We start from the raw sequence: 125,367 nt of genomic DNA on the forward strand, positions 1-125,367 counted from the left end.
CCAGCACCCACATGGCAGCTCACAACTGTCTGTAACTTCAGCTCCAGGGAATCAAACAGCTTCACACCAATACACATAAAATAAATTTAAATAAATTATTTAAAAAGTAAGTTTTTTATATCTTATATCTAAGATAAAATGAAGATGAACTAACCACCTTGGAGAAAGACTAAGCAACCAGTAATCCACACTACATCCTCTGAGAGGAAAAATCCAGTTAATCCCTCAGACCCTCCTTTCACACACAACCCTGAAGAGTCTTAAGTAGTCCATACTTGACATCTCCAAGGCTCAAACTGAATCCCAACAGCAGACATCCGGAGTCAGCAGTCAGCAGAGGCAGTACGTGGAGTAATTTCTCCTCCTAAAGAGACGCCAGCAGCTGTTTCCCAAGTGTTTTTATTGTGGATGAAGACACAGCCAACTTAAATCATTTTTATTTGGAGGGTTGGGTTTTTTTTTTTTTCTGCCTTGCAATGCTCTTGAGAAATTCAAGAGTGCACTGGCTTTAGCTCTATAGAAAACACAACCAAATCTTATGATACACCTTTGTTATTTTCCTATAAATCAAAAGACAATGTATCAATTTTAAGTGATTAAATCACAATAAGTTAAGATGTAAAGACCGACAAATAATCACAAATGTCAACATTACAATGATCATTATTTTTCCATAGGAATATATAAAATAAATATTACCTAACTTAACCAATATTTACAGAAGATGAATTTTTGTTCCTAGAAGATGCTTTAAATGCTTTGATATATGAAAATTTCTTTTAAAAACCCAGTTTAAATGCAGCACTTTCTATGGTTCTCATCTCTTTGCCTGTGCTGGGTAAAGCTTACTCTATAGCTGACTGGGTAAGCACTTGAATGCTCTTGAATCCTTTGGAAGGTTAAAAGAACTAAGGGCTTTTCTTGGATGATATTTGATATTTAACTGGCTAGCTACATGCCATCTCTTTTTGCCTCTGTGCTTTGGTTTCCCCCGCTTTAACAAACAAACAAGAATGTCAGGAAGGGAAACTCACAGAAGTACATGCTAGTGATTGCATTCAATCAACTCCAATGCCAGGGTGAATTCCTGATAGTCTATTTCGTTGTACTTGAAAACCATTAGGAATGTTGTGAAGAACTGTGGCTTCCAATGCAAAATTCAACCACGAATTCTACAAAGTGCACAGAGATATCAATAGTGCTATAAGCCTGTGGCATCTGATGCAAAATTCAACCGCATGTTCTACAGAGTGCCGGAAGATATCAAGAGCAGACTGACTGCATTACCACACTGCAGTCAGCATACCGCTAGCGGTATCCCGTGGGTAACTCAAAGTGCATGCTTCTCACTCTCTGCTAAAAAGTTTCCTTGAGCAGATGGTTCCTCTCTGACACAACTTAGTTCAGAAAGGCTATGAGTTATGTCTGGTTGAGATCAATGCACACTTAGCATGCATACAACACAGACATTAGGTACTGCAGCTTTCAGACAAGGTCATACACTTCAATAGCAGCCATGTAATACCTTGTTCTTTGAGACCTGGGTGTGGAGTCCCCCATGACAGTTTTCAAACTTAGGCTAAGTAAAAGGGTAGGGAGGGCAGGTTGTTTCAGTCAAGGAACTTCAAATGTCATAAAAGATATTTCAAATATAAAACACACTGTTTAAATATCCACCATGTACCTCCTCTTTAAAAGAAAACATTTTACATCTTCCCTTTTCTTCTTAGTGTAAAAACTAGTCTTTTGGCTGCTTCATGTGGAACTTAAAATTCCCTGGCACATAGTAAATGGTCCATACTAGTGAGGGTGACATTTTAAGGAACATATAACCCCTATACCAGTAGAACCTCAACTTACAATGCCTTAACTGTTCCAATTCTGGGGTTTACCAAAATGATACACATTAAGCAGAAATCATGCTTCAGATTTAGAATTTCTCTTTTCTCAATGCTAGCTGCAGCGGGAGCCTGGTTAGCCTCGTGGTCATGAGAGGAAGCAGCCATGCTAAGCCAGGCCAGCTGACAACTGGGTACAGCAAATGAAGGCTTAATTCAAGATGTTAAGTACAATGGGTTGGTGGGCTATGGCCCACTGTAAGTTGAGGGGCATCTGTAACGTTGGCAAAACTGGTGGGAGCAGCTTAACATTTCTCTGATGGCAACTTTTCCTACCATGTAGCAGAGAAGGGAACCAACTATAAATAAGTTAGTTAAGGACACAGGTGACACCAGGAAGCAGCATTATCTCAGTTACTTAATTTTTCAGAAAAAGGTATTTTAACCATCAGCACATCATTAAAACCCAAACCTCCAGTTTTCCAAAGGCATTAGAAATACACAGCTTATCATAGGTAAATTCACAAACAACCCAGCTTGGCTCCAACAGGTGCCAGGACTGTTGACATTTCTGGATCAGTCTGGGTTCCACCCTTTCTTGTTATACAGGCTTTTCTGTTTTAAAGGCTTATCTGAACTTACAAAATATGCAAGAAATGACTTAAATGTACAACGTCAACAATTAATACATATATGAAGATCCTGAGACAACAAAAGCTGTGAGTCAGGATTTTTTTTCTTTCATGTTAGGCTTTGTTAAAAAAAAAAAAAAAAAAAATCCAGAAATACTGGCTTTAAGTTCCAAGCCCCTGGTGCTGGTGCACTGCATGGGGAGCTACACCCTAGACAGCAGAAGCTCAGCCAGAGGCAGGTGATGGGTCTCCAGATATTGCTAACTGTGGTCTAAGGGCTATGTGGATGTAGCTGTACAGTGTAACACTTACATGAGAGTTACATGACTTTGTGCATTTGTGCAAGGAAACCTTTAGGTTTTTTCATTTGGTTTTGTGTGTGTGTGTGTGTGTGTGTGTGTGTGTGTGTGTGTGTGTGTGTCTGTGTTGAGCCAGGGTCTCACTATGGTTTTTGCTCTGGCTAGCCTGATACTCACTGTGTAGACCAGGCTGGCCTCAAACTCCTAAGAATCTGCCTGCTTCTGCCTCCCAAGTGCTAAGACTAACCATTCCACCCCAGGCCCTGCTGGAAACCTGTAGTTTTAGATACTTTAAAAAGGACAGTTCATCTCTTGAAACTAAATGATACCATTTGGTTACTCACATCGTGGATTCCACCATAAAAAGAAACAAACTACCGCTCCATGAAACAACTTAGACCTCAAGGGAGCTATGCTTGTGAAAATACCCATCTCAAGAGGTTACATTAACAGTGATTTCATTTAAACAGCATTCACAGAATAACAAAATTATAGAGGGTGATAGTTAGTGGTTTTCAGGGGCTAAGGGGGCAGCAAGGGTTACAAAAAGGCAGCTCAGGGGACCCTTCGATGAAGAGTTGGGTCTTAACTGTGATGGTCAGATGAATCTACACACATGATAAAATTGCATAGAACCAATACCCACTTTGCCTCAGGGCACCCCCAACCTCCCAGGAACAGCTTGTCCTCTCCCTACACGAGGTCCTCTACAGGTGGCTGACAGACATGACAGACGTTACAAAGGTGTAAACGTGGGGAGAACAGAACATTCACTTGTTAGGCACCTTTTTGGGGGGTGGGGGGCGGGGAGGATAAATTCGTTATCTTATAAAGATGAACCACATGCCCCTATATTAAATGAGTCTGAAAATCCGAGGAAATAAAAGCAGACAGAGTTATTCTTGCCTCTCCTTTTTAGAGTTTTGTAAATAAAAAAGTAAACCAAATGTTTCTAGTTTTAAATGAGGTAAAATCATAAAGTGAACAAAAAGCAGATTATGTATCAGTTACTTACTCTTCTGACACCTGCGATTTCTAAAAGCATTAAGAATATTTTTATTAACAGAGAAATTACAACTACAAATAAATGACTCTTTCCAGAAGGCCACTTTGTGGTAAAGTTCACACATACAGTGTTCATAGTTTCCTTAAAGTGCTATAGTCTCTGGCTCAAGAGCTTCCTATTGCTTTAGAAGATCTTTCAATACGACGCCAGCGCTGTTGTCGGGCGACACTGGCAAAGGTGTAAACGTGGGGAGAACATCTGAGATGGGTTTCAAAAGAAGATGCCCAGGCCCACCGGGTCCATGTCCAGCTGGGTTAATAAGGGGCACAGCCGCTGAGCGGGGAGCCAAGAATGGACTCAGATCTGTTCTTCTTCCTGCCCTGGGTTCTGCTACATCTAAAAGATAAGATATAGATGATTTGGTTTCTATCCTTCACAAAGAAGTTAAATGAAATGACCCTCTGTACACAATTATATAAAGAAACCTGTTCCAGTATTTTTTTTTTTTTTTATCAAACTCATCAGCATGTTGAGACAGGAGCTCTTGTTCAGGCTGGCCATGAGAGCTGGAACTGTGCTACCATGCTCAGTTTTTACACTGTAGTAATCAATTTATCACTACTATCAATTTTAAAATTCCACCCTGCTGATCATAACACTACTATTTAGCACAAGTTTTGGGCCATTCTTTATTCAAAACAAGAACACCAACAGAGCCCCCCCCCCAAATCCTAAGCATAAAATGCAAATTTATGGGCCAGCAAGATGGTTCAGCAGGTAAAGTACCTGCCACCAAGCCTCCAACCCTGATGACCTGAGTTCAACCCCAGAACCAACGTGGTAAAGGGAATCAAATTCTCAAAAGTTGCTCTGACTTCCAAAAGCATGGAGTACACACATATAAACACATATACATGCAATAAACAACATTTTAAGAATACCAATGTATATTATGAAAACCTCATGAAAATTCATTCCTAGTCATTCAAAGCATTTTCCATTAAAAAAACAATGCCACATGTGCTTTAGGCTTCCATATGTGGCTACCTATGAATTGATATGCTGCTGCTTACTGTTCCTACAGCAGACTCTAGGAAAAGAAGATGGGTGGGCTGGAGAGATGGCTCAGAGGTTAAGAGCACCAACTGCTCTTCCAGAGGTCCTGAGTTCAATTCCCAGCACCCACATGGTGGCTCACAAACATCTGTAATGAGATCTGGCACCCTCTTCTGTATACATAATAAATAAATAAATCTTAAAAAAAAAAAAAAAAGAAAGAAAGAAAGAAAAGGAGATGGGCAAAAGTGGGGGAGGTACAGAGGTCCTTATGCTCACAGATAAGCAGGAGAGGAACCAGGAATGCTAAACACATGCGGTCATTCCTTCAAAGAGTGGGGATGTATAACCTGTTTCTGCCCAAAGGCCAGAGATGGATGTGGATCTTGGTGACCTTTGTGCTGTGTGGCCAAGACCACATGGATCCTCCCCCAGACCCTTAGAATGTGCTTCTCAATCAGAACCTATCTTTATAAGAGGTACCACATACAGTCAATCTATAGAACCCATCTTTATAGGAGGTACCACATATAGTCAATCTACAGAACCCATCTTTATAGGAGGTACCACATACAGTCAATCTACAGAACCATCTATCTTTATAGGAGGTACCACATACAGTCAATCTATAGAACCCATCTTTATAGGTGGTACCACATATAATCAATCTATAGAACCCATCTTCATAGGCAGTACCATATACAGTCAATCCATAGAACCCATCTGTATGGAAGATGTTATGTGTACTTTAACTTTACAAAGAGCTTTGATGTAGTCATGTCTTAAGCTTTATTGTGCACAGGGAATGAATCATTTATCACCAGGGAAAAAATTCACTAAAAATTCACTAAATTGTGCTGTGCTTATATGTGGCTAAAATAAACTCAGACTCCCCAAGTTTGAACCAACACATGCTACTCAGTTGTGTTGAACCAAACTGCCTTCTTGCCTCCCACTGATCATTACTCTACAGGTCATGGTGGTCTCAGACTCCAGCATAAAAGAGAAGAAAAAGGGACAAAAGAGTGTTTGCATGTACAACAATACTGATCAAAGTATTTTATCCTCAAATACTATCTATATAATGGAGAGCTGAACTTGCTGTCATAGTGTTGAAATAATGAATGGTGTGTATATTGCAGGGTTACTTTCCATTATCTACCTGAAAGATGAAGGACCTCAGAACTTAGGATTTCCCAGTGATTAAGATGGTTATGAAAAATGCTAGCATACCTTATTATTATAATGATGCAATAGTAATAAAATTAATTTACCAGAAGAGCAAACAATATATACATACATGACTCAGTCATCTTTTTAGGCATTAAAGGCTGGAAAACATTCTCAGTGGTATTATTTCTCTATCAGGTTGAGCAGTTACAATTCATTTTCATTACAATAGGTATTTGGTTATGATCTGTCTTAGTGGCTAGAATTCTACCTTATTACTCAAGAACACTAATAAATTCATTGGTGAGAGCTAAGTGAACCCTGGGAGGTCCCTTCTTAAGTAATGGGAAACTAAAAAAGTGGGTGCCTAAGACAAAGACAGAGACAAACTCATTATATGCAGCTGTCATCGGAGCAGTGCATTCTCTGGAAGTCATTCCCAAATGCACAGACTTCTACACTGTGACCAATCACAACTTTACACTAAGTCTAAACTGTGAAACAGAGACACTAAGTCTCCACTGTGAACAAGATGACACTAAGCCTACAACTGGACACTGCTCTACACACTGTGAACACAGATGGACACTAAGCTCTACACACTGTGAACACAGATGACACAGAACACAGCTCCATGGACAGACACTAAGCTCTACACACTGTGAACACAGATGGACACTAAGCTCTACACACTGTGAACACAGATGGACACTAAGCTCTACACACTGTGAAACTACACTGTAACATGTAGACATTAATCTCTACACACTAGTGAACACAGTGTAGACACAGCTCTACACAATGATGAACACAGCATGGAGACTGAGCTCCACACACTGGTGAACACAGTATGAATACTAAGCTTGTGTCCTCCATGTAAACCCTGCCAAAACTCAGTCCACCTCTGACTGGTACATATACCAAGCTGAGCTCAGCTGATGAAGGGAAGGGAAGGGAAGGGAAGGGAGGGAGGGAGGGAGGGAGGGAGGGAGGGGGGGGGGGGGGGGGGGGGGGGGGGGGGGGGGGGGGGGGGGGGGGGGGGGGGGGGGGGGGAGGGGGAGGAGGGAGGGGAGGGAGGGAGGGGGGAGGGAGGGAGGGAAAGGAAGAGGAAGGAAGGAAGGAAGGAAGGAAGGAAGGAAGGAAGGAAGGAAAGGAAGGAAGGAAGGAAAGGAAGGAAGGAAGGAAAGGAAGGAAGGAAAGGAAGGAAGGAAGGAAGGAAAGGAAAAGGAAAGGAAGGAAAGGAAGAAAGGAAGAAGGAAGGAAGGAAGGAAGGAAGGAAGGAAGGAGGGAAGGGGATGGACAAGTGGGATGATCTTTCTGTATGTGAATATGTGTTCCTACCAATCCTACCATTGCTTAATAAAGAAGTTGCTTTGGCCTATGGCAAGACAGGTTATAGTCAGGCGAGAAATCCAAGCAAAGATATAGAAAGCAGGAAGGCAGAGTCAGGGGAGACACTGCAAGCTGGGGGGAGGAGGGGGCGCAGCATGCAACAGAACACAGGTAAAGTCACAAGAAACACGGTAATACATGGATTAATAGAAGTGGGTTAATTGAAGATGTGATAGCTAGCTAGCAATAAACCTGAGCCATAAACCAAACAGTCTGTAATTAATATTAGCCTCTGAGTGATTATTTTATAAGCTGCTGTGGGGCCAGGCAGGACACAAAAAAGCTTCCGGTTACAAAAGGGAGAGAGAATGATGGGAAAGGCAGAGAAATGAGGAGACCTTTCGATAAAGAATATTAAGAAGCTACGACCTGGTGCAACATGAAAAAGAAAAATGTTCTCTGTATAGTCTGTACTTCCTAGAGTGACAACTTTTACTGAATTTAGCAGCCAAACCTTTTATCTTAGTGATAAACTTAATTACTTCACCTTCATATAAAAGTTCAGAAAAACAGAAATATCTGTCTAAATAACTAAGAAAGTTATAAAAATTATAAAACAGAATTTCTTTAGTATTTTATCCAAATTTTAACTATGGTATGTGATATAAACTATGAAGCATATGATATATGCCTTAAGTTTCTATTAAAATATGTGAGCCTAAATTGAAATATGTAAATTATAGGGGGAAAAAAGAGAATTGACTATAGTCTAGTAGATAATTCAACTTCAACTCAAGAATTTTTACTATAAGCCAGTATCATCAATATGAAACAAACAAGACCTTTACAACTCAAAATTAGTGGGTCAAAAATATATACACATGCACCCACCAACCATTTCCTTCCATAGACATTTACTCACATAGGGTGCTTTCCACATCCTTGGATGTTTAGGTCAGTTAACTAAACCAACCTATGTACAACCTATGTATTTATGTGACAGGTTTTGTTATTGAATACAAGAAGTTCAAAGATGAAAATCATTTCCAACCATATGCACCTAACTTGGATTAGTAGTGACTACTATCTGAGAAGTCATGTAGCAGGCGACAAAGCAAAGGTGAAACTGGTTCACCACCATTTCCAGGAGAGTGATTCAAAGTGGCTTATGCTGATAATTAAAGCGAATAAAACCACAGGTTCCTACCATGTCCATAAATACACTACAATATATATGATCTGGGGGGTGCGGAAGTGACGAATGAAATATTTCTCATGAAGACAAAGTAATTCTCAATGAAAACATTTTATACTACTTACATTAATTAAAGCAAATAAATAATAAGGTACTACAACATGTAAGGCCCAAATTTAGTGAAATTAGAATTTTGGAAGCAGTATTACATATTTCAAAAATGCTGAAAACCTAATGTCACTATAAGTCTAAATCATAAGTTAAACATTTTATTTTTTACCACTGAGAGAAATCAAGTATTTAGTTTTACCTTTGGAGCTTCCAGGTATGCTGGTGTCAACTTTCCTTCTTCCTGGAGAATCCAGAGGTTTCAAATCATGAACTGACAGTTTTGGGGGTGGGACAGATGGATGAGATTCTGTTTCCAGAAATTTAACAAAAAGTTCTGAAAAAGACTAGGAGAAAATATTTGGTTATATTACTAGGGTTGTATTAGATAATGTAAAAAGAAATCTGATCCTATACAAATGAGCGTGATATTTAACCATTTCATCATTCGGGGTCTTACACTATTAAACACAGACTGCTGACTTCGTCTCAGTGGTGTACTGGGCACACTTTTTGATCCTCCTCCAAGCCATCCAGACATCCACCGAGTAACACCTCCTTGATCTTCAGCAAACAACTGCAAGAACATTTTAAAACAGAAAATTACCAATATAAGACAAGAAAAATAAGAACCTCTCTTATGTGACTTCAAGGAACAGTAAATCATGCTTTGCAATTCAAAGTCTAGTAAATGTTTCCTATTACTGACAGAGGTTACAGAGAAAATAAAATGCCATCTAAGCACAATCTGAAATATATGTTCTGGGCGTGGTTATGTCTCAAAAATTTCAGCAATCTGATGTAAGAACTAGTTTATAAGTTGTAAAATATTTACACTAACACCAAAAAACTGAACAAATCTACCTCTTTGATTAAGAAAACTGTATTAAACTTGTTTTACATATATAGTAAAAAGAAACTATTTTCTACTATGTCCCTATATTTTAAATGTAATTACAAGCATATTTAGTATGAGAACCAGGATGTAGCTCAGTGATGGAGTACTTACTTAACATGTGAAAGACATGCTAGGTTCTATCTCCAGAGAGAGAGAGAGAAAGGGGGAGAGAATACCAGAGAATAAGAGAACTACAAAGAAAGAGGTGGGGGGGGGGGGGGGGGTTAGAGTGCTTTGACTGTCTAGTTACCTGCTCCATTTCCTCCCTTTTAACACCCAGGATGCTCCCCATTAGTCGTAGCACTTCATGACGCTGATTTTTAGGTGTGTGGAAATGACCAATGAAGAGGTTTCTCATGAGGACTCTAGAAGATCAAGGCACAAACAGCTCAGATCAATCTACCATGGCCAACCTAACACAAGCATACTCAAACACTAAACAAATAAACATTTACTTAAACAATGAGATGCTGAATTATAAAGACTGAATAGTGGCTTTTTAAAGAAGTCTAATTAGGAATATTTCAGACAACCCAAAATGCATACTTTTAAAAAAAAAATCACTTATTAGCCAAGCAATTTGTAGAATCATAACCAACTGAGGAGGTATCTCATAAGTAATTTTCAACACCTAACTAGGTGACTCTCATCTTAGAAAAACATAAAAATGGAGATAAATGTTATATGCCCTCACCATATTTATTAAAAATTTTAAATATCTTAGATTTTAATATATTAAGTGAGGTATTATTGCATGAATAACTAGGCTTCAGACCTAATATATTTAAACATACTAGATATGAACAGGGTAAGTTCCAGGACAGCCAGAGCTGCACAGAGAAATCCTGTCTCAAAAACCCAAAAGGGGGGGGGGCAGTATTAAAAATAAACCTTTTATTTTCTAAGTATTTCATAAAGGAGTGATTTTTTTTTTCTATCTGTGTAGCTTTGGCTGTCCTGGAACTTCGATCTGTAGACCAGGCTGGCCTTGAACTCACACCTGCCTCTTGCTGGGATTAAAGGTGTGTGCCGCGACCCTGCAGGAATGATTTTTAACTCTTGCATATGGTTTTAACAAAAGCAATTAGTTGGGAGAAACAGACTTTAAAAATAAAAGAAGGTAAGTCACTTTACTGACTGCCATGAAAACTACCTACACCTCACTATATCAGAAAAGCAAACTGCTTCTTGGAAATGTGGTCACGTGTAAACATCTGCTGTAGCTCTGCTGTTCTCTGAAAGCAATTCCTATGACTCAGGAGGAAGTCAAGAGGCAAAGCTCACTTGTCCACTTTTCCTTCTGTGCTGCTCACTAAGTTCATCAGCTTCTTCTGCGCATCATCCAGCATCTCTTGGTGGAGCTCATCTGTTTTAAAGCAAGTGGATAAAGACAGCATTAGCCAACCAGGCTGGATAAACATGCACTGAGACCTACTTAGAAATGTGAATACATGCCCTATTTTACTGAAGAATGGCTGATTGCTGTCATCTTTTCTTTGGCTCTGGGAACCTGGACAGAATTTACCTAGAAGACAGGGGATGCAGTATTCCACATGGTCTGCCCCAAGTAAAATGGTCAGCTCCTTAACAGAAATGTAATAATCACAACAGGTTTCCATCCACGTAGAAACTTACAAGCAAAGAGCAAACTGTCTCCAGTGCTTTCTTGCAGAATGGATGTATTTCCAGAGCAACTCTCACTTAACGGCAGGAAACGGAAAGGACAACTTTAGGTTTTCCCCATTCTGTTTTTCTGGCTGGGCTCTGGTGTTGGTTAGCCAAGAGTATCTAACCAACTAACACTGGCTTAGGACACTGACAGGGCAAAGACAGTGAAAGCATGGGCACTAACATGCTAATCATGATACAATGCTGTTGGCTGACTTAAAAGGATGTTTAGATTATTTCTAAACTTGTACTTTAAAAAAATAAGCAAAACCTGTAAAATGGCTAGAATCCAGGCAATTTTTAAAGGCAAACTTTAAAATTAAATCAGATGTCCTGGGTACAAGCTAATCGTGCCAAAGGCTCAAGAGCTCTGGACTAGAGACCTCTCCGCCCAACAGTCTACTATACCTTTTACTCAGAAGCAGGCAGTAGAACTGAGAGGTGCTTAGTAACTTTAAGGAAAAACACGTTTTCATCCCAGAAGAAAGCAAGAGACTGCATGGAAGGTCCCAATAAGGACGACACACACCTCCTCCTTCCCTGACGGGGGATGGCTAGTGAGTCCCCTTACCAGGCACCAGGCCTTGCAATTATTTTTCCCATTCTATGTGTCATTTCTCTTTCCTGTTACCTTTTGAAACAATAGCTTTAAATTTTTTTGTTGTTTTTGCCCAGTACTGTGAAGATTTACTCCTACATCTTCTAAGAGTTTTAATGGTTTTGAATGTAAAATTTAGGGCCATGATCCTTATCAAGTTCATTTTTATGTGTGGTATGAGACAGGTGTTCATGAGAAAGCAGTTGCTCCAGCATTACATGGTAAAACCTTGTTCTTTGGGTACCGTTTTGAAAAGTCAACTGACCATCAATGTCTGGTGTGTTTTCCTTCTCTTGCTTCCCACAGAATTCTGCTTTCCCCCCACCCCCCGATGAAGAGCTCTTATTGACAGGACTGTCTACTCTACTGACTCATAATCATTCTTCATCCTGAAGTTCCTAACTTACTTCCTCTCATGACTTTCCTCCAAGATGTTAAGTCTCCTTTGTCTCCATTCTGTCCTGTACAATGACTAGAATGCTGACTTAGTACTGAATACAAATATAAAGCATTCATGTGAAAGGTTTGCAATGGCTTGTGCTTCTCTAAATTGCAAATTTCTTAATTACAAAATGTGATTCACATAATAGACTAACTTTACCAAAATAGAGATGGTTGCCATAACCATATTATAAAAGCCAAGGTTTGTGTTTGGAAAATTTCCTACAAATTTTTCCTTTCCCGTCTTTCCAGCAAGGAATTTCAACTGAATATAAAAGGCAGGGGAGGGGGTCTATTACTGAGATCTGACTCAATAAAAGACGTTTTCTCTTTGACTCTTTAAATACTCTACACTATGGGCATGTGCTGCTTTCCCCAGCATTACATTCTAGATGTGGCAGACAGAGCTCTTGGCCACCGGAAAAACATCAACTCAACAAGCTGAAGCAGGAGCCACTGTACAGCCTGCCCCTCCTCCAGGACTAGACTGGCAGCCTAGGAAGAGTCCACACTCGCCCACTCTCTGCACATGTGCTGTGCATTCACGTAGAGGCTGAGGACGGCAAGTGTCACTCTCTGCCTGTTGTCTCTCGAGACAGGGTCTCTCAATGAGCTAGGAGGCCTTGTGACCTGCAGCCCCCAGTGCTGGGCTTAGGGGAACAAGTGCAACCATAAGGCCTTGTTACATAGGTCTGGAACCCAAACGCAGGTCTTTAAGCTTGCACAGCAAGCCCTCTTACCTGTGAGCCACCTCTCTAGCCCTGCTACCTTCCCTTGCTAAAATGTATCTATTACTATTAATTTTATACTGATTACATTTCACATTGATAATAATTTGGGGACATGTGATGTAAAATAAATTATAAAAATTAATTTCATGGGGCTCAGTAGTTAAGAGCACTTGCTGTTTTTGCAGAGGAGTTGGGTTATTTCCCAGAGTCCACTGTATTACATGTATTGGATAGTATGTTCTTACCACATAAACCATATCTAAAGCTATATTACACTGTCTCCCTTTAAACAAACAAGAAGAACAGCAGGTGAGCCCCTGAGCCAGGAGGTGGCCAGCAGGTCAAAGTGCTGCTCTGTAAGTCACGGCCTGAGTTTTATCTCTGGAATCCACATAAAGGTGGAAGGAGAGAACCGAATCCACAAAACTGACTTCAGATCTCCATATGCTCCATGGCAGACCTGTGTATGCCCAGCACACATCATATGTACACATAATAACAACAACAAATAAAACATTGCTTTTCTTTTAATAAGCTGGGCTTTGTGGTATGTACCTTAGTCCCAGATGCTAAGAAGGCCAAAGCAGGAGAATCAGTTGAGCCTGGGAGTTTGAAGCCAGCTTGGGCAACATAGTGAGACCTTATCTCAAAGAATCCCAAGCAAACGAAAGGCCTGCATGATGAGTAAATATCTTCAGAGTAAAACTTATAAAGCAAAGATTCTAATAAAAAGTTACTTGAATAAAGTAAGTCAGAAAGCCAAAGCATCATTTGGTCAAAGTGACGAGATTAAACTGTCTTAAAACTTTAGTCCGTGACCTAATGCAATATGGGACGCACAAGCAAGGCTATCTCAAACTCACACGCTTAAATGCACCATGACAGCTGAGTAGAGAAAGGAAAAGGAAAGGACCTCAGAACTTAAGGACAGCACGGGAAGGAATGTATTAATTTTGAGAGGTTAGAAGAAAAGGAAGTCACACACCCATCCAAAGTCCCTAAAGACTCATCTTTTCTTCCAGCAACACTTGCTCTCCTCCCATCAGAAATTCTGAATATTTCTCTACGAACACTGGACTCAAACCACAATTTGAAATCAGAACTATATTTATATGGGCAGGCCAAAATATTATTATTCAGAAATGGGTTCTAGTCCAAATACAATAGTCCTGTGAATAATCACACACACCCAAATAATTCTGTAGAAACGCAATCTGGGGCTGGGAAACATTTTCAAGTTGAGCAATGAATCAGCTGAGATGGAGTCTAGTCTGGAGAAAGCATGAGTGTGTGACACAGTAAATCATTCCACAGCAGAGCTCTGAAATTCCCAGAGATGACGCCACGGTCTTAAAATCAAAATCGAATGTGGAAGAGCGAGTGCATCATAACTTCACATTTTACTTGTGATTGATGACAGTGTATCATCTTCAGAGAACATCTTAAAGTGTATCATACTTCTTATATTCCTCTGGTTATCGCATGACTAAGTGCCTGTGAGCAGGTTCACTAAACAGTCAGCTGAATGAGATAACTGTGAAGACCAGAATAAGAACCAAGAAACCCTAGAGATGAACCATGCTCAGGGCCAGGCATGGTTTGCCTCTTTAAAAATGACTGTGCTTCATGCAAAGGATTTTGAGAGAATGGAATAAACGACCAAAAGCTGACTTTCTAAATAGTAAAATGCTATATAAAATGGAAAAATTCTTTCATCTCATTTCTTTTCTTTCTTCCTTTCTTGCTACACAGCTCTGGCTAAACTGGAACTCTCTCTGTAGACCAGGTTGGTCTCAAACTCACAGAGATCCACCAGCCTCTGCCTCCTGGGTGCCTGTCTGCCTCCTGGGTGCTAGGATTAAAAGCACGCACCACCACACCCAGCTTTCATCTGATTTCTTAAAATAACAAATTCATTGTTAAATTTTGCTCTAATCAACAGCAATCACATATATCACTTTGGTTGATACTGACATTTTGTAATTTTTCCCTTATTTTGCATTTTTCTCATTTTTAAGAGCCAAGGCAAAGGAGAAAACAGGAGAAAGAGAAAAATGTTTGAAAGACAATTTCACTTGTCTGTATAAATGTCAGTAAGTAAATTAGGTATGAGACACTTTTTGCATTGGCAACCTTAACTGTAGGCAGAAGTTTCTCTCCAGCCTGTCTGTTCCCAAATACCCAGCAGCTACTTCTTAAATAATCGACTCTGAGGCTTAATATTATTTATAAATGCTCAGCTGGTAGCTCAGGCTTATTACTAACTAGCTCTTACATTTAAATTAGCCCATAATTCTTACCTATGTTTAGCCATGTGGTTTGGCACCTTTTCTCAAAATGACATTCTCTTGTTGCTTCTTCTGTGTCTGGCTGGTGATTCCTTGACTCTGCCTTCCTTTTCCCAGCATTCTGTTTGGCTTTCCTGCCTAACTTCCTGCCCAGCTACCAGCCTGTCTGCTTTTTATAAACCAATAAGAGCAACACATATTCATAGCATACAGAAGGACATCCCACATCACTTGACAATAATTTTTAATTTTACTTGAATTTTAAATATGTGGCTGTGTGTAGGTAATGTATGTCTCAGTTAGGGTTTCTATAGCTGTGAGAAAATATCATGACCAAAAACACCTTGGGGAAGGATTTATTTCAGCATACAGTTTCACAGCACAGTCCATCACTGAGGAAAGTCAGAGCAGAACCTGGAGGCAGGAACTGAAGCATAAGCCATAGAGAAATGTTGCTTACTGTCTTGTTCTTCATGGCTTATGCAGCCTGCTTTCTTATAGCATCCAGGACCACAAGCCCTGGGGGCACCACCCCCAGTGAGCTGGGGTCTTCTATACCAATCAAGAAAAATGCTCTACAGGCTCACCCACAGGCCAATTGGGTCAGGGCATTTTTCTCAATTGAGGTTCTCTTTTCCCAAATGACTCTAGCTCGTGTCAAGTTGACATAAAACTAGCCATCACAGTGTACATGAGTACAAGTGCCCATGGAAGCCAGAAGAGGGATACCCAGTACCCTGGAACTAGAATTATGGGTAGCTGTGTGAGTACAGGTGCTGGGAACCAAACCTGGGTCCTCGGCAAAAGCAGTACATGCTCTTAACCAGTGAGCCATCTCTCTAGTACCCAAAATAAACTAAAACTTGACATAGTATTAAATTTAATATGATTTGGCTTCTCCATGTAACTATAACCAAAGCAAAAACTAGAAACTAGATGGTCTTTGTGTGTACACGGGTATGTGGGGGGGGGCAGAGGTTGACATCAGGTTTCTTCTTTGGTTGCTCTCCATCTTGTACTTTGAGTCAGGGTCTCTCATTCTGAACCAAGAACTCACTGACTTAGCTACTCAAACGCTACAGATGGCTCTGGGAATCCTTTGGCTACCTCCTAAGCACTGAATTACTGTCTCTCAGCACTCATGTGGGTGCATGGCAAGTGCTTTCCCTGCTAAGCCATCTATCCAAACCTCGAGACTGGCTTTGGTTTTTGGTTTTTGTTTGTTTTTTAGAGATAGGGTTTCTCTGTGTAGCTCTGGCTGTCCTGGAATTCTGTAGATCAGGCTGGCCTGGAACTCAAGAGATCCACCTTCTTCTGCCTCCTGAGTGCTGGGATTAAGGGCTGGGCCACCCCAATTCCACTAGACAGTCTCTTTATTACAGAATTTCAACTCACACAAAATCACTTTTTTTTTTTTTTTGGTTTTTCGAGAAATCACTTTTAACACTAAATGTTTTTAAGAGTATCACATATATTTGTAAGGTGAAGTTAGCAATTGCTTTGTCTTTTCAGTATTTTCAATCTATTGGGAAGAATTTTAAGGTTTAGAGTGTACATGGTGAATATGGTTTGTTTGTTGTTTTGTTTTGCTTCTTTGGTTCTTTTGTCCCATCATAATTAACTGCAGAGTAAAAAGTTAACTACCCCCCGCCCCCCGACAAGGTTTCACGTATCCCAGGCTGACACTAAACTTGCTTTAGACAAAGATGACTTTGACATTCCAATCCTCTGGCCTATCCTTCCTAAGTGCTAAGATGGCAGGCATGTGCTGAGGATTAAACCCAAGGGCTTGTGAGTGTTAGGCATGTATTCTGCCAACTGAGGGATATCCCTAGCCCCCAAAGTAACTCTTAAAATTCTACTTGTTGGAAATAAATTCACTTCATTAATGTAGTACAATATCAGTAATATGAGTTCTACTACACCATAATTTGTGATGAAAATAAAAGACTTACTATATTACTTACACAGCTAATTGGAATTACTATGCACACTTGGAAGAGAGAAGGCAGAGAGGGGAGACAATGGGAGGAGAAGGCAAGGGAGGGAGAAACTGCCTGAGATTTTTCTTTTTTTCTTCTTTTTTTTTTTTTTTTTTTTTGGTTTTTTTGAGACAGGGTTTCTCTGTGTAGCTTTGTGCCTTTCCTGGAACTCGCTTTGGAGACCAGGCTGGCCTCGAACTCACAGAGATCCGCCTGGCTCTGCCTCCCGAGTGCTGGGATTAAAGGCGTGGGACACCACCGCCCGGCTGAGATTTTTCAACAGTGGGGATTAAAGCTAGTCTCAGAGTTAAGTATTCTACCAGTAGATCAGACCAAGAGATTTTATGTAATTATACATTTTTGTGTATATGTATGTATGTGTTCATGTGTGCATGGGAGGTGAGAGTTATGTATACATGTGGGTATGCATATTGTATATGTGTGTGTGAAGGCCAGAGGCAGTTGTTGGATTTTTTTTTTTTTTTTCCGAATTACTTAACATCTTATTTTTTTCCAGACAGTCTCCCACTGAATCCTGAATTCACTGACTCAGCTGTACTGGCTGACCATCAGGACTCAGAGGTCCTTCTGCCTAAGCCTCCCCAGCACTGAGATTACAGGTGAGCAATCATGCCCAGCTTTTTTTTTTTTTTTTTTTTTTTTTTTTACTTGTAGCCACTGCTCGAACTCACAGATCCTCCTCTCTCCCGTGCTGGATTAGCGTGCGCACCTGCCTGCATGCCAGCTTTTACGTGGGTGTGTGATTGAACTCACTTATTTCCTGCTGCAAATTGTAATGGACGATGTCCCCAAAGGAGAGACCTGTCCTGCCCACACAGGGTTTTTACAAAGCTCTAAATAAGCATCACACTAGAAAGCCAGGACCTATCATATGAAAATCCAGATTTCACCATCCCTTGCAAGACCTAAGATCTGCAGCACTGGGCTCACAAACCTGTGTAGAAATAATAGGGTTGAGCTGAGACTCCGCCACCCACACAAGAAACACTTCAACTTACCAGTTCTTACCAGGCCTGTCAGAGCTGTAGCCAGGAATATCTATGAATGCAGCCTGACATAAAACTGTTAGCTTACTTAAAACACGATGAGATTATGGGGGTGGAGGGTGGGGTGGAGGGGAGGTAAACCAATCATATTGTTCTCCAGTGTGATTACAATGCCATATTACAATGTCAACAGGTTGGACCTACTTATGCCCATCTCCTTTACTGTTTTGGTATTAACAGTTTATAATCTACTTGTGATTCATGACTAAGTTTCATTTTCCCATACAGCAAATCACTTTCACTCCTACCTTCCCAGTCCTCCATACCAAGCCACCCTATCCCACCCTACCACACTGCTCTTTCAACATTTTTCAGAGTATGCCACCTCATTTCATGTGAATCCCTCCCTCTGTCTAGAATGTCTTTCTCTAGCTACCAATCTATTTAATGATGGATATACGTATCCATCATTTAAGAAAAGATAAGTCACTAATTTTTCTTACCTTCCCATACCACTATTACCAAGTAGAATGGATAACTCTTTCAAAACAATTTCTTTTTAAATTTTTTTTTTAGTTTTTAGATAATTTCATACAATGTGCTTTGATGGTATTTACCCCTCCTTCAGATTCTCCCAGATCCACTTCCCTTCTCTACTCACCCAACTTTGTGTTTTTTTCCCTTTTTTAATTGAAAACAATTTTCATACAATATCTGTGTTATTTTATTTATAACCCATCAAGTGCAATGTGTGCTGCCCAGATATTTTTGGATGTGTGTCTTCCATTTGAGCTCGGTTACTCACTGGTAAGGGACTGCACTCTCAAAGAAAAATGACTGACTCTTCTCCCAGGGGCTCTCGGTTGCCAAGAGCTCCTCAGGCCAGGGTGGACTCCGCGCTCACCTCCCACTCCCTGCTGGGATTTGCTGGGCTTTTGTCTGACTTGAGCCTGCACAGTTCTCGTACACACTGTCACAACTGTATGTTCGTAAGTGCAGCTGCCCTGCTCTGTCCTTATAGCTGTCCACCATTTCTGGTTCTTTCAAAACAATTCCTTGCATGTACCTGATTACCTGCCACCCTCCTGAAAAAGACCTCTGTCACCTGTTTATCCCAGGGCCTATTTAATGCTTGGTACTCAGCACATAAACAATGAATACTTGATATAACAATGAATGAATGAATAAATAAATGAATGAATGAATGACTGGTGTTCTCTGGGAAGGACAAATAAAATAAATTACATACTGAGTGACTCAGCCTTACTGAAAAAAGGAGATGAAGTATATAAAATATTCTCATCAGTACATAATTCATTTTTCCCTTTCTGCTTATAGAAATTAGTTTTCAATAGCAATATAAAACATGTTCAGTTTAGACATTAATATCAAATATCAAACATGTTTAAAATGTAATTAGAAGTACAAAATAGCTTATTTACCTAATATACTTTCCCCCTTAATTTAAATGTTGGCATTGTCTAGCATACCCAGATGTTTATATCATTACAAATGACTTTTAACCATTTATGGCAATTCAGAAAATTGCATCTGGTACTTCTTACATGTTTCCTCTAAAACCGCCACTTCTGCCAAAAACATCTATAAAGAACTCACTCAAAAGACTTGGGTAACAAAGCGTCTGGGAATGTATTTGGCTTAAGTTCAACAGGACATTATATGTTTTCTTGTATAAATCATGTCTTGGAAAATGGAATGTCTTTATTTAAAATAAAAACTCAGGCACATTCAGCATCATAAAGGTAGTTCCATGTGAAACATTTCAAGCCCCTCTGTCTCTGTGACTTTAAAACATGTTTTCATGCTTCATATATTACAGTACCTTTTACTGGACTCTTTTTTTTTTTTTTTTTTTTTTTTTTTTTTTTTTTTGAGACAGACTTTCTCTGTGTAGTTTGGGTGTCCATCCTGGATCTCGCTCTGTAGACTAGGCTGGCCTCGAACTCAGAGATCCGCCTGGTTCTGCCTCCCGAGTGCTGGGATTAAAGGCATGTGCCACCATCACCCGGCTACTGAACTCGTTTTATATATACTTTTAGACTTTCTTTTTAAAAAATATTCTAAGGAAAAGTTTCCATTTTCAATTCATACAAGACATTTTAAAAAGTAGTCACTATTTTAAAAAATTAGTTACAAAAGCTTTTAAGATAGAAGTATAGAGCTTGGGATGCAGCTGACTTTCCTAGCATGCAAAAGACAGTGGGTTCCATTCCCAGCACATAAAGACATAGGCATAAACTGGCCGGTAGAGCAAAAGATGTTCCTCGTGCTAGAATTAAATTTCTATTACTTACGAAAACTTACTTTTCTTTGTATACCACAAAACTCAGTGCTTTTTAGTATTAATTACAAAATCAAACACTATCTTATACTTTCCATTTCTACTTATCATTTTCATTTAAAGAAATTTATCTTAAGAGCAATTAGGGAAATGGAGAAAGGAAAACACATACCTACATACATGACAGTGTATGTGTCTTTAGTGGCTCAGCTGTACTAGGTTTACACAGATGTATTTTCTCATCAATAACAAGTCCATAGACACTCTCAACTCTGATGAACTAAGAATAACGACATCCTACTCAACTCATAGACTGGTGAACTGACTGTACACAAAGTCCAGGACGGCATGTGCAAAAAGAGTCGTTTTGAACTATGGATGAAATATTGAAAGAACAATCTCCGAAAGGAAGGACAGCAGTAACCCCTCTACCAGTCAACACTGCCTAGTAAAATACAGCACCTGCAGGATCTTAGGGTTTCTCTTGTTGGGAGGATGAGTTAGTTAACTAGTCCTTATGGTTTAAATAGTTTTCACACTTGTTAGGTAAAATCCTACTAGGGGCTTAACACTTTCTTCAAGTCTCTGTCCCTTAACAAGAGGAACTAAACATGCCACTTAAGGCCACTGCTGTGTACAACTGTCTTAAATTACCAGCTTATGAAGTTCGTCATGTGCCGTTTCTTCAGCTCCTTGAAAAGGGGCCTATCTAGTGTTCTACACAGCAGCCATGGTGAAGCCAAGCAGCTGGTCTTTATTAGGTGCTTACTGACTAGTAAAGCCCCAGGCATCTGTCTTTATGTTTCTCATACAGGGCCCATAAATGCCTCCAGTTCATAACCACGGTTACACGTAGCTGACATTAACAATTACATATTCTAAGAGGAACTGATGTCATCCATGCTGTACTGCTTTAATACCAGGGTCATATGTAACCACTCTTTCCTTATGTTTAAACAGACGGAATCATATCTTGGTAGTAATGATACAATCAACCATTCTGAATAAAATACCACTTCTTAAAGTAAATTTCCTAATATTGTCTAAATGTTGAAACAGCAGATGAACTAATCATTAGTCTACAGAGGCTTAGAAATAAAACAATACTTTGCCTTTACAATTCAAGTCTGTGTATTTTCTTTCAACAAAAACCCAATCTGTCTTTTTCAAAATTGTTTCTCCTGGCAAAAAACTTTTGCTGTCTGGCCAACTTTTGTGTTAAAAATAAAGTACAGTATTACAACATCAATCAACATGTAAAGTACTTAATGACTTATAAAAATATATAGGGATGCTTTTTGAAATAAGTAAGCCAATCAAGAATTTATTTATATTATCAAATCGTGAATACAGCATTGAGAAAATAAAAGCGCATTTGTGTTTAGAGATATAAACATGGCACTAAGCGCTTAGGTAATGTAAGAAAACACTATTAGGGGAAGCTATAAAAGGCAGGAATAATTTAAAGACATAACAACCAACCATCTTGGTGTTCTCCTTCCTGTCTGTGCCATACTAGCTCCCTTGGCCTTTTCAAATAGTGGTTGTATAAGCCGAAGTAAGCAGAGCTTTCTCTCCAGTACTGACTCCCTAGAATGAGCCCAAAGTTCCTACTTAGTAATAGTGAGTATTAATTATGTTTTACACAAATAGGAACCCAGACTACCTGCCCTACCAGCTACAATGAAAAACTTCTACTCCTAGAAGTTTAAATAGGTGCCTGAGCAAATACCAAATACCACAGTTCAGTTACAGACTCTGTTATCTGACCATGGTCTACTGGAATGACTCCGGTGAATGACTAAATGGCGATGTGGCCATAGACATCAGGGCACACGGCATCAAGCTGTCACAACCCAGTGATGTAGTTCAAAACTCACCTTTCCCTCCACTGATTTAGCTCAGCACTAAGATAGGACATCTGTGGCTAACTCTTGGGTGCTCAGTGTTCATTATGGTTCACCAAGTCTTCCAACTAATGTAGCTGCACTAGCTTTCTATCTAACTAGACTATTTTCCCAATACACAGTTCTCATTAAAGAAGCCATTTCAACAATGAGTCAGTACATAGGACAACACTGTATCTCCAAGGGAGCCACAGAGAACAAAAGACAAGTTAGACATTTTATAAACACCCACTTCCCTGACAGGAATACAGAACATGGAAAGATCAAAGCTTTGGTACAAATAAAGAGGTGTGCAAGGAAAGCTCAGTTTCTATAATCTACAAAAGGGAACTGATACTATACATTTAGTTGTTTATGAATGGCAAATGAGTAAGGAAAAAACTAAGCGTTATAGTCTAAGTTAGGTCAACTGTCCATAACAGATACTCACTAGGTATTGTTTCCTTGCTGCCTATTTCCAGGCCTACCTGAGATTGAGAGCTCCTATGCTGATCAGTTCTTATGAAACAAAATCTCAGAACAAAGTCTCAGAGTGAAGATATCCCAATGATGTCAACTCCCTTGCACATATTACTATTTTGCTGCATCTACTTGGGGTCTCCTGGGGGATCCAAGTTAATGGGGTTGTATCTGTGGGCCAGTGGTTCTTGTGGGCTTATTTCCTAAATATTCATGTCACCGTTTCTGAACACATCATCTCTGCTGTTCCATCTACTCCTGTTTGTGTTTTCTGACTTCTATCTTGTGACACGTGGTATATATTTCTTAACTGCTGTGAGAACAGAAACATCTACAGCCAATGCATTCCTAGGTTCCATTATGACCTCCCCAATCACTTCAAATCATTACTAATTAAACAGAGCCCCAGAGGAACTTCAAGTCCCTGGCTACCCCTAATCGAGAGATTAAATTTAATGATATGCTATCACTGTTGGCTGTTAGGCTTAGCATAGCACTGTGAACTACCATATCATGTGAAGTTCAATGATAATCCTAAATACAAGGGATCAGCTTTAGAGAACTGGCCAACCATGAGATACTTTACAAGCACCAAACCCAAATACTCTGAGTGCCTGGTGTAAAACCCACCCACAAGCATAAAAATCTAGTGAGTTATACTCAGCCATTCACTTCACAAAAAGTGACCCAGTATTTGAGCATATGCCCTCTCAGATGGCTTCAGGTGTATCAGGGAGAAGACAAAAATAAAAAATTGGATCAGTCAAATCAGTCTCCTTGATCAACAGGGCAACAACCAAAAAGCAGTCACAGCTCGGCAACCAGGAGAACTAACTGGACAGCCATGGCTATCCTAGTGACTCTGGTTTCATTAGATACAGACTCAGATAGACACAAATTGCACATGGCAATGGGGAGTGGAAGCCACATCCACCAGCCTTACTCAGCTATGCCAACGTATGGCAGAAGACTACACTTGATTCAACATAAGCACTGTTAGAGAGAAAACAAAGACAAAAGACCTACTTTGCTTTTTAAGTTCTTCAATTTGTTCTTCTTTTAGATCCAACTGTTCTGTAAGTCTTGAGGCCGAATCCAATGCAGCATTTGCTTCATCCAAACGTTCCTGGGAGGTAGGGGGAGGAAGGAAGAGGAGGTTATTAAAAAGCAGTATGCAAAACTACAGGGCTGGACGACACTTGAGAATCAATCAACAGCTCAGCTGGTGGTGAAGCTGTACCTCTGTGACCACTGGCAAGTCTGTGCAACCTACTGACCTCATATTCTTTCACTATGCATCACTGCCCTTTTAGAGAGACCAAGTATAGGTGCTACTAAAAGATAACATAACAAAAACATTTTAAAGTAACAATAACAAGATAAAAAATTAAAAAATATATAAAAAGTCAAAAAATATAGCAATAAATGTTTTTGTTCTTTTCAATTTTTGTAAGCTAACATATCTAAAGGGATGCTTCATTATAACTATTATTGCACATCTTTGTTCTGTTTATACAACAGTTGGATCTGCTCTTATATGAAAACCTCATTGTGCACACTGCTTACATATTTCTCATTGTCTTGCCATCAGTTTGTGTGAGTACCTTGGGCGGCAGATAGGAACCCTTTGTTCTCTGGGCAATGAAAATGAAGTCACTCATTGGTCTACTAATAGCTTTTTAAACCCTTTTTAGTGGACAACAAAGAGGTTCTTCTTTACTCTTATAGTTTTTTGAGTTTAGTCTGGATTAAGATCCTCTTTACTTCTAGATTGTACACACAGTTTAGAATTTATTGTAAAATAGTTTGTCCTCCTGATTTAAATTTTAATATAGCATTTCTCATTGAATCTACTTTTTTTTTTGACAATTCCTAGCCTACTAAATGTCAGAAGAGCCACCCAGTCACTATACCACCAAAAGCATTCTCATATATAGATGTGGTGGCATAGGCCTGACTACTAGTGAGGCCTGTACTTCCTACATTCTAGAGGCAGGAAGGTTCTGCCAACTTAATTTTGGAGCCCAACTTAATTTTTTCTGTATGGATAGTTTGCCAATAGCATTTATTTACTTACTTATTTATTTATTCATTTATTTATTTATTTATTGTGTGTGTGTGTGTGTGTGTGTGTGTGTGTGTTTACTTTGAGAAAGGGTCTTTCTATGTGGCATTTACTTACTTACTTACTTACTTATTTATTTATTTTTATTTATTTATTTATTTATTTATTTATTTATTTATTGTGTGTGTGTTTACTTTGATAAAGGGTCTTTCTATGTAGTCCTGCTTGGCCTGGAACTCCCTATGTAGCCCAAACTGGCCTTGAACTGTACCTGCCTTTTGAGTGCTGCGATTAAAGCCCTGCCCAGCCAATATCATTTTTAGAAAATCTTTTTTCTCACTAAATTAAAAATAATTCAAACTGGGTTCTTTCTGTCTCTGGCCACCATAGAGAGAGGAGCTGCTGCCATGTCCACACATCTGCAATGGGCAGTCCTGCAGAACTGCTCCAGATTCCTGACCACGAGAAATAAGCAGATGTAGAGTACCAAGTTCAGTAATCTGAAGTCCTACAACTCTTTCTGCTACAACAGGCTGGTTTACCCCAAGACAAAGGGGTTGTGTAGTCATGTCAGGAAAAACCAGCCACTTTCTATGTGAGGACTACCATTAAGAATGCATGTGCCGGGCAGTGGTGGTGCAAGCCTTTAATCCCAGCACTCGGGAGGCAGAGGCAGGCGGATCTCTGTGAGTTCGAGGCCAGCCTGGGCTACCAAAGTGAGTTCCAGGAAAGGCACAAAGCTACACAGAGAAACCCTGTCTCGAAAAACAAAAAAAAAAAAAAAAAGAATGCATGGATAGCCTCAGCTGCATCAGTCATGTGATCTGCAAGAACAGTACTGTCCTGATGTAGGCATGGTGGCCATTCACAGAGCCAGTGGCATCCTCTGAAGCCAGAAGCCTGTGGTGGTGAAGAGGAAGCCAACCCATACTACCAAGAGCTCCTGATCTCTACAACCCAGAAGCAATAAAGAGTCCACTGACTTTTTCAACTGCTACCAAAAAAAAAAAAAAAAAAAAAAAAAAAAAAGAGCGTTCAAATCCATTTCATTTTAAATTCTCAAATATATTCTGGGCTCCACTTCTGGATTATTCTTTTGTCCCGCTGATCTAGACCATATTGTATTGGCTCTATTTTGATTTAATCCTTCCTCGATGCTTTTCTTGGTTCTAATTTTCTTGGTTATCCTTAAGAATTTACTCATGTAAATTCCAGGCCACATTTTGGTCTGAGTCTTGTCTGGTGTGTTACTAGGATAGATTACAGTCCCTAGTTATTCATCAGTTACCATGAGGGGCATTCTGCAAGCGTGCTCCAAGCCCTTAAGGAAAGCTCATCCTCCAGAGTAACCTGGAATGCCCTGGTTGGGCCAATCGGAAATTCTTAAAGACAGAGAGACTGGGCTTCCCCCAAAATGACAAATCCCTTTGATGGACAGCAGCTTCTTCCTGTGCTCACAGAACTCCCTCCAGCTGTGACTGCCCTAACTGCCTGAGGACAAAAGCTCTGTCCTGTGCCTGTGAGTTCCAGCCAGGCCTTTGATGTGGTCTTCCCATCTTGACTGCCAGCCCTCTAAACTCCAAACTTGCTTAGCCAGCTCCAACAACCATGTAGCAATTCCCTGTAATCAAGTACATATGTGTTCACATATTATACACATAAATATATGGACACACACATTCCTTACAGATTCTAGTTTGTAGGAGTTGAACTCTGATAGGGGGTCTGAAGTGAAAAATTTAAATAGAAATGTATTATTCCAAATCTATAAATCTAAATTTGATATAAGGAAAATTTAAATAATTTTTAAAAATCTAAACATTAAAACAAACAAAAAAAACTAAAACACAACATGATAGTGTTTGTGTGTATGAAGTAGGGTTTGTGGTTATGTGGCTTTGTTGTGCTGGAAATGGAATCCAGGGTGTCACAGGCGCTACACAAGCACCCCTACCCCTGCGCCCCAACTCCAGCCCTCTTACAAAGTCAATAAAGAAGAACAAGCCTCTTTGCACAATAGCATTTATATTTTGTTATTTTGCCATTTGTTTGGATTTTATTTCACTTGTTCGCCTTTTATCTTTATTAATTTGCAGCCCCAGTTGCAGGCCAGCAGGCAAGACTCCTCCCTCCACCACCACTGGACCCTGAAATCTACAAGTCCCACTCCATCCCCCAAACAAACCCAATCTTCTGAGACCGCAGCAGCTGGAAATGGAAAATCTGAGTCAACGAGCAGGAACTACAGATGCAAGCATAACCAACAGAATGCAAGAGATGGAAGAGAGAATCTCTGGTGTTGAAGATACGATAGAGGAAATAGATTTGTCAGTCAAAGAAAACATTAAAGCCAACAAAGTCATAACACAAAATGTCCAGGAAATCTGGGACACCATGAAAAGACCAAACTTAAGAATAATAGGGTTAGAAGAATGAGAAGAATGCCAGCTAAAAGGAAATATATTCAACAAAATCATAGAAGAATACTTTCCCAACCTACAGAAGGAAATGCCCATGAAGATACAAGAAGCTTTATAGAACACCAAATAGATTGGATTCCCCCAAAAAATAAGTCCCTTCACCACATAATAATCAAACCACGAAACATACAGAATAGAGAAAGAACATTAAGAGCTGCAAAGGAAAAAGGTCAAGTAATATATAAAGGCAGACCCATCAAATAACATCCAACTTTTCAACAGAGACTCTGAAAGCCAGAAGGTCCTAGACAGATGTTATGCAGACACTAAGAGACAACAGATGCCAGTCCAGACTATTATACCTAGCAAAACTCTCAATCGCCATAGATGGAGTAAACAAGATATTCCACAACAAAACCAGATTTAAACAGTACCTATCCACAAATCCAGCCCTAAAGAAAGCACTAGAAGAAAAATCCAACCTAAGGAAGTCAGATATACACACACGAAAATACAGGCAATAGATAATCCCACACCAACAAATCCCAAAGAAGGGAAACACACACACACAACCACCAAAAAAAATAACAGGAATTAACAATCACTGGTCATTAATATCCCTCAATGTCAATGGGCTCAATTCACCTATAAAAGACACGGGCTAACAGAATGGATACGAAAACAGGATCCATTCTTCTGCTGCATACAAGAAACACATCTCAACTTCAAAGACAAACACTACCTCAGAGTAAAAGGTTGGGAAAAGACATTACAATCAAATGGACTTAAGCAAGCTGGTGTAGCTATCCTAATACCTAACAAACTAGATTTCAAACTAAAATTAATCAAAAGAGATTGAGAAGGACATTATATATTCATCTCAGAAAAAATGCATCAAGATGAAGTCTCACTTCTGAACATTTATGCCCCAAATACAAGGGCAAATACATATGTAAAAAGGACATTACTAAAGCTTAAATGACACATAAAACCCCATACATTAACAGTGGGAGATTTCAACACCCTACATTCACCAATGGACAGGTCTGCCAGACAGAAACTTAACAGAGAAATAGAGAACTAACAGATGTTATGACTCAAATGGACTTAATAGACATCTACAGAACAGTCTACACAAACACAAAAGAATATACCTTCTTCTCAGCAACCCAAGGAATCTTCTCTAAAATTGAACACATAGTCGGTCACAAACCAAATCTCAACAGATAAAAAAAAAAAATTGGAATAACCTCCTGTATTCTATCAGACCACCATGGTTTAAAGTTAGAATTCAACAACAACACAAATTACAGATAGTCTACAAACTCATGGAAACTGAATAACACTCAACTGAATCACCACTGGGTCAAGGAAGAAATAAAGAAAGAAATTAAAGACTTCCTAGAATTCAATGAAAATGAATGTACTACATACCCAAACTTATGGGACACTATGAAAGCAATACTAAGAGGAAAGTTCATAGTTCTAAATAGCTGCATAAAGAAGTTGGAAAAATCTCACACTAGCAACTAAACAGCATACCTGAAAGCTCTAGAACAACAATAAAAAAAAAAAAATCAAACTTACCCAAGGGTAGTAGATGCCAAGAAATAATCAAATTGAGTGCTGAAATTAATAAAGTAGAAACAAAGAGAACAATACAAAGAATCAATGAAACAAAGAGTTAGTTCTTTGAGAAAATCAACGAGATAGACAAACCTTTATCCAAACTAACCAAAAGGCAAAGAGAGAATATCCATATTTAAAAAATCAGAAATGAAAAGGAAGACATAACAACAGACATCGAAGAAATCCAGAGACTCATCAGGTCATACTAAAAACACCTATACTCCACAAAATTGGAAAATCTAAAAGAAATGGACAAGTTTCTGGATAGGTACCACATACTCAAATTAAGTCAAGACCAGATAAAATCTAAATAGACCTATAACCCCTATGGAAATAGAAGCAGTCATTGAAAGTCTCTCAATCAAAAAAAGCCCAGGGTCAGATGGTTTCAGCGCAGAATTCTACCAGAATTTCAAAGAAGATACCAATACTCTTCAAATTGTTGTACACAATAGAAACAGAAGGAACATTGCCAAACTTGTTTTATGAGGCTACAGTTACCCTGATACTCAAACCACACAAAGATGCAGCAAAGAAAGAAAATTATAGATCAATCTCCCTCATGAACACTGATGCAAAAACACTCAATAAAATACTGGCAAACTGAATCAAAGAACACATAAAAAAAAAATAAATAAAAATCAACCACTATGATCAAATAGGCTTCATCCCAGAGATGCAGGTATGGTACAACATATGAAAAATCTGTCAATGTAATCCATCATATAAACAAACTGAAAGAAAAAAAAACCACATGATCTTCTCACTAGATGCCAAAAAAACCTTTGACAAAATCCAACACCCTTTCATGATAAAGATCTTGGAGAGATCAGGAATATAAGGAACATGCCTAAACATAATAAAGGCAATTTACAGCAAGCCCACAGCCAACATCAAATTAAATGGAGAGAAACTCAAAATGATTCCACTAAAATCAGGAACAAGACAAGGCTGTCCACTCTCCCCATATCTATTCAATATAGTACTCAAAGTTCTAGCTAGAGTAATAAGACAACAAAAGGAGATCAAGGGGATACAAATTGGAAAGGAAAAAGTAAAAATTTCACTATTAGCAGATGATATGATAGTATACATATGTGACCCTGAAAATTCTGCCAGGGAACTCCTACAATTGATAAACACCTTCAGTAATGTGGTAGGATATAAGCTTAACTAAAAAAAATCAGTAGCCCTCCTATATACAAAAGATAAACTGGCCGAAAAAGAAACAGAGAAACATTACCCTTCATAATAGCCACAAATAATATGAAATACCTTGGGGTAACTCTAACCAAGTAAGTGAAAGACCTGTATGACAAGAACTTTAAGTCCTTGAAGAAAGAAATTGAAGAAGATATCAGAAAATGGAAAGATCTCCCATGCTCATGGATAGGTAGAACCAACATAATAAAAATGGCAATCTTACCAAAAGCAATCTACAGATTCAACTCAATCCCCATCGAAATCTCAACACAATTCTTTACAGACCTCGAAAGAACAATACTCAACTTTGTATGGAAAAACAAAAAAAAACCCAGGATAGCCAAAGCAATCCTTTACAATAAAGGAACTTCTGGAGGCATTACCATCCCTGACTTCAAGCTCTACTATAGAGCTATAATAATAAAAACAGCTTGGTATTGGCATAAAAACAGACACGTTGATTAATGGAATCAAATCGAAGACCCTCACATTAATCCACACACCTACAAACACCTGATTTTTGACAAAGAAGCCAAAGTTATACAATGGTAAAAAGAAAGCATCTTCAACAATGGTGGTGGCATAACTGGTTGGGGGCATGCGGAAGACTGCAAAGAGATCCATATCTATCGCCATGCACAAAACTCAAATTCAAGTGGATCAAAGACCTCAACATAAATTCAACCACACTGAACCTGACAGAAGAGAAAGTAGGAAGCAGCCTAGAATGCATTGGCACAGGAGACCACTTCCTAAATAAAACACCAGTCGCACAGACACTGAGAGCAACAATTAATAAATGGGACCTCCTGAAACTCAGAAGCTTCTGTAAGGCAAAGGACAGGGTAAGAAAAACAAAACGACAGCCTACAGAATTGGAAAAGATCTTCATCAACCCCTCATCTGACAGAGGGCTGATCTCCCAAATCTATAAAGAATTCAAGAAACTAGACATCAAAATACCAAACAATCCAATTAAAAAATGGGCTACATAGCTAAACAGAGAATTCTCAACAGAAGAATCTCAAATGGCCGAAAGATATTTAAAGAATTTCTCAACATCCTTAGTCATCAGGGAAATGCAAATCAAAATGACTCTGAGATATCATCTTACACCTGTCAGATGGCTAAGATCAAAAACACGGATGACAGCTTATGTTGGAGAGGATGTGGAGCAAAGGGAACACCCTTCTACTGTTGGTGGGAGTGCAAACTTGTACAGCCACTTTGGAAATCAGTATTGCAACTTCTCAGAAAATTGGGAATCAATCTACCTCAAGACCCAAGGATACCACTCTTGGGCATATACCCAAGGCATACTCAATCATACCACAAGGACACTTGCTCAACTATGTTCATAGCAGCATTATTCATAATAGCCAGAACCTGGAAACCACCTAGATGCCCCTCAACCAAAGAATGGATAAAGAAAATGTAGTACATATACACAATGGAGCACTACTCAGCAGTTAAAAAAAAAAAAAAGACATCATGAAATTTGCAGGCAAATGGATGGAACTAAAAAAATATCATCCTGAATGAGGTAACCCAGACTCAGAAGGACAAACATGGTATGTACTCACTCATAAATAGATACTAGATGTAAAGTTAAGAATAACCAGACTGCAACCCACAGCTCCAAAGAAGCTAGGAAACAAGGAAGACCCTAAGAGGGACATGGATCGCCTAGGGAAGGGGGAAACAGGTGAGCTCTCCATGAGTAAACTGGGGATGAGGGGGGACAACAGAGGGTAGGGGATGGGGGATGAGAACATGAAGGAACAGGATGGTCGTGCTGGGGGAAAGACAGAGAGGGAGAGCAATGAAAGAGATATCTTGAAAGAGGAAGACATTATGGAGTTAGGGAGAAACCTGGTGTTAGGGAAATTCCCAGGAATCCACAAGGACAACCCCAGCTTAAATTACTAACAATAGTGGAGAGGGTGCCTGAACTGGACAACCCTGGTAATCAGATTGGTGAACACCCTAACTGTCATCATAGAGCCTTTATCCAGTAACTGATGAAAGAGATGGAGAGATACATAGCCAAGCACCAGGCTGAGCTCCAGAAGTCCAATCAAAGAGAGGGAAGAGGGATTATATTGGGGGAGGGGGAGAGGATCATGATGGGGAAATCTACAGAGACAACTGAACCAAGCTCATAGGAACTCACGAACTTTAGACCAATTGCCATGGAACCTGCATGGGACTGGACTAGGCTCTCTGAGACAATTGTGTAACGTGGTTTGTTTGAGGGGGCCCTGGCAGTGGGATCAGGACACATCCCCGGTGCATGAGTTGGCTTTCTGGAGCCCATTACTTATGGTTGGACACCTTGCTCAGCCTTGATGCAGGGGGGAAGGGCTTGGTCCTGACTCAGTTGAATGTACCAGGCTCTGCTGACTCCCCATGGGAGCCCTTACCCTTTTGGAGGAGGGGGTGGAGGGGATAAAGGGCGGGAGGGAGGGGGAAGGTTGGGAAAGAGCAGGAGGAGGGATGAGAGGGGGATCTGTGGTTGGTATGTAAAATTAATAAAAAAAATTCTTAAAAAAAAAAAAAAAAAAAAAAAAAAGGTCCTTCCCGGTAAACAGGAAAACAAGGTGAACATCAGTTTCCATAGGAAACAAGTGGAAGGAGGATTGTGGGAGAATTGTAAAGGCAGCATTCCAATTGTGGTGGGTAAGAGAATGTGGGCATTTGCTAAATTGCTATCCTTCTATTGTGTACATATTTTATATATAATATTATACACATTAAACATTTTACAGCCACTTAGTATTTAATATAAAATTTAAAATTTTCTTAGAATATCAATAGTCCTAAATAAGCACTGTCATTAACTCCAAGTAAGGGGATTTGATTAGTTTCAGCAACTATTGTCAGAATCCACCTATGACTGAGGAAATTGTCTCTAAAACTCAAAGCAAGTCACTTTGGTGTCATATCTCTGCAGTGCGGTTGACTTCACCCATACCTTCCATGACTTTTATATATAAAATGGAAAATTTGCAAGAGGCTTTAAAAGAAAAGACTGAGCATGGCGACTCACACCTGCAATCCGGCATCTGGAAGGCTGAGAGCTCAAGTGCAGCCTGGGCCTCAAAGTGAGACCCTGACTCAAAATACAAAAACAAAACAAAGCAAACTCCCTCAGATTACTAAAATCAGTAAGAAGAGAGGGGACCCTTGCAGTTCTAAAAGATTAAAAAAGATAATATATGCAATTTTAATACATATCAAATACAACATACAAAACATTTTGTTTAAAAGAGAAAAATTCAACTGAATCCTGCAGATTAATTTGTTTTCATTTTGCATAGTCCCTAAGATACTGAGGTGTGCTAATGCATTTCAAGTTCCTTTATCTCACATTCACTGTGACTGCTCTCAATTTTGTCACCTGGGAGATTCCGAACCTGACAATTCATTGCTATACCCAGTAGGAGGCTGGAAACTATCACTCAAACAGTAAACAGTAGATGAATGGTTTCTGAGACTATTTCCAAGACACAGATCTGAAAAGAAAGCATTTTGCCTACCTGCAACGATAACACTTTTCCTTCCAGAGTCTCTGCTTTTTTCTTCCATTCAGCTAAGAGCTGGTTTTGCTTTTCTAATTCAGCAGAATACATAGCTTTTTCCTCTAAGGACAAAGGAAAGTTATAGTAATATTTTGCAATAAAGCTGGAATTTGGCATCACTTGGACTTTTAATAATTAAAAACAAAACATTTAAACACCTCAAAGGGAAGTACAAATGTTGCAGAGAACATATAAAGTACACTAACACCAGGGGCCCGTGTGCCTTGCAGACTCTTCTTGTCTGTGCAATAAGTCCATTCTGTTCCCTCTTTAGCAACACTCTACAGCCTCCTTGCCACACTCCTTCGTTCTCAGAGTCAGTCTGGCAATTACATTAAAAACTTTACTTTTTGGTCCCACTCTGTAGTCCCAGCTGATATGTAACTCAGAGATCAGCCTGCCTTTGCCTCCTCAGTGCTAGGATTGAAGGTGTGAACCACCACACCTGGGAATCGTATATTAAAGACCTCAACTAAGTGCACAGCCCTAAAGGGTCACACGGGAAACCTCACCCGGCCTGGACACGGACAGGATTGATAATCTGTCAATCTTGTCCGTGTCCGGACCGGGTGAGTACAAATATAAAGATTTTCTTAGGCACCAAGATATCCTCTAACCCTCCAATAAACTAATGGTTAACCCAATTAATAATTATATGTACTGAGTCAACAAATTTTTTGATAGGTCAGTGATCTAAAGTGGGTAAACCTATTCAAAGTAGGGCAAACGTGAAAAAGGAAACTTTGTTCTTAGTTGCCAGGCGGTGGTGGTGCACTCCTTTATTCCCAGCACTCAGGAGGCAGAGCCAGGCGGATCTCTGGGAGTTCGAGGCCAGCCTGGTCTACAGAGCGAGATCCAGGACAGGCACCAAGAAACCCTGTCTTGAAAAACCAACAAACAAAAAAAATTGTTCTTAGCATAAATAAAAATGTTCTGGTCTCTCTTAATGTGTCTCTAAAATGTATTCCACTTAGAGTAGAAATGTAGACATCTCAAAACACAAATGAACAGCTAAGAACAAGCTAATATTTCAAAGATCAGCAATTACAATGATTAACACTTAAAAGGGGCTTCAAACTCTAGAATCTCAAACCTAATCATTCTGTGTGTCATTCTCCTCTTGTATGAGCTTCTTTTACATTTTCTCTCTCTCTCTTCTCTTTTTTTAAAGTTTGTGAGATTTTTGAGACAAGGTCTTCTCTATGTAGTTCTGGCTGTCCTGGAACTCATTACGTAGATCAGGCTTATCTCAAACTCACAGAGACCTGCCTGCCTTTGTCACCCTAGTTCAGTATTAAAGTGTGTGCCACCATGCCCAGTCCCTTAATAAATATTTATTTATTTACTTTGTGTGTATGTCTGAGTGTACTCGGGCCACAGTGTGCATGTGGAGGTCAGAGGAGAATTTGCAAGAATGAGTTCTCTCCTTCCAGCATGTGGGTCCTGGGGAATCAAACTCTGGTCATCATGCTTAGCAGCAAGCACCTAGTCACCGAGTCTTCTCACCAGCGATGTGAGAAGCCCTCCTTTATCACTTGATTCTCCTTCTTCATTTTCTTTACCTTTCTAACTCAACTTCTGGCTCAGCAGTTAAGTGCACTGTCTGCTTTCCCAGAGGACACAGGTTCAATTCCCACCACCCACATAATAGCTCACAACTGTCTGTAACTCCAATACCCTCACACAGACAAATGTCCAGGCAAAATACCAACACACATAAAATAAATAAATAAAATAGTTTAAAAAAAAAAAAGCCAGATGGCGGTGGTGCATGCATTTAATCCCAGCATTCAGGAGGCAGAGGCAGGCAGATCTCTCTGAGTTAGAGGCCAGCCTGGTCTACTGAGTGAGTTCCAGGACAGCCAGAGCTACACAGAGAAACACTGTCTCAAAAAACCAAAAACCAAAAGCAAAAAAATAAAAAATAAAAAAACCACAAAAGAGTTATACTCCACATTCATCTTAATTAGTTATATACTAAAACTTTAAAAAAAATCACAATAATTTTAATCATAAAAGGAGTGTGAATTTACTTGTTGGTGGAGACTTACCTTTCTCTTAACAAGTCAGTAACCATTTAGGGATTTCCTATACCTACCTTCATATTCAAATAAGGCAAAATTACCATAACTACAATTTTTCTTCACTAAGACATCAGCCAGGTAAATAACGTACCTTGTTGGAAATGTTCGAGAACCATCTGCAGGTTGGATAGTGACAGAGCATACTGCTTTACTTGTTCCTGAGAGACAGAAAGTTGCAGGGCAGTCTCATCCCTCTGCTTGGAGATCACATTCAATTGTTCTTGCAAAGATTCTACTTGCACACTGGCTTGATGACTTCAAATAAAAGAATAAAGGCAAACTGCTTCATCTACTTAAGTAATTTAACAAAAAATGCTTTCCCTACATTTTAATATATTAAATTCCGGTTATATTGCAAGGTATTTAGTGAGTATGTAGCAAGACACACAAAAAGCTTCTCTGCATTTTTTACTGGTAAAACCATTCACCGAGTATTCACTATCAAGTGCATAGTGTGGAGTCATTAAGTCCATTCACATTGCTGAATAAGCACTGTCACCATCCACCACCCATCATCTGTCAATCCATCCATCTCCAGAGCTCTGTCTAGTTTTACAAACTAAGATTCCATACTTCTCTGATTTGACTTTCCCTACATGTAGAGTGTTAAATTCTAGTTAAGCCACAAACAAACAAAAAGCACTCAAGAGTTCTTTGATCTGTTTCTGTTATCTGTTTCATCCTGTGAAAGTGACTCTCAACAAATGATGGCCCTTTTAAAGATTAAGAATTAAGATTAGGCTAAGGGGCTAGAGAACTGGCTCAGAGGTTAAGAGCACTGACTGTTCTTCCAGAGGTCCTGAGTTCAATTCCCAGCAACAACATGGTGGTTCACAACCGTCTATAATAATATCTGATGCCCTCTTCCAGCCTGCAGGGATACATGCAAGCAGACACTGTATGCATAATAAATAAATCTTAAAAAAAAATTAGGCTAAATAAGAAACTATGCCCACCCCTCAAAAAAGGTTTACAAGTAGCATGCAACTTTCAAGTTTTCATACTTAAATTCCATAACATAATTTATCATAAATTCAAATCTTCAAGGTCATTTTGTCAGCTTTAGCTCTAATAAGGAATGGACTCTGATGACACCTTTCTGCATCTCACACATGGAATCATGGTAAACCCATAACTTTCCAATGACCATCCTTCTGACAAGGTGCTCTGATTGCTTATCTTCTTCTATTAACTTTCTGTCTATGTTACAAACACATACAGAAGCCCTATCATTTCTCCAACTATGAACCCAGAGATCCCTAAGAGACTTATACAGCAACTGTATTTGTTGCTTTTCCCATTACTGTGACCAAGTACATGACAAGAAGCAATTTAAGAGAACTTATTGGCTCAGTCTGTGGGCAGGTACAGTCCATCACAGCAGAGAAGTCACAGTGGCAAGTTTGTGTAAGCTGCTGATCATACTGTATCCACAGTCAAAAAGCAGACAGCAAGGCATGATTGTGTTTAGCTTGCTTTCTCCTTTCTATCCCATCCAGGCCCTTGGATCATAGGAAGATGCTGTCCACAGTTGAGATGGGTCTTCCCAGCTCAATCAGCCTCTCTGGAACACAATCCACAGGCATGGCCAGGGGCTTGTCTGCTAGATTATAGATCCTGTCACAATGGCAATACTAACATCATAGCACCTATCCTGACTGACATCTTTTATTTATTTACTTATTTATTTGTTTATGAATATATGTATTTTTTGAGACATGGTCTCACCATGTATCCCTTGGCTAGTCTGTAACTCACTAAGTAGACCAGGCTGGCCTCAAACTCTTAAAGATCCACCTGCCTCTTAATAAACCACTGTTTGAAAACTACTGAAAAAAAAAAAAAAAAAAAAAAGATCCCCCTGCCTCCAAAGTGCTTAAAGGCATTAAAGGGACTAAAGGCATGCATTACCACACTTCGTCTGGCTTATATATTATCTCTAGAGCGTATCTTTGATGATTGATGATTATTTTTAGAATACCACAATGTCTTCATTAGTATTTCATATTCAGTTAAACCCTTACTCAAGATTAACTAAAAGCCAATTAAAAGCAACTCACTTGGAAGACATTTTACCCAACAGCACCCTCTTGTGGCAACACAGGTAAACTAAGATCTAAACTGTCCCCAAATGTCCCTGGGCTTTTATTCATTGAACTTGACTGGTTAGCAAATAAATCAAAGGATGATTGTAAGGACAAATGAGCTTTTCAATTACTCAGAAAGCTAACAGACAACAGGTGTTACTTTGGTAAGGATCAAAATACCACAATGTGGCCTACAGATTGGATTTACTCACATGACAAATATTTACTGTCTATCAGTCTATGTTTAATATATGTTGTGGGAAGACAAATGAACAGCATTATTTTTAGCCACAGGGGAACTCACACTTTCTTTGATAGAGAGAGGTAAAGACGTGCAACAATTAGCTATATACTAAATGTAAACATAAGAGCCATCAAAGATTCAAAGCTCCATACTGGTTCAGAAAAAGACATTACCTCAGGGTTTGGATTTAGAAATGAGGGATGGGGCACTAGATAATAACCCTTTGTGAAGAAAACAGAATTTGAAAAATAGATGAGAGTCACAGAAAAACTCTTGTCAGAGTCAGGTCCATCCTTTAGTGAACATGAAAAGAAAAAGTAGGGGGGGAAAGAAATAGGAAAACAGTACTGGAGAGCTGAGTGATACAGATTGCTCAGATAAGGCCAGAGTTCTACTTTGAGGATGCTTAGCTCGGAAGTTACAGGAAAGGGTAAATAAAATGGATAGAGACTGAAAGTGTTAGAGAAAATGAGGGCCTCTAAAGAAGGGTTTTAGCATGTACTGTTACAGCCTGAGGGTGTTTCGGCATTTCTGCCAATGTAATAACACACATGTGCAAATGACCACTCATCATTTTAATTTCCACATGAAACAAGTTTTTCCATCTAAATCAGAAAGCACAATAACATGTCATGTACGTAGGGAAAGGACTCACTTTCTGTGCCGTCTCTATTTACAACCTCTTTGAAGACAGAACTATCTACTGTCTCCTCATATCACCCCCAGCACCGTACACAGTAAAGAGGGAAAAAATGTAATATAGCATTTAGAAATATAAATAGACATAATTTTCCTAAAAGTTCATTAACAGTACAATTGCAAAAGTTTTAAAATGCCCCTTTGACCTAAAAGTTCCATTTCTCAATATATACACTTAGGAAATATTCTGACATCAATACAGAAGTACATTTTCAGTTTTCATGGCAATATTCTTAGTTATACTTAAAAGTTAAAACACTCTAGGGCTAGAGAAATGGCTTCCAGCTCTCCCAGAAGACCCAAGTTTGATTCCTAGCAGCCCTATCAGATAGCTCAAATTAACTCAAGCTCCAGTGGGAAACAATGCCTTCTTGGGGCTTCTGCAGGTACTTACAGTTATGTATGTGCACATTATGTGCACATGGGACACATAAATTAAAAAAAAAAAAAAAAAAAAACCCAAACCTCCAAGTGTCCAGTAAATATATTACTGGTGTACTACGTAGTCATAAAATGTTGCTGTAGAAATATATGGCTTACTATATAATGACATATTACCGAGTGCTAAAAAAAAGGTCATAAAACAGAAGCAATAATATGATGTCATTTTTGCTCTTAAAAGACAGAATATATATGTATAAATATAAAGGCATAAAATGGTGCAAAGGATGATTTTGGGTGAATAGAGCTTCGCTTTATGTCTTTTTAGCGTGTATGATTTTTCTAAAATGTAATATTCTAATAGGGTGCATTTATGTACACCAGTAATCCTAGCACTTGGGGAACAGAGGCAGCAGGATTTCAAAATTAAGGGCAGCGTAAGTTAGTGAGACCCTGTCTCAAAAACAAAACCAAGTACTAAGAATAAAATCTTTCTACTGAGAAAAATAAAAATTTGAAATATTTAAGAAGGAACCTAATAACTGAAAACTTTTAAAAAGCCACGGTTGGTTCCTCAAGCTGATCCATTCTCCAGCCTGCCCCTTCCTGTATACTTTTCATTTCTAACATCCACCTGCTGTCAACCTTCAATTATCTGCTGAAAAGTCATACCACATGAATTAAATTAGCTCTTCGGGAACTAGACAGAGCCAATACAACCTGCCAGATTCTCAAGATTAGTCCCCTAAAACGACAAGTGACATTAAGTGTGGGGGGCAGGGGGAACTGAATAGCAGAAAGTCTGAGTGCTAAATCATCATGAGACCCACACCATGTGCCTGTCTTGATCAAGGTTTTACACCACTTTACCCTAAGATATTTCAACTGTAAAAATGGAGACAATGATTTAATGAACTTGAATATAAGCGAAACGTTTACTGAGCATGATGCTCAACAAGTGAACAGTTAAAGTTCATGCAAAAAGAAAAAAGAAAAAATTACCTTGCATTTTCCATGGCATTAGAGGATGAAACTAGCTTTTCTTCCAACACTGTGACTTTCTTCCTCAGTTTGGCCTCTCTATCTTCTGCAGCCAAAGCTTCCCGGGTGTGAGAATCTTCTGACTCTAAGAGGTGGTTGCGCAGTCTCTGTAGCTCCTGGTTTAACCGGGACTCTTTGTCACGTAAGTGCTGAACCTAGGGAGAGGACCTTCTTTACTTTTCCTTTATGCAATGCTCATTCCTACAGAACACTTATGTCATCAAATTATTCTATATCATGGAAATGTACTAATATCTTAATAAATTATACATAACTACCAATGTTGTTATAATTATTAATTATAGCATTTATTTTAAATAATTATTTTTATTTATTTTTTAATTATACATAAATAAGGCTGTGACATCTAAAGAAATAACATAAATATAACATGTTTTACTTAGTTATAACAAGTAAATTAATTATGTATTATATATAACAATATATTAATATTCTAATGCCTCACACTGCAAAGTGTGTTTATAGCAGGAAAACTTCTCCCCAAATTATGTTAAAAAAGATTCAAATGGAAGCTTTACATTTGCAAGGTCTCATTTGCATGGTTATAACAGAAATGGAATCATACAGAAGTACTGGGCTTTTATGGCAGAGTACCTTTTTAGTAAATGTCATGTTTTTTCATACTTTATAAGGTAATTTTCTTCACTTCCTTTTTTTCTTTTCTTTTTTTTTTTTTTTTTTTTTTTTTTTTTTTTTTTTTTTTTTTTTGGTTTTTGGTTTTTGTTTGTTGGTTTGTTTTTAGAGACAGGGTTTCTCTGTGTAATAGTCCTAGCTGTCCTGGAACTCACTTTGTAGACCAGGCTGGCCTTTTAGATTTCACTGAAATCTGCCTGCCTCTGTCTCCCAAGTGCTGGGATTAAAGACAAGCATCACCGCTGCCTGGCAATTTTCTTATACATAAGGTACATATCACAGTTAACATTTCAAAAAATCAAATTATAATATGTCCTACCACAGCACATAAAAGGAAGAGAAAAACCACAAGATAATTTCATTTGCCTTAGTTAATGGTTAAAAAAACATACAGCCTGCATCACGGTCCATTACAATAAACGTATACCTCATTCTGCAGTGCAGTGTTTTCCATTTGCTTCTGTTTCAGGGCCAGCATAACTTGGTCTCTCTCCTGTTGAAACGTAACTGTCTTCTCCTGCATTGATTTAACTGCATTTAAAAGTTGATTTAACTCCCCAGCCTTGCCCTTTTGGAAAGAAATAACTTTAGCTTTAAAGAATAATATATTTTCAAAATGACATTTTCTTCATTAAATATTTTTAAAATACAGTCAATAACAACAATGTCAACAAAATCCAACAACATTCAAAATCCAAAAAAGAGACGATCTGAAGGAGCTTAAGATGTGACATCTAGGATAGCTCAGCAGTTTAGGGCACTGGCTGCTCTTCCAGAGGTCCTGAGTTCATTTCCCAGCAACCACATGGTGGGTGGTTCACAACCATCCATAATGAGATCTGGTGCCCTCTTCTGGCCAACAGGCAGACATGCAGGCAGAACACTGTATACATAATATATATATAAGGCTATGACATCTAAATATAATGTGGTGTCCTACATAGCCCCTGCAACAGCAGCAGGACATGTAGTGAGACGGAAGGATCCAGTAAGCATGGATCTGCACTGCTGCAATGCTAGTTCTTTAGCTGTAACAACCACTGAAATATGCAAGATAGTAACAATAAGAGAAAGTGCATGCAAGGTAGATGAAAATTCTCTTTACAAGCTCTACAACTTGTCTATAAACCCAAAGCTGTGCTAAAGGAAATGTTCATTAGAAATGTATTAGCCAGGCGGTGGTGGCGCACGTCTTTAATCCCAGCACTCGGGAGGCAGAGGCAGGGGGATCTCTGTGAGTTCCAGGAAAGGCGCAAAGCTACACAGAGAAACCCTGTCTCAAAAAACCAAAAAAAAAAAAAATGTCTTAAAGGGGGCTGGAGAGATGGCTCAGAGGTTAAGAGCACCGACTGCTCTTCCAGAGGTCCTGAGTTCAATTCCCAGCACCCACATGGTGACTCACAACCATCTGTAATAAGATCTGGCACCCTCTTCTGTATAGATAATAAATAAATAAATAAATAAATAAATAAATAAATAAATAAATAAATAAATAAATAAATAAATAAATGTTTAAAAAAAAGAAAGAAAGAAATGTCTTAAAGGAAGCCGGGTGCACACCTTTAATCCCAGCACTCGGGAGTCCCAGCACTCGGGAGGCAGAGCCAGGCAGATCTCTGTGAGTTCAAGGCCAGCTTGGTCTACAGAGCGAGAGCTAGAACAAGCACCAAAACTACACAGAGAAACCCTGTCTCAAAAAAAAAAAGAAAAAAGAAAAAAGGAAATATCTTTAAGGGAGCCAGCATGGTGGTACATGCCTTTAATTCCATCAGAAGCCAGTGGATCTCTTTGAGTTCAAGGCCATCCTGAACTACATAGTAAGTTCAGAATTACATAACAAGACTCTTATCTCAAGAACCCCCCCCAACACACACACACACACACACACACACACACACATACACACGTTTTCAAGAGGTCTGGGAATCTAGCTTAGTAGTTGAACACTTGCCCAGCATATGTGAGGAGGCCATAGGTTCAATCACTAGTACTTAAAAAACAAAATACAGAAAAATGAAAGAAACATTTTAAGATAGTAGGACACAGGTGATATGAAGGGGAAAATGGAAAAATTCAGGGGAGACTTAACTTGGCAGGATAACAGAGGAGGAGGAAAGAAGGAAGGATAAGTAATAATAAATGCATTTGAAAAAGCCATAGGAAAATATTATTTCATCTTTACTTTAAAAATGCATATATGAATGTATGTGTATATACATACATATAGTTTATATGAAGTCATACCACTTGGAATGACAATGTCCTCTGCAAGAGCCACAGCCTACCCTACAAAAAAATCCCAGAGCTAGGCATTAGACAGCTCCCTGTGAATTGTTGGTCAAGAGGGTCCAGGAGACTCCCCAAACAATACTGACACTGCCCTTGGTTACCTCCCAGAACTTGAAGGTAAACCTATTGCTGAAGATACTACACACTTTGGACACAGGACTTGGAGGAACTGAACTGGAACTGACCTAGAAGCCTCTTCCTTGAGCACCAGGCTCTCAAAATATCCAAAGGTGAATGCAAGAAGCTTAAGGAAAAAAGCAACTAATATTCCTACCCATCTGCAAAGCCTATGGACAACAGGGACCAGCCTGCTAAGATATCACCAATGGTGCTGTCTGATGGACTTACGGCCTGCTATGCAAGGTGGGATTCACTCCCAGTAGTGTAAAGCTAGCCAACTCCCTGTGACCCTAGAGGAGGACCTACTACTCCCACTTACTAAACCAGTGCAATTTCTAACTCCATTCTAAAAACACATGCTTAGATCCACAGATATTCGTCAATTTCACCCCACAAAGAAGCTTATTTTTGCAATGGACAGAGACAGTTACATAAATTTACAACTGGTCAAAATAAAAAGACTAACTGAATGTGAGGTGCCCATCCTGTTAGTTCATCTACAACAGAGCCTCCACACCTAAGGTTCAGGGAACAACTCGGAAGAGGGGGGCATATAAGCTCTGTGAGGTGGCACACCATCAGGTTGGTGATGAAAAAGTCTTGGATTTTGGATTTTGGACCATTTCTGATTCTATATTATAGCTGCTCAACCTGTATAGGTTAAACAAAGGTACCCTTAAATTACATAAGGAAAATCATTAGAAAAATATTTAGATTATACTAAATACATTCAAATAATAGAATACTTAAGGTATGTGGTGGTTTGAAAGAAAATGGCCCCCAAAGGGAGTGGAACTATTAGGAGGCATGGCCTTGCTGGAGTAGGCGTGGTCTTGTTGAAGAAGTATGTCACTGTGGAGGCAGGCCTTGAGGTCTCATATATGTTCAAGCCATATCCAGTATGTCAGGTTCACTTCTTGTTGCCTTTGGATCAAGATGTAGAATTGTCCAGCACCATGTCTGCCTGCACACCACCATACTCCCAGCTGCCATGGTCCCTGCCATGATGGTAACAGACTAAACTGTAACTGAAACTGTAAGCCGACACCTCAAATGTTTTCCTTTAGAAGAGTCACCATGGTCGTGGGGTCTCTTCACAACAATAGAAACTCTCACTCAGACAAGGTAGATCTTCAATAAAATCTGCATAATTTAGATCCATAGATGTCAATATAATAGAAGAAAATGGCACCAATGCCAAAACTGCATAAAAAGGCACATTCAGTATAACAAGATATTTCACTGTCCACCTCCCAGTTATGCTCTTAGAACCATAAACTACAATACCCATTGTCAGTCAGAGAACAGTGGGAAGGTCCATGCTCCAAGATCTTTTAAACCAATTAGACTGGTACAGGCCAATACCATTCAAGCTGAGATCTCTGAAAGACCTAGGCTAGCTTCATAAAGTAGTCAAGGCTGACTCCTGATCCTCCTGCCTCCATCTCTCAAGTGCTAGGATTACATGGACTGCCATGCCTAGCCAAACAGTATACCTTTTAAATCAGATAATCCAGGACTCTTACTGGAGAACTTAACATTTTTAATCCTGTGTCTAGCAGCAGATACATGTTCAAGCAGATACTGGACTGGGGATATAACTCAGTGGCACAGTGCCTCCCTAGTAAGCATGAGGCCCTAGGTTCAATCCCCAGCACTGCCAAAATAAGAAAAAAATAAACTGTTGTTGAATATTGTATTGTTCTGTCTATCATGCCCTTTCTGAATTTCTACTACCAAAGTGAAGAATTCATACTAAACAGTAATGCCAAAGACACAGTACAGTACTTCAGACTATCTTCATTAGTTCTTGCCACACCCAACATATAAAATAGCCATAAAACAAGTTCACTAAAGCTTAGAGTGAGCATGTATGCCACTGCACACATCAAAAGCTACTGGTACTTTACACTGAACTGCTATGGCCCTCCATTTTAAGAGTGAATAAACAAACCAGTCTGATCAAAACATACCCCAGGTTCTAGAAGTGAAAGAGCCGGGACTAGGGTATTGGCAGAGCCCATTCTGTCTAAGGAACTACTCCAAACATGTTTCAAACTGTGGACTGATCCATCAGAGCCAATTCAGGGCCAGCAAGATGGCTCAGTGGGGAAAGGTGGCTAAGCCTAATGACTTGAATTTGATCCGAGAGTGGAGAAAAGAAGCAACCCTCTAAAGATATTCTCTGACTTTCACACATCCACTGTGCCGGGAGCACACACACGCAACACACGCAACAAATAAATAAATAGTATATAAAGTCAATTGAATGGCTCATTAGGCATATTTTTTTTCTAATAGTTTATCACATGTTACATGGATAATTTGGGGTTTCTGAAACTTTTCAGTTTCTCTCATACACTCATACATACACAAATATATACATACTAGAAGTACCCTTACTGCAGCTCACGGTCAAATACATCTCTTAATGCTTCCCTTTCATCCAGAAATTTCTAAAATGTTGGCCATTTCTAGAAGCCACTGAAATATGCCTAAAATGTCATTAAAGTGACTTCAAAACTTCCCTCTTGCCGGGCGGTGGTGGCGCACGCCTTTAATCCCAGCACTCGGGAGGCAGAGGCAGGCGGATCTCTGTGAGTTCGAGGCCAGCCTGGGCTACCAAGTGAGTTCCAGGAAAGGCGCAAAGCTACACAAGAGAAACCCTGTCTCAGAGAAAAAAAAAAAAAAAAAAAAAAAAAAAAAAACTTCCCTCTGATCAGCTGAGGAAATAGCTTCTAAGTAGAATGCTTGCCAGGCCAGGTGGTGGTGGCACACATCTTTAACCCCAGCACTCAGCAGGCAGAGGCAGGCGGATCTCTGTGAGTTCAAGGACAGCAAAAAAAGTAGAATGCCCCTATAGCAGAGGTCCTGGGTTTGCTCTCTATCATCCCTTAAGAACTGCTCTATGACTCACTTCTACTACAAAGGAAAATGGTACTTGCTACTGAATCTTGGTTTTATACTTAGGAGGTTATGAAGAATTAATCTACTACTAAAAATATTTGAAATAACCAGTAATTTGGGGGTGAAGAAACTGTACACAAACCAAAACACCAAATAAATATTCCTACGTGAGCAAGTTTCATCTTCCTCGGAAACACCATCCATAAAGTAATGAACACATTAAATGGGCTCCTCTGCCCTCAATGTTTTCCTGCATACCCCGTCAAGAACATACCTGTTCTTTTTCTTTCAACAGCTGTTCAAAAGCAAGCGCTTTCTCTCTCATCGAATGGCATTCAAACTCTTTTTCTCGTAACATCATGGAAAACTTCATGTTGGTCTCTTGTAACGCCTGGTATTCTGTTTCCTTCCCCCTGGAAGTTTCTACTATTTTTTCATTTTCCCCTTTTAATTTAGAAATGTCCATTTCTAAAATCAATATTCTCTCCTTCAAGTTTGTCACTGCCTGCCTCAAAAGCTCATTTTCATTCGCTTTGTTAGTGAAATTTTCATTTGAAGAATGTAATTGGTCACTTTTGGCTTTGATTAAGAGGTCTTTTTCCCTAAGTAAGTTTTGTAAAACCTCTTGTTTCTCCTTCAGCTGCTTGATTTCTGAATCCGTTTGTTCATGTTCTCTTCTTCCCACCTCTGAGGAAGCAGCCATGGACTCTGACAGTCTGTGGTTGTTTTCCTGAAGCGTTCTAATTGTGGCATCTTTTTCCTGCAGTGACCGTCTCAGATCATCCACTTCTTGTTGAAGCAGCTGAGAAGACCCATGTGGCCCAGCAGACTGGCCTGCCTTAAGAGGCTCTGCTGACTGAGCAGTAAGCGATGAGCCAGGAGAGAGCTGGGGTGACATAATATCAAGTTTTCCTAAAAGAAGGTCCTTGGTATTACAAAGCTGTCCTATGCTATGCTGAACTTGTGCCAATTCCTGCCCAAAATTCTTAAGTTTGGTTTCATTCCGCTCATAACTTTGGATCAGGCCAGTGTAGTCCACTTGTAGTTTAGAATTGTTATCACTGTCGACCAAAACTTGTGCCTGAAGCTGATGAAGTTCTTCCTGAAGCTGGGCTGACTCGTGCTGCATGTTTTGGACGGTGGTCATCACCTGCTGTTTCCACTCCTCCATTTTCTTCACCTGCTGTTTTAGCTTATCACGTTCCTGTAAGAGCTCCTCAAACTGATTACTATTAACTCCTCCAACCTCGCTACCCGTGCCAGAAGTCTGCAAAACTGTCAGGAGAGTCTGGCACTTCTGACTCAGTGCATCTATTTCAATGTCTTTTTCTCGAATGATCCGTGATAAATTCTGAATAGTTTCTTTAAACATATCTTGTCCACTACTTTCAAATCTAGTGGACATTTTTTTATTCTCATCTTGCAACTTAATAAGGGCTGCTTCTTTGGCACTAATAATATCTATCATCTTGTGATATTCTGTTTTTAGCTGGCTATTTTCCCTTGTCTTCTCATTTAAGACAACCATTACTTTCTCTCTTTCCATAGCATAGGCATGTAGCTGCTGCTGAAGGTAAACAACATCCTGAGAACAGGAAGCCGAGGAAATCCTGGCGTGAAGAGCTTGTATCTCCAAGTCTTTCTGCTGGATAATCTGAGTGAGCTTGCCGACCTCATCTTTGGACAGCTGGTCAATCTGTTTAGTTAAAGAGATATTCTTTTCATTCAGAAGCTTAATCTCCAGCTCCCGTTCTTTTATCCCCTTCACTAACCTTTCTGTTTCAGCTTTGGATAAATCATGCTTTTCACTTTCATTTTCTATAGTAAGGCTCTGAACTTTTGTTTCTTGAAAAATATCAGAATTCTCTGTTGGAATGTCCTGTCTTTCTTCATGCAACTGGGCTTTTATTTGTTCAATTGTTTTTTGCAAGTTCTTAATTTCCTCATCTTTTTCTAAAAAGAGCTGGGTGTGTGTGATATTCATTTGTTCGTGCTGGTATCTAAACTCATCCATTTCTTTCTTCTGCTCCTGTAGAGACTGGAGTAGTTGCAACTTATTCTGGTTTTGATCTTCAATCATCTTCTGGTGATGTTTAATTTCTTCTTCCAGATGATCCTTGATTATGTGCAGCCTAGACAGCTCAGCTTCTAACTCTGTGGTGCTGTCAAGGGCTCTAGGCTCAGGCATGGGCACAGCCCGACTCTGCTGCTCCCTGATCCGCTCCAGCTCTTCTTGCAAGTGATTGTTCTCTTCTTTCATGGCTCCAAGACTTCTATCCTTTTCCTCTATGGTCTGCCTTAGAGTCTCATTTTTTCTTAAGGTCTGAGCACATTTGTCCAATTCCCCCTGCAGTTCTGAACTTTTTTCTTTAAGTTTCACAATACAAATTTCCTTTTCATTTATAAGTTGTGTCAATTGTTTCTGCTCTTCTAAACTAGACAACAAAGATTGCTTCGTCTGTTGATGATCAGTATCCATCTGCTCAATACTCTTTTTGAGCTCTGCTATCTCAGAGTCTTTTTCCTGACTGAGCTGAACTAAGCGTTCATGTTCCAGTTGCAAGGCAGAGGTCGTCAGGCTGCGTGCGCTAGACAGTTCCTCAATGGTTTGCTTGTATTTCTTTGCTTCTTCCAACAGCCTCTTTTCGGCTCCACACAGTTCTGCTTCTAGCTGTGCCTTCTCACATTTCAGAGTCTCCAGCATGGCAGTTCTTTCCAGAGAAACCTGGTTGTTACCAGCAATAGATTCTTCCAACTGATTTCTTACATCCTCACATGCTACAACCAACTTTTCATTTTCTGTCCTGAGATCAAAAGCGACTTGCTTTAAATGTTCGTTGAGCTGTTCTACTTCTGTAAGATTCTGCTTTAAGGTTCTAACTTCAGTCTCCCTTTCTTTAAGGACGTCATCCTTCAAATCACTATTAGAGTCCTGGCTTTGGGACCGAGTCAGCTCACTCCTGACTGTGGACAGCTCCTCCTCATTTTGTCTGATGTGTTCCCTCAGTTCACAGTTCTCCTTCTGAATGTTGAAATTATTTTTCTCTGATTTACTTAGCTGATCTACTAAGTCTTCTACTTTATCTTCAAGCTTCTGCTTGGCTAACTGTAAATCACTTAGGGCCCGTTCACTGTGAGTTAGCTTTTCTTTCTGCATGTCTAACTCTTTGATAATGTTCATTTTATCATCTTCCAGTTGATGGATTCTCTGTTTTCCATCATCTAGATCTTCTTTTAGTTTCTTGATGACATTATCTCCTTCACTTTGTTGTTTTGATAGCTGATCTTTTATTAAAATGACATGCTGAAAGAAAAATTAATTTGCACAGTAACTTTGTGACATTTTCTCATGTTAGTATCTAAAGAAAATTTTATAAAATTTCATGTATCATATAATAATAATCTGAGTATTTCTAATCCTTCTTAAAAAATAACTTTCTAGGCTGGGTGGTGGTGGCACACACCTTTAATCCCAGCCCTCGGGAGGCAGAGGCAGGCAGATCTTGGTGAGTTCGAGGCCAGCCTGGTCTACAGAGCAAGATCCAGGAAAGGCATAAAGCTACACAGAGAAACTCTGTATTGAAAAAACAAAACAAACAAAACAAAACAAAAAACCTTTCTATCCCACTATGTCTCACAAAATAATTTATAAAAAGTTTATCATTTTAGGAATAAGAATCTAAAATCAAAAAGGCTAATCACACATGTTGTTTCTAACCTTTAAACACCAGAGCAGGCTTGAAGAAATGGTAGCCCATAAGCTGCTACCTGTCTCTGTATACAGTTTACCAAAGCAAAGCCATGCTTGCTTGTTTACATATCCTAACTCAGCAAGTTGAATAGCTGCAACTTAGATATGTTCTGCAAATTTAAATTTGATTAGATCATAAGCGAACTGAAATATTAAACCACAAAATTATATCCCTGTCTATGTTAGTTCAACTGGCTGGAGTGAGCATGTGCCTCCTGCCTCATCACATTTAATGCAGGGTTACCTTAGTAGCCTCTTGGTTCTGCCTGTCCAGTTCTTCTAACTCAGCTGTGAGTACTTCATTCTCATGAATACTCTGATTCAGTTCTTGTTCCTTCACCTCCAAATTAAGTTTCAAGTCACGTACTTGAGAAAACAAATCTATGTCCCTTGTAGCTGTACTTTTAATGACTTCATATTCATTGCTCAGTTTGGAAAGTGACATCTGAAGTTCTTCCTTAAATGACAAGGGGAGAGGGAAAGCAGCACATGCCATCATTCAAGAAAAGACATCAAAAGATTAGGCATACAGACATAAATAAACATAACTGGGGGATCTATCTTAAATCCTTTGTATTGGAAGCATTACTGAACAAACCACAGCCTTCAGTCATGTACAGTTTTACTTACAGCTCCAAGTGGAACATTTCTACAACTCTGCATTCACTTTCTAGCCCTACTTTCTTTGCAAAGGACCATTCCCAGGGCAGAGCCTTTTCTATTCTATTCCCATGGCTACCACCCTTATCCTTATACCCACCAAACATACTCTTAAGAAAAGCCCCCAACCTCCCAGTTCTCTTCACTTCCACTCCCTAACACCCAGCCAGATTAAATGAAATTGGGGAAAAAAAAAAGTACCCATTCAGACTATTAGTTCTAATTAGAAAAGAAAGGGACAATTTTCTCATTAAAGGGACCTATTATTTGATTCTATTGGAATAAAAAACCTTCTCTTAACTAAAGAATGAACCTATCTGTTTCCTTTACCTTCTGAGCAAATAGACCAGGCTCCCCTCTCACAAACCCAACATTACTAAACACAGACCTACACATGTCAATTATGGAATAACATTTTCTTGAAAACCTAACAAGTTAGACAGTTCTCTATGATTCAACATCATTTTCTCATGTTATGTCTGTTATAAGTTATATAAAGCCTTCTTCCCCCAGTGCTTTTTTAAAACTGAATTTCTCTGGGATCTACTTTGAAATACATATCTCAATTTCCTTGAGAGAACCTAATAGTCCCATATAAAAGCATCCTATAAAACTGTATGAGAGTATCTCCACCATCTCTCTTTCACATTTCCTTCCAATCCAAACAGTTATTTTGAATTGTCCTTGAAAGATGGAGGCATGTGGGGGGGTTCACGCCTGTCACCCCAGCACTTGTGGAGCTGAAGCAGGACGGCTGCTATAAATTTGAGGCCAGCCCGAGGCTCTATAGTGAACGACAGGCCAGGCCAGTGTAGGATACAGTGAGACCCTATCTCAAACAACGAGAAAAGGAGGGTGAAGTGCTGGACAGACAGCTCAGCAGTTAAGAGCCCTTGCTCTTACAGAGAACTCCTGTTTGGTTCCCAACACCCACATGCGGCTCACAACAGCCTGTACCTGCAGTTCCAAGGAATCTGATCATCTCTTTTGGCCTCCACACACATCAAGCATGCATGTGATCCATACACTTCATGAAGCCAAAATACTCGTACACATAAAGTAAAAATAAGTAAATTATAAAAAGGAAGAAAAGAGAGAAAGAAAAGGAAGAAAATGATATTTCCTTAAATCTTTCTAAAGTTATCTGTCCATTTAGGAGAACAGCACATAACTTTTTCAGGCTGATCTGAAAAGCACATCTGGTTAAGTGGGAAACAAACAGAATTCAGTGAAGAGTTACAGTGAATACTAACCATCAGAAGCAAGGAGAAACAGTTACCAGAAAATGGAAACTATAAGAAAAACTGGGAGGCTGCCCTACAGGACTGTGGAGAGGCCTCCACCTGCAAATTGGAGTTAGATCAGTTAGGTAAAGAAGAGGGCTCAGTGGGAGCAGAACCAGAGCAGCACACACACAGCGACAAACAGTGATGGTGACTCACTGCCAGCACTCTGGGAAAGATGGCAGCAGATCTCAATGTCCAGGGCCGTGCACAAACAACTTACAACTGAAAACCCATCATCATGCCTCTCTGAGAACACCGCCTATATACTGATGCAGAAAGAAGCTGAAACTAAAATGTTAGGGACAGAAGAACAGCATGTATGGTATGTTGACTCTGGTGTTTCTTAAGGATATATGCAGAACCAGACATGTTCTGATATACCAGAAAAAGTAGTATTCTAGGAATTTGTAACACAGACTGTATTTGGGCAAGAGGCCAAGTAACAAAGGCATGAAGTTTTCCAGAATGTATTACTGAATAATTTCATCCATAAACGCACAGTACTTTAAAGAATTCACAATTGAAACTGAGTTCAAGTGCTGGCCTTTAACTTTAACCTAATTTTTAGCTGCCTCTAGTGAAGTATCTGTCCTTGGTAAAAAATTAATTCCTGGGGCTGGAAAGATGGTTCAGTGGTGAAAGGCACTGACTGCTTTCCCAAAGGACCTAGGTTCAAATCCCAGCACCAACATGGCACCTACCAACTGTTTGTAACTCCAAGATCTGACATTCTCACACAGACTTACCAAGAGGCAAAATAACAATGCACATAAATAAAAGTAAATACATTTAAAAAAAAAAAGGAAAAAAGGGTTTTTTTAAAATTAATTCGCAGAGACACAAACATAATGCTCCTCCCTATATCAAACAGTATATCATAGCACTCTATTCCATCTTTGCTACTAGCACATTAAAAAAGATTCCACCTCTAATAATAAAACTATCCCTATTCACTGTTCACCAGTGAGAAAGTCCCACCTACTACAATGGACATCCTGGGCCACATCAGCCGGACATCTCCCTGCCTGTAGGTGCTGCTGTCAGGGCCCCATCAGAAATTACATCTCTTCTGCCCAGATCTGTATGCCTCCTGGCTTATGTTTGCACAAACACTCTGGCCAGCCTCTCACACTCTGAACCTTGCCCAGCTACTCCAACCTGGCTTGGCAAGCATCTCAATGAGCTCAGACTTATTCTGAGGACTCTAGCACTTAAGCATTCCACTGATATGAACTGATCCTTAGCCGTGACCTATGACACACACCATTTTAATTCTACCCCATTTTAACAGCACCTACCTTTTCTTGACTCAATAATGACTTCTCTTTTTCTAAAGTTTGGACACACATTTGAAGTTTCTGATTGTCTTCAGCAAGACTGTTATCCTATAAAAATGTTAAAGTAGTATTTTCAGATAATACAGAATTTCCAGTTTACAAGAAAGCAGTCTAGTTACATATTTGTACAATTATACTCAGAATATTTTTAGTAACAGATAAAGAATCAATGTTGTACAGTTTAGAATCAGTCGCTCATTTTCGACATTCTTATTTATTATATTTAAAAATATAAAAGTATATTTACAAAGAAACTTGTAATTAATACACATGGGCTGGCGAAATGGCTCCGCAAGTACAGGTGCTTGCTGTGCAAATCTGGGAATCTTAGTTTGATATCAGGAACCCATGTAAAGTTGGAAGGAAAGAACGGACTCCACAAAATTATCCTGTGAACTCCCTACTTACATGTACACATGTACACACACACACACACACACACACACACACACACACACACACATTAAAAAAACTGAATTTTTTAAGGAAAATTAAAATGCATCCATTACTTTGATATAGGATCAGGTTCTTGTCTATACTGTCAAGTTACTCTGAAATAATATACCTTTACCCATTACACACCAAACATATCAATTTTTATGCAAAAACTTTGTTATTGATCATTAAGCACAGATTACTGAAAGTTCCTAGGGTAAATTTACATGAATTTGTGAGAAAACAAAAGATAAGCAAAAACAATGATAGTAAAATAATGCCCAAAACTTTCTCCCATAACAAGAAGTTACCTGGTTTAAACTACTTAGTCTCATTATTTCATTTTCAGCATCTGTAAAAACAATAAATGAACCTGACATTACTTAAAATATTTTAATAATTACCTCTCACATTAAACTCAGAGGTGCAGCCCATTAAAACAAAGTATGTTTATAACTAGCAAGCAGGTTGACAGTTTGAAATAAAAAACATTCCTGCCATTTTCCATTTCTATTATGACTATAAAAAGTAAGCTACAAGCTTAAAACCATGTTAAAGTCCAATGCTTTGGAAGAGTGTAAGAATTATCACTGTAAGTTATGGTTCTAATAAAAAATAGTAACAATGTGTTTTAAAATATAATCCATTAGTTTGAATAGTCAGAAACAGTATCAGGTCTAAGATTATTATTAAAATGAAAAACTTGAAAAGCAATAAATAAAAATTTACACTGTAACAGTATAATTATCTCTCAAACATCTGAAGTGACTTAGAAATGAATGTACTACATTTAGATCCATAGAGAAAAAAGGTTCTGAAAAAGAACCCAGAGACAGAATAGCATGAGATCAGCAGAAGCAATTCATTTAATGCTCATTCCAGGACAACTGAGCATTTATGACAAAGCCAGCGTTAGACAAAAAGACAGAAAAGTTCAGTTCTTGCTCTTGATGAGCTTACAATTCAGAACAGAATTGGGACAGAAGCAAGTAAACAATGATTACAATCTGGTGTGATACATCGAACATGGGCAATAGGAGGGCAAAACAGCCAAAATCTAGTCCAAATCAGGTGGTAACAGAGGGGCTCAGGAAGGAGCAGTGCAGTTCCCCTCCCTGGTGGCAGTTAAGACCTCACTGAGTCAGTGGACTATCAGGTGGCCAAGAAAAACTAGGAACACCCTGGCCACACAATGCAGCAAATACCACCAAGAGGGAACTAGAGACTACTACAGCCGGCTGAAGGAACCACAGAGTTCATGATGGCTAAAGTTTACAAAGCTGGGCAATGAGAATAAACTGAGGAAGCAGATAAGGGACCAGATGAACAGCCATGTCCACCTAACAAAGTTCCAATTTCACCACAAGTTCCCAGAAAGCCAGAAAGTAGGGGCTTAACTGGCTTTGCATTTCTAAAAATGTATTCTCACTTCAGAATAGAAGGAAAAAAAGATGGATTGAAGAACAATGGAATGCAGAGAATAAAAAGCCAACACTTTCTAACACTCACTTTGGACTAGATGCTGTTCAAAAGGAAAGCCTGCAAATAGCAACTCACGTAGCCCACAGAGTACTCCAGTCCTACAACCCTCTTTTTTTTTTTAAAAGTTTGATTTGCATGTGTGAGTGCATCTGTGTGCTTGTTCACAGGCCAAAAGAGGGTGTTGTGTTTCCTCCTCTGTGACTCTCCATCTATTTAGTAGTCCTTTGAAGCAGGGTCTCTTCCTACACCTGAAACTCATGTTTTCTAGGCCATGCTGGTACAGCAATCCTCCTGTTCAGGTACACAAAGCTCTCAGCTTGACGTGATCAAAGGCTGGTCCTCATGATTGTGCAGTAAGCACTCTTAGCAACTGAGCCCTCCTCCAGGCCCCAATCCTCTTTCTTGTTCTTAACCATTTTTCTACTTACTCCATTAAGAGATCTGTAACAGTTAACTTGGACAATAAGCAATTATGACTGATTGATGTAAGTCCATGGTTACAGAAACGGGAAAAGAGGGAAGGACTAGGATAGTGGCTCTATTGTTAGACAAACTTAGGTGGCTCACTCAATCTAACACACTTATTTTATAAATGAGGAGAGCTATTTGGGGGTCCAGATCCCCCTGAACTGCCTTCCCTTTGCCTAAGTGGCAGCTCCCAGTGCTGATGCATCCAAGAAACCCTGGTTGTGGGGATGCAATCCTGAAATATCACTCTCTCACACACACACACACACACAACACACACACACACACACACACAAATTAAAAACCAAGGAAATAAAAACCACAAGACTCGGTCAAGGTTGACTTCTAGAATTCTGCTTCCCAAAGACTGGAGAAGGAATATGAGAAAGGGAAAGGAGAAGATGATCTTACTTTGAATTTAATTTTAGGTTGAAAATCCATGTTATATATAGATTTGGTCATTCAGGTCAGGAGCTCATGCTAGAGTGGCATTTGAGGATAGAGACATGGGTGTTCACTAGCACCCAAGAGCTGGAAATTTTCAGAGCAGGGATGAATGAGTTCATACAGAGTTTATACTAAAAGAGGACAAAATGAAAAATAAGATGCATATTTTCAGCTAAAGAGTTTCCTCCCACTATTTTCCTGCTATGTATGAATACTGGTGCTTTGCCTATTTTCTTTAATACTAACTTTTTTGTTCTAGTATTTAAAATTCTAAGCATCAGTTAGAATATGGAAAATAATAGTCTATTTATCTATGGTTCCTGTCACTCAAGCCTTTGCTTCCATATAGAACACTTCAAAGGATAACAATGGATTTTTGCTGATGGAATGCTACATTCCTTAACTGGAGAGAACTGGACTCTGATTAGTTACAGGCAATGTTGAGTTTTGTCTACATTAAAGGAACAGACCAATACCTATGAACAACAATTCCTATATCCATACACATTTCTCAGAAATCTATCTGGCTTCCTACATCACTGACTTCCATGTAAACACCTAAAAGAATAAGGAAGGGAGGTTGAGAGACATCCTGCTAATCCTTAACCCTTATTATAGACAATTCCTATTTGGTGCTGACCACACCTCACAATCTACTCAAATGACAAAGTCATTTCCATAAACACTCCATTTCCATAGAGTATACAGTTATAAGTGCCAAGAAACACCAATGTAAGTTCCAAACATTTTATACCAGTCAAAGCTTGCTGTAATCTCAAGACCTCTGCAGCTGAGGAACTCTGTGGCAGAGTCCTCTCCTCCTCTGTCACAACGTCCCTCTGGCCCCGAGCAAGAGGCTGTGATGTACTGCATTCCAGCTTCAAGCGCTCACACTGCTCAGTCAGCTGTCGCTTTTCCACTTCCAGCTGCTCCTGTTCCCTCTTCCAAACTTCTCGATCATGTTCTGCAGAAGACAATCTTTTATATATCTCTTTTATTTTATCCTCAAGTTCTTCAATTTTTTTGGTAGATTCTACTTTCTCCGTCTGTAGAATCTGAATAGTGTTTTGCATATCATACATTTTAGAGTGATCAGTTACTGTAACTCCTGAGCCACCTAAAACATAAAACAACAACAACAAAAAAAAAAAAAAAAAAAAAAAGAGGAATCAAATGACAAGTTCCAAAAAGTAAATTGCTTACTATGTACAATACAGAGACTTAAGAGATTTAGAACTCACACAACTTAAAAAGTCAAATTAACTATCTTATAATTTTAAATAAATAAACAGTCAAATATTTCGTTTGAATCAACTACTAAAAAGTCTATATATCTGAGTCTAAAACAAAGTGAAGATACTCCTTTTTTTTTTTTTTTTTGCTGTAGCATCATCAGCAAACAATGCAAAGCAATCCATTCTATAGGTGCAGAAGGTTTTTCCATGTCTACAGCCATCACTGCAAACTTAGCAATGAGCAGAATGAGCCATTTTTTTTTTTTTTTTTTCAGTTTTTCAAGACTGAGTTTCTCTATGTAGTTTTGGTGCCTGTCCTGGATCTCTTCTATAGACCAGGCTGGCCTCAAACTCACAGAGATCCGCTTGGTTCTGCCTCCCAAGTGCTGGGATTAAAGGCGTGCGCCACTGCCACCCGGCCAGAATGAGCCACTTCTTATTCCAAAGGCCTTGGTCTAAGTTTATGACAGTAGTCTAATATTCTGATCTACAAATTTTCTAAGGCTTGTTATTTAACAATGTCATCTAGTCTGTGAGTTAGTAAACTCAAACCTTGCTGTAACAGATTTTCCAGTTCTTCAATTCGTTCTTCGTAGTCACTTAGCTCTTCTCGATGCCGACGACTTATCTCTGTCAGTTTCTGTTGATGAGCATTCTGCAATACTGACATTTCATGCTGATGGTCATCAATTTCCTGACTTCGATTCTGTTTAAGCTCCTTAAAAAAACAAGAATAAATTTAACTACATGTATGATTAATAAATAATCCAGTAAAAAGTGATTCATCTCACTATTGTCTAGAAGTTTGTATTATTAAAATTATCTAAACATATTAAAGCTGAAAAGCATTCAACCACAGTCCCCAAATTAGGACAATTCTGACAGATCCATGCCTTCTTAGGATTTTAAAGAGCTGTCTTATTTTTAATAGGGAAACATCAAGAACACAATGAAACAAAAGATACACAAGCTATCTTTTCCCTTATACCCGTGGCCAAGAACACCTTCTTTTCCTAATGGCATATTCCCTCAATACTAGAGTCAACAACCTGGCTTTGTTTTGTTGTTGCTGTTGAGTCAGGTCTTTGTTATGTAGCCCTGCTTGGCCAGGAACTCAATATAGAGCTCAGGCTTGACCTTGGCTTGTGACAATCCTCCTGTCACAGCCTCCCTAGTGCTGGGATTACAGGTGCATAGAGCCACATCCAGCTCTCTGGCTAATCTTGGAGGTCACTGCAAAACTCTGACGATGAACACAGCTAGTCACAGTCTCGTTATGCAGAATGCAGTCCACACTTCCAGTATAGCCTAGTTTTAGAGTGCTGGATGTATCACTTAGTTACATCATCTAATCTGAAAGTTTTAGAGTGCTGGATGTATCACTTAGTTACATCATCTAATCTGAAAGACTAACAACCTTGCTCTAACAGATTTGAGTTCTTCAATCCATACAGGTTTTCCTTCTGCTGCTATTCTCTTGAACAATCATCCTTTTGTCAGTCTTGAACTCCCAAACTGCCAAGAGCAGTGCCTCCACCCAAGCTAATAAAATTTCTCCAGGTCCTGACCTGGAAGAGCACCGAGCTGCATCTTCAAGTCTGCCTAGTGTGTTCTCAGAGGGTCACAGAGCCGTTCCCATTGCCATCTCTCCCGACACAGACTACTGGGACCATCCAGTAAATCTTTTGCTTTACCGAACCAGAAAAGGTTCTTGTATATCACCAAGGATCCTAATAATAAGTAGCTGCCACTTCCTAAGAAAAAAATAATCCTGGAATCCTACGAACCTATGTACCAACACTGATCTTTACACTGACACCTCTGAACAACCCTGTAAGACGGTGTTCTGACTGATGAAAATACAGACTCTAGGAAAGGTTACATAACATGCCCAAGCAGCACAGCTGATAATGGGTGCAGCCAGGATTCACACACATCTGACTCTGGGATCTACCTACACTTGGAATGTAACATTAAGCCAAAACTAAAATTTCTGTACCTGACTATAATTAAAACCAATTCACTGCCATAATGAATATATGTAACCAAGACTTTTTTCATAAAAGAAAGAACTGACAAAACCCAGAAAAATTCTATTAGTAATGTAAAATAGTTATTTACAGTGAATGTTAGCATTTTAGCCAATATTCTTTGAGCTCAAACCTTAAAATGTCATCAACTTGGAAATAGGAGAAAGAGAAAAATACAAAGATCTAGGATTATTGAGAAAACATTTAAAACCAAATGTTCTTGGATAAACTTTACTGTAAAGAATAAAACAGCTGGGCATTGGTAACGTACACCTTTAATCCCAGCACTGAGGAGGCAGAGGCCGGTGGATCTCTGTGAGTTCAAGGCAAGCCTGGGCTACAGAGTGAGTTCCAGGAAAGGAACCAAAGCTACACAAAGAAACCCTGTCTCAAAAAATCCAAAAAAAAAAAAAAAAAAAAAGAAAGAAAGAAAGAAAAAGAAAAAAGAATAAAACAGTTGAAAAAGAACAAAATTCTTGAGTATCATCATCTATGTAATCAATTTATAACTAAGAGTCCTACCAATTTGGCTTATATCTATAATATACAGATATTAGATGCATAGAAGATATTGGCAATCAACAGTTTGATTTACCTTAATAATATTTTGCAGCTTGCAGATTTCGGTTTGATCAGAGCTTTGTGTTCCCTGCACCTTAGTTTAGAAAGAAAGAATTTTTAAAAATTACACTGATATTTTCTGTAAAACAAAAAGTCACAAACTTTATTAAAAGTTTATTATTTTGTAAAACAAGAGCATTTCCCAGACATATTCTGATTAAGAATACCATACACTTTTCCAAGTCTTTAGTCTATTAGTACATAATAAATAAAAGACACCACAGTCAAGAACTTTTTAACTAATTGAGGAGATAACAGTTTTACAAAATAAAGTTTACATGGAAAAAATAAAATGTTTTACCAGCTAACCAAAATATGAATATGAGGATAACTGAATAGCTTTCTAAGATGATAAAAAGTTACCCAATACCAATGCCAGTCAAGGTCTTTTTAAAAAGATTTGAAGCCTGGTGTAGTAGTATACGCCTTTAATCCCAGAACATGGGAGGCAGAAGCAGGTGGATTTTTATGAGTTTGAGGCCAGCCTGATCTACATAATGAGTTTCAGAACAGTGAGAGCTACATAGTGCTTCAAAACAAAACAAAACAAAAACAATAAATAAATAAATATGATTTAATACAGGACTGAGGATGTAGCTCTGTTAGTAGAGTGATTGTCTAGCATTTAGGAGTCCCTGCAATACACAAAATCTGTAATGCCAGCACTTGGGGCCAAGAGGATCAGAAGTTCAAGATCATCCTTGACTACACAGATGTTTGAGGCCAGCCTGGGTGACATGAGATCCTGTCTCAAACAAACTAAAAATAAAATGATTTTACTCATAAGGTCATATTTTACTTAATACAGAATAATCTTTGTTTAACCAAAAAACTTTCAGATTCCTTTCAATGTTGTATACTGACTGGGCTTGAGAGATGGCTTAATTCTTCAGAACATGCATCCAATTCCCAGCATCTGTGTCAGGCAGCCCAGAACTGCCTGTAAACTCAAGCTCCAAGGGATCTGAAGCCTCTGGTCTTCATAGGTATCTGCACTCACATGTACATATCCATGCACGCGCGCACGCGCGCGCGCGCGCGCGCGCACACACACACACACACACACACACTCCCTAACTACTTACCTATCCCCCCCCCCCCCCGACACACACAATTAAACTTTTAAATTTTACATATTGTTCATAATCTTTAAATTTTTTAATTGATATCTAGTAATTCTGCATACTTATGAGGTATACTGTGATGTTTCAATTCATGTACATACTATGTATGCAATGTTCAAAGCAGGGTGACTAGAATCATCATCTCAAATGTTTATTGTGGTGACAGTATCCAAAATCCTCTATTCTTTCTACCTATTTTGAAATATACATTATTACTTTTATCCATAGCCACCTTAATATACAAAGAACACCAGAACTCATTTCTCTCGTGCATAGGTAATTTTGTATTTGATCAACATCTATCCACCTTTCCACTACCCAACCAAACCTCTAGTATCCACTCATTTATCTTCATTAACATTTATTGTATGACATGTTACTGAACCAAAGCTGCTCTAAGATTGAAAGAACATATAATGGTAAGACTCCAAAGCTCCAGTCAAAGACATCTATCTGAGCAAGTGTGATGGTACACATCAACAACCCCAGCTAGACAGAGCAGCTAAGAAAGGAAGATGGCAGGGTCACACCAGCCTGGGCAACAGAAGAGGTCCAGGAGGCACAGGAAGTGGGAGAGGCTCAAGATGTGGCTTAGTGTCAGAGTACTTGCCTAGCATTCAGTAGCCATCACTTCAATACTCAAAACGTGTTTGTGTGTGTGTGAATTAATCACTCTGACAATAGGAATATTGTTTATAGTAATAACTTAGACTCCTTATCTATAAAACAAAAGTAATAAATGCCCCCACATGTTAGGGATAATAATATATATTGGGGTAATACATGAAAACATTTTATAAAGTATAATACAAACAATATTTTTTTTTGTCTTAACTAGAAAATAGCCTTGCTGAAAGGTTCCAGTTATGCCTTTTCTACCTTTATAGTGCAGTTTTTATCTTCCATATACTAAGCATTCAAGATATGTCAAATACATTTAAAAAAAAAAAAGAGCCATCTCTTCCCTATTAACCCTTAACCTAACCATGTTTCTTTTATTTGCTTACTTGACTGTTTTGTTGTTTAGATAAAATCTTGCTATGTAAGGTGGTCTTAAAACTCCAAATTCTCCTGCTTCAGCTCCCAAATGCTGGAAATACAGGTGTGTACCATGCTGTCAAGATGGTTCAACAGGTAAAGCACTCGCCGCCAAGACCACTGACCTAAACTCAATCCCCAGGACTCACTCACACCGAGGAAGGAGAGGACTGACTCTCACAAGCTGTCCTCCGACCTTAACATGCATGTGTGTGTGTGTAACTCCTCTTCACCCCACACATAAATAAATAGAATTAAAAAAAAAAAAAAACTAATTGTGATTCCAGATTATCACAATTGCCTGGCACTTCTTTGAAGCTCCTAAGACCCTAAAACAGACACTAAACCAAAGCCTCCAAACACAAAGGAAATCCAGGCCATTTTCAAGGCTCAAGGTTATTCTTTGTCTATAAAGTTTAAAACTTGGCTTCGAGGAGGTAAGATGGACAAGCAGACAGTCTCAGCTAAGGTTTTGAGTACTGCACACAGTAAGCAAAATTTTAATTGAGATGATTTTTCTTTTTCATAACCTGATTACACCCACATACTTTGGTTTTTTAATATAATGAAATATACTTATATGCTATATCCCCCTATACTGATGAAGTTAAATCCAAATGTCTACTGTCTACTGACAACCTCCATAATGCATATAATCTTGGTATAGCTGGGTGTGGCAGTGAACACCTTTATTCCTAGCCTTAGGGAGGCAGAGGCAAGGGGATCTCTATGAGTTCAAGACTAGCCTGGTTTACAAAGTCAATTCCAGACCAGTCAAGGCTACACAATGAGAGCCTCGTCTCAAAAGGAAGGAGAAAACAATAACAACAACAAAGAACCCTTGGTATACAGACACAAGTTCCTTGGAAGAAAGTTTACAGCACAAAATATCAGCACTAAATTTCTAGTGCATTAGATATAACACTCTTTTTTTTTGCGTTTTGGAGACACGGTTTCTTTGTGTAGCTTTGCGCCCTTCCTGGAACTCACTCTGTAGCCCAGGCTGGCCTCCAACTCACAGAGATCCGCCTGCCTCTGCCTCCCGAGTGCTGGGATTAAAGGCGTGCACCACCAATGCCCAGCTTAACAAATATTTTTAAAGATTATTGTATGTGTAGTTGTTGTGTCTGATCTGTGCATGCAGGATCCACAGAGGTCAGAAGAGGGCATCAGAGCCCCCTGGAATCAGAGTTACAGTTGTAAACTGCCATGTGAGTGCCAGGAATCAAACCTGGGTCTTCTGGAAGAGCAGGCAGTGCTCTTAATGGAAAGCCATCTCTTCAGTCCCAGTATAACAATGTATTTTTAATACTAATGATCAAAAGTTCATTTTCCATGTTATTAGAGTTTCTAAGACCTCAGACAAAATCCTAACACAGTTTCAAAAACAATGTCTTAAAGCTCTGTATTTCTATCACCAAAGACTTCAGGGGTACTAGCTCAATTTAATTTTTATCTTTTGAGTCTGGGTTTATATCTTGATTTTTTAAAAGTGAATTTATTACTTTAATTTAAAAAAATTCTACATATCACACAGAAAAGAAGACTGAGGCTGAAAAGAAAGCTGGATGCTGCATTAGAAAACAAATATATCTTTTCTATTTTTCTAGTCAAGAATTATTTCCGGTACCAAATGCTCTGCCTAAATAATAGCAGCATTTTTACTAACTCATAGTTTTCACAAATTCATCCAATTTTTTTTACAAACCTCAGCAATATGTCTCCAGTGTCCAAGTTCAGATTTGAGTCTTGAAACTTCATTTGATAATCTGTTTATTTCTTGTTGTGATGAGATCACATCACCAAAGTCCATGTCATCTTCATGGAAAGCTGACACATGATGACTGATACCATAACTCAATGAAGGTGATGAAGTGGCTGCTGGTACCCTGCCAGATCCTGGATGTACAGACTGGGCAGTTGACTGAAGTCTGAGCAGTTCATCCTGGAGTGCAATCTGTCTTGCTTTAAGGTGGTTGATTTCTTCCTATGTATTTACAATCCATGTTTTAGAGAACATATATTTAAAAATGCTACTGGCCTTCTTATAGATTCAAATGTTGAAAGGCATGATGACCCAACAATAGCACAATTAAGTGAATTAAGATCTTCCACCATACCCTAACCACAAAACTGTTAGTTGAAAGACAAGCATAATTCCATAAAGTTCAGATAACGTTGGAAATGGTATGAAGATTAGAATTTTACTCACATGTCAACTAACGCACTGAATTTCTAAGAGGAATGTGAGTTTGCTATTACCAAAATATAGGTAATTTCTCAGACATGAGAAATTTCTCAGACAGGTGTAATTTATACATTGAAATGTTTTCTCGGGACTCTCCTGCTAGTGAAGTCTTAGGTAACTTAGGTAAATCAGACCATGGCTAGATTTAGGTAGGACCAAGAGGTTCATGAATCAGTAGTAACTCTGTACAGTCTGTACAACATGACTGAAAGAATGCTTTGATTTATTAATCCAATCTTCCTAGATAAGATAACAGTCAGCCTATGGTTATTAGCCCATAAGTCTTAGAAAGAAATGTGCATTAAAAGAGGCCCAGACTTTAAAACCAGCCAAGAGGAGGCCATGACAACCTGACCCTATTTAGAGAGAGAGAGAGAGAGAATAGTATAAAAATTCTGAATTCTTAAGCAGAGTTCTAACTAAAGGCTGCCAATACCAACTTATAAAGCTATGTGTGGTGGAACATATCTATAACCTCAGTAATCAGGGGGCTGAGGAAGGAGGACTGTTGCAAATTTGAGTACATTCTGGGCTATATATAAGTACTAGAGCAGACAGTGCTACCTAGCAAGACTCTGTCAAAAAGAAAAAAAAAAAGAAAAGAAAAAGAAAAAAACAAAAACAAAACACACATACTCCCCCACCACCCCCAAAAGAGCTGGTGATCTAGCTCAGTTGGTAGAGTGCTTTTCCTATAAGCATCAAGTTCTGATTTGATCCCCAGCAGTAAATAAAACAGGGCATAGTAGCACATACTGCAATCCCAGCACTCGGGAGACTGAGACAGAAGGCAGCTCAGAAGTTAAAGGTTATCCTCAGCTACATAGCAAGTTTGAAGCCAGACTGGGCTACATGAGATCCTGTCTTAAAAAATAATTTTAAGAAGAGGGCTAGGATATAGCTTAGTTGTAAAGTGCTTGAACATGTGCAAGGTACTGGGTTCAACCCTCAGTACTGAAAAAAAGGCATATAAGCTTAATTTGAACTTGTATCTCTCTTTTTTGTATTTGTTTTATTCTTGCAGTAATTAATTTTAATATAAAATTATCAATTATCATTAGCTTAGAAACTTTAGCTCTGTTTATTCTTCTCTTAAATGCAGCATACTTTTTACTCTATTTTAACAAATCACCAGAAAAACTAGAAACCAATTCATCTACATTTTTGTTGTGTTCTGGTTTTCTTTTGTTTTGCAGGGCCTCCCACACCAGACAAGTACTCTGCTCAACTACTGAGCTACAGTCTCAGTCCTTGCTCAAATGTAAAACCCGAAAGATGACTGTGGTAGAAATGAAGTTAGTCAACAAACTAAAGAGTATCCAAAGGATCTGGATAATAAAATAAGAAATGGGTCAACTTAATGGAAGCATTTACTGGACTCTACTTATGAATTAAACACAAAAGAAAATTTACAACAGGAATCAGGGTAACATTGGTTAAATTACATAATATCTACCTATTGTCAATTATTAAGACTTCAAAGAAAAGATAAAATAATGCCAAAACAATCATTTTAACCAAACTAAAAGAAAATAGAAATATTAGCAAAAAAAAAAAAAAAAAAAAACCTGAATTGTGAAACATTTAATACACTTCTATGTGGAAAACTCAAGTACATGCCAATACAAAAAGTATTAACATATGCAGTCAAAATGTATTCTTACAAAGGAAAATAGCATTAGTAATGATCACACTAACTTAAAACCAACTTCAGAAAAGTATCTAGCATCAATTCTAAGCACTGCAAACAATTAAAACTAAATAAATGTTTTTAAAACCTAAGAACATACATTAAATTATATTTCATAAATATCAGAAATTGTAAGCAACAGATCATTAAAATATGTTATAAAAGACTTTTCATTTAGAAGCTAGAATTTATTCTTCCTGAAGATTAGCTTCTAAAATAAACTTAAGAGGGACGCTTCCCCAATTTTATGAACTCTAATATTTTTAATGCTTTCATGAATATAAAAATAGCCATGAAGGAAGGATGAAGTAATGAGGGTCAGCTCTTGCCTCTTTCTGCTGCAGCTGGCTGCGGTAACTGGAGGACTGCTGCTTGATTTGCAGTTCTGAGGCCTCATGCTTTTCCTCTAGGTCAGTGTAAAGCTTTTTAAGTCTTTCATTCTAGAAGCAAAGAGAAAAGTACTTTCAACAAAAAGATTTTAAGTCAAGCATGTTAGCAATCATTACATGCACATATCATAAAAAAATTACACAAAAAAATGATGTAAAATATCAAAGGTCTCGGACTGAATTCTAGCTTTTAATATACACCTTTAAATTAAAATCCTAATGCTAGCTTCATTTTCTCTTCAACAAACTCAGAAGCTGGCAAAGTTCCCAAAATACTTATCAGTTTTAAAGAAACAGGGAAAAGCTGAGGTAAAGCTAGGTAGATGCCTCAGTTGGTAAAGACAGTTGATTGCTATGCCAGCCTCAGCATCATTTAGTCCTGGAGCAAATTTGGTACAGTACCCAAATTTGGTTCCCAGTATAAAGAACAGTAAACATTAGGGCTTTTTTTTTTTTTCTCTCTCTCTCTCTTTCTATCAAACATTGTAAAATTTATGTTTATGACAAGGAATTCAAAGACTTTTATACAGATGTTTTAATCCCCCCTACATACCCAGTAAAACCTTGGTTTACACAAAGGGCCTGCTGGAAATTAAGTGGCTTTCTTTCATTTCCTTTGAGCCCAATCTTGAAAGACTGTGAGGTCACACCCCAGCCATGGAGAAGAGACCCAGTCACCACATAGTTAGAATAAAAACCAAGTTCACTTCCTATCCAGATGTGCTCACACTCCTGAGCACATCCTCTTGAAAAAGACCAAAGTTTTGTCTGTCAAGTCACTTCAATTGAGGCCAGTCTTGGTGGTGCAGGCCTTTAAAGCCAGTACTTGTGAGCTAAAGGCAGGTGGATCTCAGCAAGTTTGGAACCAGTCTGGTCTACATAGTGAGTTCCAGGACAGTAAGGACTACATAGAGAGACACTATCTCAAGAAACAAAGAACAAAAAAAAAAGAAAAAGAAAAAAAGAAAGGCACTATAATCAGAGTGGTCTCTTTCCCTCAAGTCTAACACCAGCACACACATCAGGAAGCTCACAACCACCTGTAACCTCAGTTCAAGGAGAGGCTAAGAGTACTGGCTTCCTCAGGGACTGGCATGACATGCACATACATGCATAAATTAAAAATAATAAATGTTTCTTAAAATAAGTTGGGGCTGGAGAGAGGGCTCTTCCAGAGGATCCAGGTTCTATTCCCAGCATCCATATAGATATTCACAACTATTTGTAACCACAGTCTCAGGGGAGATATGAGGCACTCTTCTGGCCTCCAAGGGCACTGTACACATGTGGTGCACAGACATATGCAGACAAAAGACACATACACATAAAATAAACAATAATAATTATAATAATATTACATGACTGGGTATAATGCATGTCTTTAATCCCAGCACTCAAGAGCAGTGAGAGCCAGATCTCTCTGAGTTGGAGACCAGCCTGATCTACATAGACAGTCCCTTGCTAGCCAGGGCTCAATAAAACACTATCTCAAACAAAACAAAAGTCCTTGTCATGGCATGGTGGTGACTATGGTGATGCATGTTGTAATCCCAGCATGGAGAAGGCAGAAACAGGTAAGCTTGCTGTCCAGACAGCCTAAACTAATCTGTAAGCCTCAGGTCCCAGTGAGAGATACTGTCTCAATGATAAGAAACCTGGAGTTAGAGAGATGGCAGTTAAAAGCACTGTTCTTCCAGAGGATCTGGGTTCAATTTCCAACAACCACGTGATGGCTTACAACTGTCTGTAACACTAATTCCAGGGAATCTTCTTCTGGCCTTCATGGGCACTGTATGCATACAGTACTCAGACATACATGCATATTAAACACCCATAAATAAAGCAAATAAACAAACAAAATACAAGGTGAATGGCTCCTGAAAAATGACAACCAAAGTTGACCGTTGGCCTCCACATGTTCGTAAATATGCACAAAAGAAAAGAAGGAAGAAAAAACAACCAAAAGTCGACATAGGAGGCAGCTGAAATCTATAATCAACAGTTACAAGATAATTATGTTTCTGTTTATGCATGAGTTAGTAAGTGGCCAGATGAATCTAAAGAACATTGCCTATTTTGTGTTTGTTTTGAGACAGGGTTTTACTATTTCATCCTGACTGGCCTGAATCCGAGTCCAAGTGATCTTCTCTTCTGCTTTAATGTTCTGAGTATAGTTGGGATTGCAGGCATATAACACAAATCACACCCAACTCTCCATGCTTTCAAAGCCATGAAATAGGAGGCTGGAAGTGGCCCAGCAGTTAAGATCACTGGTTGTTCTTCCTTCCAGACGACCCAGGTTTGATTTCCAGCACCTACATGGTGGCTCAGAGCCATCTATAACTCCAGTCCAGGGGATGTGATGCCACTTTCTGCTCTTCACAGGCACTGTACCCATGTGGTACACAGACATTTGTAAGCAAAATACTCATACACACACTAAAAATTAGGGTTTGCAATATTTATAAACTATTAAAACTTCTAGTAAAGTCAGGAGTGGAGGTGCACACCTTTAATTCCAGCACTGGAAGGCATAGGCAGGCCTATCTCTGTGAGTTCAAGGCAGCCTAGTCTACAGCCAGTCTGAAAACAGTCAGGGCTACAAAGAGAGACCCTGTCTAAAAAACAAAAAAAGAAAGTTCTTCGTTATCATTTTATTCACACTTCTTAAAAATGATTTACATTATATAAAAAAATATAAGAAAGACTAAAAGAGTCTACTAGACATAAATAATAAATGTAATAACTATTTCCTTGGCAAAAAGAGGAAAAGGCAGCTTAGGTGAATTCATATGGTTTGCAATTATGGACTCCTAACCATGATGTGGAATAGGCTAGCCAGTGACATAGCAAGACCTTGTCTCTAAAAAATAAAAACAAAAACAAAACAACAACAACAAAAAACAGAGCTAGGGAGGTAGATCAGTAGGTACAATGCTTGCTGTACGAGTTGAGGGCCAGAGCTCAGAACACCAGAACACACAGACTCGTCTATAATCCCACTATTCCTACTTTTAGACATGAGGTGGATTCAGGAGAATCCAGAACGCCTGCGGCCCAGGTAGCCTGGCATATGAAACAGCAAACCACAAGAGACCCTGTCTCAGGTGGACAGTAAGGACCAACAACTGAGGTTGTCCTCCAACCTCCACGTGCTGTGGCACACACACCTGACTTGCACACACAAAACACCAAAGGTAAAAAATAAAAAGAGCCCTAAGGAATGCGGTCAACCACTCACAGGCAAACCTAATCTCCCCTGGAAACACATTGCTTCCCTTCTAGACTAAAACTTGCTCCCATCACCTTATTTTCAGACATCAGTGAGTCTTGAACAACAACAGATCACAAGGTGACGTAGGTGCTGGAGCAAGGCTAGAACAAGAGCAGGACATAGGCCTATGTAGGCATGTACTTATGCAGACACAACAAGAACCGCTCTCATTTACAGTACCACCATAATAGAGCCCTTGTCTCCCTCTGGTATTTGAGTACATCAAATGAGGAAGTGGTTTACAGGGGGTGGATGTGTCTCCCCAAATAAATATTTCTAAACTCTAGAACCATACTTGCCATAGATAATATGGCCATAAAAAGCATTAAAGGGACTGAGATCTACAGGACAGAAGACTTTTATTGCCTTTCTTAGACTCAGTACAAAGCAGACATTATTCAAGTAGGTTCATCTTTCTCACTTTCCCCCAAAATACACACTGGCAAATTCCCTTAAGTTACAGCAGCATGCACACTCTGCTGCTAACGTTCCTGGGTGGGTCTGTACCAATGAGGGCCTCCTCAAGGATTTTCTAGCTCGGTCTTACTAAGAACTCATGTGCCACTGCTGCACTTGTGCTCCTTATCAAGTGACTGTGCTAAGGTCTCAAAGTGCCACCACAATGCTATCTTCTAGAGGCTCAGTGCTAATGTCCCTCTCTCACAAGTCCCTCCTCTACTTTCAAATTCCACAATCTCACCTTGATATCCTAGACCAGAGTTCAACAAGACTTGTTAGGAAATATTGTCTTAGCATCTAGATTCAGTGTTCTCTTTTTATAGGCTTAGAATTGAGGGAATCATGCTTACCACAGTCCTCTAAGAACATCTCTCGCTACAACACTAAGTGTTCTTTTGCTGTTCTTATCCCAAGGCTAAATTGTTGAGCTCTGATAGTCCTTTACAATAGCTCCCACTCTGAAATCCTTTTCATTTCTTTAGGGCTTTCCTCTGAACTTTTCCAAGCTTTTCTCATTCCTATTAAGTATAATATAATATCCAGAATTAGTCACAACTACACATTGACTCAGAAGAAACAAAACAGTAAAGTTATCTTATTATTCCCATAGGCTCATATTTGAATGCTTAGTCATCAGGGTGCAGAACTATCTGAAAAGGATTAGGAGGTGTGGCCTTGTTGGAGGAAGTGTGTCATTGGAGGTGGGATCTGAGGTTTCAAAAACCCACATTAGGTGGTGTCTTCCTCTCTGCCTGTGAATCAGGATGTAGTTCTAAACTACTTCTCCAGCACCATGCAGGCCATGCCTGCTGTCATGCTTACCACCATGATGATAATGGACTAAACCTCTGAAACTGGAAGCCAGCTCTCAATTAAATGCTTTCTTTTATAAGAGTTACTTTGGCCATGGTGTCTCTTCATAGCAATAGAACATTGACTACGACAAGCCTGTTAGCCCAACATTCAGGAGGCTGAGGCAAGACCTAGAGACCTCCTGTTCAAGGACAGCTTGGGCTACATAGGAAACCTTAGCTCAAAAAGCAAAGTAAAAGAAAATAACAGATAATAAGCAAAAAACAAAGAAATGTGCCAGGCAATGATGGCACACGCCTTTAATCCCAGCACTCGGGAGACAGAGCCAGGCAGATCTCTGTGAGTTCGAGGCCAGCCTGGTCTACAGAGTGAGATCCAGGACAGGCACCAAAACTACACAGAGAAACCCTGTCTCGAACAAAAACAAAAACAAAAAAACAAACAAATGTACCATTACAATGTGGCACACTGCTGGATAATGTCAATGATAAACTTTTACGACAACTATTTCTACATTTAGCAGTTTTCCTACTTCCAATAAATAGAAGTAGAAATGAGACTATAAAAGAACCAACCATGGCAAACATAGACATTCTTTACTTAGGGGAGACAGACAAGACAAGACAAAACAAAACCCTGAGAACAGAAAAAGCTGAAAGGTGAGATGGTACATTTAAAAATTCTAAAAGTTTCAGTAACTTTCACAGCTTCAAAAGAGAAAACCTGAAGTTTGACAATTGTCTTTAATTGTCCTTACCTCTGATCTTAAGACTGAATGAGTAGCTTCATTTTCCTCTCTCCCGGAATTGAGCAAATCTGCTACAAAACAAACAGTATATACTGAATATTTGATTAACACCATATGGAGTAATAAACAGTTGTTTCATAGGGTGGGACTGGTGTTAAGGGACTGAATCCTGGGCCTAATCCACATCAGTCAAGTGCTCCACCATTGAGCTGTATCTCCAACCCTGAAGAGACCTCTGGAAAGCTTAGTCAGAAGTACCATTCCATCTTTACCAGGACTTCCCTACTGATGTTCTTCACTAGCATACAGGCTACCCTTTCTTCCTCTCTCCTACACCTTAAGAGGTATGGCTTTACCCCTTGGAAACATTCTTTAAATTTTTGTTGTATGAGATCTGAAGTTTTTTTTTTCTTCTGTGTAACAGCCCTGGCTGTACTGGAACTCACTCTGTAGATCAGGCTGGCTTCAAACTCAGAGATCTGCCTGCCTCTGTCTGGGATTAAAGAGGTGTGCCACCACTGCCCAGTTGAAATTTGAAGTTTTTAATAAAATTCTCTTTTTGCAGTGCGGTGGTTGCACATGCCTTTAGCCTCAGTTCTCAGGAGGCAGAGGCAGGCAGATCTATGTGAGGCTAAGGCCACTCTGGTCTACAAAGCAAGTTCCATGACAGCCAGGGCTGTTATACAGAGAAACCCTGTCTGGAAAAACCAAATAAATATATAAGCATAAAACGTACTCAACTGGAGCTTACAGTTTACTTTTACCTTCTAGTCCCAAGACTATAAAAAAAATTAGTGACCGATAATTAAAACATAAAAATATTCTGAGAATACTTAGGAGTAACACAAACATAATTCATTGAAAATAGGGATGAGGGGCCAGAAAGATGTCTCAATGAGTAAAAGTCCTAACCTCTTGAGTCAATTCCTAAAATCTACATGAAAAGCCAGATGAGGTACCTGAAACCTGTAATCCATCATTCCTGTGTCAAGATGAGAGAGAGAGAGAGAGAGAGAGAGAGAGAGAGAGAGAGAGAGAGAGAGAAAAGAGAGAAGAGAAGAGAAGAGAAGAGAAGAGAAGAGAAGAGAAGAGAAGAGAAGAGAAGAGAAGAGAAGAGAATTAATAGCTCATTTATACAGTGCAATGGCAGAAACAAGAGACCTTGATTCAAAACCCTGGTGGATGGAGAGAATTACTCCTAAAAAGTTGTCCTCTGACCTCTATACACACCAGGGCATGCACATGCACATATGTGCTCTCTTCTCCTCTCTCTCCCCTCCCGCTTCTGCCCTCCCTCTGTGTGTGTGTGTGTGTGTGTGTGTGTGTGTGTGTGTCTCACTTATACTCATGCACACATACACAATAAATCTTAAAAAAAAAAAAAAAACAAGGATGAAATCATTCTGACTTGTTTTCACTTAAGGGTAGTCAAAGGCTGAGAGCTATAGCTCAGATGGTACTACTGAGCACATTCAAAGCCCTGACTCAATATCCAGTACCAAAGAATAAATGAATCTGGGGTGCAGGGGAAGTACAATTCCAAAAGTTTAAGAGACTATAGTATAAGGACCTGAGATGGAGGCCAGCCTGCACTATAGAACAAAACCCTGTTTCAAACAAATAAGTGGATAAAAATTAAAAATAAATAAATTAGTAAACATAGGGTCCAACAATGCCAAATGGCACCACTAATCCTGCTGGAAACTGTCCTCTATACAGTTACATCCTTTTTCCTGTGGGTACTACAGTTTTCCCACTACTTAACATTATACATCTAAACATTATAAGAACAGGACAGGGCAGAAGATAGAGCTTTGAAGTAGAGCTGCTTGCTTAGTCAAGGTCCTGGGCTTGACCCCACAATAAAAAGTAAACAAAAGGCCCAGGCTAGAGAGATGGCTCAGAAATTAAGACCACCAGCTCCTCTTCCAGAGGACCCAAGATCTGTTGCCATTATCCTGATCAGGCAACTCACAACCACCTATAACTCCAAATCCAGGAGTCTAATACCATCTTCTGGCCTCGAACGGTACCACACATACATGTGGCATACACATACATACACAATAAATAAATAAACAAACAATATTTTTATTTAGAAGAGTGTTAATAACACTTTAAAAAATGTCTTGAAAAACTGAAAATAATAATAGTAATAATAATAAACATTATAAACATAACTTCCCAGAACTACCATTTATTAAAACACACAAACACACACACACACACACACACACACACACACACACACACACACACACACACACGGCATGCTTATAAATTACAGTGACAGTCTTGTGAAAACTATAAGGCAGGATTGATTTGACAGGTGTTGGACATCTTGCTTGAAACTCAGTTCAAAAGGAATGCCTAATGTTATCCTCAAGAAAATGAAGTAAGATCTAATTTGTTTAGGAGAGTAATTGCTAAAAGTAGCAACTGTATCAAAGAGGGACTTGAAAAGTTTATGCAAACCACCTTGGCTATCCATGCAACCCACCCTCTCAACCAGCTTTATAAAAACTCCCCACCATTTCTCTTTCTAATGCTGAGGATCCAACCCAGGGCCTGTGTGCTAGGTTCCCTGCTCCAATCCTGCCTTTAACAAGTCTTACGACAGGAAAATAAACAACAGCAGCAACCCCCTGGCCTTCTCAGTGAGGGAAAACCTGATACCTGCCTGTGTGTTCAGTGCTTGCTATTTGCTGGGCACAGTCCTAGATAACATACATTCAGAATCTCATTTAATTCTCTCATTTACAAATGATGTGCTTATTCCTTTTGAACAGATAAGGAAATTCCCTTTTGTAAATTATGAATGTGTGCCTGAGTTTATGCATGTATACTGCACACATGCAGGAGCCCTTGGAGATCCTAAGGGGGTTGAGATTCCCTGGAACTGGAGTTAAAAGTAGTTGTAAGCAGACATGTGAGTACTGGTAATCAAGCCTGGGTCAAGAGCAGTAAGTAATCTTAATCACTGAGCCATCTCTCCAGTCCAGAAACTGTATTAGAGATAAGTATTTAATAATTTGTCAAAGATCCCACAACTTGTAGTGTATTTGAAAACAAAAACAAAAACAAAAACAAAACCTGAATCTGTCAATCTAATTTTAAAGCCCAAGTTCTCTGTGCTTATCACGCACAAGACCCTCGATTCCAACACCCAGTAGCCCTGAGGGAAAAAAATTAATAAATAAAACCCCAAACACAACTAAAAGCCCAAGTTCTTAACCTTGGCTACAATAAAGTGGCAGAAAAGCAACCTTCTAATATTGTAAATATGGATGGTTTTCAAAATATATTTAAAGTGCTATTTGGGGGTTATTTTTTTGTTCACTGCTGACATAGAGTTGACACTAAATATCTGAGTGTCTTAATAAACTCTACTCCAAACTAATTTTTTTAAAGTTTCAACAACAAAACAGGTATTAATCAAGTCTTACATAATACGAAGGGAAATTTTTTATTGAACATCGACAACAGCATACAAAAGACGATGTCCTATGCTGGTTAATATATATAGGAAGGAGGAAAAAAATCCCCTTGTGATGATTTTAATGAGAATGGCCCCCAAAGGTTCATATATTTGAATGTTTGGTTCCCAGGTGGTAGAACTATCTGGGAAGGGTTAGGAGGTGTGGCCTTGCTGGAGGAGGTGTGTCATTCCAGGCAGGCTTGGAGGTTTCAAAATCCCATGCCATTCCCAGTTAGCTCTCCCTCTTTCTGCCGAGTGCTTGTGGATCAGATGTATGCTCTCAGCTACTGCTCCAGCACCATGCCTGCTTGCCTGCTGCCATGCTCCCTGCCATGACGGCCATAGACTCTACCCATCTGGAATCTTCAGTCTCCAAATTAAGTGCTTTCTTTTATAAGTTGCCTTGGTCATGGTGTTTTGTCACAGCAATATGAAAATAACTAACACACCCCTTCTTATACATCAAGGAAAAAGACAAACTATCACTCAGTATCATTAGTGCTATCAGACAATAATACACAAAGCTCTGTTAGAATACAGAACACCAACCAACTCAGACTTTCACAAAGTCCCTGATCTATCAGCAGGGCTGTATGTATAGAAAAACTGTTTTCCAGACCAAGGAGAGTAAAGGAGGAAGTAGAGAAGACTTTCCATTCAGAGTCCTGCGATGGTAGGTAAACCTGCCACAGTTCTGTGTGGCAGACTGCACGTGTTTATATACAACAGTAGGTATGGAAACTGGTACGGCAACTAGAAAAGACAGTTTGAATCCAGAGAGAACAGGTCTTTGACCTCCCCAAAATAAAAGGTTTTTTTTTTTTTGGTTTTTTTTTTCTGTAAGTCAAGAAACTTTTAAGCAAATTTATTTTTAGACTGGCATGTAACATGAATCTTAAAAAGTCTTATCAATAAACAAACCCAGTGCCAGTTATTGGGGTGAATGCTGAGAGATCAGAGAAGCAGAACAAGCCACAGCTTCCTCACTGGCAGTACAAGAGAAAATGAATTAAGAACCAGACCTGAAGAGAGTCAACCTGGGAGAGGCAGAATCTGAGCTAGCGCAGCAGTTATAAAGAAAAAGGAAAACTATGACACAGGATGAACAAGATTTGATGACCAATTTGAAGTAGATGAACAAAAAAGACACAAAACAAAGATGATAAAGATTTATAGGTCAGGAAGATTAGCAGCTAACCAAATCACTAAAATTGAGACTATAAATCAGACTTGGTGGTGAACATCTGTAATCCTAGTGCCCTGCTGGCAGATCTGTGAGTTCTGGGCCTGCCAGGGCTACAGGGTTCAGAAAAACAAATCAAGCAAATTTTGATTTTAAAATTGAGACTATATGAAGGTGAGGCAGGTGAAATGCTATCTGAGGTCAGCCTTGGGCTATACTACAAGTGCCAGGACAGTCTGGGCTACAGAATAAGACATTGTCTCCAAAAGGAGAAAAACAAAAACAAACAAACAAGCAAAAAGTAGGGGTTTTGTTTGTGGTTTTGAGACTACACGAAGCTCTCTGGTGAGAAAAACATAATAAACTCTACATCAGGTTGGGGTGCCTATTTTCCAGTTTAAGATCAAAGAAATACTGTTATTCCCTATCTGTACCTCATTCTAACTGTCCCAGGTCATGAACCTTCCACTCAAGGGAAGCCCAAGCAGTAACATGGGTTTGGGCAGCAACCCAGTTTTCCTTCTAAATATAAGGACTTTTTCTATCAAACCATTTTACTCTATTTCTAGCAACTATACATGGCTTTAAACCATGATGAAAAAACTGAGGAGTTCAGAGTATAATTCAATAGAGTGTGCTTACCATGCATGAGGCCCTGGGTTCAATCTCTAGCAACTCCTTCCCATAGTGTAAACTACAACAGTAAGTTGTTCATTTATAAAGAAATAAAACTGTTGTAGTGTAGTGGTACACACCTGTAATGCCAGCACTGAAAGGCAGAGGCAGGAAGACTCTCAGCTCCAGGTCAGCCTGAGCTGCACAGCAAGCCTTGATTAGAACTTTAAAATTGTCTTATTATTATGAGTACAGGTGTTCTCTCTGCACATATGCCTGTGGGTCATTAAGGCACGCAGAGCCTGGTAAGACTCAAAGAGGACATCGGATCCCCTGGAACTGAATGAAATTAGAGTTGTGAGCTGCTACTGGATGCTGAGAATCAAACCTGCATCCTCTGAGAGAGAGCAGCCAGCGCTCTTAATCACTGGATTATTTGACCACTCCCTTGATTCAAACTTTAAAAAAAAAAAAAAAAAATCTACTCAAAGAAACGGCAAGAATAGTAATAGTAATTAACCTAATCACTGATAACAATTTTAGGTCACTATTCATTAGGACAGCAAGACTTTAAAAATGGCTGAAGGAAGCTGGCTAGATGAAGGCACTTGTCATATAAGCCTAATAAACTGAGTTACATGCCCAAACTAAGTGGGGAAGAGAACAACTCCATTAAGTTGTCTTCTGACCTCTCCACACATGGGCGCTATGTCACAGAAGCCCACACACACACACACACACACACACACACACACACACACACACACACACCAATAATAATAATAATTTCTAAAAAAATTATAAGTGAATGAAGTAGATAAGAATACTCAAAAGATAAAGTATTTCATTGGTCCTGTCAAAATATGAGAGAAATGTGCAATCGTACACAAAAATATATTTTTAGCTTCAATGTGTCTTCATGATGAGCAAAATTAGAAAACAGTTGAAGAGATAAACAGCCCTATTCCCCTAAAAACGTGCTAAAGACAGGACAAGAGTCACCAAATGTTTAATTATGAGTATTTAAGAAAAAATAATTACCATACTATTTTAGCTGTCATAATAAGGGAACAGGATCAAAATCAGATCCGCCCCCCAAACTAAGACAAAGTAAGAAATAGGATGAACCGCCCAATTAAGATCCTATTCGGCGTAAAAGTAGCAGATCCCCTTTACTGAGCTATCCAGGGTATTCATCGGGGGAGGAAAGGGAGGGCGAGAACCAGAACTCTCCACCAGTGGTCCTGCGGGCTGGAAAAGCGACTGCGGAGGCAAAGGAAAAGTGTGGAATGACTCCTTCGCCGTCCGCACCTGCCGAAGGATAGGCAACCGACCGGGAACCAAGCGGAATTCTCAGGGTCCCAGCTGAGCCCTCCCGCCTCGCTCCAGCTGTTACCTGGCACATCCTCCGTGCCTTCCATCAACATATCCTTCGTGAAGTTTGAAATCTGCCCAGTGAGGGAAGCCAGGCTGCCCCCTACTTGACCCAGAGACTGGCCCAAGCCGGAGCCGAGGCCCCCGAGCCAGGACGACATCGCTGCGGGTGGAGAGAACGACGTCCGCTCCAAATGTCCCTGAACGCCGGGGCTGGTGCCGATCCAGACGCCGAGGACTCGCAGGACGCGGCACTCCCACCGACAGCCGCGTCAGAAAGCCGAGGCCCGGCCTGGCCCTTCACCAAGGGTTCGCCGCTGTGGACTCCGTGGGCCCCACGAGGCCTCTGCTCATTCCCACGACTTCCCGCCGTGCGACTGGAACACTTCTTTCTCAGCTTTAGTGACTTTCCTCAGTTTCCTGGGCCAGTCCTGCCAACTCAACGCCGGCCGCCATGACACCGCCGGGAAAGCGGCAGCGACCATAGAGCTCCTCCGCGATGGCGTAGAAGGGCTGCTGCCAGATGCGTCCTAGGCGCGAAGGACTGTGGGATTGAGGAGGACTGCGTGTGGGGCTGGCCGGACTGGTAAGCTTGTGGAGGTGGAGACCTAAGAGGCAAGCAGTAGCCTGGTGCTTGCCATCTGCGCAGCTGCATTTGTTTATAGGCAGAGGCAACCTTTGGGGGATGTCTCCTTAACTCTATCCACAGGAGCTATTGCATTGCAGCGAAACAACTCGACAGGATCCACCCACCACACAGGAGAGCGACCTCAACACACCCACATTACTCTATTTAACAGCCTCTGCGAGGCTGCTCCGTGCCAGAGCCTTGGAAACGAGGCTACAAAGCTGCAAAACCGGGCTGCAATTCAAAGAGTCCAAGCAGAAGCACGTTTTTGGTTTTGGTTTGTTTTGGGTTTTTCTTGACAGGGTTTCTCTGAATAGCATTGCCTGTCCTGGAACTCTTAGATCCACCTGCCTCTACCTCCCAGAGTGCTGGGATTAAAAGCGTGTGCCACCACTGTCGGGCTTTTTTTTTTTTTTTTTTTTTTAAACCAGTTACCCTGTAGTTAAAGGAACATTGGGAATATACCCAGTTTGTAGAATCTGATGACGCCTATACTGAATTATCTCTTCCTGGAATCTGAATAATATTACCGGATATATATTTGGGTTTAGGGGCGCCTTCAGGGGATTTTCAGCTTCTGTGTCCCAGAGCAAGGAATTGGACAGAATCATGATGATAGTAGTAGCAAGGAAGGCGAGAAAATGCATCGAGAGAAAAAAAAAAAAAAAAAACACAAAACCAAGAAAATAAACAGACCAGAACATTGTAGTGATGGCGTTGATGAGCTACACATTCACTTTGATTTGATGGAGAACTTCTGGTGCTGAGGATTAAAATCAGAGACTTGAGCACACCATGCATATAGACTTAGCTATACCCTCAACCTTTGAGACAGGAGCTCCTGTAACCCAGGTTGGCTTGGAACTGATGACCTTCTGCTTCTACCTCCTGAGTACTGGAATTACAAGTATGTAATTACATCATGTGTGTCTTTTAAATGTAGCATACACAATCCTCGAGTGATTAACATGTCTGCTGTTATTCTGGGCACTAGGGGTGTAAGAGAAGATAAATGGTCTGTGAGCTTATAAAGATTGTGTCCCAATGGGAAGGCACACCTAGACAAAATGTAGTGTTAGACAGGTGGTAATGACTGCCATTAGGGACAACAACAGTAATACGGGGTAAGGACAATATGGGCATGACATGGTAAGTGGAGCACTGGTAATGCAGAGAATGGTTAAGGCCTCGATAAGGTAATTTTGAATAGAGACTTGAAGTAAGTTAGAGACACAGATAAATGGGGGAAAATAGACCAGGCAGGAAGATAAAACTGAATACAAAGTCCTTTAGACAGGAGTGCCCTGATCTATCGTATTACCCTGATAAGTAGCATGATATGCTATCTTGGATATGCTTCAAAGAGACGGAGAGAACATGAGACAAGAATTGTCAAAAACCAGGTTGGAAATGGCTCAGTTAAGCAAGTGCTTATTTCACAGACATGAGGACCCGAGTTTGATCACCAGACCCCACATAAAAAAACATAAGGCATGGTAGCACATATGTGTGCCACAATGCTGGGCAGAGACAGGAAGACCACTGGGGCTTATTGGCCAGCCAGGCTAGCCTAACTGGTGAGTTCTAGGTCAGTGAGAGACACGGTCTCAAAGGAATGTATGGCTTTTCTGAGGGTGACGAAGTTGTCTTCCGGCACACACACACACACACACACACACACACACACACACACACACACACACATTAAAAAAGATTGTCAGAGCCAGGTGGTGGTGGCACACTCCTTAGAACTCAGGAGGCAGAGACAGGCAGATCTTTGTGATTTTGAGACCAGTCTGGTCTAAAGAGTGAGTTCCAGTACAGCCAGGGCTACACAGAGAAAGCCTGTCCTGAAAAACCAAAACCAAAAAAAAAGTGTTTACATCAGCAGCACATATACTAAAATTAGGATGATACAGAGAGCATGGCCCATGTGAAAGGATGACACACAAATTTGTGAAGCTTTCCAAAAAAAAAAAAAAGAATTGTCAGAGGCAAGGCATGGTGGTTTATGCCTTTAATACCAGCATTCAGGAGACAAGTGGATCCATGAACCCCAGGCCAGCCTGGTCTACATAGCAAGCTCAAAGCCAGCCAGAGTAAGATGGTGAGACCCTGTCTCAAAAAGCAAAATGATAAAATATTGTCAGAAATCAGTCATTATGGAAATTGGGTTGAGTACACAGCTGTTCATTGTACTAATCTTGCTTTTACATACATATATATATATATATGCCTGAATTTTATTCTAGTAAGCTTAAAAACATACATTTGATAACATTTGACTTTAAAATGCTGTTCTAGTTTGGTTTTCTGTTGCTGTGAAAAAACACCATGGCCAAAAGCAAGTCGGAGGAAAGGGTTTATTTCATCTTACAACTCCCAGGTTACAATCTGTCACTGAGGAAAGTCAGGGCAGGAACTCGAGGCAGGAACCTGAAGGCAAGAACTGAAGCAGACATCATGGAGGAGGGCTGCTCACCAGCTTACTCCCAGGCCCATGACCAGCTCTTTCTTATATAGTACAAGCCCGCCTGCCTAGGGATGGTACCACCCACAATGGCTGATCTTCCTGTATCAATTAAAGCAAAAAACAAAAAACACCCCATAGACATGGCCACAGGCCACTCTGATGGAGGCAATTCTTTAGTTGAAGTTCCCTCTTCCCAGGCAGTCAAGCTGACATCCAAGATTAATCATCACAGATGACTCTTCCCTTTCCTGCCAAACACCCCCATAGTTAGCCTGAGTGTTCCTGATCATCATTCAGGAAGTTGCCAGACCAACACAGCACAATTAAACACATCACATCAGAGAGAAGCCCCATGCCTTAGTGGTTCCAAGCAGTAAGTCTTAAGTCAGAAAAATACTATTAGCTGTGCCATTCCCACCCCATCTCACTATGTAGCCTGGTTGCCTGGAACTTGCTACCTAGACCAGGCTGGCCTCAAACTCTATAATAAAGATGCACCTGCCTCTGCTCCCAAGGACTAAGATTAAAGACATGAGCCACCACTCCCAGCATTTTCTCATTAATACTATTTACTACCCATTTCCTTTGTGGAAAAATAGATGTGATGTTTCTGTATTTCTTATGTCCCTATTCCCTTTCCTTCTGGACTCTAAATAGTGTTACCATAATTACTGAGAAGTCATCAATGTTTACATGGTGTGGTTTGAGTGAGATGTCCTCTGGGGTATTGTTTGACTACTTTGTCTCTAGATGGTGGTACTGTTTAGGAGGTTATGGAACTCTTTAAGAGGTGAGGCCTAGCTGCAGCACTAGAGGCAGGACTTAGAAGATTACAGCCCAGCCTCGATACCTGTCTAGTCTTGTTTCTTGATCTGCCAAGATGGGAGATGTGGTAGCTGCTGTGATGACCTGTCCCCTGAGAAACTGTGAGCCCAAACTGGTCATTCCTATGTTGTCTCTTGTTGAGCATTTTGTCACAGTGGCAAGAAAGGCAACAGATTATTTACAACTTTGTTCACTGCTGCTGAGCATGTAGTGTAGTAAACAGTTCTCTCACAGGCCTTGAGAACATTCATATTCTGAATGAGTAGTATTACTCATGGTTGTTTCTAAGAACCTAGAACAATGCATGCTCAATAGTAAGCACACAAACTGTTCACTGAATGTTACATGAATGGACTTTCTCTGTGGTGACCCAAGAGACAAAGGGTGGTACAGGTCCCTGGCACAGGGTAGAGAATGTTCAGGAGAAAACAATGCTAGCCAGGCATAGTAGCACATACCTGCAAATGCAGCACTCAGGAGTCTAAAGCAGATCCTAAAGTAGGAGATCCCAAATGTTCCAAGTCAGGCTATATAGAAAATGTCTCAAATTAACAAAAATGAGTTATTAATGTGCTTTGTCCCTCAAGGTTAGGAACAATTGAACAAATATTTAAAACCAGATTTCAAGGGAAAATGTGGCATTCTGTTCTTGGAAAAGATCTGAGGAGAGGTACAGGTATAAAGGCCATTGGCTTCAGTCTCAAACAATGAAAATTGTGGAAGGCTTGTGTATCTGGGATCAGGTGGTAACGTATTCTGTGACAGGAATCTGGGAGGGCTCCCCTGGTCTGCTTCATGCATCACTGCAGCTGTATAAAAATATGCAGCTCCACAGACCGCTTCTCCTCGTTCCAGCTACAAGGTCCTGGTATAGTGGGCCTCAAACTGCATTTAGGAAAAGCTCCCACAGGACGGAGATGCAGCTGTGCCTCCCAACAGATTGAATAGCAAGGCTACAAAATGAACAATAAACACAGAAAGTTAATAGAAAAGCAATCATTCTCTTTATTTAATAATCTCTGATATTTAAAATACAGCTCATTAACATCCACACCAACAGAACCCTCGGTGTTCAACAGTGCTTTGGAAGCCCAGCTTTCGAAGGCGTAGACAGACGGAAGACCTGTGGAGTGGCAGCCCGTAACTCTAGGAGACCGGGCACACGAGAAGGGCTGCAGAGGTGGGTCCTGAGCGAACAGCACTGCCACAGTGCATCGTATTGGCCAGAAGACAAGGCCTTTTGATTTCACGGCTTTTGCGCTTAAGTTTCAAATATTTTATTTATACAGAACAGTCATTAAAAAAAAAAGTTATTCCTATTTAGTCCAGTGTTGTAGAAATTAGATAATCACATTTCAAATGTCTGCTGTCCTCTTAAAAAAAAAATCATTAAAAAAATTCCAGGAAACATACCACCTTTAAACTATGCAAGAGACAAGTGAGTATTCCCTAAATAACTGCATTTCCCACATACTTTCCACTAATACCTTATCTATGACTGCAGTTTTAAAAGTGTGCTGGCACTATTAAACCTCCATAAATTTAGGGAGTATATTATTTTGTGCTAATTCTTAAAATAACAGACCATTATAGAAATAAAAAAATCCTCAAATTAAAAAAAAAGTCAATATCCTTGTCATTCATGAAAGACTAAACAAAACTTTTTACTATGCATAACACTTTGAAAAAAATACAAAACAAGTTTGTTTCTTTACCTTATTATTGACAAATTAGGAATGAAGGGAGAGTTTTTGTTTTAAATATGAAAAACAGAAATTATCCACACTACTGATTAATCTGCTTTTTCTTAATTAAGGTCACATGTATTTAGCACTTCATAGAGCTAAAATACAGCAGACACTTCACTTTGAAAGTATTCCCTTAAGGCCTCTCTAAATGTAGACTGCATTTTGAACTTTTGTTCCTTTGCAGTGTTAAGGACTGAACTCAAGGCTGGGGTCACTAGGTAACTGCTCTACCACTGAGCACATCCTTGCTGCTGAACTTAAAGCTGGAATCAAAGGTCTGAATCTGAATCCTCTTACTAATTTAAAACATCAGGATTTCCCAGCTTAAGACCTTCAGATAGAAGTCTGGTTCTGCACTACCCAATTTGGATTTGTGCAGGTCACAGGGACCAGTTTTAAGAATTTAGTAATTCCTGGCACTGGCATGACTTAAAAATAGTACCAAACAGGCAAGTATTCAAAATGTGTGGTTTAGACTCTGACATGAATAAAACTTACTTTAATCCACTTGATATTAAATAAAACAATTCAGGCTACTCAATTTGAGCATTCTTCCTCATTAACTTTGGCTTCATAAAGAAAAATCAAGTTTGCAGGGGGAAATAAAGCACCACCTTAAATAACACCTGTGAATTGTAAATGATTTGGCCAAGGTCTTAAAAGTTTAGTGTAGAATTTACCTGCACTACTGTATCAAACAATTTATATCAGTGAAATGTCTGCATATTGCTGTCTTGTTTTTTTGTTTTTGTTGATTTATGGTTTGGGCCAGACGGCAGCTACTCTGGATTTTTAAAATATAAATAAATTCATGACATCCCAAAATAAGAAAGTGGTCTTTCCGAAGTTTCTTTTTTCTTTTTCTTTCTTTCTTTCTTTTTTTTTTTTAAACACAAGGTGTCACTGTGCAGCTCTAGCAGGTTTGGAACTCACTATATAGACCAGGCTGGCCTTGAACTCAAAGAGATCTGCTGGCCTCTGCCTCCTGAGGACTGGGATTAAAGGCATGCAGCACTATGCCTGGCCTTCCAAAGTGTTCTTACACTTGCTTATGACACTAGCATCACAACTGTACATATTTTATCTGGTGTGTAAGTTATACATTAGAAAAAAAAGATACCAGTAGTTTAAATATTAAACATTAAGGTGCTCCCAATTGGTAAAAACAGAATGGAAATGTCAGTCAAGTCCACAGCACAACTGTGACCGTGGATTTCCTTGCCCCTGACTGTCATGCAGTGCTGTACATATACAGGCAGCTCCTGGTGTATGAACTAGATTCATAAAACTGTTGCACTTTTGTATACTGTGGTTATAAGCATTGGCATCTTTTCATACTGGCTACTCATTAATAATGAAATTTAAATGTTCAGGTAAGCCTAGGTCAATCCGAAAGAGATGGCAGTTAATAGTGAGTCTGGATTTGCCTTGCCAAATATAACAATTCATAACAAACTAAAAAAAAATATATATATACTCAGATATTCAGTGTATGCTCAGTTTCTCTTCAAAATGTCTCTAATAAAAGATCAACATGCTGTATTTCATAAGTGATCTAACTAGGGTGTGTTACATGAATGTTTTATAAACTCTAAAGTTAAAATTGAAATGCATATTGGCTTTCTCATTTTTCTATCAGATAGCTCATCAATCAAACTGTATGGAAAGTTTAATGTGATTTTTCAAAGTGAAAAGGAAAGGGCCAATGTCCAGACAATGTGACTGGCACACTGGGGTATTACATACTTCAGTCTAACACTTATCTGTGAATAGTAAGAAAGGTCCTAACTCCAACATCCTAAAGTTACACAATTCTTCTGAACCTTTGCAATGACTAAAGAAAACTTCATAGATTTTAAAATAAGACTGACTAATTTTTCATAAAGCAAACTCCAAAAAAAAAAAAGCCACTTTAATTGGCACAAAATGATTAAGAAAAAAATTCACCTGTTTTGGAACTGGGAATATAGCTCAGAGGTAGAGTACCTGCCTAGCACACATGAGGCCCTGGGTCCAATCTCTAGCAAAACAAAACAATCTGCCCTATCCAAGAAAAAACTACTTCATAATCATAAATAAAAATACTTAGCCGGGCGGTGGTGGCGCACGCCTTTAATCCCAGCACTCGGGAGGCAGAGCCAGGCGGATCTCTGTGAGTTCGAGGCCAGCCTGGTCTACCAAGTGAGTTCCAGGAAAAGGCGCAAAGCTACACAGAGAAACCCTGTCTCGAAAAACCAAAAAAAAAAAAAGTTAAGATTATTTAAAAAAAAAAAAAAAAAAACTTGCATTTTTTGCAGTTCAACAGCAATAAATCCTACATCAAAAACTTTCCCTGATAAAACGTGTGCAGAACACACACCAGTAGAACGATATACCATTCTTCACCTTCCTAAACTGTTGGCTAAAATTTCTTCTTGGATTTTACCTATGTACAAGTCAACATTCAAAAGAGGATAGAGAGGGAGGGAGGGAGGGAGAGCAGATATCAGGATCTATGACACCCATGAGACACAGTGAATTTTCACCCAAATCATACCAAAGTATTGACCCAGAAAGACTGTGCATCCCAATTAAACAATGTTTATCAAAACTAAGGGCTTTCTTATTTACAGACAGAGCCATTCTGACTTCTGTAATTCTTAAACAATTTAAACATGATTGCAAGGGTCAACCCACAGTATATTTATATATTTTCATTAGTAAATTACTTTCACATTCTAGACTACCATCCCAGCAGGCTATATTCCACTTCAAAAAAAGAAGAAGAAGAAGCAGGCATCTATATTCCAGGACTCATCGTAACTAGAACATAAAGCTCCTGTCACAATAGAAAAAAACTAAAACAAATCCGACACCAACACTGAAGGCCAAGGTTCTCCTGCACTACATTCATGGTGGCCGCATGTTAAGTAAGAGGGGAATGTGTTTGCTTCTCCCTTTCTCAACTGGAAAAGAAAGGAAATAGGGTGCAGGAAGGATTATAGATGTCCAGCTCATTTAGAGTCAAATACTCGAGCAGAGCTCTGACTTCAGAGTATAGGAATGCACCAAAGTTAACAAACAATGATCCCACTAGAGAGGGCTTAAAAAGTCAAACCTCAGAACAGATTACCATGTTAGAGTTGTGGGAGAATAACCACAACCAGAGATTACATGAAACAGAAGCTCAAGTGAGCCAAGCCACCTCCAATGAAGAGAGAAAATGAAAACAATACAAAATCAAGTTCAATGGCAAGAGCTAGTTAGTTGGTCCACAAAGAGCCAAGAAAACTCCCTAATTTCAGTTAGATATTGCACACTTGAAAAACAAAAAGGGACATTTAGAAAACTATCTTAAGTTTCTTTAGTTGCTGACTGCCTCTTTGGCTAGCATCCGGATCATTACTTAGTCCTATGACATGTTTCTGGCTTTCTTATCCTTTGCTTATAAACCACCAAAGTGTCTTATCTCTTCCAGTGAACACACTGCCAAAGTGGACCTTACACTGTATTCACACAGACAATGTTAGAAAGGATGAGGAGCAAAATGATTTTGAAAGGTATTATTTTTTCCTTTCTGCTTTCAAATTATCTTTAGCAGTTTCTAAAGACATGGTTACAGCTGCCCGGAGTATGTCTTCTTCACTCACACCATCACCTGCTGGGGAAAAAAAACAACAGAGTTCTTAGACACATTTCTGGAAGATTCTCAATCATCAAAATGCAAATATTTGAACTAGAGGTGCAGCTAAGTTGGTAGAGTGCTTGCCTAGCATGCATGAGACCCTGGGTTCAACCCCTAGCATGGCATAAAATCAGGCATGGAGATTCCTGTAATCTTAGTACTCAAGAGATAAAGGCAGGCAAATCAGAAGTTAAGGTTGTCCTTGACTTATAACATTTGAAGCTAGCCCAAGCTACATGAAATCTGTCTAAAATGAAGAGAAAAAAAAGTGCAAACTGTTAGGAAATACATTTCTACTTGAATACTGATTTCTTTCTTTCTTTTTTTTTTTTTAAGACTTAATTAACTATGTAAATCTGCAGGTACTATGTACCATGCCATATGTAGAGGTCAGAGGACAGATGGAGCCAGAGCCCTCTGTGGTGATATTTTATTTGTGCTGAAATGTGGTGATAGTTTATTTGTGCTTTACTAAATAAAGCTTGCCTGGAGATCAGAGAAAACCCAAGCTATTATAAGTAAACACAAAAGTCATGCAATGTTAGCACATGCCTCTAATCCTATCACTTGGGAGGCAGGGATCTGTCTAGATCTATGTGAATTCAAGGCCACACTGGAAACAGCCAGGCGTGGTGGCACATGCCTTAAATTCCAACACTAGTTAACCATGAAGGTCTGGAGGTCTGTACAAACAGACAGAAAGTGACAGAGCTGGGCAGGAAAAGAAAGTGATGTAGCTAGACAGAAAGAGCAAATCAGACGGCAGAACAGCAAGGCATCTAGGCGTGGGTAGACAGTATCTCACTTTTGGAAACTGAGGTGTAAGGTGAGGTAAGGTTAGCATGTGGCTGTTCCTATTCCTCTGATCTCTCTCGGACTTTCACCCCTACATCTGGCTCTGTGTTTTTTATTTAATAAGACCATTTAGAAACTCATCTACAGCCCTCCTTCCATCAGGTGGGTTTGATGACTGGACCCAGGCTGTCAGGAGTGGCAGCAAGCACCTTTCCCTGCTGAGCCACCTTCCTGGCCCTCCTTTCCTTTTTGTTGACTTTGTAGTTCACGTGCTATTTGTGAGACACTTTAAAACCCACAAGTGGATAGAGAACAAAATATCATACAAGACATATACCTATTGTTCCTCCTTGGCCAGTTCCTTTGTGGCCAACGCAAAGCCCAGCCAGATGTCTGTTTATAGTTCTGCCCATCGGGCAAGTCATGGTCTCATATGGTGTATGTAGCCTTATGAATGTAGCTATTTTCATTTATCGTAATGCATTTGACATTTATTATGTTTATTAACAAATCAGACTTTTTAGAAAACGTTTTTATTTGTAAACAATTAAATTCACAGGAAGTTATAAAGACAGAGGCCCTGTGGACCTGTCAGCTCAATTTCACCCAACAATTACATCTATAACGAAAGCTCAAACTGAAACTTGGACTCTATAAAGCACAGTGTTGGTGGTTCTACATGGCTTTAAAGTATCTTTTTCATTTTTTTGGTTGTTTTTTGTTGTTGTTTTGTTAAAGATAAAATGCCTAATATGATGTTTTATCACACATTTAAGCTCCCATCACTATCACCACCACTACCAAGACTAGAGGGCCAGGGGCATGACTAAGTTGTGGGGAATGGATGAGGTCCTATGTCAATGTGTATTACTGATATGAACACAACCATGTCAAGACCCTAATGCTTCAGACACGAGTCAGGCTCAGAGGAATGTTCCTCCGGTCCAAGTAGAGGTGTTAATGAATGGTTGACCATTAGCTAAGACCAGTGTCTGAGCAGAAACTATCAATGCAGCTTCCTTTTGGATGACTGTGACCTGAGACTGCTCCCCTACAGAGACTGCCTATCAACATCAGCTAACTACAGCACCCACCCCCACCCTGACATGTGTGCAGATGCCTCCTCCTCTTTTGTGCTATACTTAATAAATGCACTGAGTTTCCAGGCTGCTGCTGGTGCATGTCCATCAGAGCACGTGGCTTACCCAACCCCAGCTTTTCTCTGTGCCTGTTATTTCTTCATTCCCCACCATCCTGTGTAAGTTGGCACTCAGTGGTATAATTCTTGCCTAGCATGCACCAGGCCCCAAGTCTGATCATAGGTACTACAAAAACAAACCCCACAAAACCATTACAGCACCACAAAGCCCTCCCTCCGTGTACTGCTTTCTCTTCATGCCCAACTTCCCACCATCTTGAACCTGACATTACAGCCCTGAGGTCCAGCCCAAACGCTGCCTGCATCAACAGCTGGCTTTTTAATCCTGGTGGTACTCTATGACATGAAGTACTACAGTTTGCTTAACCATTTGCCTAATATATGGCATACTTCTTGTCTCCAAATTTTGATTAAGACCAATAAAATAGCTTTGAACATTTGTATAGATACTTTTGTGTGGACATACATTTTTACATCTATGGCATAAACACCCATGAATATAACTGTTGGGTCATATGGTCAGTATGTATTCAGCTTGTTCGTTTTCTTGAGACAGAGTCTCACTATGTAATCCTGGCTTGCCTGGAACTCGCTATGTAGACTAGGCTGGCCTTGAACTCATAGAAATCCATCTGCTTCTGACTCTGGAGTGTCAAGATTAAAGGTGTCCTGGTGTATATTCAGGTTTTTAAGAAATGACTGAATTACTTTCGGAAGTCGCTATTACCAGTTAAAATGCGACACATAAAGAACACCTCAGTTTCTGCTCTTTAGGTCCCTCATTCATAACTGCCAGACATACAATCAAAACAAGATCAATAGAACAATTTTTGTTTCAACCATCAAATATAATCAGAAAATTCAAAAAGACAGAACTGTATTTTACATCTTTCACTCTTCCTGTGCTTGCCTCAACATCATCTCATTTCTGTTTCAAGAACTTCCTTTTTTTTAAAATTGAAAATAGATATTTTTCATATAATATATTCTTATCATGGTTTCCCCTCCCTCACCTCCTCAGAGATCCTCCGCACCTTCCCACCCATCCAACTTCATGCTTTCTTTCTCTCTCTTTAGAAAAGAAACAGTAAAATTTAAAACAAATAAACAAACAAAATCCACAAAACAAAGGAAACAGAAAAAAAAGAAAAAGAAACAGCACACTCCACATACATACACATGCAGAGAGACACATGCACACAAAAAATCCATAAAAACACAAAATCAGAAACCATAATAGATAAGCAAAAGACCAGTAATGAATGAATAAAAAAAAAAAAAAGCAAGTATTAAGAGACAAAAATTCTTTAAAAAGAACACTGAGTTTGTTTTGAGTCCTGTCACCTCCTGGACATGGGGCCTGCCCTTGAATATGATTTGTATATCCAATGAGACTCCAATGGAGAAAACTAATTTTTCTTCTGCAAGTGGTTGTCAATTGGAGATGGCTTCTGAGGTAGGGACAGATCCTATCTACCTCCCATCTCAGTGCTGAGACCCTATCTTGGACTTGTGCAGGACCCTGTGCATTCTGCCACTATCTCTGAGTTTGTCTGTGTGTCAGTGATGCTGTATCTGGAAGGCATTGTTTTCCTGGTATCTTCCAGCCCCACTGGCTCTTACCATCTTTCTGCCACCCCTCCTCAAAGTTCCCAGAGCCCTAAGGGGCAGTTTGAAGGAAACATCCCATTCAGCACTGGGTATTCCAAAGTCTCTCACTCTCTGCACATGGTCCAGTTGTGGGTCTCTGGAAGTGATGGCTAGTCCTGGCTCTGATGATGGCTCATCTTCCCAGGCCTGTGCAGCCTGCCACGTTCTTTAGCTTTTTGTTTGGTTTTTCAAGACAGGGTCTCTCTGTAGCCCTGGCTTTCCTCGAACTCACTTTGTAGACCAGGCTGGCCTCAAACTCAGACATCTGTTTGCCTCTGCCTCCTAAGTGCCACCACGTCTGGCTCCCTTTCTTTAGCTTTTAAGGACAGGACTGCTGGAGACAATTTTTTCTCAATTCTAAAGAGTATGTTAATTACTGCATATGTGATCCTGGGTTTCAAATTTTCTTCCAGCACTTTAAAATACATTATCCACTCCTTCACTCATAAGAAAGCTCTCATTTCAAATTGTTGTTGGGAAAGTTATTTCTTACTGATTTGGGATAGTGTCTTCAGTTTTCAGACGTCTATGAGTCTTGGTGTGTATTTCTTTGGCTTTATACTCATTTAAAATTCATTCAATTTCTTCAGTTTGTAGATTTCTACTTTCTGTCAGATTGAAAGCCATTATGTCATTACAAACTTTTTCAGTCCCTCACTCATCCCCATCTCTTTTGGAGACTCCTATGAGTTAGGAGGTTTTTGTTACAATGTCACAGGCCTCCAACCTTGCTCATCATTTATGGTCAGTTATCTGTGTTGATAAGAATGATGTGATTTCTACAAGCCTGTCATCAAGTTTACTGACTTTTCTGTACTGAGACCATTCACTGAGTTCTTACACTTCAGCTATTTTCTGCTCTCGAATTTGTATGTGGAATCAAGGTAAGGCAGAGCATAACTATAATCTCGGCACTCAGGAGTCAGAAGTAGAACAACGGTGAATTTGAGGCTAGTCTGGGCTAGACAGTGAGACTCTGCCTCAAAAAAAAAAAAAAAAAAAAAAAAAAAAAAAAAAACAATCACTAAAATTGTCCATGTGGCTTCTTCTTTCATGTTTCTTCACATGATAGCGGTTTTCAACTGAACCCTGGGTACTTAGGTATTGTCAAACTGCAAATCTACTCAAGTTTTGTTTTGTGAGCCTCCTCTGACAGAGGTGTCTGTGTGTACATCCACTGTAGGTGCCCAAGTCGGCCAGAGGTGTCAAATCCACCTGCAGCTGGAGTTAGAGGATTCTTTATAATGTGCTCTCTAGTGCAAGTCCCATCTCATGTCAACAATCCTTCATCAGTTTATCGACTATTTTCTTACTGTACAATTCTGAGAGTTCTGCAGAGATTCTCCTCTGATCAACAGGGCTTCTTTCCCACTCAACTTCTACCAATACTTGGCTCGAGTTTAAGACCTATTAAATCAAGGCCTGGTGAGTAACCTGGACTTCCAGCTATTATCTCAATTATGCTAAAGTATGTTTTCCTTTATTAGGTGGTGAAAGGTACTTATTTTCCATTTAATATTATTCTAATATTACTAATATTCATTACCTCTGGACCATCTCTGGAGGATTTTTGAAGAATGTGCTAACTGTGAAGTTTAAGTACTCTGTGTGTGATTTTAAAACCTACCAGGGTTGCCGGGCGGTGGTGGCGCACGCCTTTAATCCCAGCACTCGGGAGGCAGAGCCAGGCGGATCTCTGTGAGTTCGAGGCCAGCCTGAGCTACCAAGTGAGTCCCAGGAAAGGCGCAAAGCTACACAGAGAAACCCTGTCTCGAAAAACCAAAAAAAAAAAATTAAAAAATAAATAAATAAAACCTACCAGGGCATGGTGGTACATGCCTATAAAAAGGCCCAAGAAAAAACTAAATAAATAAAACCTAAGTATTCACACCAAGTGTTCTAGTCTGTCTGCTTCTTACTTCAGAGGAGCTTAGTTGATCACAAATCCATTTAGGAGTTTTAATACAACAAAAAAGGAAGAAAATATAAAGTAAAAATGACATGGACCCTGGGTGTCAAGTAAAGCATTTGAGTAACAGTCCTGGTGAATGGCCAGAGAGTCATACCTTGGTTGTTCCCACGTCCTCCTGAACTTGTGGTCGGTCTTTCACAAGGGTATGAAAGCTGTCTAGGTCGGTCTACCTCCTGCTGCTGCTGCTGTTGCCTGAAAGATTCAAAAGTGAATATATGTTAAAACAACACCTAAGAAATAAATATTCCATGAGAATACCTATTCAGGTAGGAAATAAGCTGTTCCATAAATCAAAGTGGTCACTGGCCTGAACACCCCAGAAGGTGAGAATTAGTTTGACAATTGCAAGTATAAAAGTGTCAAATTTTTTATTCTAAAAAAAAATTTACGTATTTGAGTTATCAGACAGGAAGTAGGCATTTTCATTTCCTTTATAAGGTTCACGAGTAGTTATTCATATGCAAATGTTGTTTATGCAGCTTTGATATTATTAGGAGCCACTGAAAAACACCTTTGCTAAGATGAACCATCTCAATTTAATGTGCTCTTCCCTGACTGGCTCCTCTAGTCAGTCAGTCACGTCTGAATTTAGTAAGCTTCTCCCTGGAGACCCCTTGACTCCCCGGAGACTCTCCTGACCATCCCACTTCAAGCAGCCACCTGCCCTTCCCACTATTTCACTTCAGTTCCCAGCACAAACATACTGCCACCGTGATGCTTCTGTCTGGTCTGTAGGCTAACTAGAGCACAAACCTTATGCTGCTCCTGTGTCCCCAGTACCTGAGACTTTGTCAGTCACAAAGCAACTTCATCACACACTTGACGAATTAAAGAAACGGAAACCACTGTATGGCAACAACAGTGCCACTGTATGCTGGAAGTATGTGCTCTGCATTTTGATTTTGATTTTACAAGGGGTTACAGTTAAGAGACTACATGAATCTCAGAAGACACTTTTTGAGCAGTCCTAAGACTGAAAGACTTAAGCATTATGACACAGTTACAAGTCTATGGGAGCCAGGGAGTGAAATGTGGTGATTTGAATATGAATGGCCTCCCATAGGCTCATATAGGTGTAGCCTTACTGAAGAAAGTGTGCTACTGGGAGGTGGGCTCTGAGGTTTCAAATGCCTATGCCAGGCCAGCCTCTCACTTCCTGCCTGTGGATTCGGATGTAGAACTCTCAGCTACTTCTCCAGCATTATGTCTGCCTGCATGCCGCCATGCTTCCTGCCATGATGATAATAGACTGAGCTCTGGAACTGTAAGCAAGCCCAATTAAATGCTTTCTTTTTTAAGAGTTGCTGTGGTCATGGTGTTGCTTCACAGCAACAGGACACTGAATAAGACACTCTCTCAAACAAGTCATGAAGCTGGCTGTGGTGGCCTGTACTATTGAATTCCAAGCCCAGGAATTCAATGCCAGCCTGGGTAACATATCAATCCCTATCTCAAAAAGAAAACAAAACATGCAGGAGTATATTCTTGTATTTAGAAAATGGAAGCTGAAATACTACAATGAAAAGCTACAATGAGAAAGAACATAAGTTACTCCCAGATGCTTTTGGTATGGCAACAATCTGAGTAAAGGGTTCTTGGAGCTATAAGGAGCTCTGTACACTAGTTCCACTTTTAAGTAATAAACATATACAGAAAGCATCTATAAGTGACTGAGATTAAGAAGTCATAGATTAAAAAGTTGTGCATGATTTTAAAAGGACTAGAATTCAGTTATTTTTTTTTAAAATTTATTTTTATGTTACAGAAGATGCCAGATTCATTCAGATTTGTGAATTGGTTATCAACTAGACTTGAAGCATCGTTCTTCTTGAGCATTTCAGCTAGAATTCAGTTATAAACAGCACATTTTTTTTTTCCAGCATTCCCCTCAATTTTGAAAAAAGGGCCGCTAATCAGGTTGCTAGCCTAGGATGACCTTGAATTCTAGATCTGCTGGCCTCCACCTCCCATATGTACCATGCAACACCACACCCACCTTGTCCTTCTCAGTTTTGAGTTTTAAATGTGAGGAACAAGACAACTGAGATAGTAGGAACTCCATCTTCTCCCTGTTGGCCTTCTGGGGTTCTGTGCCTTCATACATGGCAGTCTGGAGAACAGCCTGAGCTCTGGGGATCCTGGCATATCATGGAGGCTCCTGGATGCCCCCTTCTTCCTCCACTTAAGTATCTATGTCTGATAGAGGGATAACCTTTAATCTACTTCTAATTTTTCATTTAACTGCCAATTATTGTACATATTCATCTGGTTATTATAACTTTCAATTATGCAAAATGAGAAGAAAGTTCGCTGCCAACCTTGAAACAAGCACTGTGAAGCACTAAGATGCTGCTGTGGAACAGGTTCCTCAGCACCTTCCCACCATGTCTTCAGTCCTATAGAGGCTGCAGAGCTAGAACCTGGTTTCTGCTTGCAGAGTAAGTACTCACATGAGCTACAAAGGGCAGAAATGAGTCAAGGAGGCACAGCTATTTTCCTGACAAGCGAAGTCAAGGAGGTTCAGTTCTGAATCCTACCTCAGGGCTGTTTCAGTGGGACCAGAAAGTCTTGACAACTATGATATGGCTTCCCAATTCCAGGATCCAGCTATATCTGTTTTTTTGGTTTGTTGTTTTTGTTTTTGTTTTTGTTTTTGTTTTTGTTTTTTTTTTTTTGGATGTCTGTTTGTTTTAAGATTTAGTTACGGGGTTATGTGTGGTGGTGTTTGCCTTTAATTCCAGCACTCTAAAGGCAGAGACAGGTTGATCTCTGTGAGTTTGGGGCTAGCCTAGTCTACATAGTGAGTTCCAGGACATCCAGGGCTACACAGAGAAAACCTGACTCAAGAAAAACAAAAACAAAAGAATTCTTTGTTAGGGGCTGGAGAGATAGTTTAGCAGTCGAGGGCACTGGTTACTCTTCAGACAACCTGGGTTCAATTCCCAGCACCTACATGGCAGCTCACAACCACCTGCAACCTCAGCCCCAGCCCCACAGGACCTAATATTCTCTTCTGGCCTCCTCAGGCACTGCATGCATGTGGTACACATATATACATGCAGGTAAAATACCTATACATATAAAATAAAATTGAAGGAAATGTTTTTCCTAATTTAATATATTTATATATGATACACAAATGTTTTAGATTATATAATTGTATAGGTGAGAACCCTCAGAGTGAGAACAAAACAGAGTGTAGAGTCCTCTGAAGCTCAAACGTGAGCAATGTGGGGGTTCTGAGACCTGAACCTTGGTCCTCTGCAAGAGTATCTGATACCTGTCATCCTAATCAGGAGTGGTTGCAGCCCTTCTCACAAACTGCTGTATACTTCAGAAGCCTGGCTCAGAACTTCCCTAATATTATAAGCCTCTAATTACACCATTAATTGGTGTTTTGTTTAAACACCCTTACCTGTTTCTATTTCTTAAACTGAACTGTGTAATAAACTAAGCCAAGCCATTAAGTGACGACATGAGTATTAGGCAAGCAAAGCATCACAACACTCCTTGGCTATGGACATTTGTATCCATCCTGCTGAGAAACACTGTTTCTTATAACAGGCAGAATACAGCATTCAAAGCTATACTTGGAGAAGACATTAATCATGCTAACAAATATCTGTGGAACATGTGACAGCTGACAAATAGTCTTAAGACTCATCATTTAATTCTATACTTCCAACAGCAGGTGTTAACAGTGCTGGTGTGGACTCTGGCTTGGGTTTTGTGACTGATAAACAGATTTACAGATCACTGCTAGAAAAAAATGTCATGTTAAGGAGATATTACTTAGTGACCCTTGCTCATAAACTATGAATTTATAATAGGCTAATTTTTAGTACTATTTTTTACACAAGAAAAGAAATCCTACAATGTGTTTTATTTGATATCTACATTAAGTATGAGGCTTCTAACACTCAATGGAGGAAGACAAGGGATGAACTGTGACTAACAAGTTAGCACCAGGCCAGTGTGGAGAGGGAAAGAAGGAAGTCAGACAGTCTTACAGCCAAGATCCCAAAGACAGAATCTGGAGAGAGAGGGGACTATTCCAGCAAAGCACTCAGTGATTTGAGTAAAAGGCAAGTGCAGCGTGCACTTTTATCCTCAGCCCTTTGGCACCCTGTTCTTAACCTTGTAGTAAACTAGCACTTTCAAATGCTAGTCAGTGTTAAAAATAAACACCACCAAGTTAACTCTTAATTCATCTCAGCTATTTGTGACAAAGTAGAACATTCCCTAGCTGTCTTTAAGTCCTCAGGATAAAAGACAATCTTCAATGCACAACCAACCACTAGAAAAGAGGCATGCTCATACCCAAACTGCTTTTTAAAAGGGTGCAAGGTTAGACAAAATCTCTGTCATCTCTAAAGCACTAGTTACGGTTTTTAAGTTGTGATCATTATAGCTTAATATTTATCACGGGATGTTACTAAATTATCTTTACTATTACTAAAAGTTCAAACCTACTGGAAGTTTCAAATTTTTATTTCAAAAGAGTTAACAAAATGTCTAAATAAAAGAAGGGGTTGGTGACAATGCTCAGTAAGTGAAGACTCTTGCTGCTAAGCCTGACGACCTGAGTCAATTCACAGGACGAGGTACCAACTCCTGCCAAGTGACCTGTGTGCCATACATAGTGTAGTTCTCTCCTCTCTCTCTCTCTCTCTCTCTCTCTCTCTCTCTCTCTCTCTCTCTCTCTCTCTCACTCACTCACTCACTCACACACACACTCTCCTACACACACTCAACTCACTAACTCTCTCACACATACTCATGCACACACACATATACACACATCACAGTCTCACGCACACACACACTCTCTCATGTATACACACATACACACATACTCTCTCACATACACACAGAAAGAGTGAATATATATGACATAGAAAAAGAGTATGTATATGAATGTATGCAGTCACTAACATCACTTCTTGAAGGAAGAGAGTGGGAACATACTTTTAAAAAAACTCTTAAATTTCCAGACTACTAATTATGCCTACTTATGTAGCTTTTGAGTTATTTTTAAAACTAGATATTTATATAAAGTTGTTGACTATCATTATTATTTTGTGACAACAGCATTTATTAGGGAAAAAGAAAAAAGAAAAGCATGGTGTGCACCCCATCAATCCACCACTCGAGAGTGAGGGGGGGTTCAGGACCAGGCCAGGCAGGAATGGAGACTGATCAGAAAACAACACAGGAAAAAAACCTGAACAACCCTACAGAACACAACAAACACCTCCCAATATTCTGTAGGCACACACTAAAATAGTAATGACATGACGACTGTGACTTATTACAAGTCCATGCCTGTGGAAGAATGGAAAGAAATGGAAGTCAGGGGCATAAAAACCTGGGTCATGTGCTGGTATTTATTAAATGTGAGTAATAAATATGGGTGTGTTATGCACAAATCTAAGGCTTATCATAATTTAAAAAGTAATAGTTAATTTTAAAATTCAAAAGGACATGAAAAGTACTAGTAAGCACTATTTTAAAATGTAAATATAACTAAATCTATTAATCAGTCACTGAATAAAGACTAGAAATATCTCACATTAAGAGGATGTCAGCTGATCAGAACTTTCCTTCATATACTTCTGAGTTGTGACTTAAAAAAACAGAAAACAGAAAAAGATAAACATTATCTTCACAATACCAGCAGATGCAAAAATGGTCTAAACTTTATACCACTAATCTGCCAACTACGACTCTAGACGAGGCTGCTTGGGTTCAGAGGTGCTGATGTGTGGCTGCTGCTGTTGTGCTGGGGTTGAAGTCCTAGCCTCCTCACACATGCTGGATGAGCACTCCCCGCTGAATTGCATTCCAGATGTTCAGAGATTTTGAAATGTGAAAATAAATGCATCACTGATTGATGAGACCTGTTATATAACTGTAGAGTCCATCTCTGGCCTTATCTTTCTGACCTGAGATCAGAGGGTCCAATTATCTATTATTGATCATAATTATTGATCATATTACCGGTCACTTTTAAGGTGGAGTTCGGTTTAAAAATAAAAAAAAATAAAAAAAATTAAAAAAAAGCTGGATATGATGACATATATCTGTAATCCTAGAACAAGGGAAGCTGAGGCAGGAAGATTGCCAGGAGTTTAAGGCCACCAGACCACATGACAAAGCCTGTCCAAAAAAATCAAAGATAGAAATAAAAGAAGACTTGTGAATGGCAATTACTAGAAAGGAAGACACTATAAAAGTGTAACTATGTCTTAAGTACTTATAAACTGAGTACAACATACAGGTTTGGGAGCATATGGTTCAGACTTCTGGTTTCTATACCCGATGCTGACGGGCCTTGGGCCTCCTAAAGTGACACAGCAGGACTACAGAGCACCTACTGCTTGTACTTGGGAATACGCCCTGCCCACCTTCCTCAAATGCTCTTCTCCCTGTTAACTGATGGGAGGGGTAGCAGGGCCAATGGATCCATAGGCAGTTAGTTCTTCCTGTCCTAAGTCCAGTTTCCTTCTGATAAGCAAAATTCCACAAAGTTTCCTTTATTCTACTCCATGTCAATTTATTCAAGATCGGGTAAAGGTTTTTCTCTAAAACTGTTAAGTATTTCACACCTTATTTGCTGTAAAAATTTAAAATATATAGATTTCTGTATGTTCATAGGTTCAGGCAGTAAGCAGTAATTTACAACCAGACAAAATAACCAAGTATTAAATATGTAACTTTAATCTGTACCAACTACTTTACTTTTCAAAGTAGGCTTCTCTCCTCTTCCGCAGCTCTTCTGAAGTAAGATTGGTATGTGGTGTCTGCGGACTATCTTGAGACATACTTCTGGAACTACCTAAAAAAAGCCAATCATTTTATATACCTGTTCAAGCAGCAGTATGTTTGTTCTTCCTGGAGCAAGCTTCTAGAAAGTTTTCTTCTTAAGAACATTCCACTACTGCTCTGTAAATGTAAGGAGGCTATGGAAGTCTCAGGGAAAATCTAAGGTGTTACTGCAACTGAGGCTGATGCCATCTGTGATGCTGATATGAGAATACAAGTCCACAGTTCACCCGGTATGAGAAGTCTTCAAGACCACACTTGCATACTCTTTAACTTCCCCAAACTGCATTTACACCTTCAAAGGCATGACATTCCTCAAAGAAATCCATGATGACAACCATGACATGACCTCACTCTGTTCTCAACAACTTAGAAACCTAAGTTCTCACCAGTAATTGTACTAAACACAGATCCCATATTAATTGTGACAGTGGTAAGATGGTTTTCTGTGCATTACTGCAATAATCCAGCCAGGCCCCTGCTAATAAAACATGGGACTTCACACTACATGGAGTATGCAGAGGCAGGGCCTGGAGGTGAGAAGTCTAGGATACCAGGAATGGCTATGTTAAAGGATCCTCAACTCACTAAGACATTTAAGGAATTCAGATGATGAGCAATCTCATTAAAAGTAGAAGCAGCTTCATATAAATTAGATTAAAAGAAAATCACAAAAATAAAGTACTTCATGCTTTCAGCAAACTGCTTTGAGTGTCTCAACACTTTTTTCTGCCTACATTCCCAAGGGGGTTTATCGTCACTCTCCTCCACTAATTGACTTACATCAATGAAAAAGGTGTAGCCCGCAGAAGAGGGCTTAAGTTTTATTAAATTGTACAATCAGGAAGTGCAGCGTGTCCACTTGCATGCATTTGTTAAAACAGCTAGCTTGGGTAAGGGTCATCTAGCCACTAGAAGACTAATTCAATTAGCTGTTTGTATTAATTCAGTATTGTAATCAAGTAACATAACCAGAAGTAAAATTATAACTGTATTAAACACAATAAATATAGTCCTAGTATAATACAGGTTATAAAACTGATTCAAGATCAGGGAAATCTAAAAAAATACTGAAATTCTAGAGCTATTGCTTTTGCAGTAACTATCAAAGAACTTCCAAAAGCACAAAATTTTCAGAAAAGCTGAGGATAACGTGAACCATTTCTCCAAAAATGACTAAAGTACACACCAAAATGTTCATACCTTGCATACTAAGCTGAATGGCCCTTCGGAGATCAGCTTCTTCATCCTCTATATCAACTTCCTGACGACTTATCGCTAGAGCCCTCTGTAAATCATCCTCATCTTCATCCAACATTCCCGACCCGTCGGCCGCCTCTAGGACTCGTTCCAGATCTGCTTTGAGAACACTAAACAACAAATGCATTCATAAAAATTACAGCCTGCTCTCTGATTTTATTTTTCATTAAAAAAATTTTTATGTGTATGGAGATTTTGTTTGTATGTATGTTTTGCACAATGTGTGTGTAGTGCCTGAGCAAGCCAGAAGAGGGTGCTAGATTCCCTGAGACTGGAGTCATAGAAAGTTGTGAGCTGCCAGAAAGGTGCTGAGAATCAAACCTAGATCCTCTGGAAAAGGAGCTGTTGCTCTTAACCACTGAACCATCTCTCCACCCCCTTGGTCTTCTACTTCAGATAAAACATAAAGGCACTTACAAACTAAAGATTTGGGATCAAAAAACAACACTCTAGAAGATAAGGTCTAATAACAGAACAACTGAATCTAAAGGAAGATATTTGAGTAATTCAAAGTGGCTCATACCATAAACTTCACTAGAACACAGTCTTGCTGGGTACTGTGGCTTATGCCTGTTGAGTAACAGCTACTTGGGAGGCAAAGACAGAAGGATGTCAGAGTTAACAACTGGGCAACTTAATGAGAGCTGTCATCAGAAGTGGGGGATGAGGGATGGAGTGGGGTGCAGTGGGGAGGGGTGGGGTGGGAGGGATGGGACAGGACGGGATGAGGGGGACAACGATGACTAGGATGTTGTTCATGAAACTCAGGATCTGAACACAAACACTACTACTACAATAATAATAATAATAATAATAATAATAATAATAATAATAATCATATAGCAGCTCAGTTTGGGATGGGGGAGGTATATCCTAGATATGTAGCACAGTAGGAAGAATAATTGTCTAGCATACACAAACCCCTGGGTTCATTTTCCTGCATCATGAATAAAAGAGCATGGTGGCACACACATTTGTAATGCTAGCCAGCCCAAGCTACTTAAGATCTTATATTTATTTATTTATTTATTTGTTTGTTTGTTTGTTTGTTTGTTTATCAATTTTTTTGGGGGGGTTCAAGACAGGATTTCTCTGTGTAACAGCCTTGGCTGTCCTGGAACTTGCTTTATAGACCAGAATGGTCTCAAACTCACAGAGATTCACCTGCCTCTGCCTCCTGAATGCTGGGATTAAAGGCATGCGCCACCACCGCCTGGAGAGATCTTATTTCAAACAAAAATAAATACAGAGGCTCCAACAACAACATGTAGGCATGTCAAACTGCCTCCTAAACACATTTAGACCTGTAGACGAATGCTACTCTCAGGAAAGCTTCTTTTTTGCAGTCAGTTTTTGGTTGCCCACCAGAACTAAATAACTAGGAGAGCTAATTGGTGGAGACACCACACACCAGTTACATAACATACAGAAATCAAGCAAGAACTGAGCTGGAAGCTTCCACTTCACTGACCAGCTTTCATAGGCTTGTATAGGTGCTATGTAGGCTGCTAGAAAAGAAAAATCATTAATAGTCTTAACCAGACCCTGTAAATGCTACGCTATAATATTATCATGCCAGAAATGGTGACATGACTATTATGGGGGGCAACCAACCACTTTTTCTTTTCTTACCCCGCCCCGCCCCCCGGAGACAAGGTCTCACTATGTAGCTCTAGCTGTCCTAAAACTCAATATATAGACCTGACTGGCCTCAAACTCAGAGAACTCCACTTGCCTCTGCCTCCTGAATATTAAAGGTATGTGCCACCATACCTGGCCCAACCATTTTTTTGATAGGATTTGAGAGCCACTCCACAGAAAGCAATTCATGCCTGGTACCATAAACCTGTCAAAAGCCCATAGGTCTTAGGGCTGAGTAGGTCATGGGCCCTAGGTGGGGAACACAACTACTACTGTTTTACTAAATAGACATGTCAAACTCCCTTCTAACTACATTTAGACCTACAGATTTGTGCTCGGTCAGAAAAACTGCTTTGTGCAGGGCGGGCAGCGAATAGCAGCTAATGCAAAGACTCAGAACCATTCAAAGTGCTTGAGAATAGGTGACCATTAGATGCTCAGACTTGAATGGGATGCCTATATCAACCCTCAAGGAACTTCATGAGAGGGGGCAGAAAGGATGTACGAGCAGGAGATTAGGGAGGGATGCTGTGAAATGCCATCTTCTGACCAAGACATGGTTGCTATGCTCGTGAACTCACTATAGTTACCAGCACAAACCTGCACAAGATCAGGCGATCACCATTCCTGAGTGGATAGGGGAGCACTCATAAGGTCCCCATCCCTAGCTGAAAAGCTACTTGGCAGTTTTCGCTGCTAAGGGAGGTGGCTAATTTTTCTTCAGTGGTACAGCCACGGGTAGGGTGTCCATGCAAGCAATTCTAATTAAACTCAGTGATTAAAAAAAGAAACAACAGAAGAAAACAGGAAGTGGACCTGTTGGAAAGATAAAGGGATTCAGAGGGAACAGAAAGAGGTTAAGACAGGATAATGAGGAATGAACATAATAAAAATAATTACATACATGAATAAAATTGTCAAGTAAATAATACTTAAAATAAAATAAAATTACATAAACATATCAAAGTCTTGAATTCCCCATCCCCCATCAAAGTATTTCCATATAATTAAAAAAATGGTCAAAAATTTTAAAAAATACATGAAACAAAAATAGGGGATTGGGCATAACTGAATAGAATATTTGCCTAGTATGAACAAGAGGTTGATCCACAGCACCACAAAAACAAATACACAAAATAAAAATAAGATTAAAAAAAAATCATTGGTGGTAAATGATCACACATTAAATATAAGCAGTGTCTGGAGAGATGGTTCAGTGGTTAGTATTACTTCCTGCTCTCCAAAGGGCCAAGTTCAGTTCCCAGCACCCCCACATCCTGCAGCTCACAATCACCTGTAACTCTAGCTCTACAGGATCCAACCCCCAATACTGGCCCTGGTGGGCACCCACACACACGTGGCATGAAAACTTCATTCTAAGGGCATGATACATCATGTACTCCATAGTCATACTAAATGTTTACCTCTGTTCTTTGAGCTGTGCCAATTCTTCTCCAATAAGTTTTGGTCGATGCATCTGCTGGACCTTGATCATCTGCAAAAGCTGGTCAGCTTCGCAGTCTGGCAGATCACCCTTAACAACAAATATAGAATAACCTAAAAAGAAGCAAAAACAAACTAAAACAACTAGTAGGAGGTTCAGACTTAACTTGAAATGATAGCTGACAGAAAGGTAACAGTACAGCTGGAAACACATGAGGTGCAATTCAGAAAGACCTGACTTATGCGATAACTCTCACTTGGATCAGGAGGGTAGTCTCTGGCAAACCCCACAGAATCAAGCCTCACTGTTCTCATCGGGTAGACTCGGTGACTACAAGAAACAAAAGCAGTCCTGTCTACATGGGCCCTAGAAAGGCAGTGCCTGACCACACGACTACTCACTGAAGGGAGAGGGCAGGCAGGTAGAGGAGGGGTGCGTGGTGGTATTCTGATTGTACTGAAATGTGATTTTAATTGTATGTTAATAAATAAAGTTGCCCGGGGGTCAGAGCTATTAGAGCCATAGACAGAGCGTGGCGGTGGTGGCACACGCCTTTAATCCCATTGATCTCTGTGTGTTCGGGGATACAGCCAGCATTGGAGACATACGGCTTTAAGACTTAGAGGGCTGTACATACAGACAGTGACAACCAATGAGAAGGCAGAACAAAAAGACTATGAAAAGACATACACACAGGAAGTAGGTCTCTTTCGGAGAGCTAGGAGGAAGGATGAGATTTTAGCTCTGAGCTCTGAACTCTTGGCTTTCTCTTTTACATTGGTTCTGTGTTTCTTATTTAATAATACGGTTGGTTACATCTACAGGGGTGGAGCGGGCAGGCAGGTAGAGAAGGGGTGGAGCGGGCAGGCAGGTAGAGGAGGAGATGTTCAGTGAGGAAGAGCACGTGCATGGCAGCTCACAGCCATCTCTAACTCCAGTTCCAGAGGATCTGATGCCCTCTTCTGGCCTCCATGGGGCACCAGTCACACACATGGTGCACAGACATACATATAAAGAAAACACTTGTACACATAAAATACAAAATGATTTTCCAAACAGTTTTCTGTGAACGTTTGATTTGAAATCTTCCTGGACTGCTAAATGAAGATGCCAGCACCAGGACTGGTGTTCAGAAGGAATGTCTCCGCTAAAGATAAAAGTCTGGGAATCATGAGTGTACAGATCGTACTGTGATTAAAACAACGAAATGGCACTTAAGGAAGAAGCTGAACTGGAATTTGGGCGACTCCAGCAGTTAGAGACGGGAAAGGGTATGAGCCTGAAAGAAACGGCGAGTGAGACAGGCAGATGCCGACATGTAATACCACTGTGTAATCTTTAAGGACATAAGGGACCTAAGCACTGTTGGTTAACAGAGGCTGAGATGACAAAGGACAAGCAGACATCAAATGCCACATCATCCCCAAATCAGCTCGAACCTAGTTAAGTACCTACAACTCAGTTCTAGTCACTAGAACAGCCAGGGGTCAGAGGAAAATATTCGCAACAAGAAAAAAACCAAGATGTAGGAAACAGGCAAAAGATCCATTCTCTTGCCCTGCAACAACGTTAGTAAATAAATTAAAGGAAAAAACAGAGATGAGGAAACTTCTAAGTAGATTTAGGGGAAAAAAAAAAATAACCCAATACAATTATTGAACCTGATTTCATTCAACTCAGAGAGAAATGTGAAAGAACTAATCAGGGTTGAGAGGTAAGAGAGACTTAAGCACTGGGTATCTGATCATGAAAGCACTGTGGTTAGCCAGCTGGGGATATGGGTCAGAGTAGAGTTCTACCTCACATGCACACAGCCATGGGCTTTTCGATCCCCATCTCCACAAAGCACAACATTTTTAGTAAGGTTACAATGTCATTATGTATGTTTTTGTTTTAAAAAAAAAATCATTTTTAAAGATTTAACAGAAAAAATAGTAGAGTGAACAAGAAATAGGCAAGGTATAAAGAAATAGGCCATGAAGTAGAGGTACAGGGAGATCAAGAAATCATTTCCTTTCCTTTTATATTACACACACTTACACACACACACACACACACACACACACACACACACACACACACACACGAAATTTGTTATATTCTGTTTAGACAGGGTATAATCAACTGCCTCCTCAAATAAAGGAGGCCCAGGAATTGAATTCTGGTGAAAAGGCAGGATTCACCAGTGATAGCGAGAAGAGAGACTTTTGGAGAGGCCCTGGTTTATGGCAACACAACTGGAATGAGTTCAACAGGAGACAGTGCACCAGAAATAATTCTAATGAGAAAATTATAAATGGGCAAGCAGCTATAGTTTCATAGTTAAGAGAAGCTCTTCATTTCATAAAAAGGCAAGAGCTTTTTACCCATGGACAGACACTTAGGTAGTGGGAGAAATGTTCAACCCAGGAGAGCAGAAGGCCAAAATCAAATGTTGACTAGGTGGGAAGAACAGGGATACTGCATACATGGAGGGATGGCCTTAGATGTAGGGCTCAAAATACAAGAAAACACAGAAGCAAGGTGACAGCTTTGCTATCAGGAAGAGATGCCTATGTTCTCAGAAGAATACAAGAGAGCAAGGCATAAGGCATACCAAGCTGTAAGGAAGGGAGAGCTAAGCTGTGAAATAACCACCAAAGAAACATTTGAAATCTGTGAGGGCAAATGACAAATTAGAAAAACTAACCAACATATTTTATGTAATTTTTAAGCCATGTTTGGTGCTGTGATACAGGAATGTCTGGGGCCAAGATTTGGTTTAATTGTGGTTAAGATTCTTGTTATTTAAGAATAATGGGGGGCTGGAGAGATGGCTCAGAGTTTAAGAACACTGGCTGTTCTTAAACTCTTCCAGAGGTCCTGAGTTCAATTCCCAGCAACCACATGGTGGCTCACAACAACAGGATTCCCAATACCTCTCTTCTGGCCTCTTTGAGCACTGCATGCATGTAGTGCACACAGAAACATGCAGGCAAAACACCTTTCCACTTAAAATTTTAAAAATCTTTAAAAAGTAAGATAATCAAGGTAAAAACTGCAGAGTATAAGAGGAGTTCTTGGGTCTCCTGACAACTTGAAAGCCTGGTCAGAATGGCAAAGGAGAAGGCATTCATAGAGGTAGACGGTGATGGTCAAAAAATACCATGCTTACGACTGAGAATTAAAGGTAGTTGGTTATTGAAAATGTCAAGACAATAGTGAAGAAAATAATCTTTGAAAGAGACATGGTTACTGGTGTAGAAATGACTAAAAATTTATGGAAGAGAGACAGATAACTAGTCATCTAAAGTCTCCAGTAAAAAAGGAGGTGGCTTACAGATGAGTACAGGTAGGGCGTGGTTAATCCAGAGGCAGGTAATTCACAGGCATGGAGCCCATAGAAAGAACAGTGGCTGAAAATAAGTCAGCAGGAATGGTAGGAGCATGTACCTCCTGTCAGCCCTGTGATAGACAGGATACAGAAGGTTAAAGGTATCACTTAATAAGGGATGCAAAGAAGGCCCTGGCTGAGGGGAGGTCCTAATGTAGGGAGCACCCACATGGAACTATGTCACCCAAACCACAGCCCTGAGGTGAACACCTATACTGTAAGGGTAATTCACTGCCACTGCCAGAGATCATATACTAGTATACACACAAATAATGACTCAGTTTTTCTTTAAGCTACTTTCAAAAATAAAATTTTTGGTATTTATTTACCTTCTTGCTGTAATTGAGCCAAGAATAGTGCGAGGTATGTATCTGATATTAATTCTGGACCCGTCAGCAGAGAATTCAAGTTAAACCACTAGAAAAAAAAAGATACCAATATCGAAGTTAATGAACATTATATGCAAAAATAATTTCTCATGTTAAACATATAACAGGTCAAAATTTAGTAAGATGGTCTAAATAACAAATATATCAAACTAAGATTTTCTGAAGTACTGAATACTGTGATTAGAAAAAAATGCTGTACACCTGCCACTATTAAATGCCTTTTCAAAAACAATTTTTTAAACAACAAATTAAGGCATAAACTTGAACTCCTTCTAAAAGGACAGAAGCTGATAGTACCTTAAAATGCCCTTATTGACAGCTATAACTACATGGTTTCAAAGTATCAGTCAACACACCTACCCATGTCATACTGGCATAGGAAAAAATGATAGCTACACACTTTTTCATTTGGTCAAAAGACTCCGATTTTTAAAACGTAGATATTCTGGGAAGAGATTTATAACCACCCTTTAACAAGACCTCTAAGCTACTACTACATCTGATTAACAGCATTAAGTCATAACCGCAGAGGTGCCCTTACTTAAACAGAAAAATACAAAAAGGTTCCAAAGTCATGCTCAATTCCATGCAAAACCAACGACTCTTCCTGGATTTTCATACAAGCCAGAGTATTTCTTCCAATCATTTCTTTCTTTACACAGAGACCAGAGGCTAGTCATGAACTCACAGATCCACCAAGCCTCTGCCTCCTGAGTGCTGGAATTACAGGTGTATGCCATCACACCCAGCTAAAAATCTGTTCTTAAGAACATAAATGAGAACCAAGGACCAATATACCAATACTAGCCATCTTCTGTAAATGTCAAAGATAAAATAGTCCAAAATGTAAAAAATCCAATAAGGAGCTCAAAATGTAAAAAGCTCAAAACAATATTTTCCTACAAATCACTACAAAATTGCTTATGAGTTTTAAATTTCTAGGCCTTAAAAATCCAGGGTTGCTTTATTCAGAAAAACAACACCAGGTCCAAATTTTCTAAATAAACCCTCAACGGCTGGGAGGGAGGAGGGCAGAGAAGTCAAATGAAATTGACCTAGCTCTTGATAGAGGTGATTCCTGTCCCAATTCATCTCTGGGCTACTATACACATCTCCTTACCTGCTCTTCATGACCTCACAGAGCATAAATACTGCTTTTTCCTTAGTTTTTGAAGAAGATTGAACCTAGGACCCTGTGCTCATTTTAAGCACATGTCCTGCCAATGATCTACAACACTCAGCAATCACTGAAGATTGCTTCCAGATGACCCAGTTAAAAGCTAACAGTACGGATAACTTAATAAATAAATATATACACACATACATAATACACACACGCACAGAGTGTCCTTTTCTTTTAAATACTTAATTTTATGTGTATGTATGTATGCACACCATGTGTGTGCTTGGTGCCCACAGAAGGAAGGAGGGGCATTGGCTTATAAGATCCTGGAGTTACAGTCCATTGTGAGGCACCATGTGGGTGCTAGGAACCAAACCCAGATCCTCTGCAAGAGCAGTAAGTCATACCCACTGAGCCCTATCTCCAGGTTCAATGTATTGTTTCTTTTCTTTTTGCATTTAAGGTAATTTATTTATTCTTGAATTTTTAAATTTTATTTATTTTTATTTTATGTGCACTGGTGTTTTGCCTGCATTTGTCTGTGTGAGGGTGTCAGATCTTGGAGTTACAGACAGTTGTGAACTGCCATGTGGGTGCTGGGAATTGAATCCAGGTCCTTGGAAGAGGAGTCAGTGCTCTGCTGAGCCATCTCTCCAGCCCCTTATTCTTGGATTTAAGACAGGGTCTCACTATGTAGCTTTGGCTGGCCTAAAACTCAGAGATCTCCTTGTCTCTGCTGGGAGTAAAGGTGTGCACCACCACACTTAGCATTTTTGCCTTTTATTTAAAAACAAAAAACAGCTTTATTGAGGCATAACTGACATGAAATAAACTGCTGTCCCTCTCCTGTCTCTTTTGAGGGTTTATGTCGTCCAGGCTGGCCTCAAGGTCTTCCTAGGTCAGTCTCCTAAGTGTTGAGTCACAGGTATGGATCACTCTACTTGGATAAACTGCACATACATCTATTAGAACCTGTCTTTTTTTTTTACAATTAGTCATTTAAAAAATATTTATTAAACTATCAACATGACCAGGACACTAAACACATTCAGAGTCCAGTCTCTTGTCTCTCTGGCCTTTCTCTCGTGTTCCCTCTCTTCTTCCCCAGCCCTACACTGACCTAGCACTGGTCAGCCTACTTTCTGTCACTGTGCCTCCTACTCTTTGCTGAGATTCATCCACGCTGCTTGTGTATTAACAGTTTATTCCCTTTGACTGTCTGAGCTTGTTTTTAATAACCTTATCCAAGTTTAACATTCTAATAAGAAGACCTTTACATAACTGCTTCTTTCAAAAGCATGGGCAATGGTGATTTTATGCAGATGTATGTACTACAGAACAATGGAATTGCCTGAATAACCCTGTCTGACCAATGCCAACTGCTAAATGTTTTGCTTATTCCTGACATTCCAGACTTTGTTACAGTATTGTACTAAACACAAATCGTCACACAAAAACATACTTAATAGTAACCACATATGCATTGTTTTAAATATAGAAATTTTATTATGATATAACTTGTATGGTTTTTATTTTAAAAATCTGAAGAGAAACTGATTATCTTCTCTTAAGATAGCCAATTTTTATCTGCTGAATTGAGTCCAGGTTCAGGTAGAGTGCATGGGATCCTGGGCTTCATTCTAAAGACACCAGTTGTTTGCATTTTATTTTTAAATGGAGTATATAGTGTGATAAAAGGACAAGAAAGGAGAAGAAATATTACCTGTTTTCCTAATTTTCTAACTGTAAACCAATGTTCTTTATAATTGCATATAAAGGATCTTTCATTTCTAGAAAAGATAAAACATATACTGTTAATACTGTTAAGTGGGATATTATGATATATACTAGCAAGTACTATAAAATTTCTATCAGTTACGATATAGTTACACTTAAGTGTTACTGATTTTAAAAAATGAAAATTGCGTAACTCTATGCATTTTCCATAGGAGCTTAGTAATGTTGTGCCCCACAGCCTCCACACCTCAGGTCAGTGCCGCCACTGAACTCGAGGGTACCAAAAATGTGACACAGTGACGTAGTGAAGTCCAAGGGCATCAAATGCAGTATCAATGCAAAAACATTCATGATGAATTTATCCTCATTCAGAAACTACAGCTTTAAAAATCAAGTTTAAATAAAGAAATGTAGGAAAAAAATCTTACATAGGATCAATTCTGAGCCTCTGGTACTCTGGACTGTTGAATAGGATTAGTTCTAAACCCCAAACTTTCAAGGCATTGCTTATAACCTGTCAAAAGAAAAACAGCAACTTTTCATGAGCTAAACCTTCAAGTAGCACAGCTACATTGTGTAAGCAACTGTACTCCATATATAAACTTTGAGAATATTGTTTTTAAAAAGTATATCCCCATGATACCCCACTAAATCCATAAATAATATATACATGTGAATTTAATTTCATTATTATTTTTTAAAGATTTATTTTTTACTACTTTTATTTAAGTGTATTAGTGTGTCTGAGTGAGTAGAGACCATAGTACAAGTGCCTGTGGAGGCCAGAGGACAGTATCAGGTCCCTGTATACTGGAGTTACAGGCAGTTGTAAGCAGCCTAATGTGGGTGCTGGGAACTGAACTGGTCCTCTGAAATACCATTAAGCATTCTTAAATGTGAAGCCATCTCTACAGCCCCCACAAATCCATTTTAAAAGAGTGCTTTCCATACTAGGTTTCTGAGAAATGTCAGAAAATCACACAATTCATAGATAAAACTGTCTCAAGAATCCAGAAGCACATTCCATCTGTGTGTACTGTTTGTAAAACTAGTCCACTACATACACTCACCGTAAAACTAGTCACCACACACACTCACTGTAAAACTAAACGCACTCACTGTAAAACCAATCCACTACACACACTGACTGTAAAACTAGTCTACTACATACACTCACTTGCAATGGCAGTGACCAAAGGCATACAATATAAAGTAAGTTCTCCCTAGGGATTGAAAGCAAGGTTTGGGGGCTGGAGAGATGACTAAGTGGTTGATGGTGCATACTCCTCTTATAGGACCAAAGTTCAGTTCCTAGCACCCATGTCAGAGGGCTCACAGGCACCTGTAATTTCAGCTCCAGGACTCCAATGCCCTCTTCTGGCCTCTGCAGACAGAAGCACTCATGTGCACATACCCACACACAGATACAGACATATACAAATAATTTTTAAAATAAAAGTATATCTTTAAAAAGGTTTGATATGCTTTAGACTTCTGCAGTCATGAACAAAAAGTCAAACCTGATTATTGCAAACTGAGAAAACATTCTACCTGTCCTCCCAGGTGGGCAACAAAGAAACAAGCACACTGCATAGTAACAGAGCAAACACAAGTGCCCACACACAGGAGAGGGCGGGGCTGTGCCACCTCTGACCTCAGCTCTCAGCTCAGGGCCAGTGGTCCTCATAATGTCACAGTGAAGCACTGGGGGGTAGTGCTACAAAAGGGGGACTCAAGGAGGCTGGAGCAGAAGGAATTTATAAAGAAAAACACCTGCAGAAAGAGATCTCTCAAGAGATTCTGAAAGAACTTGGACAACTTTCACAATGTTAGAATGTGTCCATAGAGAAAAGAACCCCACAAATACATGAATTAAGTTAGGCATGGTGGCCCCCAATTGCAGTCCCAGCACCTGGGAGGCCAAAGCAGGACTTTGGGAAGTTCAAGACCAGGCTAGGCTACAAAGCAACACCCTGTCTATAGAAGCAAAATAAACAAACATACAAAAATAACCGCAGGGCTGGAGGTTTTCTTTAGGGCAGAATATTTGTTCACTATGAGACAAGACCTTAAATATCACCCCCAGCACCATAAAGAATAAACCACCACAGAATTAAAATGGAGCCTAATGGGACTTGGCTTCGTGGTAGAGTCTGAGCATCCATGAGGCCTTGGAGCCAATCCCAATCCCACCCTCCAAAAGGGCTACAATTACCACACAGATCAGAAGCCAGAGAAGTACCACAAGAACCCAATCCTGTAGGATGACTCAAATGGAAGGCTGCAAGTCACTGCGATTCTCAGATGTACCAGAGACAATAAATTTGAAGCACTGTAATTTATTAGAATTAAAGCTATTAGCATCTACATGCAAATGAAGCAATCTCTTTCAGAAAGTAATTTTTAAAGGCCCTGTTCTAAACTGAGTATGGTAGCACACACCTATAATTCCAGTCTGGAGACACAGATGGGAAGATGTACATAAGTCCAGACCAGCCAGGACTATATAGGGAGACCCTGCCTGTCCCAAGCAAGCGAGCGACCAAAGCCCTGTTCTAAAGTTTACAGTCCTAAAGTTCATCTCTCTATGTGTAGCACTCTGGAGCGCAGTCTTCTGTAGACATAGTTCACTGAGGGAACTACTGAAGGCTCCATCGTTACATAAAAAGCTGTGCCAGGCTGTGCCACACTGTGCCAGGCTGTGCCAGGCTGTGCCACATCAACCACAAACTTAGAATAAGCACAAGAGCACTAAAATGAGGTAGCACTTCGCACACACTCCAGACTACTTACTTGAATGGAGAAAAAGCCGCTGTCGTCCATATTTCCAGAAGGCTGCTGTTCAATTTTCATGGGCAGTTGTGGGCAGAGAGGGATGGGAAAAGGATTAAGACTGTCATTAGTGTGCACATTGACAAGAACCCGCGGCACAGTCCCATTTACCAAGTGAAGAACAGAGCTATAATTAACAAGTCAGGCTCCTATGGGGAGAATGGCTCATCCTCCTTTAAAGAGCACCCGCACTTTAAAAATAGCCCGGGCTTTGCTAGACTGAAGTCAGTACCTGTAAAAATGTGCGGTAGTCCTCACTGGTAACGCCTCCTTCTGCCATCCTCATCCTTTCTTCTTCATCCAGCTGGTGTGCAATCGAGGATAACTCCACAGGGCTAAAATACTCCCCTTGCAATAGATTATTCAGGCAATGCTGAGCACAAAGTGAGCCTTCTTGCTAGTGTTTCCAAAAGAATAAATTTAAATGTGATTTACTAAGTGGATCTGTACAGTATCTTCTAAAAAATGTAATTACTAACTTTTTAACACATTCAAAACAAATGTATAACCCTTAGGCAAACCTGATTTTACAGGCATAGGCATTTTCATTTGTCCACATTTATTTTACAGCTATTTCACCATAGGAACAAAAATGAAGAATGATTTATAGTACAACTTCAACTACCCAATCTCAGAGAAGCCTAAAAATCACCCTATAAAAAGTTAGCCTTGTGAATTTTTCAGTACCTACAAGAATTCATCTTTGGAGATTTCATGGCAAATTACTACTGCAAAAAGGGAATGTTATCCCCTAGGACATTCATTCTTCTAACAAGTTAGTCAGTATTTAACATTAAAAGCCTTTCCTTTCAAACTCCAGATCTGGTGTAAGTGAGAACAATTCTGTCTCAGGCAAAATAAGACCCAGCTCTAGAGCTGAGGCTTCCATCGGCCAACTTTGCAGACTCATTCCATGTGGTAAGTAGAAAGGAGAACTGTCCCAAGCTGACCGCAGTCCACGTCCATGAGTGGACAAGTTAGCAAGAGGAACTGCAGCCAAGTACAGCTCCCCAAGGGGTCCTTAGCATCCTCTCGTGGAGGTGGGTACAACATCCCACGAGCCTGGTAGCTGGCTTTCCTCTACAGCTGGCACCCAACCCGAACTCCAAATCCAGCCTGCCCGGCACCTGCCGGCCTTCTTGTCACTCTCCTGGTCCTAAGAGTGTTGCTTCCCTAAGCTATAGGTAAAGAAGGGGCACTTGGGAGTGGATGAGTCCGGTGGACACAGACCCAAAATCTGCCTTTCTTGGGGGCATGGGCAGATGGGAGAAAACTTCCTCTGTTAACTCTGACTCACTAAGAGGCCAATAGGCCTACTGAACTCAACCTGCCAGGCATCATGCCTCCTGGTCTGAGCTATGTTACATGGCAGATGATGACTCCAAAGAGCACCTTACAAGATGCATTTCCCCCTGATGAATCAATGTTATAGAAACAAAATGTAATTGTTGAAGTAGATACAGTATACATGTCTGTTATGGAATAAGAAAGCAGAGTTCAGACAGCTTGAGTCTGACACAGAGCTAGAGCAAGCTTATGTCCATAGTCTGCTAAGAAATGTTGTCCAAGCTGACCTGGAGCTACAGTTAAGTATTCTGTCACATGGTGACAGAATTCTTTGTCTCTGCCTCATTTTCCTTCTACTGTTCATCTACTGCTAGGAGCAACTTCCACTGAATACTGCCTACTATGAAGCAGAGACGTACAGATATTCACCCTATATCCTAGTGGAAATGCAAGCATTTCACAAGATAGTCAAGGGGCTAAAAACATACAAAAAGATCTCAACTTCATCAATCACCAGGGAAATGTATATCAAAACCACAACACAGAGCAGGAGGTGGCTCAGCAGGTAAAGGTGCCTGCTGTCAATCCCCAGATACTACTGTAGAAGGAGAGAATGACTCCCAAGTACTTGCCCTCTTGACCTCCACCTACACACATGGCCATGTGCACGCCAGCACTCACATGCATGCCACATACACACAAATAATAAAAAATTATTTTTAAATTATTTTACTTATTGATTGACTGATTGGCTGGAGGAGATGCAGAAGACAACTTGCAGGATTCAAATGTCTCCTTTCACAATGTGGGTCCCAAGGATCAAACTCAGGCTATAAGGCTTGACAGTAAGTGCCTTTACTTGCTAATCTATCTTTTCAGGCTCTAAAGATGTTTTTGTTGTTGTTTCTGAGACAAGATCTCACTTTGTGATCTAGCCTTGGCTGGCCTGGAACTCACTATATAAACCAGGTTGGCCTCAAACTCATAAGAAATATGTTTGCAGCCAGGCAGTGGTGGCACACACCTTTAACCCCAGCACTCGGGAGGTAGAGCCAGGCGGATCTCTATGAGTTTGAGACCAGCCTTGTCTACAGAGCAAGATCCAGGACAGGTACCAAAACTACATGGAGAAACCCTGTCTTGAGAAAAAAAAAAAAGAAGAAATGTTTGCCTCTGACTCCAAATGCTAAGATCAAAGATGTGCACTGATGTGGATTATGCTCATTGTTATAATAAAGCTAATTGGCTGAGAGCTGGGGAGGAAGAGATTGAGCATGAGAGCCAGAATTCTGGGAAGAGGAAAGGCGAGTCAGCAGATGCCAGCCAGCTGCTGAGGAAGCAAGACTATAGAAAATGAGGTAACAAGCCACAAACTATGTGGCAAAGCATAGATAAGAAATATGGGTTAGTTTAAATGTAAGAGCTAACTAGTAATAAGCCTGAACCATTGGCCAAACATTTATAATTAATATAAGCCTCTGAGAGATTATTTGGAAACGGCTGCAGGATGGGGCAAGACAGAGAAACTCCTCTGGTTACAGTGCACCACCACTACCTAGCTAAAAAAATTATTTTTATAAAAGAAAAATTCACAATGTGTTACTACTATCCAGTCTCCAGGACAGCTATTACAACAGAGAGGTTTAGAATGGCAGACAACAGTTGTTACAGGAGCAAGTATAGCTTAGTGTAACCACTCTGCAACAACCTTCACCTCTACCACAGTTTACCATCTGTGTGCTCTGTGGTTACACACACACACTGCAAATGTGCTCACCAAAGCACTGCTTGGAGGCCTCCAAACTGGAAAGCATTCAAAGACAGTTCAGATCACAGAACTGTATTTACAAAAGAACAGTGTATAAGAATAAAAGTAAATTAAACTCAAGTTAACTGCAACAATATGGATGAATCTCTCAAATACTTTTAAAAAATAAAAGGCACACAACACTCAAAAGAGTAGACATCAGAGCTAAGGGTGTAGCTAGTATGTGTAAGGCCCTGAGTTCAATCCCCACTACCACCACCAAACAGAGAAAGACAGCAAAAGTACAGGGTGGGGCAAGTGAGAGGAGCCTAATGTCCTGAGTTCCAACCATAGAACAGACTTAAAAGTGGAAGAGAACATTCCACTGATCTCTCTACACAGAGGTATGTGTGTCCATTCATACAACATACCATGCAGAAACACATGATAATAAATTAAAAAAATTGAAAGAGCTTACAAATAGGCAGAATTAATCTCTTAACCTCTTAATCTATGATGGTAGAATTTCCTGGCAGAAGTAAGTACTGGAAGGGCTAGTTCCTGGAGGAGAGGATTGAGGGGACTTAGTGGGTGTAGGGACATAGTCTGTGACTTCATCTAAGGGCAGCTTCCACATGTGCTTCCTTGACTTATGTGTTATGTATGACATACTTAATTTAAAACATTCAGACAAGGCCAGGCGGTGGTGGTGCACAACTTTAATCCCAGCACTCAGGAGGCAGAGATAGGTATATCTCTCTGAGTTCCTGGCCTGTCACCTACATAGCGAGACCTCATCTCAAAAAGGAAAGAAAAGAAATCAAGAAATATCTAACATGGCAACCAGACACTCCATTTGGGAAAGCAGCTGTGATGCAATTTTCAGTCCTATTGCTAGGCAATATGCTTCAGTGTGGGGTTCTTAAACTACGGTCACCATATTTTTTAAAGATATTTTTATTTTTATGTCTATAGGTGTTTTGTCTGCCATGTATGTCTGCACCATGTACATGCCTGGTATTCACAGAGGCCAGAAAAAGGGGTTGGATCTTCTGAGACCAGAGTTGCTGAGGGCTAAGTCATCATCATATGGGTGCTGGGAAGCCTGGGTCATCTGAAGCAGCCTGCGCTCGTAATCACTGAGTTATCTAGCCCCTGGTCACCATATTTAATATATAGAAATAGTGACACCCGAAATTTTGATAAAAAAAAAAAAATTCTTGCTATTAAAGATTGGGGTTTTGGAGGCTGGAGAAATGGATTTGGGTTTGGTTCCTAGAATCTACAGAGGAACTCACAGCCAGCTGTAATTCCAGTCCTAAGGAATCTGATGCCCTCTGGTCTCCTCAGTCACTGTCTGCACATGGTACACTTTGATCCATGTAGGCACTCATACACACAAAATAAAAATAATGAAGTCTTAAAAAACAAAAGTTTGAGCGGAGTGTGCGCACGCTTAATCAGCACTAGAGCAGAGCAGCGATCTCTGTGAATCGAGCAGCCGTCTACCAATGAGTCAGAAAGGCAAAATACACAAAGAAACCCTGTCTCGAAAAACTCAAAAAAACAAAAGTTTGTGTCTCATTATGCCCAGTTTATGTGGTAATGGGGATAGATTAAACTCAGGCCTGAGCTACATTCCCAGTCCCTAAAAAACTAGCTTTTTATTATGAAAAAATAAGCACTTAAAATCAAACCTTGACCAAGTAAAATGGTACTGCTACTAGAAATATGCTCTATAGTTCTAATATAATTAATGGAAGGAAAAAAACAAATTGTTCAACTCAATTTAAAAATCTCATTGACACACACTGATCAAATTCTACATGAACCAAAAAGTTATTTATCTATACCTCTGATCATGCATTTTTCTGTCTTATTGCCACTGCTCAAGTTAGCCTGTTTCCTCTTTCTAATCGGGGTTTTACCCAAGTGGGGAGCTGGCAAGATGGCTCAAGAGGTAATGTTTGCTTGCTGTTATCATGAAGACCCACACAGTAGGAGGAGAGGATCAACTCCCACCAAATTGCCCTCTGACCTCCACATGTACAGTGGCACGCATGGAGCACCACAATACATACAATGTAATAAAATACCTTTAAGTATTTCACCCAAATAGAAGAGAAACTCACTGTGCTACTAAAATTCTAAGATTTGGAGTCCATATTTTAGTGTGTTGGACCCAGAAGATAAACACACTACACTTCCACTTCTACCAAGATAGTATATAAAATCAAAAAAGGGAACTGCAACCAAGTCACACACACACACACACCCCGGGTTGTGGGGTCCAACCTGAAACTAGGTAAAACGCCAGTAACAATATTAACTATAGTAGAAAAGAGATACAACCCTAATGGTGAGCTCAAAAACGGACCAATAGTGAACTGGTCTCCCTGGGTAGGTAAGGACTGTGTGACTTAGAGCTCAAATCACAGCCACAATGCTTACTGTCGCCACCTCTTTACTGATTAGTGTTTTCCTAGTCCTTTTTTCTTTTATGCTGGAGATTGGTCCCTTGTCCATATTAAGTAAGTACTCTACCACTGAACTACACCCCCAGATCTCTTCTGCCCCTTATTTAGTATGGGGTTCATCAAACACAAGACCGTAGTACTGCAGCAGTTTCTGCAACACTGACTTCTGGACAGCTTCTTAGCATGCGTGACTTTGAGGCAGCTAATTTGTCTTTAACTACAGAGGCAAAAAAAAGAAAACCACAGAGGTAATAACTCCAGAAATCCTACAAGCAGCAAGTGGCAGAGCTGGAGTTCACACCTAGGCAGAGGCTCTGTGCTGTTACCATCTCCTCAAATCGAATATTTGGAATTAGGCTTTCCCTAAACCCCACATATCCTGAATGTCACTAAGAGCCGGCAATCACAAAAGGGCATGACGGATGTGACAAGGTCAATGCTCAGCCTCTATTCCATCTTTTTGTGCTTTGCACTCCCAGTTCACATTACACTGGAAGTGCAGGTACAGACCGCACCGAACGTAGCCAGTGACGGAGGCACCAGAATAAGAGCAACAACAAAACATCACATCCAAGAAAGCAGCTGGTATTGGCAATTTACTATTAAAGTTAGGAGATGGTAAACTCTATAGCTCATGGGCCCAAGTTCAATCTTCCTCGATAGCTAAAAACTATATTTTACACAAAAAAAAAAATTCAGAGTCTGAGGAATATATGAGGAACATAAATGAGACTTTGTGACAGATATATGGCCTAAAAAGGCTTAAAATATGTAGAGGCTAGGCATGGTGGTGTGTGACTTGAATCCCAACACTTGAGAGGGAGAGGCAGCCAGGTCTTCGTGAGTTCAAGGCCAGCCTGATCTACAAAGCAAGTTCCAGGCCAGCCAGGGCTACAACAGTGGAACCCTGTCTTTTAAAAAAAAAAAAAAAAACACAGAAGAGTTGTATCCTTTAAATAAATAGAACCACATACTTTTTAAAGCAGTGGTTATCAACCTTCCTAAAGGTGCACACCCTTAACACATTTCCTCCCCCAACCACACAATCTCACTATTTCATAACTGTAATGTGCTACTGTTATGAATCATTGTTAATATCTGATACACAGATGGTCTTAGGTGACCCCTATGAAAGCATCATTGGACCCCCAAAGGGTTGCAATCCACAGGTTGAGAATCACCGTTTTAGATGTTCAAGGAACTCTCACTCCCACCCATATATGCCCAGAATTCTGGTAATTCTAGTCTCAGCATAATGAATAGCTGAGATATAGGCACATACCATGTGCTTAACTCCATTCATTCACACAGTATCTCCAACTGGAGATCTACCAATGGACAACTGCTTTTATTTATTAATTTTTTGTTTTTAGACAGGATCTCTCTACCTAGCTAGCTAGCCCTGACTGTCCTGGAACTCACTATGTAAACTGGCTGGCCTTGAACTCACAGAGATCTGCCTGCTTCTATCTCCCAAGTGCTAGGATTAAAGGCCTGTACCATGACCATGCCTGGCTGACAACTGTTTTTATATTCTAACTTAATAATAAATACTCAAAGGGGCAAGTGTAAAATTAATTCCTAGAGAAGTAGTTGAAGTCTTCTCTAGATCATTCTCTGATTAACGTCAAGTATAGAAGGGAAAAGAATTATCTGGAAAATAGCATTTATGCTCAAATATTCCCAACATGGCCTCTTATATGATTAATAACCTATAGTTACAGGTGCATTGAAATATACTATGACTTTAATAAATGTTCATTTGCTATGATATTTAAGTTGATAAAAGCAAAGTACTCTTCAGGACAGGTGAGATGCCTCGGTCAATAAGGTATTTGTGTTAACTGCAGTGCTGGGGAAGTGGAAATGGGCAGATACCTGGGGCTAGCCACTTTGGCAAGTTCCAACCCAGTGAGGAACACCATCAAGGTGGTCCTCCTGACTCTATATGCATACACACACATGTGCACTCCCACCCATCTGTTCGAATGTACACACACACACACATACACACACACACAGAGTAAATGTACTACTCAACTATTTATTAAGTGTATAAACATGCTGATAACTGAATGACTTCTTGATAAGCAAGGTTTGTGTGTGTATACGTGTGTGCACATGTGTATGTTTGTGTATGTGTTCCTGTGTACATGTATGCCTGAAGATCCTCAGGTACTGAGGATACAGACACACACTGCCCTGTCTGGCTTTCAATGGGTGCTGGGGATCTGAACTCAGGTTTTCATGCTTACACAGCAAGCACTTTACCAGCTGAGGCATCTCCCCAGCCTGAGTAAGTTTGTGTTAGGCTAGCACTTTGGATATAATGGTTCAGTAGTTACCTTCACTGAAATCTGCTCAAATGAGGATCAATCAATATTGTAAAGACTGTGGGGGCTGGAGAAATGGCTCAACAGTTACGAGCACTGGCTGATCTTCCAGAGGACCCAGGTTCAATTCCTAAAACCCACGTGGCTGCTCACAACCCTCTGCAACTCCAGGTCCAGGGGATCTTCTGCCTTCAGTGGGTACCAAGAACACACACAGTGCATAGACACACACAAAGGCAAAAGACCCACATAAAAAAAAAATTTAATGTATTAAGTGCCCTAGAAATGACTCAGTGTGTAAAGGGGTTTGCCATAAGCCCGAGTTAGACCCCTGGAACTCACACAAAGTTGGAAGGAGAGAATCGACTTTGTAAAGTTGTCCTGACCTCCACACAGGCACACACATGCATCATACACACGACAGTAATAAAATGTTTTTTAAAAGACTGCATGGTAGGAGTCTCATGAAGCAGTGTATAAAGTGTTTAAAGTCTACCACATTTCAAATGGGTTCTATGCCAAAGCCTTTGGAAAATTAACTACAAATGTATGGGGAGGGGGGAGGTGCTAGGAGTCATGGCACATGGCTGTAATCCCACCTCTCAGGAGGCAGACAAGAGGATGGGGAGGATGGGGAGTCAGCAGCAAGCTTGGCTACAAGAGATCTTGTCACAGACTAACTCGTTCCAGTTCCAAGACTCAGAAATGTCTTCTCAAGAGCACTTCATTTAACAGTTTCTTGGATTTACATCACTTTTGTTTTTCCTCTGTGGTGCATGAACTTTAAATGCCTTGAATAAATGCTCATTTACAAGTACTGAACAAAACAAAGACCCTTTGCTCCTACTAAACAATAGCCCCAACTAGCAATCCTCTCCAAACCTAAAACGATTATGAAACATAGTATCATATGCCAAAGTTGTCTGAGGAACACCCAAATGACTTAATAATTATATGCGAGCAAAGACCAGTTTCTCAAGATGTCACAACAATATTTTTAAGCGTAGTCATTTAGGATTTAGGGTGAGGAAGAGACTAGCTGGATCACACACAGCAGAAAGATTCTAATCTATTCCATAATACCTAAAAACAAAGCTGGTCTCCTAGTGCGGAAAGACGGGCTAGCAAACCAAACCCAAACATCCCGTAATAAAAACTCTTATGACGACTTCCCTTAGGGACTCCGGGGTTTCCTACTTTACTTCCTAAGTGTCAGGCCCTTCAATGGGAGAGCCACGGTAACATCTGCAGAAGGACGTGGGACAGATCATCAAGATCTAAATGCATGGGCCATTCCATTATAGAACTGAGTTGAAGAGAAAGTTGATTCTGCCAGAGGATAGGTCAGAGGGCATGGGTGGAGTTGGCAAGGGTCCACCAGGTGTGGAGAGGGCGACTCGCTAGACTAGACCCTAGGAGAGGAGACAGAAGAAACCCGAAAAAGGCGTGGCAAGTGAAAAGGAACGCCCGCGCTAACCCCCCAGGTGAAGCCCCCGAAGTGCCCGATGAGCCCTGGTTATCCGCCCGGTCCTTTTTGGCGAGGGCGCCGGGAGCGCATGAAGGAGGCTCCCTGAGCCGAGCCACGGGGAGGAGGCAGGAAGCGCCCCTCACCCAGCCAGGTCGGGATGGGGGAGATCGGGCCCCGCCCTGAGTCCCTGAAGCGACGCCTCTGCTCCTCACGCCCGCCGCCGAGCCCCGGTCGGCTCCCCACCGAACGCCCACACTCACTTTCTCGTGGAAGATGGACTCCATGTTTATTTGTCTGGAGCCAACGGCCCCGGCGCGGAGCAGCCCCCTCCAGCAGCTCCGCCCCCGGTCCCACCCCTCCACCCCGGCCCGCCCCGCTCTGCCCACGTGCCTCCCGCCAACCAATCACTACGGCGGGCGCACGTCACGCGGCGCGCGGCGCCAGGGAGCGCGGGGCACGTGACCTGGGCGGTGGGTCCTCCGGGCGCCTTTTCTCCCCCGGCGTGCGCGGTGCTGCGGCGCCACCTGCCGTGCGGAGGAGCTTCTCCTCCCTCCGCGCTTTGCTAGACAATCTTGTGATTCTAGGGTTCTAGATGAGGATCCTCGTGGCCAGGTTTTCTTTTTTTTTTTTTTTTCTTTTCCATCTTCTTTGGTGCTTTCTTCTTAACTGCATGTAATTAATACCTCCTCTCCCACTGAAAATCTCTTTCAAGAAAAGGTATTCTCTTCACACACCTAGTACTTGTGTGAAAAAGACTATAGCTAATATTTAGTTAGGGCTGACTTAGAGCCCATTTCTAAGTGCAGTTTAGTACAGCTTCTTTTGATGTGTGTGTCTGTTGTAATATTATACAATGAGGAAATGGAGGCACGAAGAAATTAGGAACAGTACAGTGTCCAGGGTAGTTCTGCCTGTTGGAATGAAATCAGTCAGGTCACGGGGTAAGTGCTCTATCTAGCTCTGAAGGAGGAAGCTTCGGTGGGGAAGTGAAAAGTCCAACAAAATGTTGGGAGGCGACAAGCAGTTAAAGATTTTTAAAACTAGAGATATAGGGTCAAATTAGCACTTTAAAGGACCACTGGGGAACAGGATACTTGAAGGCATTTGGGGAGAAATGAAGAGATGATGGTGGTCATGACTCTGGTAGTAATTTGAGGGATGGAGAGAGACCATTTAGAACCTTTAGGAAGTAGACTCAGAATAATCTAGTGGGGAAGGGAGGTGTTGTTAAGACTTCTGGATTTCCACTGTAGGCACCGCCTACAGTAGGAGTAATACTCCTATCAGAAACACTATGCAGAACGAGCAAGGTCTTGGGAAGAAAGGACAAAGGTTTAATTTGGGGAATAATGAATTTAAGTGTCTGCGCAGCATACAGGTGCTTTTCTTGAGTAGTAGTCATCAGGCCTGGAGTTTACAGAAGCTTGTTTGAGCTGTGGGGCGGGGTTGGTTGCTATTTAAAAGGGCTGGAGAGGTGGCTCCATGGTTAAGGGCACTTGCTTCTCTTGTAGAGCACCTGGGTTTGATTCTCAGCATGCACCTGGAGGCTCACAACAGTTGGTAACTTCAGATCCAAGGGATCCATTGCTTTTTAGGCACCAGGGATGCACTATGTGGCATATACACACATGCAGGCAAACATGCATACACATAAAGTATAAGTATGTAAGAAAAAAATTTAAAACACAGGTAACTAGTGGGGCATGGTGGCTCATGCCTTTAGTCCCAGCACTCAGGAGGCAGAGGCAGGTGGATCTACATTGAGTTTGAAGCCAGCCTGGTCTACAAAGCAAGTTCCAGAACAGCCAGGGCTACACAAAGAAGCCCTGTCTCATCGTAGAGAAAAGGAAGAGATTGAAAAGAGGATCTAGAGCTAAGTCCTGAAGGTAGAGAGCAGGAGGCAAGAAGAGTACAAATAATGAAATGGAAGGTCCAGGAGAGAATGCTTCAAGGAGCAGTCAGTGTTAGATGCTGCCAAGAAGTTCAGGGGCGTGAATACTTACAAGAGACT

The 125,367-nt window shown here is 39.9% G+C and overlaps 2 protein-coding genes and 1 pseudogene across 14 annotated transcripts; 1 reads left to right on the forward strand and 2 right to left on the reverse strand.

Annotated features, from left to right (window-relative positions):
• Positions 1-383: 383 nt before the first annotated feature.
• On the reverse strand, positions 384-79,026 carry Trip11 (thyroid hormone receptor interactor 11). 4 transcript variants are annotated; one of them, XM_028888299.2, is made up of 21 exons: positions 78,529-79,026; positions 71,866-71,924; positions 66,503-66,613; positions 63,944-64,222; positions 60,048-60,107; positions 57,975-58,140; positions 56,942-57,304; positions 54,102-54,142; positions 53,317-53,403; positions 50,317-50,529; positions 46,596-49,625; positions 41,433-41,573; positions 40,313-40,506; positions 35,991-36,154; positions 33,774-33,877; positions 23,944-24,043; positions 10,819-10,900; positions 9,785-9,899; positions 9,097-9,213; positions 8,839-8,983; positions 384-4,171 (listed from the first exon to the last, which is right to left on the reverse strand). In XM_028888299.2, the coding sequence occupies exons 1-21, from the start codon at positions 78,665-78,667 to the stop codon at positions 3,951-3,953; spliced, it is 5,931 nt and encodes a 1,976-aa protein (XP_028744132.1). In that variant the 5' UTR covers positions 78,668-79,026; the 3' UTR covers positions 384-3,950. The 4 variants fall into 4 exon arrangements, with proteins under 4 accessions (XP_028744132.1, XP_028744134.1, XP_028744133.1 ...); XM_028888301.2 differs by having other exon boundaries at positions 56,942-57,151; positions 71,866-71,927; XM_028888300.2 differs by having other exon boundaries at positions 41,433-41,522; positions 71,866-71,927.
• Positions 79,027-81,009: 1,983 nt separating this feature from the next.
• Positions 81,010-81,110, forward strand: LOC114706082 (annotated as a pseudogene).
• Positions 81,111-86,858: 5,748 nt separating this feature from the next.
• Atxn3 (ataxin 3) lies at positions 86,859-123,709 on the reverse strand. Of its 10 annotated transcripts, none has more exons than XM_028888251.2 (11): positions 123,617-123,706; positions 114,277-114,441; positions 114,006-114,047; positions 111,641-111,726; positions 111,199-111,265; positions 108,293-108,380; positions 104,571-104,703; positions 101,449-101,615; positions 100,162-100,258; positions 93,515-93,612; positions 86,859-87,820 (listed from the first exon to the last, which is right to left on the reverse strand). In XM_028888251.2, exons 1-11 carry the CDS (start codon positions 123,638-123,640, stop codon positions 87,723-87,725), a joined length of 1,065 nt encoding a protein of 354 aa, XP_028744084.1. In that variant the 5' UTR covers positions 123,641-123,706; the 3' UTR covers positions 86,859-87,722. The 10 variants fall into 10 exon arrangements, 8 of the variants coding, with proteins under 8 accessions (XP_028744084.1, XP_028744082.1, XP_028744081.1 ...); XM_028888249.2 differs by having other exon boundaries at positions 86,859-87,817; positions 114,006-114,050; XM_028888248.2 differs by having other exon boundaries at positions 114,006-114,050.
• Positions 123,710-125,367: the final 1,658 nt, after the last annotated feature.

This window comes from Peromyscus leucopus, chromosome 14, assembly GCF_004664715.2.
Source record: "Peromyscus leucopus breed LL Stock chromosome 14, UCI_PerLeu_2.1, whole genome shotgun sequence".
In the NCBI taxonomy this organism is placed as follows: Eukaryota; Metazoa; Chordata; class Mammalia; order Rodentia; family Cricetidae; genus Peromyscus; species Peromyscus leucopus.

What these genes read in the sequence shown, in the direction of transcription:
- Trip11 (XM_028888298.2), bottom strand. Translation starts at nt 78,667, where the DNA reads ATGTCGTCCTGGCTCGGGGGCCTCGGCTCCGGCTTGGGCCAGTCTCTG. An exon ending in GGAAAATCTGTTACAGCAAG is followed by an intron (nt 57,305 to 57,974) that starts GTTTGAGTTTAC and finishes TTTATGTTTTAG; the next exon opens with GTGGCTCAGGAGTTACAGTA. An exon ending in TGTTGAAAGAAAAAGAACAG is followed by an intron (nt 41,574 to 46,595) that starts GTATGTTCTTGA and finishes TCTTTCCAAAAG; the next exon opens with GGCAAGGCTGGGGAGTTAAA.
- Atxn3 (XM_028888248.2), bottom strand. Translation starts at nt 123,640, where the DNA reads ATGGAGTCCATCTTCCACGAGAAA. An exon ending in GCGGCTTTTTCTCCATTCAA is followed by an intron (nt 111,727 to 114,005) that starts GTAAGTAGTCTG and finishes TTCTTTTGACAG; the next exon opens with GTTATAAGCAATGCCTTGAA. An exon ending in GCACAGCTCAAAGAACAGAG is followed by an intron (nt 101,616 to 104,570) that starts GTAAACATTTAG and finishes TTTGTTGTTTAG; the next exon opens with TGTTCTCAAAGCAGATCTGG.